The 143252-nt window shown below is 46.8% G+C and overlaps 3 protein-coding genes across 3 annotated transcripts; all 3 read left to right on the top strand.

The window, feature by feature from the left end:
- The first annotated feature begins 49305 nt into the window (after positions 1-49305).
- On the top strand, positions 49306-74079 carry MMP2 (matrix metallopeptidase 2). The gene is made up of 13 exons (XM_047711826.1): positions 49306-49777; positions 52298-52524; positions 53441-53589; positions 54645-54773; positions 55010-55183; positions 57886-58059; positions 58960-59133; positions 60826-60981; positions 62374-62509; positions 66103-66239; positions 67289-67448; positions 71602-71711; positions 73179-74079. The coding sequence occupies exons 1-13, from the start codon at positions 49622-49624 to the stop codon at positions 73280-73282; spliced, it is 1986 nt and encodes a 661-aa protein (XP_047567782.1). The 5' UTR covers positions 49306-49621; the 3' UTR covers positions 73283-74079.
- Positions 74080-76179: 2100 nt separating this feature from the next.
- On the top strand, positions 76180-142793 carry LPCAT2 (lysophosphatidylcholine acyltransferase 2). The gene is made up of 14 exons (XM_047711558.1): positions 76180-76505; positions 86289-86428; positions 89104-89321; positions 90902-91014; positions 93199-93259; positions 94258-94316; positions 95580-95614; positions 99884-99938; positions 109370-109452; positions 111767-111892; positions 113915-114068; positions 133266-133364; positions 137661-137796; positions 141057-142793. The coding sequence occupies exons 1-14, from the start codon at positions 76335-76337 to the stop codon at positions 141239-141241; spliced, it is 1635 nt and encodes a 544-aa protein (XP_047567514.1). The 5' UTR covers positions 76180-76334; the 3' UTR covers positions 141242-142793.
- Positions 124872-126626, top strand: CAPNS2 (calpain small subunit 2). Its single transcript, XM_047711559.1, has one exon. It carries the CDS (start codon positions 125047-125049, stop codon positions 125887-125889), a length of 843 nt encoding a protein of 280 aa, XP_047567515.1. The 5' UTR covers positions 124872-125046; the 3' UTR covers positions 125890-126626.
- Positions 142794-143252: the final 459 nt, after the last annotated feature.

The following is a 143252-nucleotide window of genomic DNA, read 5'->3' as shown; positions in this document are numbered from 1 at the left end:
TTCCTTGATCCCTGGGGCTACTTCATGAAGGTTCATTGTATGTGTTAACTCGGCTAGCCTATAGTCCTCAGGCATTTAATCAAATCTGGATGTCACAGTGAAGGTTTTCTGTAGATGTGATTAAAGCCCCTAATCAGTTGACTTTAAGTAAGAGAGCTTATTCTAGGTCACCTGGGTGGGCCTGACCCAATCAGGTGAAAGGCCTTAAAAACAGAATGGAGGCTTTCCACAAGAGAAGAAATTCTGCACATGGACACAGCTAGAGTCCGTGCCTCAGAATGCCAGCCTGCCTTCCAGACAGCCTGGCCCTCAGACTTAGGCCTTCCCTAGCCAGTCCCACTGGCATGTAAGCCAATTCCTTGTGATAAAACTCTAAATATATATCTTCTACCAGTTGTTTCTTGGATTGAACCCTGACTGATACACCTTCTAATAAATGTCTTTGATTTCTCCCTGATGTAGTTAGTTTCTGTTGCTTACCACCACGGAGTAGAACCCTGCTTAAACTACGGTATTGGGAACATCCCCATCATGCTTCCTGTAGAAACTTCTCGGCATGGAGAAGGTCAGTCAAAGTCATGATCCTCATCGGCTGTGGGTTCCATGTTTACCAAAGTCTGCGCCTTCCAGATTCGGGGGGGGTTTGGGGGGGCCTCGCTAGGATTCGATGAATGAATAACTATTTCTATTAGCAACAGGGCCTAAGGTCAGGCAGTTCTGGGTTTCTTTCTCTGTGCCTTGCTAATCAGGCTCTGGATTTGTCAGAGGACTTGAAATATTCATGAACAACTGCTCCAGTGATTTTAACAGCTGCACAAATAGAGAGGGGGCCCACAGGGGTAGCAAGGAGCCAGGGGGCCTGGGCTCGTCATGTCATCTTCTCCCCTGTTCTCAATCCCATTAGATGAAGAAAGAATCTGGGAATTGCCAAGGAGCTCTGAGAGCCAGACAGGGCCAGGCCTCAGGCAGGAAGCCACAGGAGCCCAGGGGCCCGGGCATCAGCATCCCTTGGGGGGCCTGTTAAGATATGGGGCACTGGTAATAGTCTGAGGTCATCTGCATCAGTAGGTGTGGGCTGGGGCCCTGGATTTGGCATTTTGAACAGGAGATCCTGATGCCGCTGGTCTGGGGACCTCACTGCTCTATGATATTAAAGCAAAGACTGGAAAAGAGAAAAGTGCAGACAGTCAACACTTTATCTGTCTACAGAAGCCAGCCAGAGTCTTATGCGCATCCGGGTCTCTTCTCTGCCCCGCAGGGTTGGCGCCGACCTGCAGCAGCTACTTGGCTATTCTGGGATGTGTTCAGAGGCCCCCGAGCCACCAGTCTGAGCAAGCCCTACCTTACTGTCCCCAGAGTCCCATCACTCAGTTGAGACACCCTACCTGTGAGACGCCCTACCTGTGCATTTCGACAGATGGCTTAAAGTCTCTCTCTTCAGTTTGTGCATCTGTGAAATGGGGACAGCAACAGGTACGGCCTCGCCAGTGGCCGTCAGGACTCCAGGAGATGACGTGCACAAGAGCGCTGACCCCTAGCAAGCAGTCGCCTCCATCAGGATCCTGGTAGGAGGCGGGATTCCATTGTGTTCTGAGGACCCTCTAGTGAGCAATGCGGGCGCTACTCACAGAGGTGTGGGGAGGGTTGTGGGAGCCAAGGAGGGATCCAGAGGCACCTGGAGACGTTGCAATTGAGAACAGCCGATTCCATCCTCTGGTGCTGAAGAGGCAGGGAGAGGAACTGGGCTACCAGTGGCCAGAGAGGGCTGGGGCTTGGAGGAGGATGGCCCGGCAGGCGCTAGCCATGGAAGGGGGAAACCCCTGCCAGAGACGCTACAGCAGCGTAGGGGGTTAGCCGGGAAGAAATAGTCAGACTTCTCGCTGCTCCCGCCTTCTGATCTCCTGCGAGGCTTCCCATTGGCAGGAGCCAGGGAGGCAACAAAGCCCAGAGATGTGGTATACACAGATCCATTTGCTGGAGCAGGGGGCAGGGGGAGAAGGGCAGAGAAAGACTGGGTTAAAATCAGGCACCCAGCACTTCACACACATGTACTGTGGTCATCGGCAGGGTGAACATGTGTCCTAGCTTCCTGGGACAATTCCAGCTTTAATGCCCGTTGTACATTTTCATCCCCAAAGTTGTCCCCAAGGGGATAAATTACACAGTCACCCTCCTTATTAGCTATTATCAAAGCAAGAGAAAATCTGATCTGCCGTGGGAAGCGTTCCAAAGAAAGCACCTGATCCTTGGGCTACAACGTGTCCAAACTCGAGTTCTGCTCATTGATGCAAGTGGGAGTGACTTGGGTGTGTTCCACTGGTGAACACAACCGTACACAAGACACAGATACAGAGTGCACACTACAGCTTATAGAAAATGCTCTTCTACATCAACAGATAAGGTTATTGTGTTGAAGTACCTAAGCCGCACTACTTTGGGAAACTCTCAGTTTAGGGGCAGAGAGCACAGAGAATGAGTACTCCACTAGAGCCCTCTCTAGAACCCCCAGGTGAGGGGCAGCAGGTGCACTGGGCTCACGCACAAGAAATCCCCCAAGGAGGCTTTGAGCAGCCAAGACAGAGTGAAATCTCTGGGTCCAGAGAATCTGCCACCCATCTCCTACCCACTTGCTTTATCTGTTTAACAAACTCACTCCACATCTCGCCTCTTCTTTGAGCCTGACATCTAGCAGGATCTTTGAAATTTATTTTCTCCTTTTAGCCTGCTGTATTTTTAATGTCTGAGTGAAAGAACAAAGGAAGGCGAACACAAGACAAGATCGTTTCATTCCTTCAACGGGCTGTTGTGTAGCCCAACTCGAGCTCAGCCAACATAAATGTTTTAAAATTCTGCCTTTGCACAGAACAAGTGCTGGTGTAGTCATCCGCTCCCAAACCAGGCCCTATTTCTGCCTTTCATTTGGTGACTTAAAAGGCCCCCGCATCAATCATTAACAACCTATTAACACAAGCCGACCAGAGAAGTTTTTCCTGGTCTGGTCAACCACAATGGAAGAAACTCCTGTCGCCCAGCTGGCCGGCCATCCTTGTGAGCGGCCCATGCAGACTGTTTTCAGCTTTGAAAAGGGCCTGCTGATTCCTCTTTCATCTCTCTCTGAGTAACAGATACCTGGTCGGCCTGCTCTCCTCCTCCCCCACTGCAAAGTTACCCACCTGCTTCCCCGACTTCTGCCGTTCAGAGCTGCTTGCACAAACATCCACGGTATTGATCGCGTGTAACTGACATGCAGGGCGGCAAGATGTCCACTCGGCATGTGGGCCAGAGCTCACATCTGTGTTCTCCGTGCATGTCAGACCAAGGAGCGTCTCGAGGTGTCTTGAGGAGGCACTTTTCTGCCTGGTGTTTCTGACTCTTGTATTTAATTGGTTTTGATTTGAAGCAAAAAACAATCAACACCAAGAGGCTTTTGCTAGTCAGCTCGAACCTGGTTTTTTGTTTTGTTTTGTTTTGTTTTTTGTTTTTGTTGTTGTTTTGTTTTTGTTTTAAAGTCCATGGGATTTGGACAAAGACACATCTTGGAGCCTTGCCAACCTGGAGAATTGGACTCGTGCAGCTTGATGTTGACACTGATTCACCAAATGACCTTGAGGAAGTCACTGGTCCGCACTGGACTGGTTTCTTTGCCTCGAAATGACAAGTTTGGTCTCCTCTGATTCTAGAAACTCCGACCACAAGGTTTTCATGCCAGCTCTGGTACTGAGTCTGGCTGAGTGTCTTACTCTTCCCCTGCCCCTGGCCCCGTGCTTGCTTCCCCATCTTGCGAGTGGGGACAATAAGATTGGTCTTTCCTCCTTCCAAGAGCTATGTGCTGGCCAAGGATGGGGAAGCAATATAAGGGACTTCGGAGGACTAAGGAATGAAAGCACCAAGGACTTGAGCAAAATGTGTGGTTACTCATGCATGCGTTGATGGATCCCTCCAAGGACCTTGGATGTGGGAGTGACAGCACTCATATAAGCCTGTCTCCCTCGGCACTTGTGAATTTCTTGAGAAGAGATCATGTCGTATCCATTCTGTACCTAACCCAGAACCTGGCACCCTGTCACTACTCCCAATATCTACCCGGCAAGTGACTGGAAGAATGTATGAATGGATAAGAGCAGCGGGAAGCAGATAAATTAGCACTTACAGCCATGAGAAAGGAGAAATAGGGGGAAAGTACTACACACACCACCTGCTGATTCCTCTGCCTCATTTTATCTCTGCTGTCAAGTGTTCATTCTCTCTTTCTGCCTTTTTTTTTTTTTTTGAACTACCAAGGCACTGCTCAAGTCAATACCCTAAGAGTGATATTTCAAATTCTAAACCTGCCAATGAAACCGAGTTGAACAGGCACCAGTGTTCCTGTTTGGTAACTAGACCATCTATTTCTATATCCAAACTACCCTTAACTCTGTCTTTATTCCCACCCTCAGTTGCTTCCTACTCAGTTGACTTACATGACATCTGCTCCTTTCGAAGGTAAGGGAGTCTGTCTTCACTTGTTTGTTAATTCGGCAAATAATTATTAAGAGCCCACAAGAGAGAAATCAGGCACCATACTGAATTCAGGAGCCAAACAAGTGACTGAGACTCGGCTACCCGTCAGGAGAGGCTGGATCGTGCTGCAAAAACGAGCCAAGTTCACAATCTCAGAAACCTGCAGTATTGAGTCGACCTCTAGTTCATGCTGCATGTCCGTCACCCGTCACTAGGGGGCGCTGTTCCTCCAAGTCCCTGAGACCATGGCTGGGCAGGGGCTTCCACATCCCTGCCGCAGTGGGAAAAGGACCTAGTACATCATGCCAGTCGCTCTTTAAGCTTCCTCCTGGAGGTGACATACATCACTTCTACTCACATGTCATCGCCCGTGCCTGGCTTCACAGACATCTAGAAAATGCGATTTGAGAATTGGCATGTTTGTGGTCGGCACTAACGACCACTCCCGACGCCGCTCCCGCCCTCTGGGAGGTTACGGCTAGGGAGAGACTCAGGTGTGTAAGCCACCAAACACTAGAGTCTGATCAGCAGTGGCTCTGGCAGAAGCCCACCCAGGGGCTGTGGGAGGATAGAGAAGAGAGGTCTGGTCCATGTCTCTGCAGCATCGAGAGGAAACCTCATCTTTATCTTGCTCTGTTCAACAGAGATCTCTAATGTCAAGTTGGCTAGGGTCTATCATAGTCGGTGAGAACAAAAGGAAATAGTATTTGGCTCTATGGCTCTCTCTTTCTCTCTCCCCCTCCCACAGTTTAGAACAGAATAAGCATGGGGAAGAGAGTCTTAGCCCAATACGCATGAACAGAATTGCAAGAAGCCTTGAAGGGTGGAGAATGTGGCCGAGGAGAAAACAAAAACATTCCGGGCCCAGAAACAACCTGAGTAGATGTTTAGGTGCAGGAAAGTGCTCTTTGCCTAGCTATGTGGCAAAGGCATCCCTTTTGGCCAAGGACAGGCTATTCTCAGCACACGCCCTGACCAGCTACAGGTGCACACACACACACAGGTATGCACACCCACCACTGAGGCCCCGTCTTCCCAGAACCCTCCCTCTAATCACACTCTTCCCACTGCCTATGTCTGAAGTCTCTTTGGTCCCCACTGGGCTCAATCCCACTCTCCCTTTGTGCTATCTGTGTGCACACGACCTCAGCATGCTGGAACAGGTGACTGGTCCCTAGGTGACCCGCTGTGCCATGAATTAACACTTTAGATGCTAGATCCAGGGGAACTTCATAGAGTCCAAGGGAGAAGACAAGAATGCCAGGGCAACAAAAGCCTATGGGGGTGCTGTGTGTTGGATAATGCCCCCTCCCAAATTCATGCCCCCCCAACCTCAGAAAGCTGACTTTATTTGGAAACAGGGCCTTTGAAGATGTCATTGGTTAAGGACCTCAAGATTAAGGATGCAGCCTAAATCCCATGACTGGTGTCCTTATAAGAAGGGGAGAGGACACAGATAGACACACACAGTGAAGGAGGCCATATGGAGACAGAGGCGGAGGTTGGCGTGATGTGGCCACGAGCCAGGGAATATCCAGGACCACCAGAAGACAGAAGAGGCAAGGAAGGACACTCTCCAGAAAGCCTTCAGAGTGAACGTGACCTTGCTGCCATCTAGACTCCAGAACAGCGAGCGAATAAACTTCCACGGTGCTAAACCACTCCACCTGTGGTTATTTGTTCCCCCAGCTTCCAGAAACTTCTTATCCAACAGAATTTCAACAATTAATGATTCCTGCAGTAGAAACACAGCCTATCAGTCCAATCTGGTCCAACCTTCTCGTATTCCGGGTACCGAATGGCTGGGAAGAAGAAGCCCGCCGTTAACAATGGATGGCAGACCGAGTTGGACCTAGAAGTCAGGCCTATATTCCTTCCCTGGCATTCCCTAGCTGAGGCAATGGAACTGGGAAGGCATGGGGTATGTCCCTTCTCTGTCCCCTCCTGGTCCCCTTCCCCATGCCCCCTCCTCGGGTCCATTTATGCCTCCCTGGCCACCCCAGGCCACCCTGCCTGATTTGGCCGCTGGAACCTTTGCCAAAACCCATATTTAGTTGTTGAAAGAACCTTGCCTGAGTGCCTCTGAAGTTAATGATGGGATCTTTGAAAATGACATTAGAAGCAAAACATAAGCAACTGAAGACATGAAACCACCTCGAGTCCATCTGTTTGAGCACGATCCACCTCAGAGCTCCCATTTCTCATGTAAAACAGAAGATATGATTTATAATTTATATCTCACCGGTACAACCCTGATTGAAGCAAGCCACTTTGATGAAATGTTGGTTTTCATGCTAGTGGAACACCATTCCAAATCAGAGAATACTTAGAACTCTAACTCCTCTCCTGCCACTTTGAAGTAGAAAGATTTGTATTTTATGTGCTTTTCTTTAAAAAAAAAAAAAAAGGAAAGAAAAGAAAGGAAAAAGAAAACTATGTACCCTCCAACATGCATGTGGTGGAAATATGAAAACATTTACGTGCTAATCAGCACCAAAATGTAATTACCGCTTTAAGCATTGAGAATATTTATAGACTCGTATCTCGTGTTGAAGACCTGGTTCCAATAATTCTCAGAAAATTGCAAAATTCATACTTTGTTTTCTTGGGACTAACTTAATTTATTTGAAATCTACAACACATGAAGAACAAAATCAAAGTGCGTCAACTTTCCATCACCTCAACTAATGATCTAATAAAGTTGTTCCAAGGAAATGTATGTGTATATGTACATGTGACTTTGTTTGGTCAAGAAAGTGAGAGACAGAGTCAGAAAGACAGGCAGAAAGGAGTCAGAAAGACAGGCAGAAAGGGAAAGAGGCTGAAGTTTGGAAGACAATCTCTCCTATTCTTAGGGGAACATCTTGAAAATACCGGTTACCATACAACTAAAATATCAATCAAGTTAATCTTTTTTTTCTTCAAGATTTTATTTATTTATGTGACAGACAGAGATCACAAGTAAGCAGAGAGGTAGGCAGAGAGAGGGAGGGAAGCAGGCTCCCCACTGAGCAGAGAGCCCGATGTGGGGCTCGATCCCAGGACCCTGAGATCATGACCTGAGCCGAAGGCAGAGGCTTTAACCCACTGAGCCACCCAGGCACCCCAATCAAGTTAAATCTCTTAATTATGTCCCCAAGTGACACAACTAGCCAGTGAGTCAACATCATAATAATCCTTCCTTCACAGGTGTTCACTGCTCCCTCCTGGACCAGGGATCATTCTAGAGGCTGAAGAGACTGAGGATTCTGTGATAAGCAAGACAGATGACTCCTCCCCTTGGGGAACATACATACCTTCCAGTGAAGGACCAGAAAATAAACAAATTAATATATGGACTGCCTTTATGAAAGCTATAATAAACAATTTAAAAAGCAGCAAGCTATTTTTAAGTAAAGGGAAAAAGAGGGTGTGTCATTTTTGATAGGGAAGAGCTTTCTGGAGAGGTGACATTTAAGCTGTTCCCGGAATTAAGTGAAGGAGACAGTCGTGCAAAGATCTGGGGATGCAGATTCTGGGGAGGATCAGACAGTGAGTGCAAAGGGCCTGTGGTTGGAACAAGGTTGCGTTGCTGGAGGAAGAGCCAGAAGGTTTGCTGTGGCTACGCAGGACTGAATGGGGCAAAGAGGAAGGGACGAGGGTGTAGTCAGGAAGTTGGGCAGAGCCACACCCCATGAAGTACGACATGGAGGCCGTGTAGACTTCGTCCTGCATCAAAACCAGAAAGGGTGGGTTTAGCTACTCAGGCTCAGTCGAACAACCACAGGCTAAGTGTCAGGAATAGGCAAGGCTCTGAAGGTACCAGGCACTGTGGGGAAGGAAAGACATTCACAATGATTGTAGAATCAGGAAATGTAGAATCAGGACAAGGAAGCTATGCTCAAAGGGCGTTGCCTTTGACCTGAGCCCTGAGATAAGGTGGATATTTGGGCAGATAGAAAAGGGAGAACTTGAAATTCATTCATTCATTCATTCATTCATTCCATCAATATTTATGGAGTGGTCAAGCACTATGCAGTTAGACCATGAGAGTACACAGCTGAAGATGAACAAAACAAGATCAATGCCCTTGTGGAACTTAGGGTCCACGAGTCATCCGCACAAATACAGTTCTGACTGCAGGGCATCCTGGACGAGAGAGGTTCATGGTGGACTCACCAAGGGTTATCAGAGAGACTTCTCTGGAGAGGGCCTGCCTGGCTGGGAGCAACCTGGGGGAAGGGGTTGGGATCAGGAGCTTTCTAAGGGAAGACGACATCCATTCAAAGAACCTGTGGTTCAAGGACTCAGAAGGACAGTGATGGGAAGCACAGCCAAGATGAAGTTTATGGAAGTAGTTCAGGGTCCAGCCATGATGCAGAGCAATAGAAGGGCCATGAAAGGGTTGAACGTGAGGTGAGGGTCATGACATAGAGTCGCATACTGAAAAACCCGCTCTCTGAATACGGAGAGCAGCTGAAGGGAGAGAAGCGGGGTAAAATTAGGGAAATCAGATGATGGCTGCTGCAGAAGCCTAGGGAAGGAGAGAAATTGCTAGTGGAGGAGACAGTAGACGCGGAGGGGAAGAGAAGCCATCAGGTTCAAGAGAGATTTAGGAGGTTGTGATAGGTCTCAGGCTTGAGCGCAGCATGCCAATGGGACTTGTTGGCTGCCTTGTGAGCAGAAGTGACAGGTGACACTTCCAGGTGGAAGCGTTAAGAGCCAGTCGGGGTGGGATTGCCTACACTCTGTCTTTCCCTTTGAATGACATTTGTCATCATTTCGAATGGGGACCACTTACACATCCTGGGTCCCTCATGCGGAGGAAACACGGAGCAGAGCCCAGGTGACCCTCTGGATACGTAGCATGAGTTGGACTTCAAATTCTGCCAACTTAAGCCTCTGAGGTCAGGGGATTGTTTGTTACTGCAATGTAACCCAGCCTACGCCACCCAGAAAAAGAAATAAGAAGGCACGACAGGGACACAATTACAAGAAACGACAGTTATCCTGAGCTCTCCAATGCATATTTTCAGGTTGCTTTCAAGCACTCCTCAGCCCTCTGAGGGAGTCCCCTGCACTCCTCGTCCTCTCCAAATTCAATCTGAGGCGATCCGGCATGACACAGAGGAAAGCGAATCTCTCTTTGGCAAATGTGGTCTTTAATGGTAGCAAAGTGCTTTGAAGATGAAAAGTTCTCTGCGAGTGCCAAGCATTATTATCCTGCATCACATGTCAGTATGCACTTTAAAAAAAAAAAGATTCAATTAAACTGCCTTGCCATTGTTTTATGATATAACCATCAGACATTTTCAAAAGGGTCAAGTCATGACAGGAATATTTAACTCCTAGGAGAAGCAGAGGGTAATTGGAGTGGACTGGAGAAAAACTGTTCAGTTAGCATGGAATTCATGGGCAAGAGAGGCCACATAAGAGAATAAGGGTTAAGAGTGGTTGGATAAGGAGCCCAAGGGTACAGAACCTGTGGGGGGTGCTGACTAAATGGATCTGGGTCCCCAGCATCTCTGTGTGGGCAAGTGAGGCAGAGACAACCCAGCTGGGGCATAAGGAAGCAGGGAGGGAGGCACACACACTCATGGTCATTGCCGTTTCCTGTGCATCAGTCTCAGATAAAAGAGGCTGGGAGCTAGGAAGCTGAGCCCTGGCCCCATTACCCACACTTCCTGTTTGCTAACTATGATAATCTTCAGTGGTGGGCATCTCCATTACCAAAGAGATGGAAAAAGATGCACAGGAGCACAGCCTGGAGGAGGAGGAGGCACCTTCAGGATAGTAGGGGGGCTGGAACGGCGCCAACGGGCAGGCATCTTATGGAGTAATATTAAGTGGTCTGATTCTAAGGTGTGGAGAGGACATGTGACAATTTCAATCAGACTACCCCTGAGACATACAAAGAAAATGTCACTTTTCTTTTAGATAATTGGTCTTACTATCTCCCCAAATCTCTTGCCACTGGTTGTGTGTGTTGGGCGGTAGGTTTGGGAATGGTTACTGTAAGCTTGCTCGTAAAGATGACTCCATTTCCTCAGCTGAAAGCATGTCCTCAGAGTTCAGGTCGTCTCTTCTGGTGCTCATGTGTGTGACACCGGAGGGAAGGGACCTCTTAGCCACACCAGGCCTTCTGAGTACTTGCTGGCACCTGCTGACATCAGCTCTGCCTGCAGGACCAGAGCCCCACCATGGCGATCTACCCCATCTGGACAGTCGAGATGCTGCTGATGTGGAGAATGTGGCCCTGGCATTTCCAGCTGAGGACGGCCATGAGAGCTTCCCTTCCTGGCCATGCCCTGCATTTTCCTTTCACAGCTCCCCTGCCAAGAAGGGGCTTCCCCCTTTCTCTTCTTGTCCACAGGGACATCTCCTCTCTTATATTACCCTCCTTCCCAAGGTGGCATTCACCGTTCACTGGAGCAGGCATGGCGGAAAGCCTGTGGACAAGGTGATTCATAGAGGACTTGGATGAAAACCACAGGCATTTAATATTTTTAAAATATTTTCTCCATCAAAAGAGGTGCATTCCTTTAGCCTAAGGTTTATTTCATCTCATAAAATGCAGATATGCCTAGAAGATGGCAAGCAAAACCTCTTCTTTCTAAAACCCCGTTGGATAACATGAGTTGGTTGTTGGTTCATTCGCACCTGAGATGACGTGAGCCTTGCCATCCACCCATCCGTCCATCCGTGCATTCGTTCATTCATTCATTCATTCAGGCCTAGGAACCAGGAACACCAACTACCCAGAGGGATAGAAAAGGACAAGGACAGTAACTAACGACAGCTGTGAGCAGGGCCAGCTGGGGACAGTACAGGATGTTCCGGGAATGAAGGACTTAAGAGAAGGGGATCCGGGAAGGTGACCTGAACACGAGACAGGTGACACATAAGGACAAGAAGGACTCATGGGGCTGGGGTGAGGTGGACGATAGAGGCGCTCACAACAAGGCTAATGTGTGCAGAGGCCTTGAGGTAGGAAGGAGCCTGACGGGTCCCCTCCAGAGTGGCCTCTGGAAATAGGCTCTAGAGGGAATGGAGAGGACAGCAGAGGAGAGAGGCTAAGGGAAAGGAGCTGGCATGGGAGGGAACTGAGGCAGTCCAAAGTCACCTTGAGAATCTGACAGGTAAAACCAGGGGCCACTCTCCCAGATCATTGTCAAAACCCGACATATTTTTGAAGTCCTATCCTCTTTGCTTCCTAACTGAGTTTCGACGTCCTTCCACCTTGGCCAGCTTGGTGTGTTTTCAGGTTCTCTCTTGACTCCCCAGAGGAGGTGTGCCTTGAAGGGACCTCGATGGCACCCTGACCTAGTGCCTGTCGTAACCAGGTCACCAGGCAGGCACCTTCATGGAGCCTGTTTCCCATAGCTCCCAGCAGGCGGAAGAGTCAAGGCTTCCTCCCTCCGGCCGGCACCCTGCCCAGCCTTCATCTGGGGGCACAAATACCAAATCCACAAATCCCAAAACTCAGAGGGGTTTTGATGACTTTTTGTGTCTATATCTCAAGGCTAATTACCTCTAAGTCCTTCTAATACTACCAGCAAAACACTTCCAGGCTCCTCCCACCTCCCTCGGGCCTCCCTGCCTCCACTCGTATCAAACTTTAAGTTTGCAGCTTGATAAACTGTCATGACCTCTTCATAGGGGACCCCATATCCAGTCTGATCCCCCCACCATGGGTCCAGCCAAAGTGATCTTGTCCAGTTGCATATCTAATCACATGGCTCTCTGCTTTGCCCACTTGAGTGGCTTCCTTGCTCTCGGGGGAGAGGAGGACCCCTACCCAGAGCACAGGGTGTGGGGAGACCCAGCCAGTCCCCCTCCTCCAGCTTCATGCACCTGCCATGCTCCCCATCTCTCTCCACCTCCCAACCACACCGACCTTCTCTGAACTCCTAGAGGGGACCATGCTGCCACCCACCAAATGCCCAGTCTCCCCTCTGCGGTTCCTTCTTTGGGGCAGTTTTCCCCAGTTGCCAGAGTCAGTTTCCCCTCTAGCCTCCTACTCCATTACCCTTCAGAGCAGTGGTCTTATTCCTATATCTTTACTGAATTCATAGCTGTCTACCCCTGCTTGATTTTGAACTCTTTGAAAGCAGAGACGATGGTGTGTGGCTATGACATAGAGTGAGTGCTAGCTACATGGATATGAGTTGGAAGAAAAGAGAAATATTTTCAATGGGAATGAGCGAAGAATCTGGCCATATCCCCAGCATCCCTGTACATGGAAGACTGCAGAACAGCCTGCAAGGCCTTACATGGTTGGCACCCTTTACCCAGCCTTCTTCCTTCACTGACTCCTGTTCTGCTACCTCCTCTGGAGTACTTAGCTCTGGCCTCACTGGTGTTCCTGGTGTCCCGGCTTCCTCAGTGTTCCTGCAATGGACCAAACACGTTCCAGCCACAGGGCCTTTGCATATGCAGCTCCTGGAATTCTTTCAATATCCATGTGGCTGATTACCTCTTTTCATTCCAATCTCTGCTCACATAACACCTTCCCAGTGAGGACTTCTCTGATCTCCGCACAAAAAAAATAAGCCTCCCCTCGCAGCACTTGCTAACCCTCTCTGCTCTGTTTCATTTTCTTCTCATAGCCCTTATCACTTCCTGGATCCTGTGGCAAGGAAAATGAAGCTCTATCCTCAACTGAACTCTTGAATAGGGGTGGGCTCCAAATTCCCAGCTGCTGATTAATAGCATTCGTGATAATCACTAAGTACTAACTGTATCCCAGATATTCTGCTAAATGTTATATCTGTGTGTATAACTCCTATACCACTATGGAAAAGGTAGTTAGAAGCCCCACTTGGTAGCGAAGGAAAATGGTATTCAGAGGGGTTAAATGACTTGCTGCACATCCCACAGCTGGGATTTGTATGCGCACCGTCAAATTTCGAGAGCAGAGTAGTTGGCAAACAAGGGCCCTTGGCCAACCCCAGCCCACTACATGGTTCTGTACCACCCGCAAGCTGAGAATAACCATTTCCATTTTTAAATAGTTGGGGGAAAATAAGCAACAGGACCACACCCAGTCCACAAAGCCTAAAATGTGTACTAGAGCAAACGTACAGAATTACGAATCCCCTGTACGTTCCCCATGCGTACAGAGGGGGTGTGGAGAATGGGTGCATATGTAAGTGACATTTATTGGGTCACCCTTATGCTCCAGACACCAGCTAAGCCCCTTTGTGGTTTTTCTCCTACCTCGTCCTGTGGAAGCTTGGCTGTAGCTCGGAGGGAACGGAGTCCTGGAGAGGAAGGGACGGGGACCAGGTCAGACGTTAAGAGACAGAAGAGGATGCGGAATCACGAGCTAATGGCTGGTGAGGCCTCTAACATTCATCTGTCACCAGCACCTTGTTTTATGGATTCAAAACAGAAAGCGGCCCCGAGTCCCCCAGGGAGGCCCAGAGAGGCCAGGAGCAGCGGGCTAATGCTGCAACCCTACTGCAATCCCTTGACCAGATGTTTACCCCGGTGCTGTCAGTCCTTCCCTCCCCCCTCATTTCCAACTCCTGGGGCGTCTTCCCCAGCCTACATCCGGCCCCTTTCCTCTCCCGTCCTGACCTTCCTCCTCACCCACCGTTGCCCGCCTGCCAGGACGACTCCAACGACAAATTAAGCGAAAGGAAAAACTGAATTGATATAATCTGAGCGAGGGAAGCACAAAGGCCCCAGTTTCCTCCGCACATTATACAGGAAGATCTGGGCCACGTGGGGAGCGGGCACCGGGCCCTTTGATGTTTGCCTTCCTGCAAGTAACAAGCAGAAGGACATGGGAAGCCTCCACCTCCTCCATCCAAACTCACAACAGTAGGTTTCCAACCATGCTTGAAACAAATCCAGAGATGAAAAAAAAAAAAAAAAAAAAAAAAAGAAAGAAAGAAAAGAAAGGAAGCCTAGGAGGAGGAGAGAGACAATTGTTATTTAGAGAGCTTTCAGGACAACGAGACCCTTCAAAACTGACTATAGGACACGTTAAAGAGCTTACGGATACCCGCAACACAGCGCTGGGCTGAACTCCCAAGGGGGCATCTGCAGGAGCATGGGCCTGAACTGAGGCTGTTCCAGGTGGGGACACCAGGCCCTTCTCTGCACACGTAAGCTGGGATTTCTGACAGCCTGGCCCAGGACGCTGCCACCTTGCCAGCTCCCGTGCTCACTTTCACCAGTCAGGGCACCTGGTCTGTAAATGTAAAAATCCAGAGACCCTCAAGCCCAACTCTGGTATTCATGGTTCAGTGCGTGACATGGGCCACAAATCATGGCCACAGTTAGGTACTAAGGGGAAGCGCTAGTCGATTGATTCTCTCTCATTCTGCCCAAATTCTTATTGTAGTGAGGTGGGAGGCTAATGGCTCCCAAATCACCTTGGGCTTATTCTGTAGCATTAGAAGTTCTAGAATATTCCAAGGTGCCAACTGGAGATCAAAGCTCTTGTACCATTACAACACCTTCCTGCTTTCATTCACCATGTTGGCCAAAAACGTTATTTAGGAATTAGAGAAGAAATAGATATAGGCAAGAAATAGTAATAGGATTTTCCTTCCAGGAGGTGCGGGGATTGAGTAAGATGCATTAGTTTTTTCTCTTTGTTGAATTATTTGTGGCATGGCTTTTTTTTTTTTTAATCTTAATATGCCAACAACTCTACTGTCGTTATTCTACAGGTGGCAGACCTAACGCTCAGCAAAGGTAATTGAGTTGCCCAGAGATCGTAGAGTTTTAAGCGATGGAGCCAGACATCCAGCCCAGGGCTCTCTGATTTTAAAACCTGAGCTCCTGCAGAAATATCCATTCGTATTCATCTTAAAATGGCCATGTGGGGGCGCCTGGGTGGCTCAGTGGGTTAAACATCCAATTTTTTATTTTGATTCAGATGATGATTTCAGGGTCATGAAATTGAGCCCTGTGTAGGATTCTGTACTCAACAGGGAGTCTGCTTGGGATTCTCTCTCTTCCTTCCCCTCTGCCTCTCCTCTCTCTCTCTCCCCCCAATAAATAAATAAAATCTTTAAAAAAAAATGTCCTCATTAACAGCCTGTGCATTGAAAGAGTTCAGTTGATGTTCTTTGAAAATGATACCAGAATAACTTGGACTTGGCACCAGCCTGGGCTTGGACGTGTCAGCATTGTCCACTCTGCCAGCAAAGTTGGAAGGTGAAGGTCTTCTGCTGTTGACATATATAAGTACCAGCATGCTCTGTACTCAGATTTATTTCCCCATCCTTGACCTCAACCCTCAACTTCCCAGACTTGTATTTCCACCTGACAACTCAACAATTTGACTTGAATCTCAAACTCAGCATGGCCAGATCTATAATCTTGACATTTCCCCTCTAAGCCTTCTCCCTGACCATTGCCCAGGGCTTTCTTATCCCAACAACAGCACCACCATTCATCTGGTCAACTCAGCCAAATGCTTTGGAGGTATCTATTTGATGAGTCCTGGAATTTGAGCCCAGATCCTGCCCCAAGGGACCAACTGATCTGAACCCGTGGGTGCAGCGTGAGCATCTGGAAAGAATGGGTTGGTGGGATGGCTCTCCTGAGAGCAATCATACAGAGAAGAGGCTGCACAAGAGAGTAGAATGTGGGTCTCTGGAAAGAACGGCTCAATAGAACCACTTAAACATCTAGGAGGGAAGAAAGCTTCCAAGGAGCCATTTGGGCCTCTCAGTCAAAGCAAGCTCCCTTGGCAGAAGCTCTAGAGTCCAAACTTACATGGCATTTTCTCCGTGCCTGACCCTGCTTATGTGTTCTAACCATGATCCGTCTATTAACTCATTGAGTCCTCACAATAACACAGGGAGGGGGAGGTATATTTCTCCCCCATCTAAAACTACCAGGGTTGGTGGTCTGGGTTTGAATTTGTTCTCCTCCCTGGTGGGGACCCTTTTGCCTTCTATCTTGTACCCTGCCTCATTTGAGGTGGCTGCTGGAGCTCCAGCCTTTATGCACAGTTCCAGCCTGCAGGAAAGAGGAAGCTATAAAGAAAGGAAGACATGAGACAGTGTCTTTAGTAAGGACACCCTCCAGAAGTTGCATATCCCCCCTCCTCATATGACCACTAACCAGAATGTGGTCACGTAATCACACTTAGCTTCGAGGGAAGCTGGACAGGACCTCTTCCAGGCAGCCAAGGAGCCATTTAAAAGCCAGGGGTCTCTCTTGGGGAGGAAGAACAGAAAATACCCATTAGGGGACAGTAAGGGAAATCTGCCACACAGACTGAGTAAGCTGACCTGGAGCAGTCCAGAGAGCCTTGGGACTAGTTCACCGGTATATCAGCTATCTGTTTCTGCATAACAACTTATTCCCAACCTTCACAGCTCTAAACAAAGCATGAATTATATCTCGCAGTCTCTGAGGGTCAGGATCCACAAGCAGGTAGGCTGGCCAGCTCTGGGTCTCTCGGGGGCTCTCACAAGCAGTTGGGGCTGCTGTCATCTGAAGGTTCAGCTGGGGTTGGCGTACCCACTTCTGGGCTCCCTCACATGGTTGTTGGCAGGCCTCAGCCTCAATCGGAGGCTTCAGTTCTTGGCAGGGTGGGTGTCTCAGGTGGCTTCTGGCAACATGGAAGCTTGTTTTCTCCAGAGCCAGAAATCCAAGGGAGGGAGGCAGGGGAGGAAGAGAGAGAGAGAGAGAGAGCATCCAACATAGAAGCCAGTCTTTTATGACGCATTCTCAAATGACATACACCATTACTTCCACCATTTTGTTTTGGTCACACAGCCCCACCTTGGTGCAAAGCCAGAGGGGACTAAGCAAGAATGCGAATATCAAGAGTTGGGATCTGTTGGCCAACTTGACGCCTGACTAGCAACCATGGGTAGATAAGCGAGAGGCAGGGAATAGACAGAGGCTCAGGAAGGCTCACTGGCCCCAGACAGCAGCAGGTCAAAGGGTAAGGAATTCAATAGAATATTCCTTGGGACTGCCCCCTGATACCTACCCGATCACCCCTAAGGAATAAATCTTTTTTCCAGTTCAGGGAGAAAGTCTTACTAGCACAGAATGAGCAGCACTGGTACTCACACTATCTGCCCCTCAAGCGTCCCCAGGAGCGAAGACAAGACCACTGCATGGGTAAACATCTTAGCTAAGTAGGGACGCAGGGCACCAAAGAGAAGTGAGCTCACAGAGGGCTTCGCCGGCTCCCGAAAGACCGCTGCTCACCATTGGAACTCGCTAGTATGGACGAGCCAGTCATTCCCAGGACTGACAGTCTCCACCAGCTCATTACCAGGACCCGGGGACCCAATTCCTTGTAGAAGGTATAAATCATCATGGAAGCAATGAAATGCTCACCTCCGTAGCCAAATGCCAACATGGAAGCCTTTGTGCATGGATATCTTAACTCTTTCAGCAGGGGAAAAAAATATCTTTAGTCTTATTTTCTCCCAAGCCCAGGGATTACTCAGGAAGCCAGCTTCCGTGACTTGTACACAGAGGCTAATTTGTACAGCTGTTGCCTAAGAGTGGGGAACAAGGCAGGGTGGGGAGGACAATGGCAGGCAAAGCACATTGCTGGAGACAGTCCGCCATTGAACTCGACCTTAATATTCTAGTCCATGAGCCAGCACTTGCACTAGAGCCTGGTTTAAAAAAAAAAAAAAAAGGAAAAACCCACACACATTCTTTCAATTTCTAAAGGGAAATTTGACTCGCGTTGCAGAACAAAGGATGAAGAAATAGAAGTAAAAGAAAATCAAAGGAAAAGTGATTTGGATTCAAGGGGATCAGATGTTTCATTTACTGCAGGTTGGAGACCTTCAATCAGTCAAATGAAAGGAACATTTGTATTAAAATACCTACGAGGCAGAGAGAAAAGCCTTGATCGGGCGCGGGAGAGTAAAGTTACAGCAATCTTGCTGAGAGATATGAACCCACCTTCGAGGCTATCTGTTCCCAATATTGGAGGTTTTCAGTATTACGAACTTGAGATGAAAGGTAGTCGTTTTAACGTCTGGGTCTGGAAGCCAGACGCTGAAATTAGCAGCATTCTCGAAGTGCATGCTGGAGGGCCGGGGAGCCCAGAAGGGGGTGAAAATATAGTTGCTTGATGAAGATGAAAAAATGTTAATGTAACACTGAGGGTTTGTCACCTCTGCAAGCAGGTGGCAGACAGGAAGTATGAAAACACCTTCTACCAGATGAGAAAGGGCAGGGAAGGAGCACTAGACTGGGAGTCAGGGGACCTGGGATATAGCCGCTCAGATGGTAGCTCCATGATGATGGGACTTGGCGGATCTGGTTCACAGTGTCAAGCATATAGGGGGTGTCCCATGGATAGACATCAAATGTACAAACAATTAAGTGAATGTGACCTTAGGTAAACCTTTCTCCTTTGGGGCATAAGTCTTGCAAACGAGAGAGGGTTTGACTAGCTTTGGGTTTTCCCAGTGGGATGGGTACCATCTGGTTGGGATTGGGTGAGAGACATGAATGTGACATTGAATCATATTGACAAACAGATAAGGGGATCGCTATTGAACTATCCTTCGAGCTTTCTGAGTTCCTGTAGGAGAAAGTCTCAGTCCAAAGGTACTATGATTTTAACACCGCTCTTCTGTTTCTAAACCCCTTTTCATCATTATAAGAGGGAGGCCTCAGGCAGGGCATCCAGCTAAGGTTAATAACCCGATTTCTTTCCTTTGTGTTTATTTTTATAGTTATTTATGGCGAACGATAATAGTTTTCCTTTTACAGGACTGATTTTTTTTTAAGGTTTCTTTGTCAAACAAAATTATAGTTCAATAATAAAAATAAATAGTTCAAGAGGGTTGTAGATAAGGCAAACATCTTTTTTTTTTCATTTTATTTTATTTTATTTCTTTTCAGTGTTCCAAAATTCATTGTTGATGCATCACACCCAGGGCTCCATGCAATATGTGCCCTCCTTAACACCCACCACCAGGCTCAACCATCCCCCCCATCCCCACTCCTCTCCAAACCCCTCAGTTTGTTTCTCAGAGTCCATCATGATGGGGACACTTGAATGCCTTGGGCTTGGGAAAAAATGTCTCAGCTGACCTCTAAGGTCCCTTCTTGACAACATCAACCATGGGACAAGTGGTTGTCCCATGGTTGGGGACACCTCTGGTTTGTGAAAACAGAACCAGCTGTCTCCAGCAGAGGCACGTGTAACCTAAACTTTAGGAGGATAGGTCCATGCATTCAGTAAATATTTATAAGGGAGCCTGGTTGACTCAGTCGGTTAAGCCACTGCCTTCAACTCTGGTCATGATTCCAGGGTCCTGGGACCTTCTCCCTCTCTCTGCTTGTTCTCTCTCTCCCTCTCTCTCTCCCTGCCAAATAAATAAATAAAACCTTTAAAAATATATTTATCAAGGGCATTCTATGTGTTCACTGCTGTCCTAGGTACTGGAGATACAGCAAGGGGAGAAAATAAACCAAAGAATCCTTGTCTTTGTGAAATATCTATTCTAGAGTTTTGAGACAGGATGGGGTCGAGCACATGAAGCACACCAGGGTGCAAAATTTAAGAAGGCAGCCACTGTCAAGGTCATGCACACCCAGACTGAGCTTGAGCACGGTGTTCAACTTGACATAGTTGATCATTATGAGGGCTGTGGACTCTGCCCCTGGAGGTTCTGCTGTTTGATCTTGGGTGGGCCCCCGAATCAGTATTTTGCCGTGGTTTTCCAGATCATTCCATGAGTGGTTCATGAGAACCACTGAGTTATAGCTCATTTTTATAGTCTGGCATTTTTTCAAAGGCATCTACCTCCTAAAGTCAATCAATATTTATCAAACAATTTAACCAAAAATTGAAAAAGTCAGTGAGTTGCCACTTGCCACGATGACAAAAATAGCTCCTTTCCTTTGTGTGTTTATCGGGTGTCAGAGCTGTTCTGAGCTCATTACACTTGTTGCCTTACAGAGTCTGGCAATCCCCTACAGGATAAGTATGATTCCCATCATGGCCCCATTTTGCAGATGATGAAACAGAGGCAGAGAGAGTTTAAAGAACTTGCCCAAGGTCACCAGAAGAGCCACGCTCCTAACCATGGTGCCCTACCACCTCTGTGGAAAGACCTTGGTGTCTGAGCCCTTGGGCACAGGAATGACAGTGAAAGTGAGTGAAGGAGGGGGCCATTTGTACCTTAAAGCTAGCACAGAGAAGTAGTCTTTACTTCTACCAAAATATGTCCCAACATCAGGCACATTCCAGCTTCATTTTGCTTAAAGTCACATGTGAAAGCCATGACTATGTAATAACGTTTCTCTCTGAGGGAAAAAAAAACAACAATGCACGCCCAAGAATCTAGAACAACGGTCCTCCCACCCTAGTTCTGGGGTCATCTTGGGGAATGGTAGGGTGTGCGGTAAACTGAGATTTAGATCTGATTTAGCAAAAGAAACAAGAAATTCAAACTTAGCATGAAGGCCCTCAGTTTCTATGTGGGCTCTCACTTGCATATACCTGTGAGGGGCAGATATATGCTTTGTAAAATGTGCAAGGCAAAGCTGGAGGGAGAAAAAAAGTCCCTCAGGGTCTGGTCTAAGATTTTTGTGTGATCTAGGACAAGCGCTTGGGTTTCTCTGGGCCTTAAATCTAAAGCCTAAGAACATAAAAAGCATCATTTATTCTTTCTTCAACTCTCAGTGACCATTTCTACATATTAATTCTAGTCAATACATTGCTATTTCCAAAACCCAGATCTGACAGCATCCTCTGCGGTTTTAAACCTGCAATGGCCTCAGGCCAAAATGGAGCAGGGTGTCCTGGGTCCTTGGCACTCTGGCCCTGCCTACCTTTCATTCCTCACCATCCCTAAAACAGATGCTCCCCAACACCTTTTTCTCCTGCTGCCCCCCCCCAACCCTCCCCCAACATTCCTAGCACTGCCCTACCCCAGGGCGGGGGGGCGGAGGGCGGTGGGCTGCCACAGGCTCTTCTAGCTTCCTTGTGTGATCTACCTGCAGCCTTTAGCTATGGACCCATGGCCAGGCTCAAGCTTTCCCCCCTGGGGAGGGCTTCTCCTGCTGTCTTGCAGCTTGGGGCCCAGCAAACAGGGGAGTCAGATCTAACAGATAACCCCATGAGGTAAGCGGGGGTGTCTTGAAAGTCAGAGAAGAGCCTTTCTGAAAAGTCACTTTTGCAAAAGCCTCCAACCGGAGGACTCTTACGCCAAGCATGGAACCCACCCGCAGAAAGAACGAGAAAGCAATTTCACATGTTGGAAAAAGGCCCAGGGCAGAAGAAATGAAAAGCCCAGTTGGCAGGAGGTGTGACAGAGGTTGAGCAGAAAACCCAGAGCGAATGGGAGGCTGAACGTTTCTGGGCTGCATATGGGCCCCAGCCCTCAGCAGGCTGACACTCGCTTCTAAAGGGCTCAGACAGCCCCCCCCACACACAAACACACACAGGGCCTCCTTCTTGGCCAACAGGCGGGGAGAGGGGCGCACGCACAAGGCCGGCTCTGGGCTCCAGGCTGCGGGAGACAGGCTGATCCTTTCAAGGCAGAGCAAGGCCCTGGCTGTGTCTCCGTCAGTTACCAGGGAGGAAACCAACACCCCCACCAGGATCATCCCCCCTTTTCTGCCTTGAACGTCCAGACCTTCTCCCTGGAAAGCAGAGTCTCAGACACCAAAATGTCACCCAGCAGGGACGGGACGAGAACACCATGCCCAGCGCAGCCTGGCAGTCTCCTGCTCAGCCCCAGCTGGCTTCAGCCAGATCCGGATTGTCCCTGACATATCAGATACTGGCACTTTTACGGGAAATCTTTGGTTGGTTATGAAGATGATGCTTGGTTTTTCGAAAATGCTGTACGGCACAAAATAAAGAAGGCCTCCCGTGTCTGAGCTCTGATGCACGGGCTCAGATTAAGCTCATTGAATTCAGACCAAATAAATATGGCCCTTAAGTCTGCATCACTCTCTCTCTTTGGCTGAGAATTAAAACTCTGTCATTGAATTAGATTTTTCTTAAGATCAAGATGTTTGGCTTCGTGGGAGACGGGCCTTCAGTAAGCAATATATTACTGTCTACTGAATGTGTTATCCGTAGACCTATTGCCTACTGTGTACGGATAACAGGCCTATTGGTAGTATATTAACTATCAGGCAATCAGTAGTATATAGGCAATAGTAATCAATAGTAGTATATTATCAATATATTATCATGATCGCTTTTCTGGGCATTCTCGGCGCATCTGTATTTTTATCTGAGAGCAGTCTCCGTAGCATTACTTTCTGTTTTAATTTTAAGAACAAGAAACTTTCTGCACCCTCATAGGTTGGACTCCGTGCCACAATTTTACAGTTTGGGGAACTGAGGCCCAGAGAGGAGATAGGCTTCTGGGTCTCACGGAGCGGGTTAGACGGGCCCGCTCCTGGGCTCCTCTTCTATCCATCCTGGCTTCGCACTCCTCGGCGTATTTGTCTAGCCTGTACACCCACACCCGCTGTGTTTGTGTTTTCCCTGGTCCTGAAAGGGAAGCCCACCAGGTTGCCAGATGTCCCGGGCTCCAGGGAGCGCGCGGAAGTGGTCTGCCCTCGATGAGAAGCAGGCCCCGGCCAGGGTGTAATCTGGCCTTCTCATCAGGCCCGACTTTCCGCTCACAGCAGATAAGAAGCCGGTGTGGCGGGGACTGACGCACGGTCACGCACCCAGGGCCCCCCCTGCGTTCTTTCATCTGGGGTCTGTGGCAGGCCTGCCCTCCCCCTCTTAGGCACCAGCGAAGCCCCGGGACCCCTCAGTCCATGTGCAAGGGAGAGGCATCTCTACCTTTGCTGGGTCCTGTCCTTTCCCCCTTCCTTCCCTTTCTTGGGGCCCTCCGGTTTCTGGGGGATCTGTTGAACCAAAGCACCTGAAACCAGAATTTTCTGCTTTATAGTGGGCTCCTGCATCTCCCTGGGGAGCCTGCGGAAGCTGCGCGAAGCCAAACTCAGGTTCTAAGTGGGGATCGCAGGCTGCTCGGCTGAGAGGGACTTCCTGGTTCATGTCAGAGGGTACCTCTTCAGGGAGCCCTTGCTCCAGCTTCTGGAAAGTGGCCTTGATGCCTGAGGGACTCTGGCTCACTGAGCCCAGCGAGGAGCCCGGCGCAGGGCCTGATCTCACAACCCTGAGCCGAAATCAAGAGTCGGATGCTTGGATGCTTAACCGGACTGAGCCACCCAGGCGCCCCCATTATGTCTTTGAACCCTCCTGGTTACATCACAAAAGTCTCTGTTTGAAGGTAGTGTGTCTTCAACACCCAATGCAGGCTGAGTATTTTCGTTGTTTCCTTCGTGTTTTAGCAAAGAGAGAGTACGCTTCGGCCTCTAGTCTGTTCCAGGCAGTCATATGAAGGTAGAATTTAAGAAACAGTTTCTTTTGATTGAAGGGATTTGCATGATTCTTAACTACAAGTCTATTTACAGCAGTGACATGGGCTTTGCTCTGTAGATAAATAGACATAATTCTGAAAAGCACATCCATTGAAAGGGGGAAAAATCACTAAGTAGATAAGTTTTGTTGACACTCAGATATGGCCAAATTTATAAAGGGAGCCACAAAGGAAGGAAGTTCTGGAATCACCGAGATAATCCACATTGTGGGGAGGGGCGGGGCTTGGCTATCAGCGTGATTACGATTGCTGTTTTTTGGTGTCAGTTCAAGAGATGCCACGAATCCTGAGAAGCCGGACAGGTTCTAAGCCCAGACGCCCTCCCCCATCCCTCCATCACCAGGACTCAGGCTGAAGAAGAAACCGGAAGATACTCAGGCTGGCACCAGGACACTAAGAGCCCAGTGGGTTCAGCGATCCTATAAACAGGTGGGACAAGCTGGATGGCCTTTCCCATTCTGAGGATCAGACAATCCTTGCTTTCTGGGTCCCTCATTTTTCTCTGCTGGGTTCAAAGCCAGGTTCGCCAATGAGACGTGATCTTTCTGTAATGCAGCCCTGGGCTTCTACCGAGAAACTCCACAGCAGAAAGATGTTCGATGCAGAAGATCTCTGGGATCAGGCAGATTCACCTTTCTGAGCCTCGGTTCCTCATCACAAAGTGCTGTTCCCAATGACACCAATGTCACAGGGATTATAGAATCACTAAGATTAGAGAAAGAGAGAGAGTCTCACCAAGTGTGGGAACAATACACTGAGATTAGGTGAGTGGTGCGTGGACAAAGCATTAAGTAATTAATATTCACTCGAGTTTCTCTGTCGCACCAAGGGGAAGTCTCGGTGTGGTACTAACATGGCTTAACCACACTCCTCTGAAGCTTGCCAAGTTAACCCTCCCCCGAGGCGGAGAGCAAGGCCCTGGGGGAGGTCCAGCTGGGATCCTAGGAGCTTGCCTGGAGGGATGTGAAGACTATGCCCTCAGGTGAGCCCTGGGAACAGAATAGAAGCCACGGGGACAGCGCCAGTTTGAGCTGGACCCTTTGAAGAAGGAATATTCCTCGGACCAAGCAGGCTTGGAAGATCGTACAGGCATGAGGAAGGACAACCCCTGCAGAATGTGGGGTGGGGGGGAGTCTCAGCCTAGTTTGTGACATGCAGCCCTCCAGTGAGGCCGAGGAACCCCCTTTATAGGGTTTATCTTTTTAAAAATGTGACAGGAAAAAAATCTGTATTGTTCCCATGGATTTTTAAAAATTGTGATAAAATATACATAATGTAAAATGTACCATTCTAGCCATTTCTAAGCATAAGGTTAGTGGCATTAGGTACACAATGTGGTAAACCACGACCACCATCCAGCTCCAGGACTTTTTTCATCTTCCCAAGCTGAAACTCTGTTCCCATTAGACAATACCTCCCTCGCCCCTCCTTCCCCAGCCCCAGCACCACCCTGCTGTCTGCCTCCATGAATTTGACTCTTGGTACCTCATCAGAGTGGAATCACACAGTACATGCCTTTTTTTTTTTTTAATATGTTTCTTTCTAAGATTTTTGTATTTATTTCTTTGAGAAACAGAGAGAGCAAGCAGGAGGAGCAGCAGGCAGAGAGAGAGGAGGAAGCAGGCTCCCCACTGAGCAGGAAGCCGATGTGGAACTGGATCCCAGGACCCTGAGATCATGACCCAAGCTAAAGGCAGAGGCTTAACCCACTGAGCCACCCGGGCACCCAGTATTTGTTCTTTTGTGCCTGGCTCATGTCATTCAACATCACATTCTCACGTTTTTATTACAGAGTAACAGCTTCACAAGGATACAAAAGAAAATAAATTCAATGGAATGACAGTTGTGTGAATAATCTTAAAAGATACAGTAATTCCTGTGTGTTTATCAACCTTTACATAACGTAGTATAGAAGTGGGTCTCATAGTTATTTCAGGATAGTAATGAGTCTCTTTCAAGATATCCTATAAGAACTATCACGTGGCATGAAATATCTGTGATATCGACGAGTGACAAAGACATACGAGTCGGAAGTGATAGTGCCGATACACTTGTGGTTTGTTATCTGAAGGAACTTTCCTTTGAGACTGAAGGAAATGCTAACTTTCAGACAGACAAAATGTGTGTCCCATGGGTGTGTGCAGGTGTGTGTGTGTGCATAAATTTCCCCCATGTAACCTCATCCACTTCCTGAATTTTTCTCATGGGCCTTCCAGGGGTTTTCTGCTCCATGAAAGCCAAGTTAATGAGCCCCACCCAAGAATGGGCATTTTTTTGTTCTTCACTGGCTATTTATTTTTTAAAGATTTATTTGTTCACTTTAAAGATTTTATTTATTTATGTATTTGACAGACAGAGGTCACAAGTAGGCAGAGGCCGGCAGAGAGAGAGAGGGGGATGCAGGCTCCCCGCTGAGCAGAGAGCCCAATGCGGGGCTCGATCCCAGTACCCCGGAATCATGAACTGAGCTGAAGGCAGAGGCTTTAACCCACTGAGCCACCCAGGTACCCCTATTTGTTCGTTTTAGAGAGAACGTGCAGGAGCAGAGGGAGAGGGAGAAGCAGACTCCATCCACACTGAGCGGGACACCACATGTGGGGCTCGATCCCAGGACGCTGACCAAGGGCATGACCTGAGCGGAAATCAACAGTTCAAATCTCAACCCACTGAGCTCCTCTCCGAGTCTTTGGCTCTTTCAGTCTTGGCTCTAAGGTGGGGCCGAGCCAGAGTCTCCCCACTTCCACCTGACCCCAGAAACTGGCATGGACAGTGGGCTGGTCTCTGAACCCCAAACAACCTTTCTTAAGCCCCCACCCGCCCTCCGGGTGGCCTAAGAAAGGGAGTGATTCAGATCCAGGACAAGCCCGTCATCCTTGCTCTGAAAACCCTTCCTCTTAAGCCTCGTGGCTCATTTCTATTTGTCCCCCCGAGACGCACTCTGCACTCGGATGAAGCTGGGGGTAGCTGAAACGGAGGAGACCCTCCCCCGAGAGTAGACGGCGGTGTTCCCACCAACAGAGGAGGCGCACTGCCTGTTTCATAGCGTCGTTTCATTTTTCTCATCTGCAAACAGGCTTTGGATGGCCAACCTTTAATTAAGATGCCGTTTTCTTGTCAAAAGCAATGTGTTCTAATAAATACCATCTGAGCTGGGGTGGGGGTACCACAGAAATTATAGCTGTAGCTGAAAAACCATGAAGGCCTTCTGGAAGGGAATAGTTTCCATGTGCTTCGGAGAGGAGGACACGCCCCATGGACCATGTTCCCCGGCTTCAGAGCCAAGCCACAGGGCCGGGTCCTGCCTAATCCGGTGGAGAGAGGGCAAAGAGAGGCAGGGCTTTGCTTAAATGATCCCTACTCCGGCGCTTTGACTTTAGAATCAAGAAGGTACAGGGCATGCAATGACTATGGACGAGACCCGTGGGCTTTGGAGGAGGGAGTTTCTAGAAAAGAAAATGTTTCTGCAGCCTGACATATCTCAGCATCCCTGTGGCTGCCCCTCACCCCCAGCACCGAGCTACCATATAAAATCCAAGATGTCCAGTGACATCTGAATTTCAGGTGAATAATGAATAGGTTTCTTTCTTTTTTTTTTTTTAAGATTTTATTAATTTGACAGAGACACAGTGAGAGAGGAAACACAAGCAGGGGGAATGGGAGAGGGAAAAGCAGGCTTCCCGCAGAGCAGAGAGACCAATGTGGGACTCGAACCCAGGACCCTGGGATCGTGACCTGAGCCAAAGGCAGACGCTCAACCACTGAGCCACCCAGACACCCCAATGAATAGGTTTCTTTAGTGTAAGTGTGTCCTTTGCAATGTGCTAAAAATATACAAAAACATGATCATTGTTTTCCTGAAATTCAGAGTTAATGGAGTGTCCTGTATTTGCTAAAGCAGGCAGCTCTACCACCCCTCTAACAGGATTCGGGAGCCTCTCCTTATAAAGAAACGCTGGGCCAGCCTGGGACATATTGAGGTCAGCTTAGAGAGATCTTCACAGTCAGCACAGTGGTTAAGAATGTGAACCTGGGAGTCTTAAAGGCTCAAAGTGGCTCCCAATCCAGGGCAGTCGCTGTCTAGAGGGTTGACCTTGAGAAGGTTCCTTGGCCCCCAGATCCTCACGTTTGTCCTCTGCAGCATGGGGAGACTGAAATTCAGGACCGATATTCGCCAATATCCAGTGTGACCGCCTTGTACTCGTTGTTTAAAAATGAGACACTTCTCAGGCCACTGGTTAAATAGCCTCCCAACCCTACCTCCTCTGAACTCCACCGCTTCTCCTAGTCAGTGAGCATCTGGCACAGACAGAGCATCTGAGGCTCGGCCAGGCGTCTCTTCTGATGGGCAGGTGTCACGATTTAGGGATCGTTATGCAGGTTGACTATCACTCCTGTAAGGAAAACCCCTCTTGGAAGTGTAAGGGTTAAGTGAAATAATGTGGAAGAACTATGTGTTTCAGGACCTGGCCCATAGATCTCTCTCTCTCTCTCTCTCTCTCTCTCTCTCACATACACACGCACACACACACACACACACACGTGGTGGAAGAATGAATCCATATTCTACTTAAAAGGAAGAGCCTTGGGGCGCCTGGGTGGCTCATTGGGTTAAAGCCTCTGCCTTTGGCTCAAGTCATTATTCCAGCATCCTGGGATCGAGCCCTGCATCGGACTCTCTGCTCAGCGGGGAACCTGCTTTCTCCTCTCTCTCTCTCTGTTTGCCTCTCTGCCTACTTGTGATCTCTGTCAAATAAATAAATAAAATCTTTAAAAAAAAAAAAGGAAGAGCTTGCTTTTCTTGTTTCCTTTGCACATAACAAAGTTTTCTCTCTCTGTGTATATGTATATACATAGACACACATATATACATATATAGACACATATATGTGATGTGTGCGCTAGAATCGCAAATCACATCAATTTTAACAAATCATAAAGATCATTCTAGTTCTAGTTCCATTCCTTCCCTTTAACACAGTAGAAAACTGAGATCTGGCTTCATTTACTGACTTACCTAAACATGGCCGACTCCATACATTGGAGGAGAATAGTTTTAAGGAATCGTCGGAAAGATGTTTTGCTCAAAGACGTCCCTTTCATCCAACTGCCACAAAACTTGAAATTCCACCATTAGTATTTTATGCATCTTTTAAAATCAAACATGTGTATCAAGGTGTTTCTCAAAGCTCCCTCTGTTCAAGCCTGCAATGACCCAGGGTTATCCTGAGACACTTGAGTGCTGGGCAGACCGGGAGACGGAGTGGTAGGAAGGAGATTCTAAAGAAGTTGAAAGACACATGTGGCCAACTTGAAAACTTTGTGACAGGCTGGCTATGCACGAAATTGTCCCACTGTGACAGTTGTCTGTTTCGGCCGTTGCATGATACAGAGGACAAAATGCATAAATACTAACTGATCATTTCATTCAAAAGAACTGCAACTAGAAAGCTGGACCCCTTGATGCTGTCTTATGCTAAACAGAGCTAAAAGCCTCTCTTATTTTGTTGGCCAAGGATTTTTCGACTGGGTGGACGGGAATGTTTTTCACAGATCTACAAAGCATCGATGGTAAAACAAAGCCTCGAAATGTCCAGGGGCAAAAGTGTAGCCAGGACCGTATCTGTTCCTATACACAAACTGGTTCTCCCACTTGGGTGAGAGCTCTAACTGTTGGAGATCAATGTCCCTTGCATTTGGATGTGTCCTTCTCTGTCAGTGAAAGTCAGCCCACCTGTGTGTTATTTGGGGGACAGTTGTCGAGACCTAACCAGTTGCTGGGATCAACTGGTTGATATTTTCCCTACAACAAAGGAAACACAACCCCTTCCAATAACTTGGTTGGTTTGGAAGATCGGCATCTAAGGAAAGGAAGGAAACTTCTAGAAAACCGGGGGGATTAAAATTCTGGCGATTTTTTCTAATACCAATATTTGTGACTTATTAATTACCAATGGGTGATCACTAAATGCAGAGAGGTTTTCCCATCAGAGTCTAATTAGTTTCATTGTCTTCTCTCTGAGTTCTATTGTATTGCGCTCTACCCATCGGCTGCCTGTTTTAATTAATTTTGCACTGCATTCAAAGCTTTTGCTTTTGTGCCTCTCCATTTGATTTAAATTCCTTTTTGCAGATAAATAAATAAATAAATATCAAAGCTAATGAGACTCTGAAGATTCGAGATGTAAATATCATATGCAAATGCCTTTTTGGGTCCCAGCTCCGCGGAAGACCAAAAATAACACTTGGAAGTTTGATTAAGAAATCTCAGGCTCCCCTTTCCAGACCTCCCTCCAGACAATCTTTCTGCTGGCAAATTCGGTTATTTGACAAAAAAAAAAAAAACATGCCCCACATGAGCAAAACCCCAGAAGCGAGTTCCTTTCAAGAAGAGCTCAAACGGGCCTCAGATTGTGCTGAGCTACGGAAGAGCCATCTCCAACGGATTGATTCGGGTCTGTCCTGAGAGGTTTCCGTGTCTGTATGTGTGTGTGTGTGTTTGTGTGTGTAGGCACATGTTCACATGCTCACACATCTTTCACACACATGCGGACTCACAAACACCCAAGACCACAGACATGTACATACACAAGTTCATGCAGACACACAGACAGATTCCACATATACACTCACACATACCTACACCAAATGCACACACACACACACACTCATGCAACTTCACACACATGCACAAAATCACACACACCGACACTCACACAAACGCACACACATTCACGACGCACATTTTCACACTCACACGCACACAACCTCGCACTCCTATCCATGCACACACACACGTGCATCATCCCCTCACACACGCACCCTCATTCACCTACAAATTCACACACGTGCACACGCGCCCATGTTCTCCCACACAGCGGGACATGTGTATCATGCCTCGGCTGGTCCAGCTTTCCCGTTTCAAACCTCTGTCTCCAGCGTCCTCCCAAGAGACACCTCTGTCAGATAGACTAGGACCCCCTCAACGCCCCCACCTCCCCACCTCCCCACCCCCTTATCCACCCCCCGACCCTGTGAGGTGCAGGGCGGGCTACACAGTTATTAAACTGTATCCAAAGCGTTCTGACATTGTGCAATCTGTTTTTACCCCAGCTATTTGTATCCTTTCCCTAGAAAGTCTGATTCATTTCCCAGAAAGGTTCATCTGCTATTAATCTTTCAGGATATAGTCAGTGTTGTGATATTTTCAGATATTGTTTTCGGGTGGCAGGGGGAGGGGAGGGCGGATTTCACCTGGCTGTCCCCTGGCAGATTCCAAGCTTACACAGTGCCTGTAAGCAGCTCAGAACTGTGTGACAACATTTCCATGCAAGGGACTTACAATCATGTTTCATTAATTCAACGTGAGTGAAGCCTCATTTCTGGCCTTGAGGAGCTTAAGACTTATGTGAAATTAATAACAGAACAGATGTCTTCACAATTTGGTTCCTCTGGAAAAAAAAAAAAAAAAGAAGAACCTGATTACTTTGAAAACTTCAATGCTTTAAAATGCAGACCCAGGGAGTTTTTACTCTGGGGTAAAGAGTGATGCCTTGATATCGTCCACATTGCAGGACTAAGTGGAATTTAAATGTCAGATTTATATTAAATAGTCATATTCCCCATTATGACATATAATAAACAACAGCTTATTACTTTCATTAATAAGATGTGTTGGACATTTAAACTAAAGCTTCCAAGATAGAGCCGGCACCTCGTAAGCAGGAGACACTGGGAAAGTCTGGGAAATACGCAAGCAGCCTGGGTTTTAGCTTGGTTTCTGATAATTTAATCACTGATTCCTCCCAGGAAAACAAAATGCATCTGTGCTCACACAAAACTCACCACTTTATAAAGGACTTGAGTCATCTCCTGCAGACATGTGTGCCGAGGGCCAAACGCTCTCCACTTCACACGACATTTTAAGTCTTGCCTCTTTATTTTATTTTTCCCTCTTGCCTGAAATCCTTTCCCTTCATCTAGGCTTCTGTAGCACTAGGTGCCTCTCCAGCTGAATTTTAACACTCCTCCGGGTTCCAGTGTGGCTACACAGCAGTGGAGGCTGGGTTTTTAATTCCCGAAGTCCAAAGAGGGCAAGAGTGATGGAGAGCTCCCTCCATGGGGATGGGTTGTTCTGGAAGTGGGAGAGAGAGAGCTGAGACAGCTCCCCACCCCCACTCCCCACCCCACCAAGGCATGAGGCAATTCCCTTTCCTCTGGCAACACAAGTTAATGAGGGTTGCAGAGGGTGGGAACTGTCAAATGGCAAAGCCCAGAGTTAACTACTAGCTTCCAGAATCCGTTCCCTACAACCACTGTGATGGCTCTCTCTTCCAATCCAACCATGGGGGCTGGACTTGGAACCTTCCCCACTTTCCCCATGAGAAAGCAAGAACATGGAGCCAAGTAATCTGAAAGCCCCTCACTTTAACAGGCTCCGTGTCCTCTAGTTGTTGCCTTCCCTGTCCCTTGTTCTCTTATTTCTCTCCTTTTCCTCCCTTCTTCCTCACCTGGACCGGGCTGAGGGTCCCAAGGTCCAGTCATCTCTGCTGACTGACCCACAGACGGTGGTCTGGAGAAGCTCCAAGGGGAAGTGACCGGTCCCAGCACTTCCTAAGGGAGTGTGGCCTTGGGCAAGACACAGAGTAGTTGCAGCCCCTGTCCCCCTCGTTTGAAAGGGGACAGAAGCAGCCCCATCCAGGGCTCTTGTGATGATGCTAAGACCCTGGAAAGTGCTTGGCAGGAGGTTCTCCACCAGTTGGAGGGGTGATAAGCTCTTCAGAAATGTGCAGGTTTGAAAAGATGATACAATGCACCTGCCATCTATTCCCGGACATCCCTGAGTGGGGCTCTGAAGCAACGAGACACAGTCAAACTCTTTGATATCTCTGTATCACAGGACCGGTCACCACTTCCTTCTCCCCATGGGGCACCACGCTGGCAGGTCGGGAATGGCTTCTGGCAGAGCGGGGCATCCGCGGTGGATGTCTTGTGACCCAGTTTCCTACAGCTGGCCCTGCTCACTTTAGAGAGGCTTGCAGGAGCCGTGAACCTTTGGGATCCCTGAGCTGAGAGATGCCTGATGATTGTGGCATGAGTCACTCGGCTCTAAGTGTGGAAACCCAAGTCAGATAGGGTTCGGCAAATAATGGTGGTAACAATCTGTTTACTAGTTTATGCAACGGAAGAGTACAGGGGTGGATCGAGGTACTCTGACAAGGTCCCTAGGACTCAGTTTCTCCTAACGCTCTCCTTCACGTTCACTTTGTGTTGGCCCCAACCTCAGGCAGATGCTTCCCTCATGGTGACAAAATGGCTGCGAACAGTGCCAGCTACATGTTTCTGAGGTTGGGCCCCATGAAAAACAGCACATACTTCTGCCCCGAAATCTAAACAACAGCCATTGGGCATCTCCATGGCTCTGATGGAGTCACCTGTCCATCATGAAACCAATCAATGCCCAAGGTCACATGTTCACCTGGACCTGGGGATGGATTCCTCTTGGCCCAACCTGCCCAAACTTCAGAGTAGGGAATTCTAAATGGAAGCCAGGGCTGGGGACAAAACCACAGATGCCTGTTACCATGGTGACCTCTTTTTTCATGCTGAAGGGATGACAGCCCTCCCATTTCAGCAGAAAGGGTATCAAAACTAAGGGAGGAGACACCTGGCCAATCAGCCATCAAGGCACTGGCAAAGCCAAGACTCTGACCCAGATGTCTCAGTTCAGGACTCCCTTTGCCACACCAGGGCTCCAATCCCAGGCTGCTCCACAGAGCCTGCTCCAAAGCCTTGTAGGAGATTGTTTTTAAAGTTCCCCGATATTTCCTTCCAATCCATTTATGCATTATTGAATGTATTCAAACATGGATTCATCTGGAATTTATTTGGATATAAGTTGTGAGGTAGGGGTCTAATTTTATATATATATATTTTTTCGAGATGACTGCTTAGTTATTCCAAAGACATTTATTCAGTAAATCATACCCCTCTTTCCACTTCTCTGAAATTCCCAAACCTTGGAATATTTCAGCATTCTACATTTAACTCATTGTCTGGAGGCTACGCAATTATTCCACAAGGCCAAGATCACTCCCGGGCTAGTGGGAGCCATCTTGCACACGAGGCAGGCGATACAGGTGTAATAATTCTGATAAGGAACCAGGGCTGTGAGCAGACACCCACCGGAGAACTACACCGACCCATGCCATCAATAAAAGCACGGTGGGAATACTTCTCACCGTGAACCTCTGCTTGTGTGCAGGTTTCAGCCACGAAGTGGAAAAATTTGAACACCAAAACAAGACATAAAAGTACACAGCTCTGTAAACAAAAACTTGTAGCGCAAGGATTGAGGAGGTTCTCCTGTAAGCTTCAATTCCCAGGACACATGGATTCACCCCCAGCTAGGACAGCTTCTGGAACATGCTGTTAAGTTTGTGACTCTGTAGACATAACCAGACAATTACCTTCTCACCAGCAGCAGTGTTAACTTCTGGAAATTTCCTTGAGCTCGAGGTGATCCTGGGACTTCCCTCCCTCAGGCGAAGCCCTGGTCACCCTTTAATCTTCTTAGAGCAAAATCCACTGGGTAAAATTATAATTTGATATGGCTGCACTCAGCCAATAGAAACTCATAAACCGTCTTAACATCATAATGCATTGTGAAAAAGAATCACTAAGTACCAGGAAACATATGAGAACCCCAGGCTTCCATTCATCTCATCTCTAGCTTTATACGAGGGCAGCATATTAAAGTGATTTCAGCTTCAGAGCAGAGCTCCCAGAAGAGTGCTCCAGTCTTAATTAAAATGTCAATGAAATACAAAAGTGCATAGGGGACATTCTCAGAAATCATTCCCTTTTAACTTCCGGCTGGCTGGCCACTCCTTCCTTCGAGCCTGCTAGCTTGGCCACTCAGTACAGGTACTCAACCCACCCTTGTACTCTGCCATGGGGGAGCCGTGGTCCAGGCGTTCCCATCCCCCGGGGGAGACCAGAGGGAGGTGGCCCGTAGATTCTGCTTGAGGCTTCCCTGGATCTTGAGCTGTCCTGAGTTGAAAGCATGGAGTAGCCTTCCTTGGGTGCAGAGCCCAGAGCTGCAGAATAAGGGTGGGCTGGAAAGTAGGGGAAAATAAGAGAAAGCATCAGCCTCAGACCAGCGGGGTGCAGCGTCAGTGAACTGAGGGAAACAAGAGGGACGTGGGGATTTTTTTGAACTCAGGAATTGAAAATGCAGATACCTATGGTGACATAAGGGAGGCTGTAGAGAAGGGGTAGGGGAGGAGGGAGTGGTAGAGATGGCCACAAGCTAGAAATCACTGTCCTCTCAAAAGGGGTCCCTACTCAGCTTCCAGATGGTTTACATGTGGGAGTACTAACCTGATATCACTATACTTTGAGTTTTTTTAAGGAAAAATCCAGAAGTCTGCATTTTGCAAATGTGAAATCTCATGATTTTGTATTGGCTACTTATTAAATATTTAAATAATATTTATATTTGTTAATATTATTCAGAATTTAAAATCTTTGCATGGATCTACGTATGATCAAAAGAAAACATGTGTGGATGAGTTTCTGTCCTGGGAGGGAACTGGTACGTCCCAGGGATGTCCCTTCCTTAATCTCTATACCCACCCATCCATCCATGCACCCGTCCTCCAGTGAACAGTCACCAATGCCTCCAAGTCCAAGTGTATACGATCAAACAGAAATGAGTCTAACCACAAATTGAGTGTTCTCTCCAGTCCCATTCTGATCCCATCTTGGCTTGAGAAAGGGAGGTAGCCAGATATAGTATTTAAATAATACTGTGTGTGTTTTAAGCACACACCAGGAATTAAAAGGCAAACTTTTTTGACATACCTGTCTTGACTTCTAAGTCGCCTATGACCTTGGATTCATGCCTTCCCTTCTTTCTCACAGCACAAGCTGAAGAATCTTTTATAAGACTTTTCCATTGTCAGAGCGACGGTTCCTGGTCTGGTTCACGACCTCACTTCAGGCTCCAAGCTGATGGTCACTTTTCTGTTGACATCCCCTCTGGCAAGCTGGCCTTCAGAGGCTTACATGTCTGAATCATGACTTCCATGTCCCCAGGGGTCCTTGTGCCTGGTGGGGGAGGGGTGGGGAGGGGTGGGGCTCTTAATAGCAGGAGTAAGACAAGCCCTTTTCTGTAGGTGGTGGCCTTCCTTTTGGTTGAGGTGAGGGCTTTGGGAAGAGGCCTGTCCTAATTATCCCCCACCTGATGTCACTGATACCTTTCGAGGGCAGGGACCTCCACTTGTCGTTTCTACAACCCCAGTGCCCAGCACAGAGAATGCACAGAGCAGGTGTGTCATTGGCAGGGGAACTGGCCCACTGGGGGGATACCATTTTGCTGAAGGGGAATTAAAGATCAGAGAAGACAAGGGACTTGCCTGAAGCCCGTTCCTCTCTTGTCCCTCACACCTCTGTCAAAGGAACCCAGTTCGTGCTCAATACTTAACTGTCACTCGACTGCCCTTCGGGAAAAGTGTCCCTGTTTAGCACGATCTCTACCTGGAAAGACAGTTGTACCGACGGGGTGGTGGGGGTGGGGGGATTCCAGTCATTCCTGAAGTCCCACCTTTAAGGAAGCATTTAACTTCCCTTGAGGCACAAGGAGGGAGCCCAACCAGACTTGACCTTGGGCTGGCTAGTAATGCATCAGCTCAAATATGTCTGGGGTTGCAAAACCGCAACACCGCTTCTGGGCTATTCTATAGGAAGAGCTCAGAAAGCTGCTGCTAGATCATGGATGCCTGCTTTCTCTGTGCCTGGTTTGTTGAGTCCAAAGTTCCTGTTCTCCTTATCTGCTTGTCTTTTCCTGTGTAGCAGGGACTGGGGGCCCACATATTCTCCTGTGCGTATTCAGGGGGCTGGAGCCTTTCAGGCTCTGTTTTCTGATCACCCAGCCTGGGATCTTTATTCAAGTGTTTTTCCAAATGTGCGGGTCTGCCTCTTCTTCAGCAAATAACTTGGCCATAATTGAACATGTATGTTCTTTCCACTGTGTCAAACATTCTCCTTTTATGGGGCCAGCCGTGCTTTTGGAAAGGCAGGGATGGGGACAGAGGCTTGGGTTCGCTCTCCTTCATATGTGCCTGTTGCTGAGAACTAATGTATATTTTCTTCATCTTATCTGTCTTTCCAGCTTTTGATTGATAGGAGTGTGTATGTTTCTTCTATAAGAGCGAACCACATTTATTCAACAGATTACACATTAATTTCACTGCTAGGACATCGTATGAACAGATAATCTCCCCCCCGCAAAAAAAGTTCTGGATTTCTTAAAAAGTGAACTTAATTATAAGTAGTTACATGTGCTGGAGAATTATAATTATGAGAAGTCATGTTCTGTAAGTCTGAAATGACAGATTATGTTTCAACGACTTATTGGGGAGGAATTAAAGGACCCATTTATCAGTTGTAAATGTATGATTATTGCGGCTTTGCTTGAACACGTGCGCACACGCACACACACACACACACCGCTCACAGCATATTCTAGCTGGATTTAGCACACCTAATCCTTTCGACAAGAATCATATTTTGCACCAAAAGCTGCCACTCCGTTAATTTGTTTGTGAGACAGAAGCAGACAAGTAATCTCTGTCTTCTGATCCCTGAACGGCAATAATTTCAAGTCCTCTGTGGGCATGTTTTTTGGTGTCCCTCCCTCCCTCCTTGCAAAGTGATTACAAAGTTGACATGGGTCAGAGAACAGAAATGCTTTTGTTACGGAGGAAATGAAGAGGGTTTTGTGGGTATTGGTGGGGAGGGTGGGGGTGGGGTATTGGTGGGGGAGGAGGCGAGTGGCAGAGGCTGCAAAGGACCTGGGACGGAGCTGTGCTTATTCCCAACCACAAAATATTTACTGAGCATCTACTACATTCCAGGCAGAGTACCAGGCACATTTGAGGGGTTATCTCAATTAAGCCTCTCAGAACAACCCCCCAAGGTAGATATCTGGTGAATTTATTTTACAGATGGGGGAAAACTGAGGTTCAGAGAGATCATCAAGCAACTAGCCCAAGGTAACTGAGTTTAGGGAGCAGGTATTAGAAGGGCCAAATCCTACATGGTTGGCACAGCTCCCCGTTCCCGGCCCCGGGTGAGACACACAGGCTCACTGGGGAGGGAAGGAGAGTTGTGGGCAGTGGCATGAGCTGAGAGGTGTGTGTGTATAGTGCTCTCGGAGACAGGAGGAGAAGGAGGGATTCGTGGTGCTAGGTCAGGATGGGGAGAGTGGTGGGGGTGCTGGGGAGATCCAAGATAATCAGGCAGGACTCTGGAGACCATGACATCCAGCCAACCCCTGAAGGATGAGAAGGCTTCTCTGGGCAGAGGAGAAGCATTCCCAGCAGAAGGAACAGCCCATGCAGTAGACAAATTCTTTTTTTTTTTTTTTTAAGATTTTATTTATTTATTTGAGAGAGAGAGAGAGCACAAGCAGAAGGAGAAGCAGGCTTCCCGCTGAGCAAGGAGCCCAATGCGGGACTCCATCCCAGGACCCTGGGATCATGACCTGAGCCAAAGGCAGACACTCCACCGACTGAGCCACCCAGACATCCTGAAATAGACAAATTCTGAAGTGTGCAAAGAAAGGGCTTGTGTTTGCAAACGTGTGAGGAGGGCTTATGGTACAAGGAAAAGCAGGGGAGGAGGAAGGGGAGGCAGAGACAGGACGTAAGCCTGGAAGAGTCACAAAGCAGGGCCTCTAGCACCAAGCTAAGGGGCTTAGACCTTCTCCTATAGACGGTGGGAAACCATCGGGTGGTTCACGAACATGAGCTGGTCTTGGGGAAAGACGTAGGCAACTTTTTCGCCTACAGGCGGGTAACACAGGCCAGGAAGGCTGTAGAAGCCAACGAAAGGCCACGCCGTCCAAAGGGGCAGCCACTCCTTGGCTCCGATCCACTGTGCACAGAGAACCCGGAGCTCCCAGCTTGTTACCGGAAGCTAGAGACGCGGTTGCTGGATTGCAGAAATAGTCCCTCCTTTTTCTGGGTTCGTGCCCCGCACAGTGTGACTTGGTCCCTCTTCCCACCGCGTGTCGGAACCTTCCTCCCCAACCCTGGAGCTGCTCACCGACGTCTCCTCGGCCCTAACAGAGCCTGGCTTTCGGGCGTCCTCGCACACCTCCACTGTCTCCCTCGGGAGCCTGTCCCCACGCTGAGCACCAGCCCAGACCCCGCCAGCCGGCCAGCCCACGGGCTAATGACAAATAACAAAGGTTTCTTGTTTCACGCCTGGAGCTGTGGAGTCTTCTGTTCCGTGGAGAGAGCTAACTGATACAATAACTAATTCGTGTTTTAAGAAACAACTGTGGGGACATCCTTCCTCTCCCCTGCTCCCCCCACCACCCCACCACCCACACACACACATCGAGGGACCAGAGACTCAGTAAACATTTCTGGCTCACCAAACATCCGAAAGGGTTCTGTTCTAAGTTGCTGGGGTCTGGGAAAGGGGAGGAAGCCCAAGAACACGTCACACCCGGCCACCCTCCCTGTCCTTGCTGCAGGAGCCGTGGCCCACCCCCGGGGCCGCTGTGGCCTCAGCCCTCAGTGCCCCCAACTCATGCACAACCATAGGCCCCAGTCCCACCATGTCTCCCTCAGCCCCAGCCCCCAGGGCCATATCTGGGGCTGTGACACCCAAGGGCTCTGAGCCCCAAGCATTTGAATCTGAAATCTCTCCCTTCTGGGTACCACCTGGTTTGAACACTCTGTGGATCGAACAAGCCCTCGGGCAGGCCGCAGTCCACCCTCCAGCCTCCAGCGGGCCTACGAAGTTCTTACTCCAGGGCCTGCATCCCTGGGTGAGAGGTCAGTGAGGCCCAGGGGCTCAGGGCAGGCTCTCAAGCCAGATCCTACAGCTAGATCTTCCTCTGTCCCCAAGGTCTTGCTGTTGCATGAATTGGAAATACTCTCTCTGGGCAGAGGCCCCTCCAGCAGCCACGGACAGACACAGCAGGTCAGGGCTGGTCTTAGCTGGAGGTAAGCCCCACTCAACCCCCAGCCAGGGCCTATGGTTTAAGGCGCCATGTGACATACATCAGAACTTGAATCAGCCCAAGGTTCTTTCCCCCTCCTCAGCCTTCAAGACCCCACTCCAGTGACGCCTCCTCTGGGAAGTCCTCCCTGATGCCCTCCCTTGACTGAGATTGCTCCTTCTGAAACTCTTAAAGCCCTGGGAGCCCCCTTCTTCAGCTTCTGCCTTGTCCTGGGGGTCCCTCAACACCTCCCAGTCACCCCCCGCACCACGTGACCAAGGAGGGCTGCCCAGCTGCCACCCACATGGGTGTCCACAGGCTCTAGGGCAGGAGTGGGGTGGGGGGAGTGGTACCTCTGAAGGAAATGGGGGATGCATAGAGGGGTCCTCTGAGAATCTGAATCAAGGGGAACCTAAAGGCGTCGAAGGAGGCTGGCCTCCCTCTCTCCCACTCTGCTTTGCTGTGGGTGGCATGCCTCGCAAAGGTTCCCCAGGGAGACGGGCATCGCCTACAAGGTGCACGGTGGACACCCCCCCACACCCCATCCCTTTCCTAGGTCTCCCTCATAGCTGCTCATCTGCATTCCCACCATAAATCCCCCTCAGAGTCTGGCCCAGAGGCACGTATTCTGGCGAACCTCCACCAGGTGAAGGAAGGGGCTTGTCAACCCCTTCCTGCTGGTCACCGAGCGGGGAGGCAAGGACTAGTGAGTTTGATGAGCTGGAACAGCACCTGGAGAAAGTTCCAGACTTGGAGACTGACTTGGGCATCCCAGTTGGGGCTCCAGGAGCCTGGATGGGTCTGTGGGTCTCTGGGCTCTGGCGGGGAGGACAGGGGACTGAAGTCAAGCTAAGGGGACGGAGGGAGCTGAAGCCCTGGGGAGCAGAGGGGAGCCAGGTGGTATCTGTGGCCAACCTGGGGGAGGGGGAGGTCCGGGTGGTACTTACAGCAGAGGGATTTTCTGGATTCTTAGAAAAACAATAGCCAGGGCTTGTTGCTGGGGTGGAAGGATTGGGGTCACCAGCTGGCTGTTAGGTACCGTGATTGGTTCCTGACGCTTCGGAATTCAAGGACGAGATGCCCTTGGAGACACTGGCTGACTCTCAGGCTCCCTAGCCTTCTCCCCAGCCCCACCCCGGGCCCCACAGTATGTAGGATGTTCTGATTGTCCATTCCCCTCTCCTTCTCACTTTGCTCTTTTTGCCCTGGGGCGTGTGGTGGGGATGAAGTCTTAGAGGTGTTTCTCTGAGCCAGGTAGACACCACACAGGCACAGGAAATAGACAAATCGTCTCAAAGCCATGGGCTTCTTGTCCTTTGCCTGGGCACCTGCTGAAGGCAATTGCTTACTAGGCATAGAGTGGGGTACAGGCCTGGGCTTGGGTGAGGAAGGGGGACATTCTGGGTGGGGGCTGGTGGAATAAGGCCATCCCTGAAGGTAAGGGGCCAACAACCCCCAGTCCTAGGATCTCAGAAAGGTGTGACAGAGGCATCCCCGTGTTCCCATTGTCCTCAGGACACAATCCAACTTCTTAGCTCAGCCAAACAGCATCATCTGGCCCCACGACCCCCCCCCCCGCAAACTTCATCTTCCTTTATTGCCACAATGAACCCTTCTGGCCATTGGGGTGCAAGCAACAGAAATATACCCTAACTGACTTAAGGGCAATGGGGGTCATTGGGGTGATACCAAGCAAGAGCCTCACGACCGAAGCAGGGGTCAAGATGGGGATACCAGTCCATGAGACCCCACAGCCAGCATGCTTGGGCTGCCAGAATTCTCTATATGTTTCTGTCACTCGAGATTTCATGGGCATCTCATTGGCTGAGCCTAGATCACAGCCCAGCTATAGGGTAGCCAGAGGAAGGATCTGGCCCAAGAAGGCTTCAAGGACTCACTTGGCTGCTGAAGAGCGAAGGCAAGTGCCCCAGTTTACCGTCCCAGCAACAGTCCTCAGTGGGAAGGACAGAACTCTCCCAGAGGAAGAGGGGACATGTGTTTGGTGATCAAACCCACAAATGTCTGTTGTGCCTTTCATTCGCTTTGTAGCAGCCACAGTGCCCTGCTTTTTGTTCCTCAAATACAAGAAGCTTGCTCCTACCACAGGGCCTTTGCACTTGGCATGCTCTCTACCTAGAACACTCTTCCATCTGTTCTGTACATGTCTGATTCTGTTTCTTTCTTTCTTTCCTGGAACTCAGATCTAAAGTCTGTTCCCCTCAAAGTCTCCCACCCCACCACCCCTTCTCAAGATTTCTCCATCAGATCATCTCGAGACCATCGTCCAAATGTCTTCCCACCAGCCCAGATCACTTTATCTATGGCCATATCTGCTTTGTGTTGTCTGTCTCCTTCCACTAGAATGCAGGCACCATGAAAGCAGTGACTGTAGTTAGTCATTAAGCCTTTACCATGTAAATAAGCAAATAGGAACAAGGAGACCCAGACAAGGGATGGGCAGCCTGGCCAAGGATGCCCAGAGAGGAGATCGTGATGGCATTCAGGGTGCAGAAGCCAAACTTCACCCATGCTGGGACACTGGGTATAGGCTGGCTAGGAGGATCCACAGCAGATTGCCTGGGTAGGTGCTCACTGTGCCTCAGTTTCCTCATCTTGGAAATGAGAATCCCAGACGTGAACTGGGTGACTATTTTATTGCTGAACAAGCCGGGAGAGGCTACAAATACATCCACAGAAGTCCCTTTAAAGGCATGCTTCTCAAACTTCACCTTTCCCAGAATTATAATAACCTGGAATGTCGTCAAAAGGTCCTCAGGAAGCATCCCTCCTACCCCAAAATTCTGATTCAGAACATTCAGAACATTCAGAACATTTCCAGGAACAGCCTCCCGTGATTTTCAAGTTCCAAGAGGCTGTAATTGCGCCTTAATGACACTAGATGGAGCCAGGAGCCCAGAGAAATGGTCCGGCCCAAGCCGCGCAGAGCTCTGTGGCTGCTTCCCCAAGAGTGGCCACCAGATGGCGTAGGCTGCCTACAGAAGGAGCCGCACTGTGTGCCGCGGGGAGAAAAGGCTACCCCTGCCTTATAGAATGAGAGGCAGGAGGGGGACACACACACACCCTTCCCTGCTAAGGTGGGTTTTAGCCGCAGGGAGGAGCCCTGAGACCAGGGGAGACAGAGTTTATTTCAAGGTGATGGATTTCACCCCTGTCCCCATCAGATCAGTGTCCCATCGGCCAATAATCTCAGCAGTTCTTCCCAGGGCAAAGGCTTTGCATTCAGTAGGTGCTCAACAAAGACCTGATCACTTGAACAGATGCGCACGCTTGGTGAGCCCTGTGGAAAACAATTAGGTAGTGATCATTTCATTTTTAAGTGCCTACTGCGTGCATGCCAGGCACTGTGCTGAGTGTTTAATACACACTAACAGATCCTCCCCCCATAGCCCTGAGAGGCGGCTCTTACGATTACTGGACACAGAAGGGGAATGAGGCTCCACGGGGTTAATCACAGTCAGAAAGCCGCAGGCAACCCTCAAGCGTCGTTGCAGAGCAAGGGCTCTGAACCAAGGAGGGCTTCCTGGGGGTGAGCTCGGAGCAGGCTCCAAAGTAGGAGAGAGTCATGGACTAGCAAAGGGAGGGCATTGAGAGAACACCCCTGAGCAAAGGGGAAACCATTGGGCCGAGAGTGGTGGAGAGGCGGGTGTTTGGCTGCAGAGGTGCTGGAAAGGGGTGGAAGCCAGTGGGGTGGGGAGCTGGCCGATAGAGGACCCAGGGCCTAGGGAGGTAGCAGTTGCTGCAGGGGAAAGAGTCAATAGACTCGGGTTCCAGTGCTACACATACATGCTGTGTGTCCTTGGTCAAGTTTCCTAACTTCTCTGGGCTCCCTTTCCCTCCTATTCACAGCCCAGTCACAGGTTCATGGGGAGGACTGAGTGTAGCAACCTATGAGAAGTTCCTGCCACAGTTCCCTGTTCAAAGTGAGCCCCCCGGGGTTGCCGCTTTTCTTTCCCTTATCATGTGACCTAAGCAAATCTTTCTCTGTGCCTCAGTTTCCCCCATCTCTCCAGGGTGGCTGGGTAGAGTCGTGGTTGGGTGCAATGGCTCTGGTGTCAGAGAGCCCCCGGGGGTCTCCTGGTGGTGATGTTGGGTATATGACCTCAGAGGCATCCAGCCGGGGGCATGGGGATGGAGGCTATATGCTCCAGTACCAACCAGTCGTTCCAGGGGGAGGACATGGCCTTGGGTGGGCAAAGATGGGGTAATGAACTTCTGCTAAGCCAGTTCCCAAAGTGTTGACCGCTGGCTCCCAGCATATCAGCAGCTGGTGGCACAGGTCCTCTGGTCCAAGGGGGATGCAAGCAGCACATCAGCCTACCCACTGCAGAGGACATATTATAGGAGTCCTCTCTGCAGCCGCCCTGACACCAGGACCCCTGGCCTTCTTGAATGCCTCCAAGCACAGGGAGCTTACTACCTTCTGGTATTCTGTGCTTCTCTTTGCCTGCTCAAGCAATGGCAGGAATGGGGCCCCTTCCTTGCTGATGCCCTGGTGAGGTGTAAATAAAGAATCAGGCGGACAGACTGGCACCATCAAGTCCATAATCCTCACAGTCTCATCCACTGAGGACATGTACCCCACCCCCCCCAGCCCCCAGCAGGATCCTGCCTGCATTAGCAGCCTGGTGGCGGACCCTTCCCAGGTACCACATGCATCACCCAGGACGATTTAAGGTACAAATAACAGAAATGCTACTCAAATTGGACTAAGTCTAAAAGGACTCATCAAATGGAAAAATCTGAGGCAAGATTAGTTTCAGGTAAAGCTAGATCTGGGGGTCTCAAAGAGTGTCCCCAAGTCTGTGTCTCCTGCTTCCCTCTCCACTCTCAGGCAGCCACTACCCCCTCAGATAGAAACCGCCAAGTGGCTCCCACGTCTCGAGGGGACTCAAGGCTCCTCAGGCCCGGCCTTCGCCACAGGGAAGGGAGGAGCCATATCCCGAGCCAAGCTCAGCATGCTGTGAACCGAAGAACAGAGCGGAGTGCTGAGCAGGCACAAAGAGTACCACGTTCCATCCTGACCATCCCAGCCAGAGACCACACATCTGGACAAAGACAAAGGCCGAGGCTAGAGCTAATGGCATGGGGGAGAGCCAGGGGGGTGGGCAGGGAGGGAGCCCCAGAGGAGGCAATGACTCAGGGACTCAGAGACCTCAAAGTTGGCGTGGTAGGGAGAGAATGAAGGGACAACGGGCAAGGTGGGGGCAGCAAGGAAGGAAGCCAATGGCCCACTTGTCTGTCCCTGCCCAGACAGGATCTTTAAGCTGTCTGAAGGCCTTTGTGTCCACCTGACTAGTCCACGAAAGGTCAAACACGTCTTGCCTGTCTTCTGCCTCTGCCTGTTAAGGAGGCCACTGTCTCAGCCTACCTTGTGGACACTTAAGGTCTCATTCCATTTTTTTCCTACTGTTGGGAAGTTCTACCTGATGTCTACCCTAACTTTCTCCTGCTGTTGGTCACAAATGAACAACTCTGCCCTCAGACTCCCTAAAGTCTAAAGTGGTCTGTCCTCACCTCACTCCACGTGGCAGGAAAGGAAAACGTAGGACACAGTCCTGGCCTTTCTAAGACAAGAGAAGCCGCAGAGGTTTGAGTTATCCAAAATGACTTCAAGACAACCCAGTTCAGAGTCCTCATGTGCTCCTTCTGGCCTCTCCTTTTACTCCAGGGACACCCCATCACTGTCTCCCATGGTTACTGAACCTTTTTTCCCATGTCCCCACATCTAGGGGAAAATCATTAATTAATTCAACAATTTATTTGACACACATAGTACCTTCTTTGTGAAAAACCCTATTCCAGTGCAGGAGTCAAGAGACAAATGAGAAACTGAAGTAACAACTTTGCTTCAAGGCTATTGTAACTTCCAGGAAGGAAATAACATGGGTGGGGGGTAGTATCCTTCTGGGGGATGGTCAGTCCAGGAAGGCTTCACAGAGGAGGCAGCATTTGAGCTGAGACCTGATAGAAAAGAAGCGTGCAGGCCAAGAGGGATGGGTGTGTCAGTTGGGTAGTCCAGGAAGTACATTATAAGATGGAGTTGGGAATTCTGTTTGCCCCTACAGAAGGCGCTCAACCGCCCACCCCTACGTGCCACCCCCTCCCAGAATGCATGGCCCAGCTCTGTGCCCTTGGCTTTGGGCTGCGGGAGCCCAGCTAAGGGCTGGAGGGAAGAGAACAAGATCAGGGAATTCATTCCTGGGTCCCTCCTCTCCCCAACACCAGAGAGGTTTTTGGGCACCTGTTCTGTGTAGTTCTCTCTCCTGTTGGTTTCCTGTGACCCCCTGTCCTGTCACCCCTTTGGGCCTGCAGTGGTCACAGACCTGGAGCTTCTGGCCCAGGTTGCTGACCACGGGCTGGCTTCCCCAGCACCCCGCCCACAGGCTTTGGATTTAATCCCTTCGTCAATAAGCTTTCCTAGAATTATCCTCCTTCAGGAGGGCCATCTGCCCCCTCCCAGGTCCCTGACTCCAGGGGAGCGGCCATGGCGGGTCAGGGAGGGTTCCCCAGGCTGTGGCAAGGAAGTGGGTTTTTTTCCTAAGAGTGGGTTTCAGTCGGCAAAGGGTTTTAAACAGAGCGTAGCCAAACCTTCCGAGCCTGGCAACCACAGGCCTGGGTGTGTTGACCCGAAGGCTTACTGATAACATAAACAGCAAGTGAACGCTCTTTTGATGGTGTATGTATGTATGATATGCTATACTCTTACAACAAAAGAAGCTAGAGACAAGAACATGCTATTAAGAAAATCATAAAGGAGGGGTGCGTGGGTGGCTCAGTGGGTTAAAGCCTCTGCCTTCGGCTCGGGTCATGATCCCAGGATCCTGGGATCAAGCCCCGCATCCGGCTCTCTGCCCAGCAGGGAGCCTGCTTCCTCCCCTCTCTCTGCCTGCCTCTCTGCCTACTTGTGATCTCTGTCTGTCAAATAAATAAATAAAATCTTAAAAAAAAAAAGAATCATAAAGGAGAGAAAATACATTTATAGTCTTGAATTGTATATATGGAAAAAAAATCTGCATACAAGTGGACCCACACAGTTCAAGCAGAGGTCATGCTGTTCATGGGCCAACCGGATTTCCCAAGGAGGACATACTGACTACAGATCCTAGGGGTTAGGGTTTGATCGTATCCTGTTGGGGGGGGGTCACAGTTCTCCCCACTATACAACCCCTTTACGCTAACCTGTATTAGGATTGCCTAAAAGATGCTGTGGTCCCAAACATAGCTCCAAATCTGGCGGCTCTCATGCAAAAGTTTGCTTTCGTTTTGTGGTTCCACCGCACCAGCATGGGGCTACCGGGATTAGCACGGTGAAAGGGGCAGACAGGGAGCTCATGTGGTCACCAACAAGTTCATTACCACCAGACCCAGCCTGTGCTCTCCAGGCGCCGTAGGCCCAAGTCGCTTCGGGGCACGTCCACTCCTCCCTCAGTTCTGCAGCTGATGGCATCTCTAAATGGGCACCAGGCGCCTAAGCTGAACACCTCGGAATACCAAAGCCACAGAGGGGTCAAAGGCACATTCACGGCACCTGGGTGGCTCAGTCGGTTAAGCGACTTTTAGATCAGGCCATGATCCCAGGGTCCTGGGATTGAGCCCTGCATCGGGCTCCCTGCTCAGTGGGGAGCCTGCTTCTCCCTCTGCTCCTCCCCATTCTCTATCTTACTCAAATAAATTTTTTTTTAAGAGTCACAGTCAAAGCTACTCTCCACAGAGGAGCCCCAAAGCTATGTTGTTTAGGCCCCTGTGTCTTACAAAGCCTTCTGAGAAACGATCAAACCCTGAATGGGGCCTGCGATGTAAATGAGCACAGCTGAGCACGTGGAGCCCCACGCGAGGCAACAGAGAACGGTGGGGACTGTGGCAAACCAGAGGCCATGCCTCATCTAAACCGGGCAGCTGTGATTGAGCTCCAGCTACTGGCTGCCATGCGAAAGTTGGCACCCAGGACTGCCAGATCTTGGGGCATTTTTAAAAGAAAGCCAGAAAGTCAGATTTCTACATGGAGTTGCCCAAGTTTCAAAATGCTGTTCAGGCTGGATTCAGCCCACAGGCCACGAGCTTGCAAGCCGGCTTTAGTGAGACAAGTTTTTCCATCTCCCCAGCTCTCTGCTCTACAGCCTGGCTCTCTGACTATCCACAGGACATGGACCTGTGTCAAATAGGGGCGGAGCCAGGAACAATCCCCTCCCCTGCTGACCTCAGAGTCACCCTCCCTCAAAAAGCCAGGGCTTCTCCTGGTGGGTCAGGCAGATGGGTCCGACTACCCCCCTCCCCGCCCCCGTGGGGCTAAGTCCCTCCCCAAGGCCTCCTTTCAAAATGAGAACTGGCAGGCCCGCAGCACAGGGCCTCCAGGCAAGCCTGTGCATGTCCAAAGCCCACTGAGACCTTCAGAGGCTTTTCTGGTTCTCAAGAGAAAGTCCAGACTCGTCACCATGACCCCAGAAGGCTCTCACTGGCAGATGGTTCCTGACCCTTGCAGCCTGTGACTTTGTCCCTCAAACGGGTCCCTGATGACCCCAGTGCCATTTCTTCACCCTGCCCCCCAACCCCAACCCCAACCGTACCCATTTTGGATAGAGGGAACTTCTTGCTGTCTGTCTTCCCTCGGGACCTTTGCAGGACTGTGCCTGAAGCATCCCTCCCACCACAACCCCCACCCAACACTCCTGTGTTTCTGTAGGTAGTAGCTCAGAAGCCACGTGTCCCTTCTTCCAGGACACTTCTCCGCTTCTCCGACCATGTGTACCAGTTTAGGGGCAGAGGACAGATGTTCCCACAGCCTGCTGGAGTTTCCCCTTAGCGCTTAATTCTCTTCCCTGAGAGAGGGAGGGGACAGGGACGGTAACTGCTGTGTTTCCAAGTGTCTCCCAGCATCATGCCCGAGGCCAAGCAAATGCTTCAGTATTTGCAGTAGGAAGAAGGGAAGGAAGGAAAGAGGGAAAGGAAGGAGAGGGAGCGACTTTCCCTGTTTCCATCTCTCTTTCCTTTTCTGTCCATCTCCCTCCCTGCTCTCTGTCCTCATCTCTGGAGTTCTGAAATCTTCCCTGACAATGCAGCGGATCATCTGTTTCTGAGTGGGCCTCTCCATCTTGGACCAGCAGGCCGTCTTGCCCTCGCCACCCCCACCCCACCAAGACGTCCCTCCGGGAACGCTGCTCTTCGACCTCAGGACGTGGAGCGTCTAGGGGGGTTGCTCCAGATGTTTCTCCGCAGGGGTTCCTGAGGCTGGACCGCAGGGGTGCCGAGATCGCGCATGGGACTGGGCATGCCACGGCTGGAGCGGCGGGGCTGGCGGCGGGCGGTGGGGCTCAGAGGCGGGGAGAGGAGAGAGGGGAGGGAGGGCGGGGCGGCGTGGGGCGGGCCGGAGCGCGCCCCCCTCCCTGCGCAGCCCGCGCCCTCCCAGCCCAGCAGGCCACATCTGGCGGCTGCCCCCTCCTTGTTTCCGCTGCATCCAGACTTCCTCCGGCGGTGGCTGGAGGCTGCGCATCTGGGGCTTGAAACATACAAAGGGGCTGCCAGGACCGGCGGGAACGGGCTGCGGCGGCGGCGCGGGCTGGGGGCGCGGGGGCCGGACCATGCGCCGCTGAGCCGGGCCAACCCCAGGCCACCGAGTCGAGCAGCCCCTCGGAGCGCAGCGGCGCGCGGCGGAGCAGGCGCCAGCCAGGCGGCGACGCGGCCACACGCACCGAGCCAGCGACCCCCCGGGCGACGCTCGGGGCCCGGGAGCGCAATGGCCGAGGCGCGAGGGGGCCGGGGCGCGCTCGCCGGCCCGCTGCGGGTGCTCTGCGTGCTGGGCTGCCTGTGGGGCCGCGCCGCCGCCGCGCCGTCGCCCATCATCAAGTTCCCTGGCGATGTCGCCCCCAAAACGGACAAAGAGCTGGCTGTGGTGAGTCGCAGCGCCCGCAGGCGGGAGTCAAGTTCGGAGAAACTTCCGAGGACCGGGGTCTCCCGAGCGGCCGTCCCCGCGGTGGGCACGCGGCATGGGGAGGAGCTTCGGGAAATGGCTTGGGGAGGGGGGCGCTTTCTTTGGGCTGGCTGAGGGAGGGATCTCTGGCAAACTGTAGGGGAGCCTTAGTAACTGGAGAAGGCCTTTGATAAACAACTTGGCGACTTCGGAGACCGGCAGGGTGGGCTTCTCGCCGGTGGTGGTAGGCAGGGGACGCTTTGGCAAACAGCTGGAAGGGAGCTCCTCGGTAAATAACGGCGGCATTGTCTAGTATCTGGGGGATCTGGCACGGGAGCCGCTCCGTAAACAACTTTTGGACACATCTGGGAGGTTGTCTAACAGGCCCTTGGCAAGCGTCTTCCTAGGCCTTTGGCCAAAGGCCTGAAAGGGGTCTCTTGAAAACGGAGGATCCGTTGAACCCCTGTGAGATTTTGGGAAGAGGGTCCTTTGGCACACAATTTGGGTTAACTTTTGCACACGTGTGGCTGAGAACTCAGGGCAGAGCAGAGCTTGGCCAACGTCAAGGCACCTTTGGCATACATCTGGAGAGAGGCCCTGGAGCGGATCTTTTGGCAAGTTTGGGAGGCAGGAGGGAAGCAAAGAGCGCATCTTTTTCACCTGGCTCAATGGACCAGTTGGCCAGGAGGGTCAAGGGTTGCACCTCGGAAAGTTTCCTCGAACTTCTGCAGCGGGGTTGGAGAACCAGAGGACTGAACTGGCCACTGGCCGGCCAGGCGCCCGGAGGGGCGGGTGCACGAGGGCCCTGGCGCGTGGGGCGGGGGCGGATGGAGCCCTGAGCTCTGGTCGGAGCGCCGCCAGCCCGCCCTCCCTCCTGGCAGGGCTCTGAGCTGTGGCTCAGAGGTTGTTTTGCCGCAAGCTGGGCCGGCTGGAGGAGCTCCCCCATGCCCTGCCACAGACCGCAGCATTACACAAGGGGGCTGGGGGCATCAGAGGCGCACTTCCTCTCACCCTGTGAGCGCCTCAGGGGCAGGGACCCCTCCAGATGTGCCTTCCAGCCTGCGAGACATCTACTTCCTTACTCCTTCAGCCACCAGAGAAATCTATTCTCCTGCATCCTTGCCCCAACCAGCCTAGGACAGGACTTTCATACCCTCTGGTCACCCAAGGAACCCCTTCTTGGGATGTGACACCATCACTCCTCTTCTCTGCATACAGGGCTCTGACCCTGCTGGGCAAATGGGTGGGGAGACCTTACATTTATAGGGGGCTCCTTATTTCAGGGGCCTGAAGCTGGCCTGCACGATGAGATGGCCGTTGGTAGAGGGTGAGCTCTGGAGCCTTGAAAAATCTTGGTGGGTCCCCACACCTCCTACACACAGAGAAGTTGGTGTAGCCTGGAGGCCATGCAGGAGGAGGCTTGAGGAGCCTTTTCTGGACTTACATTGCCTGGCTTCATGTTGGGGAGTCACGAGCAACTGGCCTCCTTGGGGAATGGACTTCACTTCTCATTCTCAGCCGCTTCTGCAAACAGCATGATGGTGGAGTCTCGGGGTTAAGGGGAAAGTCATCCAGGACACCTTGAAGCATACCCGGGTCATGCCAACGGGTCATGGTAGACACTCAACAAGAGATATATTTGTCATCATTGTCATTGTCTCTATTATAGTCTCTATTCCCCTTTCCTAACTACCCCCCCCCCAAAAGGTTAGGGCCCCTGTAGTAAAGTCTCTGGGTTTTTTTCATTATTCCAACATGGCACACATCACACATCCCATTTTCCATTGACTGTGGTCCATCTGCCTCCCCATACCAGGGTCTGAACCCTGGAGACTAGAAACTTCTGCCGTGTTCACCAGTTTCTCCCCAGTACTGGCACAGGGCTTGACACACGGTAGGAGCCAAAAAACATTTGTTGAACAGATAAATGAGCTCGCTCGTCCCTGAAACTCCCTAGAGGCCTGTTTGCTTTAGACCTCAGTGAGCACAGAGGAAGGGATGATTTTCTTTTTAGAAAGGACCTCTCCGGGATTTGAACCCGGGTCTGTCTGCTCCTGGAGTCCAGACACATAAGCCTTAAATCTCTTTATAAGGAAAGTGAGGGAACCAGTCCTGCCGTCATCAGCAGTGGGGTGAATTAAAAGAGTGGTCAGAGGTAAAGAAGAGAGGCAGAGAGTTAGGAGTTCCGAGCATGGGCTCCGGAACCGCATGGCTTGGGTCCGAATCCCCTTCTGCCATATGTGAGCTGTGGGTTCTTAGGCAAGTTTCTTAACCTCTCTGTGCTTTAATGTCTTTCTCTGTATGAGGGAGGTAGTACGAGTAACACATTATGGAGTTGCTATATGGGGCATACAGTAAGCGCCCACTCCATGCCATGTGTTACATCTTTTCTGTCACTCAGCTGGTGGGCGAAAGAGCGCGTTTGGGATCCTGGGAGGCTACCCAGGACCGTTGGGTCCCAGACTGCTTGGGTCAGTAGGATGCCGTGTTCATTTCTTCTAGCAATATCTGAACACCTTCTATGGCTGCCCCAAGGAGAGTTGTAACCTGTTTGTGCTGAAGGACACACTGAAGAAGATGCAGAAGTTCTTCGGGCTGCCGCAGACAGGGGAGCTCGACCAGAGCACCATCGAGACCATGCGGAAGCCACGCTGTGGCAACCCCGACGTGGCCAACTACAACTTCTTCCCCCGCAAGCCCAAGTGGGACAAGAACCAGATCACATACAGGTGCCAAAGCTGGGCGGCTGGAAACAGGGCCCCGGGGCTGTGGGACACTGGGTCTCTTTGTGCCTTGACTTCTCCCTTCTTGGGGTCCTGGGGAGTAGCCGGTGAGGACCTGGCCCCTTAAGTTCTGTCAATAAATTTCTTAGGAAGTGGAGTCAGACCAGAGCTTGAATCTCAAGCTCTTACTGGCTTTGGGGCAGTGGGCTCCTTAGGTTCTGGTGTGTTGAGTCTTGACTTTCTAGTCAACAGAATGGGGCTAAAACCTAACCTTCTTTGTAGGTTCTCTGGGAACTAAGCTTGGTCCCATATATAACGGGATATCAAGACAGACATCAGCATCCAGCATACAGTGAGAGCACAAGGAATGCTAGTCACTCTTGTTCTTAGACAGGCTCGCTAGGGCAGGGTGGAGGGAGTTGATGACTGGCTGCTGATTGAATTTTATATGAGTTGTTACCACGGGTCGTTGGTTGGGCTGAGAGCTCTGTTCTGTATGGCTCATGCTGGATTCCAAGGGTAAACTCTCTGTCTCATAGCCTCCCTGCCCACCAGCCAGAGGTGAGAAAGAAGACTCTTGAGCTGGGGGCATGGGGATGCGGGCTGGTCTAGGGCTCCACGAAAGCTCAAGACATTCTGGGCGGGCTGTTCTCCCAGTGAGTTCTCTCCACACGCACACATACACCTGCCCACGTGTACACACTCACGCACTCGGATGTGCACACAGCAACCTGTGCACTGCTCACGTGCTCAGGCACACACTCAGGAGTGGCACGCGGGCACGCACACTCACACTCGTTCCTGCACGGTCACACAGCGGCACACATACATTTGGGCACGTATGTACACACTTACATGCATGTGCACACTCCCATTCCCCCGTGCACACAGACACACTCGCATGCATTTCTACCCCCTGCAGGATCATTGGCTACACACCGGACCTGGACCCTGAGACGGTGGATGATGCCTTTGCCCGTGCCTTCCAAGTCTGGAGCGATGTAACTCCGCTACGATTTTCTCGTATCCACGATGGGGAGGCAGACATCATGATCAACTTCGGCCGCTGGGGTAGGCAGAAGAGGGGTGCAGAGACAGAGGGGCAGTCTGGCCATCGGGGGGCCCGGGATACTGAGCAGAGCTTAGACAAGAGGGTAGAAGGTGTAGACACTGGGCGGCCACACCGATTGGGGTCAGGTGACGTGACAGTGGGATCCTGAAGGCCGGTGGTCTGTCTGCCCCGCCCAGCATGGTGGCCACTAGGGGCACAGGGCCATTCACATTTAAATTAATTAGAATTAAACTGAACTGGAAACTCCATTTCTCCATCACACTAGCCACATTTTGGCTTCTCAGTGGCCACATGAGATCAGTGGCTCTTGAACTGAACGGAACAAAGAATACCCCATCATCACAGAAAGTTCTCTTGGCTAATGCTGGCAGACATGGAGGCATTCTAGATGTGAGAGTGAGTCAGGAAGAGTGGAGCAGTGTAGACTTGGGAGGAAGTGGGCTAGATCCAGGGACCAAGGACGCCATGTGGATTGGTCCTGTGAACGCTGGCGGCAGTGTGGACCTGAAGGTGGGTGGTGTGGACATTGTGAGTGATAGCATGATGTGGGTAAATGACACGGGCACAGGCAACAGTGTTGATAGGCGGGTGGACAGCGTGCTCCTGGGTGGCAAAGCAGAGCTGAAGGTTAACATTGTGGATTTTGGCGATGGGATGACTTGAGGGTAAGCGACAGGGCTGGACGGGCAGTGTGGGTGTGGGGTAGGTGATACAGACAACCGTACAGATGAGAGACGGTAGAGAGTGGCGAGGACATGGGTGGGCGTATTGGTCTGTGGGTAGGTATGATGTTGCCGGCCGTCATGTGGACAGTGAAGGTCAGTGATAGAGATAACGGGGAGCCATATAGACTTGAGGGGACAGTGCAGACCATCGGATGATAACAGTCAAGTCAGGAACTCTCTGCTGAGATGCTCTGTTCCCAGGATTGAATAACCACACCGGACAGGAAAGGGGATGGACGTCAGGGCAGCTAAGGGCCCACGGACGGGAGTGTGGCCGGGTTTCGGGGTCCAGCTGGAGCAGTTGGAAGCCGACACCCTGTGTGTTGCAGAACATGGAGATGGATACCCTTTCGATGGCAAGGACGGGCTCCTGGCTCATGCCTTTGCCCCCGGTCCCGGCGTTGGGGGAGACTCCCACTTTGACGACGATGAGCTGTGGACCCTGGGAGAAGGGCAAGGTAAGAGAGTGAATAGCCGGGTCATGCCTGGGTCTCCTCTCTGGTCCGCCTCATGCCTCGCTGTCCCTTGGCCACAAGGACTGTGGCTTCCCTGGCCACCTCGGGCCCCTCCATCTGCTCTGATGGGACCAGAGAGCCAGCCGTGGGAGGGAGGTCCCATAACCCGGCTGAGTCAGAATCCCGGTCTCCAAAGAAACGCCCGGAGGGGCTGACCGCCCACCCTGTGCTGCCCACAGTGGTCCGAGTGAAGTATGGGAACGCCGACGGCGAGTACTGCAAGTTCCCCTTCCTGTTCAACGGCCGGGAGTACACCAGCTGCACAGACACGGGCCGCTCCGATGGCTTCCTCTGGTGCTCCACCACCTACAATTTTGAAAAGGACGGCAAGTACGGCTTCTGCCCCCACGAAGGTGAGCGATCGCCTGGCCCCAGGCTTTCCTCCTCAGCCTCCACCTCCCTGGGTCGTCCCCCACTCCCATGCCCACTCCTCCACAGGCCTGATGCTGCCCATCAGCCAGCATCCCCCCACCGCCTCATTCACGCAGCCCCCCCCAACTGAGCCACAGCTGCATCCTTCTTGTCCACGCATTTACGTGATATGTCATTAAACCAGTTGGTTCCTTGGTTTGTTTTGTCGTTAGCAATAATAGTTGTGAAATCACAGGTTTGATGTGCTAATTATGTTTTTTCTAGTATGTGTGAGAAATGAACTGGGAACTGCTCAAATGCCCGGTGGTTCTCTCTAGAATCACTCTCTACCCCCAGACCAGGATTGCGGGGGTAGGGGCATGCCTCAAGGACATGAGGAGAGGCTGGGGGATGGATTGAAAGCCCAGCAGCGGGAGTGGGAGGCAAGATGCAGACACTGAGGCTGGTGCCCAACCCGGCTTGGGGACTCTGGCCCTGGGAATGTCAGTGATTGTTCCTGGTCTTGATGCTAACTCTTCCTGCGTGTGTGTGTGTGTGTGTGTGTGTGTGACACACACACACACATCTGGATGTGGGGGTGGTTTCATATCTGTCCGAGTCTTTGTCTTTGCTTGTGTCTCCATCTCTGTGTCTTGGCAAAGGAAGTAGGCCTGACTCAGTATTCTCGTACGTGTTTTTGCCAATGCTTAGGACACGACATTTTCAGATATTTTGAAACCGTATAGAGGGAGAAGTTTTTTAAAGGGGTAAGGTACTGACCTACACACTCAATCCTTTTTTAATATATTCTTCACAGTGAGACACACTCCATAACCAGAAATCCTAAAAAGACAGCGTGCACATCTTCTTACGTGGTCACGTCATTAGATTGGATGATTCTATAGGTCAAAAGCCCAGAAAACTGGGGGGGACATGGGAACAAAACCCAAAAATTAATTTTGTGGATACCTGTTTCTTCTCCATCCCGTAAAGACTCTTTGATCTATCTATGCCTCTGTCTTTTCAGCTGTAATTTGATGAGTTTGTGACTCTCTCTGACCCCACTGCAACTGAACGCTGAGCACCAGCCATCTTAACAGAAGGGAGGGAACAAAGAGCTAGTTAATCATGTTCCTGTTTACACTTTTAATACCAAATCTCTCACAATACTTTGTATTAAGTAAGAGTTCAAGCCATTGACCATTCATGAGTCAGAAACTTTTAAACAAAAGTAGTTTACGTATGTGGCTTTTCCCAGGAGGGATTCAAGCAGCCTTAACCATGCCATGTGTCAGTCCCTGTGATAAGAACAGAATGCCTTGATCGTGGAAGTGGAAACAGCTGTAATTCATAAGTCTGGTTTTTCCCTGCACTGGGCATTAGCCATTTACGTGGTCTTCAGCCAGATGCAAATACGTAGAACACGCACGGGTTTGGGTCTTGGGATAGATGTTCTGGTTACTCAGGCCCTCCTGACTGCTGAGTCAGTGGCTGTTTTTCTTTATCCTTGTTGGGGGCTGGATCTGAAAGGAGATAGGGGACTTCCTGGGGGGTAGACCTGCAGCTGTCGGGAGGCCAAAGGCAGAGGCTGGCCTCTGTGGAGGTTAACACTTTGCCTTTCCTTCTCTGAGGCCACCAAGGCATCTCTGGCTTCAGTTTGGGCTCTCCCCGGTGTCTCATTGTTTCTGGCTTTGCGGGGGAAGGTCTCCTGGTTGGGGAGAGGGGAGTAGTGAGGATATGGAGCCCTGATCCTGTGATCCCTGGCCCCCATTTTGGTCATGGTGGAGTTAACGGGGGGCTGATGAGGTAACTTCTGGCGCCTCTGCACACAGACTGTCCTTGTTACGCACTTGTGGTTTTGCTCATTGGCAATTCCGGAGACACATCATTTTGTAGCTTTGGGGTGGATGAACGCACGGGGGAGCGGGGGGAGAACCCACCCAGATGAGCCCAGACTCTGAACCCCACTCTCCCCCCAATCCTCCAGTCCTAGCCTCTGTCCTGGGGAGATTGGAGAGGGAACTCAGAGGGCGTGTTAAAAGGTTTCTGAAGACACCACCTCCCTTCCGTTCCCTCTGTCCTCCTCTGCTCCTCCTCTCTGTCCAGCAGGGACCACAGCAGGCCATCCAGGGAAGCCCCTGGGGTTGAAAGGGAAGTGAAGCTTCCTGTGTGTGTGTTTGTGTGTGTGTGCGTGCAAGCACGCACACGTGCGCACGTGTACTAAAGACTGTGAGCAAGAGAGAGAGGAGGACCAGGAGCCTTCTCAGAACTGTTTTCCTATCTCTCCAATGGAAAGACTCTTATGGTCCTGCCAACCACAATCTGCATGGCGTGGGCACGGCCAGGCAGCTTGGACCGTGACCTTGAGGTGTGGGCCGGGCTCTGCAGATCCTGTGCTATGTGCCAGATTTTAACCGTTTCATTGTTGGGAGGAAGGGGTTTGGGTGCGTTCAGGCAGGCGTCCCTAAGGTCTCTGGGAAGGGATGGAGCTGGCCAGGGAGGCAGGGATGCTCTCCAGGAGCCCGGAGAAGCACCAAGTCCCCCACCACTGGAGACGGTTTTGAATATTCTCATGATGCTATAACCTCGCTGGTGTGACCTGGCCGCCAGGGCCATCCCCATGCAGGCGCCCAGCTGATCCCCAGCCAGGCAGGCGGGTGGCCTCTCACATTCGCACCCTTCCCCTCTCTCCCCACCTCCCCAGCCCTGTTCACCATGGGTGGCAACGCTGATGGACAGCCCTGCAAGTTCCCGTTCCGCTTCCAGGGTACATCTTACGACAGCTGCACCACGGAGGGCCGCACCGACGGCTACCGCTGGTGCGGCACCACCGAGGACTACGACCGTGACAAGAAGTATGGCTTCTGCCCCGAGACCGGTGGGTGTCGCTGCCTCTCCCTGCCCCTCCGGGCCGGCAGCCTGCCCTGCGAGAGAAAACCTACCAGAGCCCCTTCCCCACCCCAACCTCCTTTCCCCAGGACTGGGGTGCCAGCCAGAGTGCTTAGCGGCTGGGACAGCGTGAGCACCCACATCAGGACAGACAGTGCATGGGCACCAGTAGCCCGTTGAGCTGAGTTGGGGATGCCTAACATCCGGCCAGCTCAGAACCCTGTCTGAATGGTCCACATTCCCTCAGCTTCCCGGGTAATCCTCTCTCTCTCTCTTTCTCTCTTTTTCCCCGTCTCATCTTCAAGTTTTTCTTCCCTGCCTTTCTTTGCTCTCATCCGCATCTCTAGCCTTCAGTTGCTGTTTTACAGCAAGGACTCCCTGCTTTCTTTCTTCCTCCCTCTTGTCTTTGCTTCTTTCTGCTTCTCCCAGCAGATCTTTACCGAACACCTGCTTTCTGCCGGAGACCCAGGTAGGTCCTCCCCAGGACCCTGCGTGAGGGCGCTCACGGTCTAAGGAAGTATGTTGGCACCGTTAGCTCTGCCCGGCCCCTTCTGCCTCGGGTCCCTCTGGCCCCATCCATGGGAGGCTGAATTAAGCTTTGGAATCTGGCTGTGTGGGTTGAGTCTTAGCCCCCACACTTCTGGCAATAAACTGCTCAGGCAAGTTTCTTTACTTCTACGAGCTCCATTTTCCCATCCATGAAACGGGGGGGTAATGAATGGTCCCTACTGCCCAGGGTTGTCGAGACATGTATAAAGTGCTTGCTTCAGGGCCCGGGGCTGAGCGAGTACCCCGGACGTGTGGCTCATTAAAGTCCGCAATTGTGTCATTCCCTGGTGGTGGCCTCAGATGCCTTACTGCCCCCTGACCCATGTCCCTCCCTCCACAGCCATGTCCACCGTTGGCGGGAACTCGGAAGGCGCCCCCTGTGTCTTCCCCTTCACCTTCTTGGGCAACAAGCATGAGAGCTGTACCAGTGCGGGCCGCAGTGACGGCAAAATGTGGTGTGCGACTACGGCCAACTATGACGATGACCGCAAATGGGGCTTCTGCCCCGACCAAGGTACAAGGCTCTGACCACTGGGCAGAAACACCAGACACCGCCCCACCCCTGCACCAGAAACCTTCCAGGGCACCCCCACCACTTATGGCATAGACTCCAACCCCCTAGACCCCCACTTGTGTTGGTTGAGACACGGTGGTGGCAGAGGTCCTGCCCAACCACGGAGATGCTGTCTTTCCCCTCCAGTCTTGACCACCCTTCCAGTGGGGTTCTTACTACCCCAAACATTCAGCACTGGGCACAGGGTATCCTATACCAGAGAATGATTCCCCTATGGGGCATCCCCACCTTCAAGGGGCTGGGTGGGCAGGAGAAGGGAAGAAAACGGAAGTAACCTCATTCTCCAATGCCACTGTCCACACAGCACAAGAGAGCCCCCCGAGCCTTCCTTGCCCCCTCGACACCATCCTTGGCCAAGTTATGAATGGGGGTTCTCTGCCAGTGCTGAGTGCTAAGGACAGAGCCACCTGAGACAGCTCTCAGCCCTCCAGGGCACACAGGCTGGGGCAGGAGAGTGACCAGGAGGTAGGCCATGACCTTACCATGTGGTCAGCGCAGTGAGCAGGCTGCCTGGGGTTCCGATCTGATGGCCCCGATGGCCAGGTGAGAGGGTTGGTCCGTGGCTGGTCAGAATTCGATCAGCCTCTTTTTCTGTGACTTTTCTTCTTTTTTACTCACAGTGAGGTGGAGTTTGGATCATGCTAACTGAAAGAGGCTGGACAAAGGAGTTTTTTTTAACCCCTGTCAAACAGCATGCTGGGGCCTAACTCTGTCCCAGTTTCTCCTTAGAGGCGGGAGTCTCCCTCTGCTGGTAAATGGCGTGAGACTCTGGAGCTGGTGTGGCACCTTGGGGTGTACGTTAGGTTCCCAGGGCTGTCATAGCCCAGTGCCACAACCTGGGTGTCTTAAAACGATAGGAATTTATTCTCGTGCATTTTAGAGGCTACAAGTCCAAAGTCAAGGCATTGGTAGGGCCAAGTTCTCCCTGAGGGCTACGTTGTTCCTGTCTCTGCCTCTTTTATTACGTGGCCTCCTATGTATCTTCTCTTCATAGAACAACACGGTCACATTGGATTAAGGGCCCACCGTACCCCAGGATGACCTCATTTTCACTGAATTTATCTGCAAAGAAGCTATTTCCAAATAAGTTCCCATTCCGCAGTGCTCGGGTTTAGGCATCCCACTTATCTTTTTGGGGAGACTCAATGCATCCCACAGCAGGGTATGAAATGGGGTTTGCTCTCTGTGGCCGAGCCTGGGCAGCCACTCCAAGGGAGAGTGGTTTTTACTGCTTCCTGGGGGAGATATGGCAGACCCACTCTCTTACCTCCTTGGAGACCAGGCATGCAAGGTTTGCCCCTACTCTTTGTAAAGAAACACATAGAGCCAGAGAACAGGATTTTTAACAAACGGGACTTGAAGTAGAGGATTTGCAGCCGCTTCTTGCTCTCCTTTATAGCTCCCAGGAAGCCCACCCTGGAAGGGGACAAAGGGACTTTGGCTGGCCCTACTTGAAGGCAATGGGCATAGTCTCTTGGTCCCGGAACTCTTAGGAGAAAGAAGAATGGATATGAGCCAACCGCAGCGCTCTCAGCCCCGCTAAGGTCCCCACTGCTGGGGCCAGAGACTCGCTGCTCTCTCAGCTCTCTCCCTGTCTCTCTGCCCCCACCCCTTCCCTCCTGCGGCCCTCAGGGTACAGCTTGTTCCTGGTGGCAGCCCATGAGTTTGGCCACGCAATGGGGCTGGAGCACTCGGAGGACCCTGGAGCCCTGATGGCGCCCATTTACACGTTCACCAAGAACTTCCGCCTGTCCCATGACGACGTCAAGGGCATTCAAGAGCTCTACGGTAACCCTCAGCTTGGGGGCCTCTGGATGGGGGTCTGGGGCTGCCTGCAGCCTGGGATGGAGGCCAAGGGTTCTCCAGGATTGCAGGAGACAAAGGCAGGCGGCAGGAGCGTTGATCTGGTCTGGGGGTAGCAGACAACCCCCACAAAGGTTAGCCCCTTTCCTTTGGATAGTCCTTTTCCTTTCCAAATAACACCAGCGTTCATGCCCCTCTTGGCTTCCCAGAGCCACTGCGCGAGGTCGGCAGGGGAGAAACTGGTCCCCCACTTTCTAGATGTGTAAACTGAGGCCCAAGTTAAGCGACCCTTCTGGCTCAGGGTCACCAGGTTTAGAATCCAGGTTTAACGAGCTAAACACAGGGCAGAATTGCCCAGTGTATAGAAAGACCCTGATGATACGGGGAATGAAAGTGTCTGGTTTTCATGCCGATTTTTTTCTTCTCTTTTAAGGTTTTATTTATTTATGTGTGAGAGAGAGACAGAGATAGTAAGAGAGAGCATGAGCCAGGAGGAAAGGGGGAAGCAGGCTCTCCACTGAGCAGGAAGCCTGAAGAGGGGTTTGATCCCAGGACCCTGAGATCATGACCTGAGCCGAAGGCAGATGCTTAACCGACTGAGCCACTCAGGCGCCTCTGATTGCTTTTTTACTTTAATGTGCAGTAGGCACAGTCCCACCAGAGCTTGAAACCAGTGTTAAATTTATTAACACTTACAATGAGGTTAGAGTGGGCCCATTAAAAAAAAAAAAAAAAGAAGGTAGCTATAAAATGGTCCTGGACCAAGTCACAGCAGCGGGAGTGGTGCTGGATGACAGGGCTAGGGGCACATGGATTTAGGAATGAACACCAGATCCAGGGATAGACGCTGGGTTCGCACTCACCAACAGCAAGAGAGGGAGCAGGTCTTTACCTCCCTAGACTTGGTTTCCTCATCTCTAAACGGTGGCCAGTTGCCATGAGGGGCAAAGGGATGAATCCTGGAGAAAGTTCCACACACCCAGTGCTGGACACAGAGGTGGCCGCGGATGTCCCTGACTGTCCTGCAGGCTTGAGAACCAGAGCTTTGGGTTTGAATGGTTGGGCGAGTCACTCAACCTCTGTGGGCCTCAGTTTTCCCATCTGTAAAACAGAAGTAATAATGATAGTAATAATGGTGGTGGGGACTGGTCAGGGTGACATCAGCCAACAGCCTCTGTCAAGACTCAGGTTTCTCTTTACTGTCCTCCCCGCGCCACATCCAGGTGTCCTCTCTGTGTCTTCCCCACGCTCACTCCAAGGCCAGAATACATTTTTTTCTGACTTTTCTCAGGCAGGGGTGGGTGGTCTTGGGAGCTCAGCCTGGTGGGGATAGTCGCTGGACCTGGGAGGGTCTGAGGTCACATCCTCCTTCTCCAGGGGCCTCCCCTGACACCGGCACGGGCACCGGCCCCACTCCAACTCTGGGACCCGTCACTCCTGAGATCTGCAAGCAGGACATCGTCTTTGATGGCATCTCTCAGATCCGTGGGGAGATCTTCTTCTTTAAGGACCGGTGAGTGTGGGAGCTTGCTCCTTGTTCTTGCTCTCTGCCCATTCCCTGTGATTCTTACCTCCCCAGCCCTCGGTCAGGGAGCCTACTGGGGGCTTCATAGAATGGCCTGTAGAGGCACTTTGTTCCGGGTATCAGACAGCCCCCAGATGTCAGTGGCTTATGGCAACAGACATCTCTTTCGCTCTCTCCTAGTCTCTGGGTCTGCTCTATTTGCTTTGGTTGTCTGGGTTTCAGTCTGAGGTTTGGGTTCGAGGATGTTCAGCACGTCCCTCATTCTCCCGGGGTTAGCAGCTGCTCGATGCAGATGACAAGCACAAGAGGCCGAATCAAACCACATGAGCACATTTAAAGCCTCCACTCACATCATGTCTGAGAATTTTCCATTGACTGAAGCAGATCGCACGGCCAGCCCCAACCCCTGCTGCCAAGGGTGGTGCCGTGAGGTCACATGGCAAACGCACATGGATGTAGAATTTTGAAATAGGAGTGGAGGGAAGAATTGGGAACAACAATCCAGGCTCCCAAAGGCTTTCTCCTGGAATGGCCTTGACCCCAGACAGCCAGATCGTTCCTTGGAGGGGGAGCAAGTAACCAAAGAGGAGATGTGGTCTCCTTTGTGCTAGAGGTAAAGGCCCCAGCTCAATCAGCCAAGAGCTGAGACTCACCCAGCCGCCCTAGCTCTCCCAGAGAATGGCAGACATAATGTGGAACTGCATTAAGGCATCTGCCCATCATCCATCTGTACATAAGTACATGCATACATACACCCATCATTCATCTATTTGCCCATCATCTATCGATCCATCATCTTTTTATCTATTACCCATTGGTCTGTCATCATCCATCCGTCGTCCATCCACCCATCCATTCATCCTACCACCCATCCATCCACACACCCAGCCAGCCATCCACTCATCCATTCATCCATCCATCCATTCATCCATCCATCTTTCCATCCATCCAGTGTGGTAATTGACAGAATGGGCTCTGGACCCAGATTGCCTAGCTGGGTTGGAATCCAGGATCTGTGGCTTACTGGTTGCATGAATATAGACAAGTTAATTATGAGTTTTCTGTGTACCTCAATTTCTTCATCTATAAAACGGGACTAGTATTCTTACCTATTTCATGGGGCTGTTTTTGGGATTCGAGGCTGTAAGATTAGATGCTTAGAATAATGCCTGACATGGGGTAAGTGTATGCGATCACACTAGCTAGGATTGTCAGCAACGAGCCATTTGGGACCTACGGTGCCAGCTACTTTGCTTTAAGAACTGGGATGGAGGTGGTGTGCTGGGAGCGGAGGGTACGCCTAATCCCTAGAGAAGCGTTCTCAAAGAGAGGTCCGAGAGCCTCCTACGCCAGAGCTCTCTAGGGAGTGAATGTTAGGAGTGTGGGTTGCTGCACCTGCCTGCACACCCTCTGGCTGAAATCTCTGGGAGTGGGCTCCGGGCATCTCCATATTTGCAAATTCCCCATGAGTCTTAGGCACATTGAAGTGTGAGTAGCAGCGGTCAAGTCTGGGAAACAAAGGCAGGGAGAGCTGACAGCAGTCCATAGCTGAGTGAAAGGATGGAATTGCAGAAGCATTTGGAAAACGCTTGCCTGGACAGCCTCGAGTCAGGAAAGGTTCTGAGTAGGAAGCAGCACTTCAAAGGGCCTTTAAACTAGAAGCAGATCTGGCGGGGGTGATGAGCTGACAGGTTGGGAGGGTGTTTGGGTCGGGGGCCCTGCAGGACCAGAGCCACAGAGATGTGAGAATTCCTGGCTTGGGGGAGGGAGAGAGAGAGCCTGATGAGGCTAGAAGGTGTTCTGCGAACTTTCGTGAAGGACCTCCTCCTCTGGTCCAGGCCCTGTGCTAGATGCTGGGGGACAAGAGCCCTGCTTTTTCCAGTCTTCTGGCCCACAGGGAGATGGCCAGGATGCAGAGAGAGAGGAGGGAGACTCAAAATGCAGTGAGAAGTCAGGTACCATCGGGTCCCCCTCCCCAACAGAGTCCTTAACCTGGAGCTCTTCCCACTTGGGAGGCCCTGACCACGTTCAGAGCTGAGACATGCGGAACCTGGGAAAGGGCGCAGAGCACAGGCCTGGGTTTGGAGCCATCTGTGGCCTGACACAGCGTCATTTCAAAAGGAAGTTGATGCGTGTTTGATAGGTTCAATGAATTAGCCAGTAAATACTTAAGCACCGCCCATGTGCAGAACGGGTAGTAGTCACTGAGCTGGGGGCAGGGCCAGGGGAAGGGATGAGAAGGGTAATAGGCAAGAAAATTAAACTCAAATCTTGGAGTCAGGTCTGGGTTTGAATCCTGGCAATACCATAATCTCTCTGAGTTTCATTTGTCGGGTAAAGATGGTGATACCTTCTTACAGTATCAGGGTGCCAGGAAGAGGGAACCCCAACTCAAACCAACTTACACAGCAGAGAGAAACTGCTCTCACGTGGTATGAAGTCCAGAGGTAGGGCTGCCTCGCGGGATGGAAAACGTTTCAGTGATTCAGTGATGCCTTTGTCCACTGCTATCCTCTGCATTGATTTTTCCTGAAGGCTGAGTCCCTCGTGGTCACACAGTGACTGCCAGGGGCCGGGGTGGGGGTGTGTGGAGGGGGCCACAGGCTTCCTTGGCCACATCCAACAGGAAAGAGTGAAAGGTTCCCCAGCTGTGAATTCCAAGTCTGTTCAATCTCGTGGGCCCACATGAATCATACAGTCACCGCTGAATCAATGCCACTTACCAAGAAATGCTGATAGGCTTAGACCAGCGGTTCTCAAACAACGGCATGTGTTAGGATCATCTGGAAGGCGTGTTAAGACAGATTGCTGGGCCCCAAGCCCAGAGAGTCTGGTGCATAGGTCCCGAGTGGGACCCAACAAAGTTGTGTTCCCCAGTTCCCAGATGATGCCCATGCTGCTGGTCTGGGGATCATACTTGGAGACCAGCGGCTTAAGCTCATCAGAATGGGGATGGGGTCCGAAGGTGGGCAAGCTTAGATCATAAACACCGGAGTGGGGTGAGGAAGGATGCTAGGGAAATAAACGTATCACAGATGCTGGTAGACCACCAAGAATGCATAGTATCTTGTCGTACTGTGAAGATTGCATTTTACAAGACACACAAAGTGCTTGGCACTTAGTAGGCCCTCCATAAATAATAATAGCTCTCACCCTTGCCAAAGTGCACATGTCCATTCCATTGCAATTCAGGAAATATTTGGAGTACCATCTGCCCCTGCCTCAGTGGACTTCTGGTTCAGTAAGAGACATTTTAACAAACAATCAAACTACTACTCCAAGGCACTCAGTGTTAAAAGCCTCAGAGGAGGAAGACTATGGTGGAGACAGAGGTAGTTAGGGAAAGCTTCCTGGAGGAGGGAGCAAGACAGGGAGCAAAAATGTGGCTTCTCAGCCCTGGCATCTTGCAGAGGGGGCTCTGTCCATCCTCCAGTCCCTCTCCAATGTGCCTTTGATCTCGCCTCCCCCTCTGGAGATACCACCACTGGGAAGTTTTTGAGTGGGTTTGGGGAGGCGTATGTGGGAACAGCTGCAGAGTGATGGAAGGTGTGGTTTCCATTGTCCCCTGCCCCCCACCCCAGGTTCATTTGGCGGACGGTGACACCACAGAACAAGCCCATGGGGCCCTTGCTGGTAGCCACATTCTGGCCTGAGCTTCCAGAGAAGATTGATGCCGTGTACGAGGCCCCACAGGAGGAGAAAGCTGTGTTCTTTGCAGGTGTGTGGGAAGGGCTCTGCCTCACCCTCAGCTCCCCAGGGCTCTGCACCAGGGTTCCTGTGAACCTGTGCGTGCTCCCTTTCCTTTCTGGATCTGTTCTCTCAGTCATTAGTTCCGGAAGCATGGGCTTCAGGGAGAAGGGCTCAGACACCCAGCATCAAACAGCACTAGCCCACGGAGTGAATGTTCCATTACATCTTAATTTTCAGTCCTTCCGACTCCTCTTCTAGAAGCAAAATCCCTGCTCAGTGAGGTGTCTCTAACACTTTTCCAGTACTAGAGCCTTCGGCAGACAGCGATTTTAGCTGGAACTTTTTAAAAGGTCGTGTCATTTTTAACATTTAAAGTGAATTTATTTCCAAAACATAAATGTTTTTCTATGGATTATAAGATAAATTCCTCGAAAGCAAAGAAGGAAGTAAATAATAGTACGGGAAATCTCTGTAAGTGGTAAAAACAACCGAGGTAGGGTCCCGTGGCCAACATTTAGGAAACCTTGCTCACCCTGGTTTCGTTGGAACCTACCGTGTGACAGGGGTCCAGGCGCTGACTTCATGGAGCTCACAAGCTAGCAGGGGAGATGGAAAAGCAGGTTTTTAAAAGGAAATGCAGTAAGGCTGTGGCTGGGGAGGGAGGACCCACAGGAGCCTGCCCGGGTCTGAGACGTGGGCCCAAAGGCTCGGCAGTATGATGGGTATGTGTTCCCCCAGCCAGCTCCCTACCTCCCCCATCCCAGAGGGGTCCTGGGCTGTGGTGCTAGTTAGGAGAAGGTCTCATGGCAGGTATGACATTTAGGGTACGTGGCTTGGTGAGTGAGCGAGGGCTGGAGGCACCCCACCGCCCCCACTCACCTCCTCAGCCAGATAAGCAGTTTGTAAAACCATATACAGGAGACCAGATTCTGGGCACTGAACCGGAAGTGAGCAGGACCCCGTGTCCCCATTGAGAATGGCCACAGCGGGGCCCCCGGCAGTCAGATGACAGAAGGAACAGGCCAGGCTGAGGGATTCTAGCACGAGGAACCAACACAACCTTTGCTTCTGCCCCAGGGAATGAATACTGGGTCTATTCAGCCAGCACCCTGGAGCGAGGGTACCCCAAGCCACTGACCAGCCTGGGGCTGCCCCCTGATGTTCAGCGTGTGGACGCGGCCTTTAATTGGAGTAAGAACAAGAAGACCTACATCTTCGCCGGAGACAAGTTCTGGAGGTGAGGGGTGGGCGGGGAGGGCACGGAGGCGGCGGGGGGGCAGTAGAAAGGAGGTCAGTGCGGCCAGTGTGTGGACGTGGAGAAGATGCTCTATGGTTTCAGGCTTCCTGCGTTAGGGTCGGTGGTTTGGGGCCTCAGATACCCCCTCTCTGACCTCTAACTTGACAGGGCTGCAGGCTCTCTGAGAGGTCCCCGAAGGATGAGCAGCACACTGCTGGTACAGGGCTGGTCGGAACCTCCTTTCCTTTTCCAAAGGCTTTTGATAGGGCCCATGTCTGCCCGGTCTGGAGCTTTCCATTTGGGGGTGACTCGCTGCAGAAGGGGATAATAAAAATAAGGCTAACAGCTGCTACTTCTGACTCTATATGCCAGATGCTATGTCAAGGGCTTTATGAGATCAGTATTGTTACTATTATTCCCATTTTGCAGTTGAGCCAACTGGAGCTCAGAGAGGTTAGGTGTCTAGCTTAAAGTCACCCAGCCACATCATGGCGGGCTGGGATTTGAACCTTGGAATTCTGGCTCCCAGAGAACACGCTATCTATTCTTTACTGTTCAATACTGTACCTAAGATAGCAGGGTCCTCTGAAATAGCGGTGGTGAAGGCAGGGGGAGGGCAGAGGACGAAATATGATGAAGAAGAGATGGGTGCCCCAGCTGCCTTCAGGAACATCCAAATTGGGCCCCCTGGGAAGCAGCAGGTGTGTCTGGTGTGTCTGCCATGGGCGCAGTGTCTGTGGGCACAGACTGGCAGGGGGCCAGTTCAGAAGCAGGTAGCTCCCTGCTCTAGGTCATCAAAAGGGAAGGGTTCAATTCCAAGAGGCCACGGTCAGGGCTACGGGTCAGGGAGCCCGATATCCAAGAAGGGTCAGTGAAAGGCCGCCCAGACTTCCGGAGTTTGATTATAATTTCTTCATATTTCCCAGACAAGGGAACGGTGGCCCAAAGAAATTAAATAACGTGGTCTATGTTACTTAAATGCAAGTGTGTTGACTACAGAGCCAGGACGATGACCGCATCTCCTGTGCCCTAACCCCACGCTCCTCCCCGGTACCCTCAGGGTCATTCGGTTAGTGGGAAGGGGTGGGGGGGAGCAGGGGCTGGTTCCTGCATTCCTCCTGTGGCTGCCTCTGGTGGGCCCTTTGTCTGCCATTCCTGGAACAGTCCAGCTTCCCTCCCAGGCCTCTCTCTTCTCCCCCTTCCCTGCGCCCCTCCACCCCCGCCCCCAGCTGCCCTGCATTCAGAAGCTGTTCGCCGGTGTCAGGGAGGAATTCCAGACATATTGCTAAGACACTTAGCAACTCAAGCTGATGGATATCTCAAGCCTCAAAAAAGAACACAGTCAGCCAGGAAACCTCGGAGCGGGCTTTCCGCCCACAGGCTCCGGAACAATCCTCAGCACACGCACATACTACAAATGGCCTTTCTGCATGGTAGGCGCCCTGAATCCCCTCTCCAAATCTTAGAATGAGGACAGTAGGACACACAGAAACGTGAATCTCAGAATTCGATCATAAAGACAGGGGTCTATGGCTCATGGTGTTGGAAGGACTTCTCTAATCTCCCTCCAGTGCCTCCTGGGGGATTGGTAAACAGACAGGACACATGTGGTCATGTGTGAACGCAAGGATGTGCGCGTACGCGGGCACTCAGGCTGTGCTGGTGCTTTGCTGGGTTTCGGGGAGAGTTACCTGCTTCCCAGTCCCTTTCTGCAGCAAGCCCACCTTCCCAAGTTGGGGTCCACGAGGCCCTGCTCTAGGTCAGCGACACTTACTTAAAAGCAGCCGAGCTGAAGGCCTTACTGGATGCTCTGGACTGGGTTTCCAAAAGAGACAGATGTGTCTCCCAGAAGAGGTGGTTGATGAACTTGACACTGTTACTGGAGCTGAGTCTGCAGAGGGCCCAGAGGAGAAGGACAGAGAGCCCCCGATGACAGAAGACAAGCATCTGCCTCCAGCCTGGCATCTCCCTTATGTCAGGGAGTACTCTGCTTCTGCTTCTGGAAGCTTCCACTAAACCCACCAATATACACTCAGCATCCCCTATGTCCCGGGCACTCAGCTGGATGCTGGAAGGCAGTTGTCAAGACATAGTCACACTTTAACTTGTGGAGCTTAAGCGAGAATGTGGGAAATAGGCATATGTGCATTTCACCTTTATTTCTTATTTAAGGTAGATACTATTCTTAGCCCCATTTTCCAGGTTTAGAAACTGAGGCTGAAGGGTCTCAAGGATACACACCTGTGGAAAAGTTGGGACACAGGTGTCTGTGTTCTTAACATCTGATCTACACTGCCAATTCCTACAGCTGCAGAGAAATACAGGGTGTCACAGAGAAAGAAACTTTTTTTTTTTAAGATTTTATTTATTTATTTGAAAGAGAGAGTAAGAGAGCATGAGCAGGGGGGAGAAGGAGAAGCAGGCTCCCTGTTGAGCAAGGAGCCCAATGCGGGGCTCAATCCCAGGACCCTGAGATCATGACCTGAGCCAAAGGCAGACCCTTAACCGACTGAGCCATCCAGGCATCCCGAAAGAAACCCTTTAAAAGACAGCCAGCAGGAAACACTGTAGGAGCCTGGGGACAGAGCTAAACGAAGAGCTTGGAACCAAATGAGTTCACTTCTCTAAGCCTTCGTTTCCGCATCTCTAAAATTCGATTGCCTCCTGCCCTGCCTGCCCTCTGCGGGCAGACTGGACACTAGCAGAAGACACATAGCTCCGAGCGGGGGCGTCAGGGAAGGTGATGTGGGTGGAGTGCTGGGACTCTGAGCTGCACACTTGAGTTTGGGATGCCCAGTCACGAGGAAGCATGTTAGGTTTTGCAAGCAGCCTTATGATGCAGCTGGGATCAAGGAAGGCTTTTCTGGCCGTTCTCAGGGTGATGAGGAGAGGGGGAAGCAAAGCTCCCCTGTAGAAGGGAACTTACAGGGGACGTTGTTGTTGGTGTCTCGGGTCGGGGTGATCGGGCTGGCCGTGGGGACGGGGACCCACTCTGAGGCACGGCTGAGGAAAGCCTGGCTGTCACCTGAGTGGCATTCAAACACAGGTCTGTCTAGACAATGAGCTCCGCAAGGCCGGGACTTTATCTTGACTAATGCAGTAACCACAGGTAGACAGAGGGGGAGTTCATTAAGTATTTAGGGAACAATGGATAGGTTGAGTGTAAGTGGAGAAGCAAAGGAACCAAAGTGACCCCAGCATTTAAAAAATTCTCTCCGAAATGAAAAAGGTGGCGGCATGGCCAGGAAGAAGACTCTGCCAGCTAATACTCAAGGTATTTAGCTGCGTAACAGGCACAGCCCAGCATAACTACTCACCCTGGTAGCTGCAACAGGGATGGGGGTGGTGGGAGGCCCGCCCTGTGACTAACAGGGCTTAGGTCCCCAAACCATCTTGCCCTGTAACCTGGCCATCCCCGGTGAGATCATCTCTTGGGACGGGGACTGTCACCTCCACCTGATGGATAAAGCAGCAGCAGTTTGTCCAAGCCTCTCAGCCTCTCAGTGAAAGAATAATGAGGCTGGAACCCATCCTTGGGCTCCCAGTCCAGTGCTCCTCATACCGCAGCAGGGATCAGAGTTTGGGAAGGGACTAACATTTCCCAAATACCTACAAAGTACCAGATATGGAGACAGACACTTTGCCTATGTTCTCTCATTTGCTCTCTATGTTAATTAAAAACATTAACTACAGCCCCATTTTACAGTTGGTAAAGTAGAGGTTCAGAGAGCAACTCGCAGCCCTGGAATCAGACAGGCCTGGTTAGATTACCTCTTGGAAGTTGGGTGCCCTTTCAAAGTCTCTGGTCTGTGAAATGGATATTATGGTAATAACTGTGTCCTGGGATTGTCACAAGGATTGACTGAGAAAGTATATGGAAAGCGGTTAGCACATTGCTTTACACATTAGCAATAATCACAAGACTGCTTTTATGGGACTGTTGAAGGTCACGTAATTAGTGAATAGTGGAGTCGGGATCCAGACCCCAGTCTGACTCTCTGGCCTTCCACTCCAGCCGGCTGCCTCCCTGCAGGGCTAGGTCTGATTTCCCAGGCTCAGCCAGGAACTGGCTGCTGGGCCCTCCCAGCCAGGTTTGGAGAAGGGCTAGCCTTTAGGGAGGTCCCATGGGTTCCTCATATCCGTTTCCTTGCAGATACAATGAAGTCAAGAAGAAAATGGATCCCGGCTTCCCCAAGCTCATCGCCGATGCCTGGAACGCCATCCCAGATAACCTGGACGCCGTGGTGGACCTGCAGGGTGGTGGTGAGCTGCCTGAGCCTCTGTCCGCTTTCTAGGACGTGCCTCCCTGCCCCCAGCCAGGGCCCAGCTCCTCCCAAGCACACACTCCCTCATTGTGTAGGGAGGCAGGCGGCGCTCAGGAGGGGAAAACAAACCAGCCCCTTCAGCCCAGTGCTGGGAAGGCATCCAGACCCCTGACCTCCGCTCACTCAGCCGGCTCCAGGCAGTAAGACCCAGAAAGGCCCATCACAGCTGCAGGGCCTGGAGCCAGGAAAGGGAAAGGCAGGAGGCCTGCTGGAACAGGAAACATGGGCTCTGTGCCCTGGATTTATTCTGGGGTTTGGTCCAGGCCTTTCAGGTTCCATAGGAGGCCTTGTGACTGCTTCTCATTAGCAGAACGATGGCTCCATTTGAGACAGGACAGACTTTGTCGTGCCCTGCTGCTGATGTGGTAAAGATCTCCCACTCACCTCCATGTGCCCCTGGTCCCACACTGAGTAAAACACAACCAATATCGGCAAGGGATAGCATTTGGAGTTTGCAAAACATCTTCCTGGGGAGGCTTCTGTGAGGTCTGCAGGGGCCTGGAAAGGGGTCCCAGTTTGGCCTTTTTAGAAGAGGTTGCATTTAAATTCCTCAAGGATTTCTTCCGAGCCCCTCTGCTACGCGAAGCCCATGGCCCTAACTTCCGGTGGTGAAAGGTCTCACACGTCCGAGAAAGACCTGTGTATTATCTAGAGGGGGCTAGGTTGAGGATTATCTTCAAGAATAAACATCTAGGGAGCACCTACTAGGTGCAGGGATTTTCAAGGAAGTAAATGGGGTCATGTATGTCAGGGGTCCCACATTTTCAAGTCCGTGGGGGCCAGGCCAATAGCGCCAATGAGCGAGGCAGGCGGGCAGACGGGTCTGCGGCAAACCAGAAGGCACATGAGTTATTCACAATCACCTGCTTCTCCTGGTTGCTGTAGGAAAGGGGGGAGGGGCGTGCCGTTAAGATATTCTAGCTGTTTTAAAAGGAGGTGAGAAATGTATATTTTCGTGTGGAATTTCCAGATGTTTACGGGTTGGCATCTTACTCAGAATTCAGAACAAAACAAAACAAAAACCTTTTGGTGTGAGCCAAATACAACCCATCTGTAGGCCGGACAGAGCTAGAAGCCTCCTGGTGTTCCACAGCTGGTCTCTGGGAAGTGCTTCATCTGTGCCCGTGCTCGGTGGAGTGTTGTTATTATATTTATAACAGCACATATTATCTCATTTAATCCTTGCCACAAGCTCGAAGAGGTTGGTATCTTTAGTCCCATCTTCAAGATGAAGAAACAGGGATTCCGAGCACTTACTCCCACAGCCATTCCCCTTCTACCGCTCTCCAAGGGATCTTCTCTGGTTGAAAAGCTTGTTCCCTATGGCAGGTGACTCTCAAAGCTCCCGGGAACCTTCCATGTCTCAGGACACGGTGGTGACAGCCTCCCCTCTTCCTCCTCCCAGGTCACAGCTACTTCTTCAAGGGTGCCTATTACCTGAAGTTGGAGAACCAAAGTCTGAAGAGTGTGAAATTCGGAAGCATCAAATCTGACTGGCTGGGCTGCTGAGCAGGCTGTGTCTCCCCCAGGCCCTGGCCCTCCGACATCTTCTGCCAGCCGAGCCCTGAAGCCAGGGAAGGACCCGGATGGCCTGGCAGCCTTCAGCTCTGTACTTAACCAGCGTGCTCACCCCTCCCTGGTAATTTAAGGTTCTGGAGAGTGACTCTGCCCTGTGCCCAAGGAACGGTGCTGATTGTCCCCCTCCCAGCTGCCTTCACCTCCCCACTCCGTATCCCACCAGCCCTCCAAAGCCACCCCCCAAAGAGATGCTTTGATGTTCTCAATGCAGCCCTGACCTGGGCTGCCCTGGTGCTCCCACACTTCAGGCTCTCCCCCCGGCCATGACTTTCTATGGCTGACAGCACCCTCAGAGCCAACAGACAGAGACTGTCTCAAGAGGGCACTGGTGGCCCGACAGCCCGGCCTGGCAGTGGGGCAGTGGGATGGGGACGTGGTCCCGCGGCCGCCCCACACACCTGACTTCTCACTGCTGGCTGCCTTAGGAAACTCTCCTACCTTAGCAGATCGCTTTGTATGCACTTTGTTCTTTTCTTTCAGTTTTTATTTTTCCACTTTGACGTTGAATTTCTTGACAGAAGGACTCAGGTTGTCTGAAGTCACTCCACGAGGCATCTCAGCCCACTGTCGGGATGGTTCTCTCATTCGCTCTATTTAGTACGTCCCTAACCCATCACTTCCTCCACTGGCTGGAGGAAACCCCGCTCAGCCCCGTCCCCCGCCTTCCCTTCAACAGTTCCCCATGGGAAATGTCAACGAGTATGAATAAAGACACCAACTGCGTGGCAGTGTTTGTGGGCTGTTTTGTTTTGTTTTTTTGCAGAGTCTAGAGAGGATGGAGGATAACAATGTAAAAAGTTTACATCTCTGCTCCCTCTGGAGCTCAGGTGATCTTTGCTGCAAAGGTCAGAGCTGCCAAAATAAAAAGCAAGAGGCCCTCCAAGTGGGGGAGCTGGAGTCCCTCTGTCCCGTGGAAAGAGCCTTGACATAGGGGTTCTGTCACTTTGCTGGCAGGGTCTCATTCAAGGCTTCCTGCCTTTTTGAGTCTCCGTTTCTTCGCTGACAAGAACACCAGTTCTAACACTGCTACTACTAACAGTGAACAATAGTAACATCCCCTCCATCAATAGAACGCTTACTCTGTGCCAGGCCCTTGACGTGCCTCACTTGGTTTAACCTTTACGACAACCTAAAGAGGGGGAAGCTATGATCCCCTTCTCTGGAAATCCCGGAGCTGCTGGGATAACAAGTTGAAGGCCTGGGATTATTTCAGAGTCTCCTTCTGGCTTTAATTAGACTTATGCTTCAGGCCTCTCATGGTGGGGCTGGTGGGGAAGGGGATGAGGAGTAGACACAACTCTCTGTGGGTGAACTTAGTGGGCCGAGAGTTGTCTTTTCTCCTCCCTGTGGCTTGCCCCATGGCTCAGGTCATTGAGGGTCCTAAAGAAATAGTCTTCCGGGGGCGTCTGGGTGGCTCAGTGGGTTAAAGCCTCTGCCTTCGGCTCAGGTTATGATCCCAGGGTCCTGGGATCGAGCCCCACATCGGGCTCTCTGCTCAGCGGGGAGCCTGCTTCCTCCTCTCTCTGACTGCCTCTCTGCCTACCTGTAATCTCTGTCAAATAAATAAATAAAATCTTAAAAAAAAAAAAAGAAATAGTCTTCGGGGACGCCTGGGTGGCTCAGTTGGTTAAGCAGCTGCCTTTGGCTCAGGTCGTGATCCCAGTATCCTGGGATCAAGTCCCGCGTCGGGCTCCTTGCTCCGCAGGGAGCCTGCTTCTCCCTCTACCACTATGTCTGCTTGTGCTAACTCTCTCTCTCTCTCTCTCTCTGACAAATAAATAAATAAAATCTTAAAAAAAAAAAAGAAAAGAAAAGAAATAGTCTTCGGTGCAAGTTTCTGGCTAAAGAGCCACATGGGACTGCCAGCCCCTACTTGAAGACTCCCAAGGCTTATATTGTGACTGTAATACACTATTATTAATCTATTAGTACACTATTATTAACAATTAAAAAATTGTTTCTGCAACCTGTGGCGTAGACATTAATCTTTCCCCATGCTTCGATGAGAGTACAGGCTCGGAGAGGTTAATCAAGGAGCTGCAAGCCACACATTTCTCTGGTGGGGTTGGAAGATTTTGAGATTCTGCAGTAGCTGAGTATGAAGCATCGCTGAGCCAGGGCCCAGATTCAGATTCTCACCATGCCCTCCAGCCTGATGTGAGCAGTTGACCCGTAACTGTAAATCATTCCCCATCTTCAGCCTCTGCTTCTCAGCACTCAGGGCTTGACCTGCTGACCTCGGGCTTATCTTACCCAGTCCCCCCCCCCCCCCCAATCCATCTACGTCCAGATAGGCCCCTGAACTTCCTCAGGGTGAAATGGAGTCACAGGCCAAATCATTTCCCTTTTCGGGGCCAGGTTCCTCATCAAATGTGGAAGGCAATAGTTGTTTCTGCCTTTTTCTAGTAACAGCATTGGAAAAGCTCAGTTTTTCTTTGGACAGCCATCTCCCAGGGTCAGTCCATGTTTTGAGGGGAAGATTCCACCCCAGGTACCAATCTCTCCGTTGTCAAGGCTCTTTCAACTGTAAATCTGAGTTCCGTATATCCCCATTTTACAGAAGGGGCCAACTGAGGCTCATGGAGACATCGATTTAGCCAAGGTCAGCCACAGAGCCCGGAAAAGAGATTGGTACTCCAGGTGGGCATGACCCTCCAGCAGAGAACTCTGCCTAAACTGTCATTGGGGGTGCCCTGCTCTGAGGGAGAAAGTCACCTCCAGGGGGCGGAGCTATATGACCAAAGAAGATGAGCCCATACCTTAAGGGGTGTGGCTAGCGCTCAGAGGGTGGAGCCAGGGCCGGAGCGTACGGAGTCAGAAGGGTGGGGCGAGACCGGACTGTGTCTAGGTGACTCGCGCTTGCGCGGAGCGCCCGCAGCAGCGCCGCGGGCTGGGACTCCGAAGCTTCCCCTGGGTCTCCCGGGGCGCTTACTCCCGTGTTTCGCATCCGTCGCTGGGTCCGGTCCGACGGCCCGGCTGGGCTATGAGCCAGTGTGCGGAGGCGGCGGCGGTGGCAGCCACCGTGCCGGGCGCGGGCATGGGGAAAGCCGGGCTGCGGCCGCCTATGGTGCCCCGCCAGGCGTCCTTCTTCCCGCCGTCTGTGCCCAACCCTTTCGTGCAGCAGACGCGGATGGGAGCCGCGAGGTGTCTCCAGGTGAGAGCGTGGGCCAAGGGAGGGGCGTGGGTCTGACGGTGGAGGCAGACGCAGGTGGGAGATGTGGGACCGAAAGAGGAGGCAGATCCGGAGAGGGATGTGGTCTGAAAGAGGAGGCAGATCCAGGGGAGGGGTGCGGATCTGAGAGGGGAGGTGGAGCCAGGTGAGAGAGGTGAAGGATGTGGGTCTGAGAGAGGAGGCAGATCCGAGGGAGGGGCCTGGATCGGCGGGGAGCTGTTGTCTGAGGGGAGTGTGGATATGGTGGGGAGGTATCAGGGATGGGGGGCGCAAGTCTGAGAAGCAAAGGCCCTGCGAAATAAAGAGATGTGGATCTGCAAGGTGAAGGCTTTTGAAGAGACCCTAAGTCTGGAAGGGGCAGAGATGTGCGTTTGAGAATTGAGGGCACTTGTTGGATGGTCCGAGGGTGTGAGAGAGGAGAAAATGCAAAGAACATGCGGGTCTGAGAGGCAGGTCCTAAACAGGAGAAAGCTGAGCCAGTGGCAGAGGAGACATTCCATGCCGAGAAGGGAGATTAGTCTGTGACAAGAGCTTCAACTTGAGTTTGTTAGAGTGGAGGGCTGGGCAATCTACAGGAGAGTGGGCTTGGGAAAGTATTTTCTTTCTTTCTTTTTTCTTTTCTTTTTTTTCTTCTACCTTAGGGAAGGAGTGGAGTCAGTCTAGGAGGTGAAGAGTGAAGGAGAAGGCAGAGAACCCAGGCCTGGAATTAGAATAAGTAAGGCTGGGATGATCTAGCTGAGGAGCAGCAAGGATAGGCAATCAGAGTCTAGGAAAAGGGATAATGTGGGTCAACTTAAGGTGTTCAGAAGTCTTCACACTGATTCGGTACTGAATCAGTCTTCACTCAAAAGCTTCTAGATTCAACACTTCTCCAAACTTTCTTCCACTGTTAAAAACTGCTGAATACAAAAAGGAAGTTTCCTTTTCTTTCCTTTTTCTTGTAAAACGCTCTTTTACCATTAGCAGTTACAATTCGGTCTGTGGACTTCCTCTTTGGTGCAGTTAGCGATCAAAGAACAAGATAGAGTGTCCTGTGTGCTCTGCATGAAAAAAGAGGTTTTGATGTTTTCCTGTCCATCTCACGTATTTCTTTACTTCAGATTGGAAATCGTGTTATTTTTGCATAGCCCACTTATATGCACTGAGACTTGTCCCCCGCAGTGGGTAAGAGTAATGGTAAATGGGTGTCTGTTGCAGAAGGGTGTGAGAGAGGAAGAGGAAGATAATGTAGTAATACCTCTTTGTAAAGAAACTAAATGTTTAAAAATTTAATCTTCATGTCTTTAAATGGACAGATGCCCCCCTTAGTATCTTAAAACTTCTGAAACATTTCTAAATACATGGACTATCACTCAAGATTAATTTTAGTCTGATTTGGTCAAAGTAGTCATTCTTAAATGTAAATATGTCTATTTGGCTTCATATTTTGGAGAGAGGACCAAAGTGGTATATTTATAAAGAGACTAATTGTTGGTGTTGGTTTTATTTTTCTTTTCTTCTTTTTTTTTTTTAATAGCATGGCCTGTTACTATTTGGAGAGCACTTTGGCATAGCTGTACGAGAGCTGTAGTATAATGGAAAGATCACTAGTCTTAAGTCAGGAAACCTGCTCAGGCTGTGCAGTTTATCAGTTCATTATATGACTTTGGCCAATCACTTAACTTCTTTGAACTTCACTTTTCTTATTTATTAAATTGAAATAGTCTTACACCAAAGAAGGGTTAAAATTAAGTGAGAAAATGTGTGAAAGAATCTGGACTGTTTGGTGATTTTAATATTGATAGTTATGCTATACTATGTTGCCTACAAATCTTAATACTGTATTTAAAATTTACAGTTTGTATTAAATGGAATTGAATAGGTCTAGGTTTTTTTGTTTTGTGTTGTTTTGTTTTTAATTAAAAATGTAGACCAGAGATGGCTACAACAATAGCTTGAACAGTCTAGGCAAAGGGAAGATTTAACCAGACATGATTGAAAAACAGTATTGTCTGTATTGTCAAGTTTAAAAGATCGATATGCTTTCACTTAAGTATGACTTACTATGATCAATTCAGACTAAATTTAATCTTGTATAATGATCAATATCTTGCTTAAGGGCTGTTGTCACTTTTGTATCTCATTGTAGGACTTAGCTTTGCCCTTCCACTTCTCTTTTTTACAATTTAAGGTCCTGCCGCTTAGTGGCATGGAAACAAGTAGCCTAGCTTTCATTTCCTCAATAGAATATGGAATTGAAATAAGTGTTTCGTAGTAATCGTGGGTCATTTATCATACCAAAAGTATTTGTTAAATATCATTGTGTACCAGGCACAATGCTAATTTCTGGAGATATAGCAGTGGACAAGAGAAACAAGAACTCTGCCTATGAAGAAAATCCAGAGAAGAAGATTACATTAATAGAGTGTTGAAACAAGGCCTCCCTCCAAAGATGATGCATTACCAAATGGGAATATGATGGGGAATCCTCTTATTTTGTCAAAGAGTTAATCAAAGTTGGTTTATTTACTGTTAAATACTATTATTCGTTGCAGATCTGGAAATGGCACACAAAAAATTAGCCCAATATTTGACAACTCAATTAAGGTGTTCATTCACATTTTGAATGTGAGTTAGCTTATGTGAATATACTATAACGGCATTCTAACTCTATCTTCAGGATCTATGCCATGGTCCTTTCTTGCAGTAAAGATTATTTCTAGGTCATTTGCAAGGCTATTTGCAAGGCTTATTTGACCTGCCTTGGAGGTCACCCGCTGCAGTCTTTTCTCTGGGGGTGTTTGCCAAAACAATCAGAGGCAATTGCTTAATGTGACAGCTACCCAAGGCAGTGACTAATGATTAGAGCAAACAATAGGCTTAACCAAACAGCTTGCAAGAAGCAGCAAGGGAATGAGATGCCCATAGGGGTTTGACATATTCATGGGAATCTAGAAGGGTATCTACCTGTATAGGTCTGTGTGTATTCCCAGGGCTATGCACGGGTGACCTGAAAACAACAACAACAACAACAACAGAGACTATCCCAAGCTCTCATCTCTAGCTAACCATCAAGCTTTGTACAAAGAGGAGGTAAAAGCTAAGGCAGAGCTGTGGACTTCCACTTGGCTGTGTGTTGAAGGTGTGTTCCAACATGTGCACAGAGACTCTTCACAAACATTGAGGAACTTACTGATTCCAGGCACTGAAGGAAATCTTATCTAATATTAGCTGACTCCCAAACTAATTGGTCAGAGACTTCAGTAGCCACACAGGACACATGACAAAGAATACATCCTTTATAGAATTACATCATAACAGTTACTGAACAAGCAAATAACAACAACAGATAGCAATAACAATGCACCTTGGTGATGGAAGAGAATCTGATTTTCAGAGTTGTTACATTATTTAAAATGTTTGGTTTTCAACAAAAAAATTGCAAAATATGCAACAAACAATAAAGTATGTCCCATAATAGCAGTCAATAAAAACTATCTCCAAGGGATCCCAGATGTTGGACCTACTATCCAAAAACTTTAAGTCAGATATTTTAAATATGTTCAAATAACTAAAAGAAAAAAAAATGTGAAAAGAACCAAAGGAAAATATGAGACAGTGAATCACCAAATAGAGATGATCAATAGAGATAGAAATTATTTAAATTATTTTAAAAAGAACCAAAAAGAAGTACAATAACTGAAATGAAAAATTCACTAGAGGGACTCAACAGCAGACTTGAGCAGACAGAAGAATCAGCAAATTTAAAGATAGTTCAATTGAGATTAATTGATCTGAGGAACAGAAAGAAAAAAAGTTGAAGAAAAGTGAACAGAACCTCAGAGACCTGTAAGGTATTATCAAGTGTATCAACATAAGCAGAATGGGAGCCACAGAAGGAGGCAAAGAATTTTTGAAGAAAAAATGGCTGAAAACTTGCCAAATTTAGTGAAAAATATTAACACATTCAAAAAGTTCAATGACTTCTAAGTATAATAAACTCAAAGATATCTGTATCTATACATATCATAATCAAACTGTTAAAAGGCAAAGAAAGAAAGAGACTCTTGAAAGCAGAAAGAGAGAAGTAATTCATCATACAGAAAGGGATCCTGAATAAGAGTGATGTCTGATTGTTCATCAGGAACCATGGAGGCTAGAAGGCAATAGGATGATAATACTCAAAGTGCTGAAAGTAGAATATTGTCAACCAGGATTTATATAGTCAGAAAAACTATCCTTCAAAAATAGAGGAGAAATTAACAAAAACAGAATTTGTCACTGGTACACACGCTCTGAAAGAGATACTGCAGGGAGACCTTTGGTTGAAATGACACTAGAGAATAACTCCAATCCACATGAAGAAATTAAAATACTGGTAAAGATAACTACATGTATAAATATAAAAGACACCATAAATATAATTTTTATTTGTAAATCTTTTGTCTTCTATGTGATCTTTTTTTAAACTAATTAATTTATTTATTTGACAGACAGAGGTCACAAGTAGGCAGAGAGAGAGGGGGAAGCAGGCTCCCTGCTGAGCAGAGAGCCTGATGCGGAGCTTGATCCCAGGACCCTGGGATCATGACCCAAGCTGAAGGCAGAGGCTTTAACCCATTGAACCACCCAGGCACCCCTGTCTTCCATGACTTAAAGGACAACTACATAGGGGCACCTAGGTGGCTCAGTCAGTTAAGGATCCAACTCTTGATTTCAGCTCAGGCCATGATCTCAGGATTCTGGGATCAAGTTCTGTATTAGGCTCCACACTCAGTGGGGAATCTGCTTCTCTCCTCTCCCTCTGCCCCTCCCCTGACTCATGTGCACACATATGCTCTCTCTCTAAAATAAATAAATCTTTTTTAAAAAGACAATTACACAAAGCAATGTTTAGAAATCTGTGTTGATAGATATACAATGTATAAGATGTAATTTATATGACAAAATTAGCAAACAGGAGGAAGGAGGAAATACAGTTGAGCTATTAGAGCACAATTTTTACATCCTATTATAATTAGTTGGTATTAATCCAAGCTAGATTACTGTAAATGAAGTTGGGAACACTTAGGGCAACCACTAAGAAAATTAATTTTAAAAGAAGTGACAAGGGAATTAAGATGGTACACTAGAAAATATTACTTAACATAAAAGAAGGTAATAATGGAGAAATAGAGAAATGAAAAAGACATAGATATGTAGAAAGTAAGTAGCAAAAGAGCAGATGTAAATCTTACCATTAATTACATTAAATATAAATGGAAGTGAGAGATGGAAGAATTGATAAAAATATACAATCCAACTCTATACTATATAAAAAGACACACTTCAGATTCAAAGACCCAAATAGGTTGAAAGTAAAAGAATAGAAAAGATACACCATGCAAACAATAACCAAGAGAGAACTGGAGGGGCCATATTAATATTAAATAAAAAAGACCTTAAGACAGACATTGTTACTAGAGATAAAGGAAGACACGTTACAATGATAAAAGGGTTACATCATCAAGAAAACAATTAGAGCTATATATGCACCTAACAACAGAGCACCAAATACACAAAGCAAAATAAATTGAAGCAGAAAATACACAATTCAACAATAGTAGTTAGAGACTTCAGTTCCCCACTGTGAGTAGTGGTAGAACAATGAAACAAAATATAAACAAGAAAAAGTCTTGAACAACACTCAACTAAGAAATATATAAAGAGAGCAGCCCATCCAGCAATAGCAGAAAACACATTTTCTCAAGTGCCCAAGGAATATTCTCTAAGACAATTATAGTAGGCTATAAAACAGGTTTCAATAAATGTAGGAGGATTACAATAATATAATATATGTCATCCAACCACAATGGATTGCAATTAGGAAAAAATAAGAAATTGGGACACCTGGGTGGCTCAGTGGGTTAAAGCCTCTGCCTTCGGCTCAGGTCATGAGCCCGGGGTCCTGGGATCAGGCCCCACATGGGGCTCTCTGCTTGGCAGGGAGCCTGCTTCCTCCTCTCTCTCTCCCTGCCTCTCTGCCTACCTGTGATCTCTGTCTATCAAATAAATAAATAAAATCTTAAAAAAAAATAAGAAATTTAGGAAATTCACAAATAATTGGAAATTAAATTACTGCTAAATAATCAGTGATTCAAAGAAGAAATCATAAGAAATATTTGTAAATACTTTGAGATGAATGAAAATGAAGACAGTGTGTAAAAAATATGTGGCTAGCATTACCTTGATAACAGCATCTGAAAAAATATAAGAAAGGGTTACACTTCTGTTCAACATTAAACTGGGGGTCCTAGCCAGTGCAATGAAATAAGAGAAGAATTACAAGATGGAGAGATGAGAAAAGAAAGTGAATTTTCTCAGTCAGAGAAAATCAAATACCTTATGATTTCTCTCATATGTGGAATTTAAGAAACAGACAAATAACAAAATAAGCAAAGGGGAAAAGAGAGAGACAAACTGAGAAACAGACTCAGAACCATAGAGAACAAACTGATAGTTGTTACCAACGGGGAAGTGGATGGGGGGATTGGTAAGATAGGTGATGGGGAGTAAGGAAGGCACTCTTCCTGATGAGCACTGGGTGATGTATGGAATTGTTGAATCACTATATTGCACATCTGAAACTAGGAGGACACTGTAATGTTCCCCTAACTAGAATTTAAAATAAAATTTAAAAAAATTAAAAATACAAAAAGAAAGGAAAAATTATATTTATTTCACAGATATCATGTTTGTATATGTAGAACATTCTAAAGAACCTACAAAGTGGCTAACAGCTAGAAGTAGTGACTGAACTTGACTAGGTTGTAGGACATAAGATTAAAACTTAAAATCAGTTACATGTCTATATACTAGTAGCAAACAATTGCCATGTAAAATTAAATTATCTTGTTTATAATAGCAATAAAATAACATTAAACAACTGGGAATATATTTAACCAAAACCATTGAAAACAACAAAACACTGTTGTGAGGAATTAATGAAACTTTATATAACTGGAGAGATGTGTTATGTTTGTAAATTGGAAGAGTTAATATTATCATGGTGATAATTCCTCCCAAATTGACCTATAGGTTCACTGAAACCCTAATAAAAATCCCAATAGACTTTTTTGTTTGGGTAGAAACTGACAAATTAATTCTGAAATATATGTGAAAATGCAAAGGAACTAGAGTAGCCCCAAAAAAGTTTGAAGAAGAAAACGCTGCAGAACACAGTACCTGATTTCAAGACTTATGTAAAAAAAAAAACAAACAAAAAAAAACTGCAGAGTTGAGAATGGGGTATAGACAGAAGAGTAGATGAACCAAGCAACGAAACATAATGGAGAACCCACACATATGTGTTTGATTGATTTTTGATAAAGTTGTCAAGAAAATTCGTTATCGAGTTATCAAGTCTTTTCAACAAATGGTGTTGGGACAATCAGATAGAGGCTATGGATGAAAACTAACCTCGATCCCTAGCGCATACCACATACAGAAAGTAATTTAACATGGATCATAGACTGAAAAAAGCTAACACCATACAGCTTCTAGAAGAAGAGAATATAAAATATCATCATGACCTGGAGGTAAGTAAAGATTTCTTAGAAATGACATAGAAAACTAAAAATTGATAAATTAGTCTACATCAGAATTAAAATTCTTCTCATCAAAAGATACCATTAAGAAAATGAAAAGGCGGGGCACCTGGGTGGCTCAGTGGGTTAAGCCTCTGCCTTCGGCTCAGGTCATGATCCTAGGGTCCTGGGATTGAGCCCCGCATCGGGCTCTCTGCTCAGCGGGGAGCCTGCTTCCTCCTCTGCCTGCTTCTCTGCCTACTTGTGATCTCTCTTTCTCTGTGTCAAATAAATAAATAAATAAAATCTTTAAAAAAAAAAAACCCTCATAATCTGCACGCTTAGAGTAGATGCATTTTAATTTGAGATAAATTGTGCCTTGATAAAGTTGATTTTTTAAAAAAGAATACTAAGACCAAATGTTGGCAAGCGACCAAAATTCTCATATGTTGCCAGTAACACTTGGAACTATTACAACCACTGTGGAGAGCACTTTGGCAGTTTCTTATCAAGTTGAACTGTCTGTAACCCAGCAATTCCCCTCCAGGATGAGAAAGGAAAACACATATCCACGAAAAGGTTTGTACAAGAATGTTCATAGGGGCTTCAGTCATAAGAGCCCACGACTGGAAACAAGCCAAAGATTGATCAACAGAAGACTAAATAAATTGCCCCATACGCAGTCAAAAATTCTGCAATCAAAAATAATGAATTATTCATTTACAAAATCACATAGTTGAATTGCAGAAACATTATGTTAATCGAGAGAAGCTTAGACACGTAAGAATGGATAATGTATGATTCATTTGTATGATGTTCAAGAACAGACAAAACTAATCTCTGGTGATAGAAATCTCACATCGGTTACCTAAGAGGGTAGGAAGAAGCCCAAGATGACTGGAGGGCAGACATCGTCTGTGTCTTGATTGCGGTGGTGGTAGGTACTAGAGTACACATTTATCAAAACTCACTAAGCTATCTACTGAAGAGCTGTGCATTTCCTTGTATGTAATTTTGACTTCAAACACGCACACATGCACCCAGATAATTTGACAGAGATCAAATTAGATGTTAAATCATCTGACAGAAAAGTAGGATCATTTTGGTGTTCATAAATTATCTGACGATGCCCAGATTCACATTAAGGGCCAGGAAAAGCAGAAGGACAGCGCTGTTTGAATAGTGTGGTTGGCTAATAGAAAGATGATTTAGCATGCATGAAAAAAGTCAATATGGTGGGACGCCTGGGTGGCTCAGTCAATTAAGCATCTGTCTTTGGCTCAGGTCATCATCCCAGGGTCCTGGGATCGAGTCCCGCATTGGGCCCTTGCTCAGCAGGGAGCCTGCTTTTCCTTCTGCCTCTGCCGCTCCCCCTCCCTCTCTCTGACAAATAAATTTTTTAAATCTTTTAGAAAAAAAAAAGTCAACATGGTATAGGATTAAGAGCAAAGGCTTTGTAACCAAGCTGGGTTCAAACCCTGGTGTTGCTTCTTAGTAAGTATGATCTTAAGCAGTGTCACTTAAGTTCCTCTGTGCCATTCTTTTCCCATATGTAAAACAGCCTAAGGTTATAGGAATCAAATGGGTCCCTATATGCCAAGTGCTTCTTGCACCCACTATATAATAAGCATTCATGTATTATTGGCCATTTTTACTAATTTTCATTCTTATTCTTACTTGTTTTTTATTTTATTTTTTCCTTCTCCATCTTCTTACTGTTGTTAGTTATAAAGGACTGGCAGGTCTATAAAATAATGCACTTACTCGTTCACACTCTAATACCTTCATTAACACTCTTCCTTCTATTGATAGCTCTCAAAAACCAATTTCCCCTCTTACCTTGCTAGCTTCTGCTTGCCTTTCAAGACCATTCAGCCGTCAACTCCTCCAGGAAGCTTTCCCTGACTGCGTAGTGAGATACTGCGTTTCCCCAACATCCTCTAGTCACTTCCCTTAATAAACAGATCAGGTGTTCTTATAGTACCTGGTTTTCTTCACTGTTGCTTTTGCTATATTGTAGGTGGTGTACAGCAGGATATAGTACATTATTTTTCTTTGAGCTGAGATTCATGTCTGGTGCGGGGTAATATTCAATTCATCCTTCAATGAACACATAAATGACACAAAACTTTGCTCTTCTGTGTTTCTGGTTGATAGCCAGAACATTAAAATACTGTCCCTTCATCTACTTTTTTTTTTTTTTTTAACTTTGCGCTTTCAGATTTTCTTTCTTGGAATTATCCTGCTTCCAATCCGTGCCTTGTTGGTCGCATTAATTGTATTACTCGCCTGGCCATTTGCCGCCATTTCAACTGCATGCTGTCCTGAAAAGCTGACCCATCCAATAACTGGTTGGAGGAGGTAAGAAAGAATAATGTCTAAATGTTAGGTAAATCAAATAAAGAAGAGTTTACCATAGTTCAGTCATCGATCGATAGCTTTAGCTACTGATGCCAACACAATAGTCACCATTTATTTCCCATTTCTCAGATGAAACGGTTATTAATTCATCGTTTGGAGAAATTGCTTCTTGAGCACCTCTGGATAATTTGGTGAAGCTCTAATTTCCTAGTATTAAAATATTGTTTTCTGAGTTATTGCCGAAAAGCGATAGATCCCTTGTTCTGGAAGACCCAGGTAGTAGGCCTGAAACTACTACAGCTGAAAAGTACCTTTCTTCTGCTCTCCCTCAGTCTTGACATTTGCTTTTGTCCCTCCATAGTAACTACATATTTTCTGCAGTGGCATAATTAGGCAGGTCAGTTACAGTGTATTGAATACTTCAGTGATTATTATTAATCATAGTTTAATTCTTAATCAGTAGAGCCTAGCTTTTTAAAACATCAGCGTAGAAGCAGAATGGAACTGCTTCTTGAGCATTATCTCATTAGAGGGGTGTTAGAGAATAGACTTATCACAAATTAACAAAGTTATTGGTCAAAGTTCACTCCCCTGGGGCAGAGTCAACTTGTTGCCTCAGGTTTATCCTGAGAGTGAAGCCTTTTAAAATGTGCATTTCCTTGGAATGGGAAGCCATCGCTGAGTTTTAGGGCACGGTCGAACTTTCTAAAATTGTGCACGTTTTTTTCTTTGCACGCAGGGTCCATTCCTTCCATCCAAATCTCAAAGGAGAATGTCCTCCAAAAATTTTTGAAAACCACTGTTCTAGAAACTTTTAAAAATATGCAATTCACCATCCAGTTCATGTTCTAGTAAATGTCAACATTCAGCCCAAGGCTGGTTTGAAGCAGAAGTGAATCCAAGGCTGGCAGTGTCCCCAGAGAACTAATACCACCTCAATCCTTGCAAATTTCACTGCTTTGTTTTAGAGCTCAAGGTTGTATGTCACTAAAAATTACTTTATGAGAGGTTCGTTTTTTGGGTTTTGTTTTTTGTTTTTTCCATGATGTGCTCATCCCTTTCAATTACCCCTTTGGTTTCTATCATTGATGGCTTATGGAGCCCTATAATGACGGGGGGAATAGTCCAAGAATCCAGAAAACAGATTTAATAAATGTTAGGGGGGGGGGAGTTCTATTTTAGCCAATTAAGCAAGTATCTCTACTTATTTTCAAACGGGTAACATTGACGTTAATTATACAGCACCCAACTTTTAGCCTTTTTGAAATCATTTGAATGGAAGTGTCCAACAGCTTTGAACATGGGATATTTTAGAATGCAATTGTCAGAATTTACATCACTATAAATCAAAACTAGGAGGTGTGGAGATTCGGTTAATGGGGCGAGCTTTTTATTCTTAGGTAAATGGACATCTGAACTGGAAAGACCAAGAAGGAGAGATACAGTCATTTCCCCATGCCCTCTGGAAAAGTGCTTTGGTTCTCTGTGTCTTATTTTCTCCTTATAGAGAAACTTCCTCAGTGACCTTCCTAGCCCCTCACTGCATTTGACAAGACTGTAGAGTTAGACAGGAAGCCTATTTTTTAAGGCTCCCATTAGATGTCTTATGGGAAATACACACGATTTGCTTTCCATGAAAAGCTGTATGCTTATTCACAACCTCAGATGCCTATTCTGTGTTTGCATTTCTAGAAGTGGGTTTTTGTCTCCCTGCTCAGTTGAGCTTCTCAAGGACCGAGACTGGGTCTTATTTGTCTCCTGTGTCCAGCGCAGGTCACCTGGGCAAGTTCGATGAATTATTTTCTAACGACAGAAATTCTTTTTAAAAAAGAAGCAGTTTGGGGCGCCTGGGTGGCTCAGTGGGTTAAAGCCTCTGCCTTCGGCTCAGGTCATGATCCCAGGGTCCTGGGATCGAGCCCCACATCGGGCTCTCTGCTCCGCAGGGAGCCTGCTTCCTCCTCTCTCTCTCTCTCTGCCTGCCTCTCTGCCTGCTTGTGATCTCTGTCTGTCAAATAAATAAATAAAATCTTTAAAAAAAAAAAAAAAAAAGAAGCAGTTTGACATCTGAAATTAAGTTCATCTATGTTCCAAGAAATTGAGATGGCGATTTTACCTTTTAAAATATTTGATGATGTCTAAGAATTATAATGGTCTAGTTAATAAGGCTTTTAAAAAAAAAATTACTCCGAGGACAGATTCAGCATGAGAGTTCCAAAAGTCTTTGGGGGAGATAGTAGCATCTTTATTACCCAAATGTATGTTCCCAAGGTGTCTGCTCTGAAGGACTGTACTCACATGGGTTTCTCAGTGGGGGATGTGTGTTGTCAGTGGAGTCACTTATTAGCCATACATCCTTGGGAAATTTCGCTTCTCTCTGCCTCAGTTTCCCAGCTGCAAAATAAGGGTGCTAATAAATAATACCCATTTCATAAAATTGGGCTGAGGATTAAAGAAATCTAAAGTCCTTCGAATAGTGCCTGGCGGAAAGAATGTTTCATATAACTGGGAGCTATTCTTAGCTCATATTTTAAAATGAAGTATTCTGACACGTTTGGGTTTTTGTGTTGTGTTTTAGAGCAAAGCCCTGCTGTTAGCTGAGATTAGCAAGACTAATTGTGTCTTTTCTTTTCTTCCTTTCTTTCTTTTTTTTTTTTTTTTTAAATTTCTTTCCAAAGGAAAATCAGTCAACCAGTTTTGAAGATTCTGGGTCATGCCATGTTCTTTTCAATGGGGTTCATAGTTACTGTGAAGGGAAAGGTGGCGAGACCCATGGAGGCCCCAATTTTTGTCGCTGCCCCCCATTCCACATTCTTTGATGGGATCGCCTGTGTCGTAGCCGGGTTGCCCTCGATGGTCTCTCGAAACGAGAATGCACAGGTTCCTCTGATTGGCAGTAAGTACTTGTAAGACAACATAGATATTTTCATGCTCATGGTTCGCCTTAAAAAAAAAAAACAAAACCAAACTATCGTTTATCAGTGGGCTTTTTAAAAACTCTCAAATAATGAAATACTTCAAAACTATTTCCTTACTTCTAGTGAGGAACTATATGGAAGGAAGGAATTTATGGTCAAGGTTAGAGACCTCCCTGTCTGTACCCTTAGAATTCTTTCAAATTCTTATTTTTGTCACCGTACTATCACTGCTTAGTGTTTGTATATCTAGCTAGAAAGACCAGCTTTCAAGTCCCAAACATGCTTGATTTTTCGAGAGAGAGAATGTAACTGAAGAATTTGTGAAAACACTGGTTACTTGCTATTTCACGAATTTCTCTTTGGGGTATTAGGCTGATAGACACATGAAGTCTTTCCTCTTAACTCTGTTTTCTTATTATTGCCCCAGAGTCTCCATGAGGGACCAACGTGAAACTCTTTGAAAATTATGATGTGGAACGATAAGTGCCTCCTGCCATAAAAAATAATGAAGTCAGTGAGATGTGTATCCCACCAGATGCTTTGGTCCCTCCCTAGGGTGCAGGTCTCTAAGCAACCGCTCCCAGTCGTCCCAAGGTTATTGCAAGCATCCAGTGGTGAGAGAGTGGGTGTGGAATTTGCCTGATGTTACCTTGGCACTCTGGAGAAATAGCATAGTTCCTGCTACTTTGTCACTCAGCTAAGAAAAACACACATACACACTCTTTCTCTCTCTTCTCTCCGCCCCCTCTCTCTGTCTCTCTTTTTTTTTTTTCCAGTGTAACCACTTGCTTTGTATAATATGGCATTTTCATGAAAAACTATTTAACAGTAGATTTTCAATAAATTGGGGCACTTGCGTGGCTCAGTCTTTAAGCATCTGCCTTCAGCTCATGTTGTGATCCTGGGGTCCTGGGTCCTGGGTCCTGGAATCGAGCCCCGCATCGGATGCCCTGCTCAGCGGGAAGCCTACTTCTCTCTCTCCCACTCCCCCTGCTTGTGTCCCCTCTCTCACTTTCTCTCTCTCTCTGTGTCAAATAAATAAATAAATAAATAAACACGTTAAAAAAAAGATTTTCAGTAAACTGAGGTTTCTTATGCATGTATGAGAAACCTCCCCACTTAGAAGACTGGCGTGCTGAAAATGTTAATAAAATTAATAATTGCTCCCTATCCGTGTGTACTCTGAATTCACAAAATCAGTTGTCAGGCTATTCCTAAAATAAAACAAGATAATCTTGTAGTATATATTCCAAAGGTTGATTGTCAGTTGAGGAAGAAGACCTTCAGGGAGAAAACTGCATTTGTTTCCTTTCATATTCTTGCTGCTAACTTCTGTTATATCAATGAAATCCTGTACGTATAAAAACAACAAAAAAAAAACAACCCTTCTTATAAGCTGTGAATTAAAGCAGATTTTTTTAAAGTTCTCTTTGATTTGCTATATTTTAACTTTACATAAAAATTGTTTTATGATTTATCCAGTATCATTGCTATGGTAGCTTTAGCCAAAAAAAAAAAAAAAAAAAGGCTTGGCTCTGACCTTTTGTTTGTCTTAAAGGACTGTTACGAGCTCTGCAGCCAGTGCTGGTGTCCCGGGTGGATCCAGACTCTCGAAAAAACACAATAAATGAAATAGTAAGGCGAGCAACATCAGGAGGGCAGTGGCCGCAGGTAAAAACACAGGAAATGTCCGTTTAGATATATTGCGAGTTTACTTACTGCATATGTGTAAATCATTTGGACCCACAGATGGCAGCGTCTGGGGACACCCGTGCTGGGTGTCTTCAGGATAATAGAAACAGAACAAATGAGTGAGTATTAAAAAGTCCTCTTTCCTGTGAGAAACTCCATGGGATTAAATATATTATTCTCTCTTACCTTCCAAACTCTTCGAAACAATTTTTACTTTATGTCATAAAAAGTAATTCTCTACCTCTGAATTTATTTATTATCTTAAAAACAAAATATCAAAGCTCAATTCTACTCAATAATATGGTAGGTTTATTTATTTATTTTTTTAAAGTGATTATCATCTTAATCTTGTCCAAAGTTTATTTAGGCAGGGCTTTTCACTTCAGGGAGTACATCAGAATCACTTATAGAACTTTTTCAGACTTTCAGACTATCTTACTAACCCTATCACCTAGGATGCCTTTTAAAGTTGGCGGGGGGCGGGCAATATTTTCTGGATAAAGGAAGCCTCCTGGGTAATTCTGGTCAGTATTGCTCTACCTTGTCCTGGGTATAAGCAGGGGACTCTGGCAGGACTCATGATCTGCAGTGATCTGGCCACCCATGATGATGAGTAGATGTTAAAATACCAAGAGGAATATGTGGGTTTCTAAACCCACCAGGAGGTTTAGAAACGAGGGCATGTGAGGAATGATTTTTAAAAAGTGACCAGGAAGGGGCGCCTGGGTGGCTCAGTGGGTTAAAGCCTCTGCCTTCGGCTCAGGTTATGATCCCAGGATCCTGGGATCGAGTCCCGCATCGGGCTCTCTGCTCAGCAGGGAGCCTGCTTCCTCCTCTCTCTCTGCCTGCCTCTCTGCCTACTTGTGATCTCCTTCTGTCAACTAAATAAATAAAATTAAAAAAAAAAAAAAAGTGACCAGGAAGAAACAGCACTCGGAATAAGGGTTCGGTTTTTCTCTTTGGATCCAGGGACTCTATCTAGGACTGGTAGGCCAAAGTTAACAAATTGGTAAGATTTCAGCCCATCTCGCTCATCTCAAGGAACTTTCTGTCCAGATCTACAATGATCTGATCTGAAATCCTTTTCCAGAATTTTCAGGCACTGACTAAGCAACCACTTGGGGGGGATATTGTAGAAAGAATTCAAGCATTGGCATACTGGATGGCTTTTAATGCCCCTTTCCAGGTCGGAGATGTTATGATTTACACTGTATCCACTCATTAATAGAGTAGCTATAGAGTTTCCATTGAGGGAACCATATTTGATATTGTAACCAGTTACAATAGGAAATAGGAAAACAATAGGAAACTTGTTTTTGTTTTTAAATTGGGGGTGAAATTGCATACACTTATCATTTTTATTTTATAAATAACCCATCATGGTAGCACTTTTGCCTGATAATGTTTTCCCTTTCTAATTATCGTTTAAAAAAATACCAAATAATTACACATACTAACTACTGTGGGTACAGGAACTTTCTGTTTTTATTTTATGTACTTAGCAATTCACTCATTGCCAAATTCTAAAATCTTCAGAAAATCCAGCTTGTTCACTTAATGGGGAAACTAACTGCACTGTGTGACTTTCACATGAAGAACAGAAAAGACTATGTTAAAAGATAAAAATACTTTCTCAAAAAAGATACTGAATCGTATTCCATATGTCTACTAACCCAAGTAAGCATAAAGCATGTTGTAAGTATTTTCTCCTTTTTCCCTCCTCCAAATATCCCTGAACAGTATGTTGTAGGAGTGAAGATCCTTGAATGGGAAAACAGAAACAAGGAAGTAGTAATGATTCAGTTAAGGATGGATAGCAGGAGAGGAAAGAGTTTAATGTCCTCTTTGGCCATGACGTAGGGCCTGCATCTTCTTTTAAGTTTATCCAAATCATTAGCATCGTCATTAAGAAACATTTATTAAATGTATTTTCTATTCAGAGCTTTAATCCATTTACTAATTATCCCAATGGTCAGAAAATAGTGCTTTTAGAGGAAAACTGGATAATCCGATTCTAACTTTCGATAGTATCAAATATTAGCCTTTTATTTCACTTTTGTTTTATAAGAATTTGCAGCTCTTTGTGAATTCATAAGAATGAGTAAAGAGGTAATCTATTAATTAGACTGAAATATTAAATCTACGTATTCCTTTTCTCCCAAGATACTAGTTTTCCCAGAAGGTACTTGTACTAATCGTTCCTGTTTGATTACTTTTAAACCAGGTGAGATCAATTAAATTATGTACTATAACAAAGTATGGACGATTTGATACTAATACACAGAACAGCTTGTTTGTGCTGGCGTTTCCCAGTAGAAAGTTTTTAACATTGCAAATCCTCAAAACTCACTCCTTTACTTTCTGTTTTGGTTTCATAACCCCTTCTTCCTTGGATTGTTGTGCGTGTGTGTGTGTGTATAAGTGTGAACCATATTTGATATTGTATCCAGTTGTGTATGTGCACACACATGTACACACACAGAAACCACTGACAGATTTTTCTTTTCCTCCAAGGATACTCTTATAGGCACTCCAGTTCCTGCATTATCCAGTAGAAAACTATTTTGGTGATCATCATAAAGCCTTCAGATGCATTCTTTGCTTTACTCCTTTTTTTATAAAATATTATAAAGTCACTAATTTCATAGTAATGTGTAATTTCATACATAATTTCCTAGTAACTGGTAATGCTTTAACATGTTTTTGTATTAGCTGCTAGAATGCCCAGAGCCAAAGTTAGAACTCACTTCTAGTAAGTGGTATAGTCTTTGCTCCCAGGTATTTGCTTTTATTTATTTTTTATTTTATTTGTTCTCCTCAGTTTCTCTTGGTCTTGTCTTTGTCATTACTCTTTTTTAAAATAATGAGTATTTTTTTGAATAATGATTTTTTTATAAAAAATAAAAAATTTTTATATTTTTATTATAAAAATAATTTAATAATTATTTTTTGAATAATGAGTATTTGGAAAATGAGAACACATGGAGATGTAAATAAATATTTTCAGCAACTTGGGCATAACATAAATATTTTGGTTTCATAACTCTGAATTTTAGAACGCTTTAGTTTTGGTAAACACCAGGGATTTACCAACCTTTAGCAAATAGTTTATGTGTACTCTTAAACCAGTAAGGAAAGGTATATCGCTTATTATTAATTTTCTTCACTGTAAACTGTATAGTCCTATAAGGAAGATGCTATAATATTTCACTGTGGTTATAGGAGCCTTCATTCCCGGAGTTCCGGTGCAGCCGATCCTCCTCAGATACCCAAACAAGCTGGTGAGCACAGTGTTTTACAGTGGCAAAAATCTCAGACGTTCCCAACAGCACAAATTCTCTAGCACCCCTTTTAATCTTTGAATAACGTCCTGAATAGACATACCATGGATGAACATGGGCAGACCCCACTCCCCTTGCCATGTGAAGGATTTAGAAGTTTGCAAGATAGGCAAGTACTTGGGGACACCAATATTATATTCTGTCTCTGCTGTTACTAAGCTCCAGGAGAGCATTTCCTTAGCTTCTACTCTGTTGTCAAGGTAATGGTACCAGTAAGTCTCAGATTCAAGGTCTTCTTAGACCGGGTACCAGAAGACTTGCATATAGTTTGTGATTTTCACTAAGCCCAAAAGGAGAATTTTCCTGATTCAATGGTTATTGCTGAAAGGATAACTGGTGTAGCAGGATAAATTTGGGGTTGGCTTGGTATTTCATTTCTGGCTCAATACTTACTAGCCATGTGACTCTTAGCAAGTAACTTAAATACGAAGATAGATAGGGAAGAATCTGTCATCCTACAGAAAGTGCATAGTTGGCTTAGAAGACAGTCTCTCTGCTCTAGCCAGGTACACTGTCGTCCTCTGGATATGGATGGTGCCACCATTTCCCTAAAGAAAGATTTTCTGGAATCTGTTTTGGTTTTTAGAGGAACTTGCCCTACTAGAGACTTTACATAAAAAGGCAGGCTGTAAATAACTACCTGTGTTATTTAAGGTCAAGAGTTCTTGTTCAACTCAGCTTTTCTTTCAGTGGCTTCTCAAACTTTTGATATCCGTGGTTAAAAAAATTAGAATCCATCAAAATTTACTTATACTTCTGCCTATTTGACACCTACTGAAATTCTTTCACTATGTATTACTTTAATCTGTTCTCCCAAATACCTGCCCCCCCCCACCGCCTTTGGTTGAGAACGGTTATATTCTGGGTTTTGCTAGCAAATTAATTACCTAGCTATGTTCATATTAGGAGAAAGATAGCTAACATGCACATAGTTTTATTAAAAATTAAGAGCAACCTAATTCCGTAAAAAGATAGGTGGTTACATATGGAAAACGGATTTTGGTATGTCGATATATAATCCAAGAATTCACAGAGTAATGCCCTGCTGATAATAGTCTCATTTTACACTTCAACATACTGCTTTTAATTCAGAAGGGAAGTATGTGAATACCAATATTAAAATAAGATTTTTTTTTTAAAGATTTGGCTTTTATGTGGCATTTTTTCACTGAACTAACAGTCTAAATATTTCTGTTATTGTAGGATACCGTGACTTGGACGTGGCAAGGATATACATTGTAAGTCACTTCTCTTTATTATTGGTTTATTTGAATTTTATTCAAGTGAAGAAAAAAAAAGATCATTTATTCCTTTTTTTTAAATAAGCCTTGTTTTTTTTTGTCAAAGGAAAGATTTCTCTTTTTTTAAGCTTTTATTTGTTTATGTATTTATTTGAGAGAGAGAGTGTGTGTGGAACCAAGGGATAGGGAGAGGGTCAAGTAGACTCCACCCACTGAGCTAGAGCCGGAGCCTGACGCAGGGCTCGATCTCACAACCCTGAGAACAGGACTTGAGCTGAAACCAAGAGTCAGACTCCCAACCGACTGAGCCACCCAGGTGCCCCTAAAAGTAAAGATTTCTAATCAGCTTCTAAAATCTTGTCACCGAGAAGTCTCTGTAGAGAGCCTCACTCTCTTGCCCGTTAAACCCCCAGTCCCTCCCATGTGCAGAATTCTGTTTGCCATGTCTTATGGGTCTCAAGCGTGTATCTACCAATTCTTAAGAACCAGTCCAGTGACCTGGTTTGCATCCCACTTAGCTTTAATCTTGTAGTTTTATTTCCGTTGCTGGCTTGACATGTTAGCTGGTGTCTCCATTGTTGTTTTACTCTATTGGTTTAAGCAGTCCAGAGCCATTGCGTCATAGGGCCTGAAATAGCCGTGATGTGTCTGATCTGAGCTGAGAAAATAGCTAAGCTTTCAGTTCCGTTCTTAGATTCTAAAAGCATGGGGATCAGCAGTTTCTATAAACATTTAAGAGAGGAGAGAAACAGCTCACCAGTAAGCCAGCTGAAGTGAAACAGGCCTTTAGAAAGAACAGAACATGTAGAATCTTACTTTCCCTCAAGACCTTTGATCGAGTTCCCCCTGGATTAAGTCCGAGCCCATCCACACTGTGGTGAGAACCTTGGATAAAATGCCTGGATTGGAGGGCTTTGCCTTGGGCCTTCCCCAGCAATGCCTTTTGATACTGAACACAGAGTTTACATAACATTGTTGATGCACAGACAACCACTTGGACATATTTAAAGGGAATCCTCATTTGCCTTCAAGTACCTTGTGACTTCCTTAGATCATCCCAACAACATATGAAAGTCTGATTTTTTTTTAAACTGCATACCAATTTTCTCCATGTGTGAATTGCACTGAAATAATAAGTTTAAATCAGAGTAGGTAACTGACAGGCCAGTTACATGCATTAGTGGTTATTAACACGTGAGGCACATATGTTCCTATTACGGTTGGGTCCTTCATAGTCAAAGTAAGTGACACTGAAATAAAGACCATCGATTGTGAAGGACATCTAGGTGTTATGTGATCTTTAACTCCTCTGGAAATCGGTTTATTCCTTTGGCCAGAATACAGGTTTCATGTCGCTGTTGGTCTTGAGTTCCTGGTTTTCAGCTTTTTAGATAAGGGCCAGTGAGGAGGAGCAAATTGTACGAGAGCATTATAGAAAAGGGAGCGCCTAAAATCTGGGTGTCCTGAGGTATGTGTCCTGAGGTGTGTCATTTTCGTGGCCTTTACAGTTTAAGCTCCTTATAGCGACAGTGACCTGCATGGTCAGTGTGCCTCGTGTACCTTGTGTGGCAGCACAAATACAGGAAAGCCTTCCTGGAAGGGGAATCGGGCTAGAAAATGGAGTGGCTGGGTTAATCCAGGCTTCTAACCTGGGACGTGTGTGATAAAGGGAAAAAGAAAATAGAAGAGGGCAATCAAAAAAGAGAAGGAAAACATTTTCCCAGAGGTGAAGATTTCTTAGGACCGATAAACACAAAATCCTCAAAAGGCACGATTTTCTTTTGTCCAGATGCCACATTGCACCTGCCCGGGGTGACTCTCATTTCCACTTCTATCTTCCAATGGTCTTCATGGCATATTTAACACTGTGCTGTTACTGTCAAGTCCGTTTCCTCAGTTGCCTTCACTCTAAGGGCAAGTCTAGACTGAGATTCTAAGGAAGAGAGTCTATACTAAGGCAAATAGCCTAAGGGAAAGGGATAGTAAACTTAGGGAGTACACTTAGAGAAGGGGAAGCTATGGAAAAGCTTTTTTGTGTGGGTCCAAGAGGTGTTTGGTTTATGTGTAGTGTAGACTATACAGGTTTAATGAGGTCTTATGCCTGACTCCTTCCTTTCTTCCTCCATCCCTGCCCCCCATCTCTCCCACCCACCCTTCCTTCCTTCCTTCCTTCCTATCTTTGTCTTTCTTTCTTTCTTACAGCAGTCAGAATTTTCCAAACAGATTTATCTATTTGAATCGCTAAATTCCAAATCTCAATTTAGATAATTCAAGAATAATTTACTTCATGGTAAATAATGTGGATTGATTTTGCTTGCTTGTGGTTGATAGTAAAAGATCTTTTTCCTCTCAGATGGAAAATTTGAGAACTGATACTTACATTCACAATTTAGAATTTTATATGGAATTGGTACATCTACCTAAATTCCTTCTTTTAACTAAATTCCTTGTTTAAATTTCTAAATTTCTTGTCTGAAGTAAGTCCTTCAAGTAATTTTTTATAGATAAATCATATTTTAGTTTCTTTTTTTTTTTTTTTAAAGGGAGAGATGATAGAGCACAGGAGTGGGGAGAGGCAGAGGGAGAGAGAGAATCTCAAACAGAGTCCCCACTGGGTGGAGAGCCTAACATAGGGCTCCGTCTCAGGAACCTGAGATCATGATCTCAGCCAAAATCAAGAGTTAGATTCCTTCAGGGAAATACAAATCAAAACCACAATAGATACCACCTCACACCAGTCAGAATGGCTAAAATTAACAAGTCAGGAAATGACAGATGCTGGCGAGGATGCAGAGAAAGGAGAACCCTCCTACACTGTTGGTGGGGATGCAAGCTGGTGCAACCACTCTGGAAAACAGCATGGAGCTTCCTCAAAAAATTGAAAATAGAGCTACCCTATGACCCAGCAATTGCACTACTGGGTATTTACCCTAAAGATACAAACGTAGTGATCCAAAGGGGCACGTGCACCCGAATGTTTGTAGCAGCAATGTCCACTATAGCCAAACCTAGATGTCCATCAACAGATGAATGGATAAAGAAGATGTGGTATATATATACAATGGAATACTATGCAACCATCAAAAGAAATGAAATCTTGCCATTTGCGACAACGTGAATGGAACTAGAGGGTATTATGCTTTGCGAAATAAGTCAGTCAGAGAAAGACAACTCTCATATGATCTCCCTGATATGAGGAAGTAGCGATGCAATGTGGGGGGCTTGGGGGTAGGAAAAGAATAAATGAAACAAGATGGGATCAGGAGGGAGACAAATCATAAGAGACTCTTAATCTCACAAAACAAACTGAGAATTGCTGGGGGTAGGGAGAGGGTGGTGGGGTTATGGACATTGGGGAGGGTATGTGCTAAGGTGAGTGTTGTGAAGTATGTAAACCTGGCGATTCACCTGTACCCCTGGGGCTAATAATACATTATATGTTTATAAAAAAAATTTAAAAATTTAAAAAATAAAGTAAGATGCTTCACCAACTGAGCCACCCAGGTGCCCCAATTTTAGTTTCTTAAGAGCAAAAACAGGTTGGCTGTTTTCTTAAACATGTAGATAAAGCCATTCAGCCACCTCATCTGTCTAAATGAGGTGAAATAAAATGAGGTGAAATAAAAATCCCATTGATGTCCCATCCCAATAGTTTAAACATGTATTAGGAAGCCACACATAGAAACAACTGTCCCAGAAATGTTCCTTGAGAGGGTTGGTTATAATCACTTTAAAGCCTTTGTCTTTTGTCTAGCTTTGCAGTGAAAGAAAATTTCTCCATAACTAAAACATTGACTATTAATTGGGAAATTATGATAAAGTTTCTGCTGTTAGGGAAAGGCCCTCTGATTTCTTTTTTCTTTTTCTTTTTCATATCAGAAAAGAGTTTAGAAATGTAATGTTCTACTCAGGAGTTGTCCTGTAAACACATTCACGTACCTTAAAATGTGGCTTCGGTAGTTCCTTTAGGGTCTTAGGCCTATGAGCCCGAGTTGTCAAGGAGACCTCAAATTTGGGTTAGCGTGTTGAGCCGCAGCTCTGACTCACAAGGACGTATTTGGTATTGCATTTAGTGATTTGACTTTTGAACATCACGAACACTTGTTCAAGCCCGTGCTACAGCGGCCCGGTGACATGCATAAATGCGGAATATATATGAAGTGTGACATGACGGTGCTCATGTACAAAGAAAGGATCGTTGAGTAATAATATTAGTTGATACTTGTCTTACCACATAAAGATGGCCTGCTCTTTTTTTCTCTTCAGCATTCAGCTTTGTATGCTTACTTTCTGCCAGCCCTTCACAAAGGTGGAAGTTGAGGTAAGTCTTTCAACACGCAGCCTTGGAACCAGACATTTGGCCTTCCCTTTTCTTTCGAATGTCTAGTCTAGGGACCCCAGCTGTACAGAGGTTGAAAGTTAAACCCACCCCCTAAAATGAGCGCTGGTCTTTTATGCATTGTCCACCTGGCTCTCAGATCCAGCCCTGAATACCAGGAAGTACTGCTAACTTCTGGGAACTTCCGCCCTTAGCTGCCCTTGGCTGACTAGATTTGCATATTGTTCTCTCTCTTATTCCTTTCAATGCTGACTCTGCCCAGGCAGTTGGTAGGCTTCCCTTCCTCACAGAAGGAGCTCCTGCAGTTGATGGAGTCCTAGTTCTAGCTCCTGGAAGACTATGTTCTGTCAAAGCAGAAGCCCTCACTTTGTGAATCCTTGTGCACGCGGAAGGCCTGGGGAAATCCTATGTGGGAGGCCGCTCATATCATCATGAACAAGGCAGTCTTCTGGTTGGAGTTGCAGCAGCAGGCAGGGGGTGGGGGAGTAATTTGATCTTCCCCGAAAATTCTGACCAGATTTTTAAGACTCTGAAGGTTGATTCCAGAACTATTCTCAGATTCTAGGAATGGCGCAGAGTGGACACCTCAACGCAGAATTGAGTTGGTTTTGGTGATGCTCTCAGGTCGCCTTTGAAGAGAGAGGGTCAGAAGGGTGGGGCAGACTCTTAATTTCATTTTCCAGTTGCATCCATAGATTGTGTAATGAGAACGTGGAGTTTGCTATATAATTCAGAATCCTGAGTGGGGGTCCACGTTCCAAGTGATGGGACATGGAATTTAAGTCACGAGGATACTGTCTTTTTACTTTGTTTTATAACTTAGGCATTTAGCCATGTAGAGTTTGTCAGTAATACCAAATGGCACAGGAGGGCAAATTATATATCAAAATGAGTCTCACCATGGTTGAAATTTTTCTTGAGACTTGCAGGTTGCTTGCCTGCCAGGAAAAGATGTTTCTTAATTATATGCCACACTTCCCCACATTTAAAACTAACTCAGTATCTGTCAGAGTGACCAAAAAACACTCGTTCTTGAAATGTGCATAGATGTTTCTAGAGAAAAACACTAATCTGTACCCTAATAATTAGTTTAAGAAGTACCAGAGTAAACACAATGGATCAGATTTCTTTTCTCAAGAGCTGTCATTGCCTTTGAGGTGGTTTGACTACAGTACCCCTTTTTCTCTGGATACCTCCTGAAACTGGTATTCCAGAGGAAACATTCTGGGGAACCCTATCAGGAAGTAATATTGTATTATTTCTAAGTACTCCAAGCAGGCTTTTCCTTCTTTAACAGCTATTCAGATCAACTAGTCCTGTGTTCTTTCTCTAAAAAAAGAAAGAAAAGAAAAGAAGAAAAGAAAAGAAAACTCATACTTGAAACAGCCACGCTGTCTTCTGTGCAAATTTGGAAGATACTGTGTGTATAGTATATATGCTCCCCCTAACCACGTACCCCTCCCCAGCTAAAACAAGATCTAGCAACAGATGTGGAAATACACATATGTACTTCTTTTTTTTTTCTTTAAGATTTTATTTATCCATCTGACAGAGAGATCACAAGTAGGCAGAGAGGCAGGCAGAGAGAGAGGGGGAAGCAGGTTACCTGCCAAGCAGAGAGCCCGATGCGGGGCTCAATCCCAGGACTCCGAGATCGCGACCTGAGCTGAAGGCAGAGGCTTAACCCACTTAACCCACTGAAACCCCAGAACTGTACTTCTTTTGTCTACATGTGTCAGTGGTCAAATTGTTACAACAGAGGTAAGCAAAGTGCTCTTCTCTTTTTGCCCTGAACATTATTATCACATTTCCTTTCTGTGTCATGGCCGGCCTGCTTACCTTCATACCTTTCCTTCCTTCTTTCTTTTTCTTTCTTTCTTCTTTTCTCTTTCTTCCTTCCGTAGACCTTCCTTCCTTCCTTTCTTTCTTATTACAATACTTCCTTTTTTCCACCCAGTTCTTAGACCAGTCTGTGTAATATTTCCTGGCAAAGACTATATCCCTTGATAACATCACAAACAAAATGGCTACCAGCCTGTGTAAAATAGAAGAATCGGTGAGATTCAATGTATTAGAATTGTGGCACACAGCAAGAGGATGGGAATGGGTGGCCTTTCAAGTTCTGTCTTCTTAGTTTAATTATATTTATTTTAGATTTACGGTGCAAACTTTCACTCTGGGCACTCCTCGCTACTTTATGACTTTTGAATATTTTCATTCCTCCCAGGTTGGGTTCAACTGAAAAATGCATCCCACAGCCTGTCAGGGGCTGGGTGTATCCACACCCACCTCAGAACTCTCGAGATCTGGGCATGGCCTCCAGGCTTTTTGTACTATGTCCGAGGAGGCCTGGCCTGAGCTGCCGCACATGGAGCTTACATGGAAGGCTCAGTGCATTTGGTTGCACCAATGTCAGGTGACTTCGTTACTCAGAAGCCCCCTCCCCTGCCCACCACCACCTCCATGTTCTTTAAAACTGTTGGAATTCGGGGCACCTGGGGGACTCAGTTGGTTAAGTGTCTGACTCTTGATCTCAGCTCAGGTCTTATACTCCGGATCATGAGCTCAAGCCCCACACTGGGGCTCCACACTTGGTGTGGAGCCCACTTAAAAAACAAAAACAAAAACAAAACAACTTGGTGGAAATCCTAGTTATTGCTTTTTCACATAATTTTTAGAACTTTGTGAATATTCATTAGGTAAGTCTAGTTGAAGATGTGTCATTCAAGAATATGGTCTTAGTTTTATGTTTTTTGTTTTTAAGATTTTATTTATTTATTTGATAGACAGAGATCATAAGTAGGCAGAGACACAGGCAGAGAGAGAGAGGAGGAAGCAGGCTCCCCACTGAGCAGAGAGCCCAATGCAGGGCTCGATTCCAGGGCCCTGGGATCATGACCCCAGCTGAAGGCAGAGGCTTTAACCCAGTGAGCCACCCAGGCGCCCCAGTTTTGTGGTTTTTAAATGAACTTTGAGTGGATCATTTGATGTCCTTTTAGGCACTGCCCTGGTGAGTCACAGGATGTAGAAGGCCTTATTCTTTGATCTTTTACAAGTCGTCCCTCACTGATGACCATTTCCAACTCTGTAGTCCCCAGAATCACTGGATCACTAAAATCTAGGGAGTGTAATATTGAGGGGTGTTTTCTCATCTCCTCTCCTTCTCCTTCTGTGCTTCCTCGACAGAGACTTATTTTCAAAAGGACCATCATTTTCCTGACTCTTGAATGTTAAAAGTATAATCACTTCCAAACCGCGTGCCCTCTGTAATTGATCTTCCGGCCTCCTTGAACAATGGGGCCATGTGTGTCCACAGAAGGTTCTACTGAAAGTTGTCCTCTGGGTCATAGTGGCCTAGTGGGTGTGTTTAAAGTGTCTTTTAGTGGTTTCTTTTATTGGCCAGTGACTTCACAAGGGTGCCTTTATAAGCAGATGGCTTGGGGCATAAAGAAGAAAGGAGATAGCTAGTAGGAAGCACCCCAAAATGTGACATAGATCAACAGCCTGCTAGTTGTATCTCATGAGAGAGGATCCACACAAAGCTGGACTATCGGGCATTATGTGAGCAGCATCTGGTTTAATGAATGGAAACAGGGCGTTCACGGCGACCATCAGTCTGTTTCCTCCTTCTTAGGCTGTGTCTCCATTGTACTCAGAGCCACCACAGGAAAATGATTTGTCTGGAGGCATATTTTGTTTTCATAAAATTCCTTTGCAAAGCTTAGAAGGAGCTTCTGGTGGCTAGTGTTAGACCTACAATACCTTATGGTGGGCAATCCATTGCTATAAGTAGTAGAAAAAGATTGATTTTCATGAAAAAATTCTGATTTAGGAAACGATTGTGACAATGAGTGTTATGATCAACACCTGTATTGATAACAACTTTTTAAATCTCTGAAGACTTCATTACTCAAGGAAGGTTCAGATATATTTATATGGATTACTTAAATATCCAAACACACTCAAATGACTTATAGTTTTGAATTTAAAATGAATGGGCGTTTTAGAAAACCTTTATTTCATGAATACACACATACACACATACACACAAAACCCATATATGCCCGTTTATGTACTTGTTCTAACAAAACTAATTTCTTCTGGAGCTTGGTAGAATTCTGAAATTTCTAAGTAGTACCAGAGAAATGGAGCATTATATCTATATTTTTATTTTCTTTGAGAGACTGCATGATTGGGGTGGGGGAAGAGGGGCAGAGGGAGAGGGAGAGAGAGAATCTCAAGCAGACTCCGCACTGAGCATGGAGCCCATCCTGGGGCTCAGTCCCACGACCCTGAGATCATGACCTGAGCCGAAATCAAGAGTTGGATGCTTAACCCACTGAACCACACAGGTACCCTGAGAAATGGAGTGTTCTAAAAAAAGAGTACTAGCTAGGGTTTTGTTCCAATTCTGCTGCTACCGATCTGTATATGCTTGAGTAAATGAGCCTTTGTTCTCACTGGGAAAATCGGGATGTAACACGTCTTTTCTAGGGTAGTTAGCATTTAATAAGGCGACGTAAGTGGGAGCATGGGGTAGGTGTTCAATAAGCATGCACTTCTGTTTCCCTCACCATCTCAATTGTTCTGTCCTTTGGGAAGAAAGCAGCAAATGTTAGTTCCCAAATACCTTCCTTCATTCTCATTTGCTGTTTTGAAGCCTTCACAGAAGAATCATGGGAAGAACCAGAAAGGCACATCTGTGGAGACTGACTTATGAAATCCTTTTCTGTTACTTGGAGAAAGGAAAGGCTGTTGGTAGTAACATCATTCATCAGTCCTTCTCCTTTTTTACAACCATTTATTTAATAGAAAGGAATGTGCTCAGTGTGGTCAGGAAACAATGAATAAAGCAGCTTTTCTGGTCCCGAGTATTCGTGTGAAGGGTTGGCTCTGGATATCTGAGCTCCTTCAAAACAGGCTAAAGAATTCTGACTTTCTCTTGTGCGTAGCCTATGGCCCAAGAGATGGTGGGGCACTGTGGGACCAGAAGGGCAGAAGGGGGTGTTCTATGGGCAACTCGTCTGTTAGCCACCTCCTTATATGGGACACGATGGTGCGGAGTCGGCAGGCAGAGGACCAGAGCACCCTCGAGTGAGGAGGGCAGAGGTACTGGGAGCCAGTCTCAGAAGAGATGGAAAAGAATTGGACATTCACATGGGCCTTTGTGGGGAAGGCGAGCCTTCCCTCTACCCACCTAGGTTCCATAGCTGGATCTGTAAAAGGATTTCACCACAGGCAGATTCGTAGGAGAAAAGTATACAGATTTATTCATTTTTAATATGTACACAAAGGCATCCAAGGGGATAAAAAGCGAATGCCCCAGAAAGTAGTGAGGAAGGGGAAGGAGATGTTGGCCACTCAGTGGAGAGTCCGTGACCACCAGGAAGGACAGATGGACCCTGGGAAGAATAGCTTGGGAGCTATGATAGTGCGCGGTAAAGTTTGTCTTGGTGTGATGTCGCCTTCCAGTCCCATCTCCTGGGATAAGAGTCCATCCTACCTGTTTGATGAAAGTCCTCTAGGAAGGAATTTATGGCAACCGAGTTCCTTTTGGAGGAGCTGACTTGAGGCAGGTAAGGGAAGTTCAGAGAAAACCTGTCCCTGCATTTGCCATTTTTCAAGTGCCTTTACCTCAAAATAATCAGTGCACCAAAGTGGTACGTTATGAGATAGCATGTCCTGAACTCCTTCATAATTTTTTTTCTAAAGTTGAGCGTGAAGTGCCATTGAAGGGAAAGGAGAATCAAGCCCCTAGAAGCATGGACTGTGTCTGAAACATTAAACTATGATGGCAGCAGGTACAAAAGGCACACCCCAAGCAGCCGCGAGGGTCAGGTCAAGTCACGTGATCCTCACATGTCACAGAGACATAAAGGAAACAGACTCAGGATTAAGATCCCATCTGGGGGCACACTGGCATGAGTGAGAGGATAAAGGAAGACCTTCCGCAAAACAAACAGAACCACTTTTCTATCTGGAGGCAGTATGGTCGTCTTGGGAAAATAACGTAATTTTCAAGCAGCCGTGAGGACCCTGTGGAACATAACATGAATTTGTGGTAGACTCAACCCATGAGACCACAACCCTTCGTTTTAGCACCCCTCAGTGGTCTCTCACTGTGTGGGAAGGAAGGAGCAGGAGAGGTGATCACCCGCTTGCGATTGGCGCCATGAATGTGGCAGAAGGGGGAGATCCTAGGTGACAGAAAGTTGACAGGGAAATCCAGTGAAGACAGGCAGCCAACTGTTGCCAGGAGGGAGTGGAGGAAGAGGGACGGGCCTGGTCCTGAGAGTGACCAGCAGGTTCTCACAGCTGTGTGGGACCGGGTTAGAGAAGTGAACAAGAACTCGTCAGAGGAGATGGCCATCATTGTCAGAAGAGATGGCCGCCATTGTCATTGTTATTGTCTCTGTATCCCAGGCACAGCTGAGAACCCATGTGGCCAGGTGAAGGGGCTTCAAGAGCAACAGGTCAGATGAACCATCTGTGTGGATACTCGGGATAATGAGAGAAGAGGAAGGTGGAAAGGAAAATTACGGGTCCTGAAGTGACTAGGGTATCGAGCTGTGTGTTAGGGGACAGTAGTAGACAATGGCAATCATGTTTCCCTGCCTTCGGCCAATCTTCCTTCCCAAATAAAAGATGTGGTTTTGCTGTGAGCCTTGAATGACCACATACGAAATAGAAATGTGAAAAAGAGGGCAAGGTCTGCTCTGAGGAGAAGTGACTTTTTATGAGAATTTCCATTGTATTGCTTCTCAGGAGGCATGGGGGGGCCTCCAGGGCCCGTGAGGGTCAAATCCAGGTTTTTAATTATTTTGTACTCTCTGTGGAATTTTCTTCGAGAACAAAATGCCATATAATATGAGGGTTATTAAAAACCATTTTATGGAAAATATTACCTGCACTAAAAGGAATTGAACCCACAGCTCATTGTATTGGTTAACAGTTGTAGCAGCAATTTATTTCCCAGGGTTTTCTGGGTGTGCGTTTATAACCGACAAATTAAGCGTGTTACAAACGATCATGTGACTTTTTTTTTAAATGAAGAATTATATAGTGGCTTAAAACTACCGTTTTATGTTGTTAGAGACTTTATGAATATTGATTTTAACATGCCATTTTCTTCCTTGGATTTCATATGAAGCAAATACAAGAGATGAAAATCTAGAACAGGATGGAGGGAATTTTGAGAAATACTGATTTGCAAAGATCCGTTGTTGCTCTGGATAGAGAAGTATTGTGGGGACCCCTGGTGGCTTAGTTTATTTTTCCGTCTTGAAGAGTAGATCCTGAGTGGAAAGCTAGATGCAGAATTCCAGTTGGAGAGGGACTTTGAAATCATCGAGCCAAACTTTTTGATCGGCAAGAGAGGGCACTGAGTGACCTCAGTGATTCAGACCTGATTCAGACCTGACCCCGTCAGGGCTGAATGACTTTTCCAGGATCTTATGGCAGAACCAAGGCCACAGCCAGGCCGAGTGCTTTTTCTGCAGCATCCCTCCAATCCACTGGGAGAGAATGTTCATTGTGGTACGTGTCACACAGCGCGCTGTCCCGTGATTCGGATCCATGTCATCCTAAAATGCCACTTGCCTCCTTGCTGTCCTCTGTGTCCGCATTCCCTCTCTTCTCTCACCAAGTGGTTGCGGTAGCTTCCCGGGCTACTCCCTGCTCTTAGCCTTTTCCTCTTTGGCTCAGCCATTCCCTACCACGGAGATTTCTGCTCAAAAGCTTGGCCTTGATCACCACACTCCCTTGCTCAAAGCTCATCTCCAAATCGCCCTTGCCCAAAGGCGTCTTACTGTGACTAACGAGATTTGAAAACAGGTCCACTTGAGTCCAGAAGTGGTGTTATTTATACAGATCTTTCTTTTTCTTTCAAATCACAGTCCTGTCACTAGGGTGTGGCTTTGGCTACATGGCGTAGCCTCTTCAAGCCCTTCTCCACCCAATTGATGAAAGTGGTAAAGCTGGACTCCAGGAATTGTGGAGAGTTAATCTTATAAATAACCCAGCACACAGTAGGTGCCTAATGAATGATAGCTTTTCCTGGTGGACTTGACTCATCTGTTGTAATTTTTTACCCCACCTCCCGGAGGGCACCTTGATGGTAGGGGCTTCCTTGTCCTGCCTTTGGGGCTTAGTGCAGCATATGGTATACAGTAGGTGCCAAAGCAATATTTGTTGAACGTAAGTGGGCCATGAAAACTTGAGCAAATCATTTGATCTTTGTGAACCCCAATCCTAAGGACAAAAATCGGGAGGACTGGTGAAATGAAATAAGGCATGTAAAAGCGCCTAGCACAGTGCCTGGTTCGTGGTTAGAATTCAATGAATAGTAGCTATTGGCAAGATCATGTTTACCCTCAAAAAGCCAAGATCAACTATTAGCTCTTCTGTAAAGCTTCTTTGGCTGTTTTTCCCTGCCCCCCAGCCAAATTAATCATTTCTTATCCCTCGCTTTCATATTCCAGGAAGGATGGGTTAGTGGGGAAAACAAGGGTTTTAGAATCTGACCGAACTTGGGCTGAGCTCTGGCCATGTGACCTGTATAACACTAAGCTCACTTAATGAAACTTCTGAGCCCTGTCATTGAGGGTAATGATACTTAGCACACGCTGTGTTGGTCTGTCTTTTAAAGTATGGGTCTATTTTGGGAGCAGGAATACAGTCCTGTTAATCTTGCCTGGGTTAATGGTAGGTGCTCAAAAACGATATTGGACCTTAAATATAGCACCACAATCTCATTAATGTTCAAAAACTATAAATAAAACAAGGATGGCACCAATGAGGCACCACCAAACATCAAGTAGATTAAAAAAAAAAAAAGTAAAATTTAAACCGATAAAGCAAAACACAGTGTCGAGCCAAAGCTAGACAGCCCATTCTAAGGGTTAAAAGAAAGCCGAAGAAATGACAAAACATGACATTTGAACAAACAATAAACTGCGGCCAACACAGGAGTAGGTAGGGAAGATATACCATAAGTGACAAGCTACTACCTGTACTGACGTTCTCACAGAGGGCTAGGAAACGCAGCGTGAAGAAGAAGGTCTTCCTACCTACAGCTTTACAACTTCCAGAATTCCGGGCCATGGCTCAGTTCGTCCTCATCACAACCTGGGCAAGTGGGTGATCATCGCCCTCTTGTCAGAGTCCAGGCGACAGTGAAGAAGCCTTCAGGGACAGCCTCGTGAACACACAGAAAGACGCAGGGCTTGGCTGCAGACCCCCTGAATCCAAGCACAGTGTTCTTTCCACTATAGCATATTACCCATGTGCCGGAAGGGTGGCGGGGGGTGGGTGGGCGGAGTTACTATAATGATAGCTAACTTATAAATTAATATATGTAGCATGTAGCGTCTTAGCCCTCACTGTTGTAATGGAAAGGTATGCTTGTCTTTCAGTTTCTGCCTGTTCAGGTACCAAACGATGAAGAAAAAAGTGATCCCATCCTTTTTGCTGGTAGAGTCCGGAATTTAATGGCAGAGTAAGTGTCTGTATGTAATCGCCATCAGTAAATTGTTTTTAAATGATTGGTCAACAGCATTTCATGTAGTTTTAGGATTTGGGTGTTTTGTTTTGTTTTGTTTTGTTTCATCCTGACGGCCTCATTCCCTACCTCATTCTGGTAAGTAAAATAATGTGCCTGGGATATGTGGTCAGAAAGACAATCTACAAACCTGTTCCCCAGATGCAGCCCCAGACTCAAAGCCCCGGTCTTTGGGTTCTTCTAAGCTGGCCTGTCACCGTCACACATTTCGTGGCTCGCCTTCTGGGCCCCCGTCTCCACAGAGGTGCCAAGGCCGGGTGTTTCAAAGGCATTAATGATTATAGCCACACAAAGGAGAAAGTTTGCAAGGTAAGGCAATAGATGCACAGAAAAGGGAGGAAAGTCCACCCCCATTAAGGGACGCCTGTAAATTTAGGATTTGTAAATCATAAGTATCAAGCAAATATTTTCCGGCACTTAACGGAGTTTTAGCTGGCCATGATTCTGATTAGATAAATCACCTTTCATCCTGTAATGAAAGAATGAGTGTTGTACCGTCCTACCACCAGACAGCCCTAAGAGCCTTCCCAGTGTGTACCCCACACCAGGCAGCAGTCCCCGCCTCATTGCAGTTAGTGGTCTTGGCACGGATAGGCCAGTAGTATGTATTCCTAGTAAAAATTCAGATGAGATATCTGAATCTAGCTTCCAAGCTGAATTCGGTTTTATAAGCAAGATAGTATATACATAAATTCATATTTCACAGCAGAATAACTATATGTTCACAACAGTCTAAGTGTTCAAATGCTCAAAACCTTTTTTTTTTACTATGCGTACCTACATGTACTTGATTTTCCCAGCTTCTAGACTGGCTACAAAATTTGTTTTGAGTTGCTTTTCTTCCCTTTCTTCTTCTCTTTCCATACCAGCTTATGTCCAAAAGTTAGGAACTAAGATAGATCTTAGGAATTGAGAGAATTCATACCAGATAGTTGGACTTCCCAAAAGATGTCTATAAAACAGAGCGGCGGGTTGGTTAGTTAGACTTTTTCTGAATTTGGAGGCATGGAGGCAGAAGGGCCTTGAATAAAGAGTAAGAAAGACCTCAATCAGCTACACAACCATGGACAAGGCCTTCTGTGGCTCCTTTTCCTAGTATTTAAAGTCGGAGTTAAAGTCTTTGCCTTGCCTTTCTCCTGGTTTTGGTGATCATGAGTCACACGGAGGAAAAGGTGTATGACAGAAGCATTTGAAAATAGAAAGATGCAAATTAGCAGTGTTATGTGACTCATCATGATTATTTACCCAGTAGTGTGCTGGGCCATTTACTCAGGTTATCTAACATAATCTTCACAGCAACTCTTGGAGCCAAGCAAGGAAAGTGAGACTCAGAGGGAGATACCGTTTGCCCAAGATCATAGCAGGTAGTGAGCGTCTGGGCTGGGACTCAAATCCACATTCCCTGTTACCCAAGCCCCAGGCTCTTAAAGGGCATCTCTACTGTCTAGGATTATAAATTATAAATTCCTGAAATATTTAAAATGTTTATTTTCCCAAATAAAAATATTTATTAATCAAAAACAGCCTGTAGTTGTAGATAGAAAAAAAAAAATTGTTCTTATTGCATCTGTTGAAAATGTAACATTCTTAGCACTGATTCAACAAAATCAACAAAAATAGTGGAAGACAGAACTTTAGGATTCACACTGAATATCTGTGAATAAAAGTTCTGTGAAAAGGAACCTTCAGGAAATTATTTTGGGTACCGCACAGGCTTTTTTCTCAGGACTTAGTGTTTTTTCAAGTTGTTGTTAATATCTGTTTTTTTTTCAAATCAAGTTCATTATTAGACCTCTGAGCAGGAGGGAGCCAGTAGGGGTCATGCCCTCCTTTGAGGATGGACGATGTTTAGGTTTGGAAGAACTAATGAGCTTATTCTCAGTTCTCTTTCATATTTTCAGAAGACTGTTTTGTAGCAAGTAATGATCTCCAGGTTTGAGAGATGAAAAAGCTAGCGATTGAAGCTAGCTTCAAGCTGAAGTCGGCTAATATCACGGTCCCAGTTAAAACACAAAACCAAATGACCAGCCGACCAAAGCTTGCAGACAGAAGGGGATTAACTCAGCCACAGGAAGTCTGTGCAGAAGAGAAGTATGTCTCTTTGGTAATAAGTAGCCAAAGCTACTGCCTTGAAAAGTAGTAACTACTTTCCCATTTACTGTTGTTTGTTGACCAGTTCAGGCCTGATGAAAAAATCATTGCCTTTAAAAAGAAAAAAAATTGAATTTGTTTGCTTTTAAATGCCTCTTAGAGCTTTGGGAATTCCAGTAACAGACCATACCTACGAAGACTGCAGATTAATGATCTCAGCAGGACAGCTGACATTGCCTATGGAAGCTGGGTTGGTGGAATTTACCAAAATAAGCCAGAAATTGAAGTAAGTATGTTTTTAAATTGCTACACTTTCATAAAGGCACCCCCCAGAGATCTGATGTCTTGTTTCTTTTCTCTGGTTTCATTAATGCTCAGCTCTAGAGCATTTATTCTAGACCCTGTGGCTCTAGAACCCACGGGGTTTTGCTTTTTTTTTTTTTTTAATATTTTATTTATTTGACAGACAGAGATCACAAGTAGGCAGAGAAGCAGGCAGAGAGAGAGGAGGAAGCAGGCTCCCTGTTGAGCAGAGAGCCCGATGTGGGGCTCAATCCCAGGACCCTGGGATCATGACCTGAGCCTAAGGCAGAGGCTTTAACCCACTGAGCCACCCAGGCGCCCCCCACGGGTTTTTTATTAAGGAAACCAGGACTGTGATTTCATCTCCCATGTAGTTCACCTAGTTGTGTTTTTTTTCAAGAACAGTTAATTCAGGGGACGCCTGGGTGGCTCAGTGGGTTAAACCTCTGCCTTCGGCTCAGATGATGATCCCAGGGTCCTGGGATCAAGCCCTGCATCTGGCTCTCTGCTCAGCAGGAAGCCTGCTTCTCCCTCTCTCTCTGCCTGCCTCTCTGCCTACTTGTGATCTCTCTCTCTGTGTCAAATAAATAAGTAAAAATCTTAAAAAAAAAAAAAAAAAAGAATGGTTAACTCAGAAGCATGGGTACTGGTCATACGAGGAGCCCAAGAGATAGTCGGTGTGGACCAGCACAGATCTGCCCTTCTCAGAGGTGTCTCAGAGCAGTCAGTCTGTCCTGCTACCCCCTTGCAAAAAGGATGACTTAATTAGATGGTCCTGCCAGGTGGCGGTCAGACCTCGTGTGAAGTCTGAATTGATTTGTAGGGAAGCAATTCTGACCATCACTGAGTTTTAAATACTTATCCTCGATCTCCTTTCTCTTCAGGGTGCGTAATTTTTTTAAGGGAAAACCCCTTCTTTTTACCTTTATAAACAACCCCTTTGAACCATCTGCCATTAAAAGGTATCACCCCTGATTCCCTTATTACTGTTCATTCTGTTTTCAGAATATATTAATTTGCAGAATATATTGATTCAGTAGGCTTTGGCATCCTCCCAAGGAGAGAGCTGCAGAACTGGTTATTATATTAAAGGTCAATATTGGGAGATAATATTTTGATAACTGATAGAGCAAATAGGATTCATATCTTCTAAGTAACAAGCATGGTTGATATTATATTCACAATATTCGTGTAATTTGATTCATTTGAAAAGTTTAGGTAGTTACTGAAATCAGATACAGAAGAAAGCAGCATGTGTTAGGTCACCTGTTTAATTGGACAAGACAAAGACAGGATGTGATGTGAGCTATGGTACGTTTTCTGGCATTATGGTGTTTCAGTGTTCTAGAACTTCGCTTGGAGGAAATGTGTGTCATCTAATGAATCTCCCTATCCCAACATTTTGTGTAATGCGAATTCATCATCAGCCTGGAAACTTTTAAAAGCAAGATATGCGTATTTTTTTTAAGATTTTATTTATTTACTTGACAGAGATCTCAAGTAGGCAGAGAGGCAGGCAGAGAGAGAGAAAGGGAAGCAGGCTCCCCGCTGAGCAGAGAGCCCGATGCAGGGCTCCATCCCAGGACCCCGGCATCATGACTTGAGCCAAAGGCAGAGGCTTAACCCACTGAGCCACCCAGGCTTCCTAGAATTGCATATTTTTTTAAACAACCCAATAAGTACTAAGTAATATTTAGATTCAAATACGATTTCTTATTTTCTTTTCACAAGTCATTTCTTATTTCCTCACACTGCTCCTGTTCTCAGTTACTTTCCTCTTCCTTAGGTCTTTGAGAAAACTACAGTCTCACTAATGTCCTTCAAAAAAATCAGAAGCCTGTGTACACATTCCATAAGTACTCTGAAATACCCATTTTATTCTCATTTCCAGATGTAACACTTAAGATATCGTTCCTTTGGACGGTGACTCAAACACCATTCATAAAATGTCCATGTGGGTGGTAAAGGGCTGACCACACGTGTTCATGAGTCTTTGTTTGTTTAGGTTAGACTGGGATGGTGTTCGTAAGCAGTTGGACGAGTACGCAGTAATCGCAAGTTCTTCAAAAGGAGGACGAATCGGAATTGAAGAATTTGCGGAGTATTTGAAGCTGCCTGTTTCAGATGTCCTGAGACAACTCTTTGCACTCTTTGATAGGGTACGTTACAATGTCGTCTCTAGCACCCAAACATCTTTACTCTGCTGGTTTCCAGGGAGCATAAATCAGTAGGTCATTAGGTCATTAGAAAAACTCGGCAGGTGACTGTTAGAGGAAGCAAGACCGAGCCCAAGTTTAATTTCATGATCTGGTTTTCCCCCTTAAGTTGTAACAGTAGTAATAATATAATTGTTTGTGTGTGTGTGTGTGTGTGTGTGTGTGTTGCAACAATTATGATGGTATCTAGTTATTTTAAATACCAGGTCAGAAATAAATAGTGTGACCATAAAACCACACTTGTAATATAGAATTGGAAAGGCTTCTATAACTAGCAAGAACCTAAGTCTTTTTTTTTTAAAGATTTTGTTTATTTATTTGACAGACAGAGATCACAAGTAGGCAGAGAGGCAGGTAGAGGGAGAGGGGAAAGCAGGCTCCCTGCTGAGCAGAGAGCCCAATGCAGGACTCGATCTCAGGACCCTGGGATCATGACCTGAACCGAAGGCAGAGGCTTAACCCACTGAACCACCCAGGTGCCCCGAGAACCTAAGTCTTTATGTCAAAATTCATTCATGGATGACAGAGGTGGTATTAGTCTATCCTGAAGACTTCTGGACTGCCCCCAAGACATGTGAGGACCAAATGGATTTTGTTTTCAAGTAACGTTTTATGACAAAGGTTGCAAGTAAAACTTGACCATTCGCCATTATATTAGAGGTATGATTTTCTGCTTATGAGGATGTAAGTACGAGCAGTTAGATAACTGAATTGTCAGAAAGTTTCCCTGAGAAAACTGTATCAAGATGTCAAGCTCTCAATTTTTTTTTTTAAGATTTTATTTATTTATTTGACAGAGAGAGATCACAAGTAGACGGAGAGACAGGCAGAGAGAGAGAGAGAGGGAAGCAGGCTCCCTGCTGAGCAGAGAGCCCGATGTGGGCCTCGATCCCAGGACCCTGAGATCATGACCTGAGCCGAAGGCAGCGGCTTAACCCACTGAGCCACCCAGGCGCCCTCAAGCTCTCAATTTTTAATGTGTTTTTTTAATGTACAAAGTTGACAATGAAGTTTACCTTTTTGGTGACAGTATTACGAGTGTTTGTAAATGAACTGAGGCAGGTAACTCCATTCAAGATACAGAACCTGCAAGAAACAGCTGTAGCCACCCCCTTTGTAGTGAGATCCTTGCCCTCCCCTTTACCCCCAGCAATCACTCCCCCTCTATAGCTTTGCCTTTTGTAGATGCCATGTAAATGGAATCAGATAGTGTAGATCTTTCTGAGTCTGGCTTCTTTCACTTGGCATAACGCATCTGAAATTCGGCCATGCAATCGCACATATCAACAATGTGTCCCCCTTTCCTTGCTGAGTGGCCTTCTGTTGTATGGACGCCCCATTCTCGGAGTCCCCTGTCCCCAATGGAGGAGCATTTCAGTTTGTTTCCAGTTTGGGGCAATGATGAATACAAACTATGAATATTCTTCTGTAGGTTTTTGTGTAAATCTAGGCTTTCGTTTCCCTGGGAGTATAGATTTAGGATTGTGATCTTGTTACTGTCTTATCTGAGGGTGACTTTACTTTGCATGCATTCCTAAAGGATATTTCTTTCTTTTTTTTTTTTTAATTTATTTGACCCAGAGAGAAAGATCACAAGTAGGCAGAGAGGCAGGCAGAGAGAGAGGAGGAAGCAGGCTCCCTGCTGAGCAGAGAGCCCAATGCGGGGCTCGATCCCTGGACCTTGAGATCATGACCTGAGCCGAAGGCAGAGACTTAACCCACTGAGCCACCCAGGTGCCCCCTTAAAGGATATTTCTGTTGTGAATAGCATTGACACGAGAGTCCTTCCCTTTCAACAGGTTAGCGATGAGGTCCTGCTGCCTTCAGTCCTCCGTGGTTATCCTGCCTTACTGATTTTTCTTTAGTTTTGGCTCTCCTCACCAATCCTTCTTCTACAGCATTTTGTCCAGAGGTGGTTGCCTTTTGTATTTTGACTAGAGTTTCTAATTGTAATCGAAAGGAGAGATGGGCTCACCCGGGCTTTTTCCTTCCTGGCTGGCTCCAGAAGTCTCGGTTCTCTATGGACCTTTGGGAAAAGATCTTGCAAAGAAATCATAGCTTGATGACAGAAACCAGGACACGGTTTGTTTTTTTTTTCTCTCTCTTTACCCAGAGCACTGGGTTCTCATGATCCTAATGACTCATTCTCTGACCTCTGAGATGAACCATCCTTCAACCTGATGTAGGGGAGGAATCTTCTTCTCTCTGGAGTGCCCGGTCCCCTGTTCTTGGCTTGCTTACAGCACACAGACCATCTTCCCTTGTCCCGGAAACAGTCGTGTGCCACTGCAGTTGAACTCCTAGAAGGTGTAATGAAGGTTTAGAAGAAAGGAGAAGTAAGTTATTGGCTATAACTGCGCAAGTTGGGAAAATAGAAGCACTTCTTACTGGTACTATTACCAGTCTCTCTGCGAGCTTCATGTTGTCTCGTCTTCCTTTTTGGCTCCAGAAACCAGGCAAGTAATTTTATACGAAGCTTCTATAAATACGAACTTGGTGACAGGAAGGGATATGGCAGGGATCGACAAACAAGGACAGGAGATGGGGGAATGGGACATGAAACGAGGGCTTAAGGAGGAAACTCAGAGCATATCTCAGACGTCGGGTTCATCAGGATTTTCCATCAAAATTGGAAATTATATCTGTGGAGGTTGCCGTCCCTTTTCAGATGTCAAAGTGTCATTGCTGGCAATTCCATGACACCCGTTCTGTCATTTGGTAGCTGATGACCCCTGTCGTTTCTCTGGTAATCTTAAGGATGGGAAGATTTGGGAGTAGGGAAGGGAGGGGACAAGGATTAAAATAACCCCCAGTTAGCCGGGTTGACTCACTCGGAACTAGAGGATACAGCGAGCCTTGGCAGTGAAGTTGGCCAATCACATTTCTGCATGGACAGCTTCCACTAGCGCACATGCCACTTACAACCATGAGTGTGACTTTGTATAGTGTGACTTGGCTCTCACTGGAGACCGCGAGATGGTCTTTCCAGCAACTTTTCTTTTTATCTCTAACATACTGGAACGTTGAGAAAATAGCCTGAAGAATGAGGGATTCAGGCATGGGACCTTCCTTTCTCTCCTTTCCTTTTCTCCTTTCTTTTTTCCTCTTTCTCCTTTCTGTCTTTGTCTGTCTGTCTGTCTTTCCTTTTCCGTCTCTAACCTTTCTGCATGTCTGTGCCTGTGAAGATGTGCTTTGTTTTGAGAAGGCGAATTATGCAATTGTTGCCACGCCCTGAGCACATACCCACTTAACTCCCAGGCTAGGCTTGTTTTCTTGGTCTCTTGAAGTCATCTAGCTGGGGAATGTTCCACGGGAAAGAGGAGAAGTTCAGTAATGCCAGTTTGTTTCTCTCCAAGTAGCTTATCTTGCTAAACGCTATGCTTAATGAGGGGTGGGGGTTCAGGGGAGGAAGGGCGGGAACGAGAAAGGGTGGGGTGTTCCTGTGGGTCTTCCAACAGCTGTAAATGTTTGCAGTGCCGACAGCTGCCCTCAGCCTCTCTGTCTTCCCCCAAGACTAATGAGGTTGTGTTGGGATTTGGGGGATGGGACAAAGACCTGAAAATCTCTCCACATTCCCTAACTCTTTCTTCCCATGTACAGTCTTGGCTGGTCTAGAAAGACTTCATAATGGTCTTGTCTCAGTTTGTCGCTAAAAAATACACTGTCTCTTCAGCGCCTGCTGACATCCTGACATGTCCTTTCAGGTTCTTGGGGGAATCTGAAGACAAGTAAGGTCTGACAAAAACATGACATTCGCCATCCCAAGCATGGCGTAGTTCCCTAGTTTTTAGGATCATTGCCTTTGGAGAGATCCTATCTCTCTGAAAAAGATGAATGAACATTTTTATCTTTGCGTTGAATTTTGCTTCTTTATTTTTTATGGACGTATCCTGAACTCTCTGCATTGGATGGGTCAGATGTCCAGATGAGTCAGAGCTAAAGGCTAAGACAATGGTTTAAAACAGCGGTGTCTTGACATTTTTTTATATTCATTAATTCAGTTTTAAATACAAGATTTTTTGCCAGCACTCCGGAAGGGATTGAAGCTTCTTTAATGGGATTAAGAAACATCGCTAACTAACCCGAAGTCATTATAACACAGTCATTTTTCCAGTTCTAACCATGTCTCAGGATGTTTGTGACAGCAAGCCTGTCCCCTGAGCCCTCCTTCAGAGCTGTGTTCCTGAGTCAGCAGTCTCTGATGTACCTGTAAGACAGAGTCCTCAAATGCTTCAGGATGTAGCTCGCCCCTGGTGCTGGCTTGACTAGGCACCGTGTTATCTGCCTCTCACCTCTTACTAGCAGCAAGTTCCATCTCCTCTAACTGTACCTCCTGATAGACTCAGTTTAACATTTCATCAACACCCATATGCCCACGCACTGATGACCAAGCCACATATAGGGGTCAGCACACTCTTCCTGTAAAGAGCCAGATAGTAAATATTTTTTTACTTTATAGCACTTATGGTCCAAAACTTTCAGGGAAGCTTGTACAATCGAAGAGAAAAGTTCATCGTAGCCCACTCAGAAAAATCTCTCCGTTTACCCGCAGTCACCTAAGCCACAAAAGTACCCTGTCCCAACTCTCAGCACAAGCAGAAAATCTGCACGCTATAACACCCTGCCCTCTTCAACAGGAAGGGGCAAGCAAAGATGCTTGTTATTCTTGGCACTCAGGATTTCATGCTGGAACTAATACCAAGAACTAGGCAGGCAGGAAAGAACTTAGGATAAAGAGACGCATTCATTCCACATAATGTGAAACGGTGGTAAAAGATTTACAGAAGTTTACAATAGCCGAAAATGCTGGATTATCAAAGTGCTAAGGCACACACACTTTTCCTGCCTAACAGTTAAACAAAGGATGTAGTAAATGCCAGAAGAACTAAGTACACGTTAGAAGGCCGAGAGAGGGAAAATCGTGACGGTTTTCAAAATTATTTTACAGAATGGGAAGAACAACCACTTATCTAAATTTTATCAGGTGATGGTCTGTTTTGCAATGTTATTGGTAAAAAAGGCATGAGCTCGTGCTAGATTATACATAGCTGAGGAGTTAGAAAGGAGTCTATCTAGTCTGTGAAGACAAATAGTATGAGACCAGTAGAAACGAGGGAGGGTATCAGCCAGAGGCAGAGAGAGAAGACAAGAAGAAAGATTTAGAGGATCACTTTTAAATCAGATGGGAGGTTCCCTACCAACTAAACGGTGGTCACTCTAAGGACTGACTACAGTCCATCTATCAGTCCTTAAACTTTACCAACCTGCTTTGTTTTCATCAGCTTCGGAAACAGAGCAGCAGTCAGCAAACTACAGCAGACTGGGCCAGATCCAGCCTGATGCCTGTTTTGCTAATAAAGTTTTATTGAGACACACCCATGCCCATTTGTCTATGTATTGCCTGTGGCTGCTTTCTGTCTTCAGTGGCAGAGGTGAACAGTAACCAACAGTTAAGTCTTCTATCCTTTAAGTTTCCAGTTCAGGTTTGATTTGTAATATAGTATTTCATAGTTCATGTGAAAAGAACTATTGATTGCAATCTCAGTTCATCAGCATTTGTTATGTGAAATCTACCCATAACTTACATGAAGCAATTGACAGAAAAAGGCTATACTCTTCTTTCTATGTTGTTGTACGCGTTGTCCTAAATGTTCGGTGGTCCTATGTGTCTGACCATTTCCCTGTCCATGTCCCAGGTTGACTTAGCTCCTCCATTTTGCCCATTACAGTATTTTCTCTCACCGAGTGTTGTTACATGAGAAATCTCCATCTAGAGGTAAAAATTGGGAGATGCTTAGAAGGAACAGGAAGGAGGCTGCAGGAGTTAAAGCTTAACTTTTTCTTCATAAGCACAAGTGAGCAATGTCTGTCCTCCTCCATGAGCACAAGGGAGGAAAGAACAGAGCTTTGTAAAGACCAAATTGTGTCAGACCAATTTAATTTCCTCCTATGATAGAGTGACAGTCGAAGATGATAAAGAAGAAGAAATAGATATTATCTGTATGGGCTCTAGAAAGGTTTTTGATTTCATCCAACATGACATCCTCATCAATAAATTAGGAAGGTCTGGTCCAGATCATGCCGCAGTTGGGCAAAAGCCCCTCTTGACAGAAAGGCTTTGCAGCAAGTGGGAGCTGTATGTCCTTCTGGATTCAGCACTGTCCCCGCCTTGGCATTCTGTTTGGAGGGGTACCATACTTGATAGGATGCCACCCAGAATACTTGTGAAAACCAGACGATAAGTCAAAGCGGGGATAAGGGTATATCCTTAAAAGGGGTGGAACCATACCCAAGAAAAAGGAAGGTTAAATTCATTCAACATACAGCATGAGAATACTTGGGCTGGAGAAGGAAAAGAAATGCCATCGCCACCATTTCAGGACACGTGAGGATCTAGACTCCCCAAATTCTAGAGCTAAAGGGACCTTTCACGTCCAACTGCCCACCTTCCTCATTTTGCAGAAGGCAGCCAGCCTGAGAGAGGAAGTGAGTGCTAGAGGCTACACAGCTGGTTAGTTGTAGGACTGAGACTAGAATGGCTGGTCCGTGTCCTTTTTACTTCAACCTGCACTGTTGGCTGATAAACACACACACACACACACACACACACACACACACACGTGGGTTCTTAGGGCATTTTTTATACTTCCTATCGCTCACCCATTTCAAACCTACAGTTCTATGATTTTTTGAGTAAATGTGCCAAGTTGTGCAACCATCCCCATAAATCAGCTTGAGAACATTTCCAGCACCCCACTGAGTGCCCTGGTGGCATTAAGGGTTAGATCCTGCCACCAGCTTTCTCCCAGCCCTAGGCAACCACAGCAGGGTTGTTAGTCCTTTAGTGTGATTCGAGACCTGGTCTAGAAGAGAGACTTTTGGTCTCTGTGGATTTGCCTTTTCCAGACGTTTCATGTAACGGAATCGTACAGTAGATGGTCTCCTGTGTTTGGATTCTGACTATTTTGCCTAAAGTTTTTGCCGTTCACCCATGCTGTAGCATGTATAGGTGATCTGTCCTCTTTGCTTGCCAAAAAGTACTCTGTTATATGGACACGTTGTATTTTTTTTTTTAAGATTTTATTTATTTATTTGACAGAGGAAGAGATCACAAGTAGGCAGAGAAGCAGAGCTGGGGCAGGGGGCGCTGAGCAGAGAGCCCAATGCAGGGCTCCATCCCAGGACGCTGGGATCATGACCTGAGCCGAAGGCAGAGGCTTAACCCACTGAGCCACTCAGGTGCCCCGACATGTTGTGTTTTATTTATGCATCAGTTGGTGGACATTCAGGTTGTTTCTACCTTGAGGCCATTATGAGGAATGTGGCTACTAGCGTTCATGTTTCTCTCTTTACTTTTTTATATTCAGTAACTTTCCCCCTTCACATCCATCAGATGTGTCCTCTTTCCCTACTCTTTTTCCGTCCCGATCTGGACAGTAGAGTTCCCCCAGATGGCAACCCAAGATGTTATTAATGTTCTAATAAATAGCCTCGGGGGATTCAATGGTCCAGAGAAGAAAAGGTTTGTTAATCTAATAAGAGTCTTTTATTCCAAGATGGCTTATGAGAAACTATTAGCCAAACGCCCTCCATCGTCATAGGAAATAAGTGAGAGGAATCGGATTTAAACCTCAGGGAAAACCACTTCAGTTGGGCACGAGGAGGCTTGTTTTATGTGGCAGTGGTTGCTATCAAGTTAATTTGCAATATTATAAAAACAAAGTCCATGTAATGTCCTCCAAGAGAAGCTCCTGTGAATGGGTTTACATCTCTCTGAGGCCAGATGGCCCTGTGATCCCCTAAAAGGAGGACAGTCCTCTTGGGGCGCTTTCTTCTGTGTGGTGAAGGAAGACATTTGGCCTTTGGTGTTCACAGAGGCCATTTCATTGGGCCCAGGAGACCAGTTATTGGAGTCATTGTGGCATAAAACCAGTGGTTGGAGAGTTTTACACAAACCACAGGGTGTGGTGGAAGGAGACATTGCTCCTGTGCCCTGAACAGAGCAAGGTCTCCCAGCTGCTGCTCTCTCCCTAACGATAGCTACTACAAGGGTGGTTGTTCAGTTCTAGAAATTGTACAGCTTACAGTGTAATTTCACATCTTCTCTCCTTTTGACTTGACATTCGAGCCTGGAGAGTTCCCACTGAGAGACCATCCATCACGCGGCAGTTAGTTCAAAGCCCTTTCTAGCCCAAGTCCGTTCTGCGGATCTGCCTCTCTCTGCTGTTGAGCCCAGAATGGACCATCATCACGTTTCACTGTTTCTTAAAGACCACACAGCCTTTAGCTCCTCTGCATTTTTGCTGTGCTCTCCCTTCACATCCCTTGTCTGTTCAGAGAGCTCTGGCTTGGCCGTAGTCAGGCCTGCGCGTTATCTCTTGTGTAGGTCAGTGTTCTCCTTGGCAGAATTCATCACTCCCTTTTTGGGTACCCACAGTCCTGGATAATAGAGCACACCACTTTTCCTCAGTAGCTCACCTTCCCTGAGTCTTTCTTTCCTTATCACAGATACTTTGTCTTTCAGAGGAATTCTGTGAAACTTAAATACCAAAAAATACTATATACAAATGTAATAGTTTGGTATTAATAATAGAAATGTGGGAGACTCCTGGGTCGCTCAGTCAGTTAAGTGTCTGCCTTTGGCTTAGGTCGTGATCCCAGAGTCCTGGGATCGAGTCCCATATCAGGCTCCTTGCTCAGTGGGGAGCCTGCTTCTCCCTCTGCCTGCTGCTCCCCCTGCTTATGTGCTCTCTTTCCCCCTCTCTCTCTGACAAGTGGGTGGATAAAATCTTTTTAAAAAATAGTAGAAATGTGAATATAGATATCAGGTTATAATTACAACTAGTTTTTGGTGGGTGTTCCCAATCCTTGAGCACAGCAACCCTAATGTATTTGCCTTCGTCTCCTAAACACTGAATCCAAGTCCTCATTCTTAACAAATGAGATTGAATTATTGTGAAGTAGGCATAATGAGATATTACCACCTCGTACCCATTAGGATGGCCAGTCAGGAAGGGAGGAAGGAAGGGAGGGAGGGGTGAGAGGAAGGAAGGAAGGAAGGAAGGAAGGAAGGAAGGAAGGAAGGGCGGGCTGTTGGCTGGGCTGTAGAGAAATTGGAACCCCTGTGCACTATTCATAGGAATATAAAATAGTGTATCTACTATTGAAAACAGTATGGTGGTTCTTCAAAAACTTAAAAAACCAAATTACTCTATATGATCTGAGAGTTCTGGTAGAAGCAACCCAAGCATCCACCAATAGACAAGTGGATAAACCAAATGTTTCTTATACATACAGTGGAATATTATTTAGCTCTGAAAAAGGAAATAAATCCCAACACCTGCTATAACATGGATGGACCCAGAACACATTACGTTAGGTGAAAGAAGCCCGTCATGAAGGGACAAATCCTATGTGGTTCCACTGATGTGAGGTCCCTAGAGCAGTCAGACTCATAGAGTCAGAAAGTAGGACGGGGGCTGCCAGGACCTAGTGGGAGGAGGGAACGGGGAGTTCCTGTTTAATGGGGACAGAGCTTCAGTTTGGGAAGATGAAAAAGTTTCTGGGGATGAACAGTGGTGACGGTTGCACAATGATATGAATGTACCTAATGCCACTCAACTGACCTCTTACAGTTATGACGGTAAATTACATGTTATGTGTACTTCACCACAGTTTCTAGACATTTTATATTTTTATTTATTTATTTTTAAAAATTATTTATTTGACAGAGATCACAAGTAGGCAGAGAGGCAGGCAGAGAGAGAGAAAGGGAAGCAGAATCCCTGCTGAGCAGAGAGCCAGATGTGGCGCTTGATCCCAGGACCCTGGGATCATGACCTGAGCCAAAGGCAGAGGCTTGAACCCACTGAGCCACCCAGGCGCCCCTGTTTCTAGACATTTAAATTAAAAACATTTAAATTTTTAAAAACAAGACACAAAGAAGTCTCTCCTGGTTGGTTCCGTTTGTTCAGGGCACAGCAATCAGTTGATGGTGTTCGATGTTGAGATAATGGTTACCCTGGGGAGGGAAGAGTAACTAGAAAGCAGGAGGTGGTTCTAGGGCATGGCCATATTCTATCTTTTGATCTGGCCGTTATCACATAGGTGTGTATGGTGTGTGAACTTCTCCGAGCTCTCCAGTTGTGACTTGTAAGGTTTTCTATGTGTCTGTTATACTCCAAAAATAATTCCAGAAATGGAGATCCTTAGGGCCACAGCAGACTATAGAGTCAGACTCTGTGAGGATGGGACCGGGGGACCCTGCATCTTAAAACCTCCCCTTCCAGGTTTTTCTTAAGAGCATTGGATTTGGGGAATCTTCACTAAAAGAAAGGGATCGGAGAAACAGCCTCCAATGCCCAAGAATCCCATTCTGCACTAACAATAAATATTCCTTAGAAAAGAAATTCTTGATATCTTGGAGTCACTTAGCTTCCCCGGTTAGGAAAACACCTATCATCTTTCAGGTGCTGAGAAATCAGTGATGTAGAGAAAGGTGTGAATGTGTATTTTAATATATTACATTTAAAAGTAGTATTTCTTGGGGTGCCTGGGTGGCTCAGTGGGTTGAGGCCTCTGCCTTCATTTCAGGTCGTGATCTCAGGGTCCTGGGATCGAGCCCCGCATCGGGCTCTCTGCTCAGCGGGGAGCCTGCTTCCTTCTCTCTTTCTCTCTCTCTGCCTGCCTCTCTGACTGCTTGTAATCTCTACCAAATCAATAAATAAAATCTTAAAAAAAATAGTATTTCTTATAATTCGTCATAAGCACAATGACTCACGAATATTTTGAGGCCCTCTAAAAACAGGCAGGTGCTAGGACCTAATGGAAGTCAGGCTTTCAGTAGGAGGGGAGACAGCACTATGGGGCGTGGTCCCCTGGAAGCAGGTACAGAAAAGCCAGTTCTTCCACCTGGAAGCTAATGAGACTCCATTTCAACTCTCTCCACACCACCTCCGAGACACCAGCAGCTTTCACACTTGCTTGTCAAACCAAAAGCATGTTTCTTGCAAAGGCTTTATTGGAAGGGGCCGATCGAGGTCTTGGAGAAGCTCTTGGAGGCCTTCTTAGAGGAGGCGGTCAGAGAAGAAGAGGAGGAGGAGGAGGAGGAGGAGGAGGAGGAAATCTCGGAGGGATAGTTGGAGGAATCGTGAATTTCATCAGCGAGGCCGCGGCAGCTCAGTACACCCCAGAACCGCCTCCCACTCAGCAGCATTTCACGACCGTGGAGGCCAATGAAAGTGAGGAAGTTCGTCGGTTTCGACAGCAGTTTGCCCAGCTGGCAGGACCAGACATGGAGGTGGGTGCCACCGACTTAATGAATATTCTCAACAAAGTCCTTTCCAAGCACAAGGACCTGAAGACCGACGGCTTTAGCCTTGACACCTGCCGGAGCATCGTGTCCGTGATGGACAGTGACACGACCGGCAAGCTGGGCTTTGAAGAATTTAAGTACCTCTGGAACAACATCAAGAAGTGGCAGTGTGTTTATAGGCAGTATGACAGGGACCGCTCTGGGTTCCTGAGAAGTTCCCAGCTGCGCGAGGCCCTGCAGGCAGCGGGTTTCCAGCTAAATGAGCAGCTTTACCAAATGATCATCCGCCGCTATGCTGATGAGGACGGCAGCATGGATTTCAACAACTTCATCAGCTGTCTGGTCCGCCTGGATGCTATGTTCCGCGCCTTCAGATCCCTGGATAGGGACGCAGACGGTCTGGTTCAAGTATCCCTCCAAGACTGGCTGCAACTGACCATGTATTCCTGAAGCCGGCCCCTCCCTGAGGACGGGACTCCGGACAGCCTCGCCCTCCCGTCCCCACGGCGGCTGATACCCTGTCCCAGAGCTGTCATTTCCTGCGAGCTCATATATCTCCCTGCATGCTTCTGAACTGGGACTGCCCTTTGGTGCTGAGTTAAAACAGATTTTCTTTTTTTTAAATGAGAAATGTTCTGAGTGGTTTGTATGTCAGCTCTGTGAGATACTGGATGTGTAGGGATGTATGTATGGGGTCGGGGGGCATGGGGTAGAGCCCCCTTGGAATAGATTTTAATAGGGCATTGCTTATTTGGTGAGTGAATTCCAAGGAGCAGGAAACTTGTTGTCATTGAGAATGAAATCTTGAAAAAAGAAAACCCTGGAGTAAATCAAGATAGCCCTCAAGAGATCTAGTTTTCCCTTTAAAAAAGGTGAGGAGGAGGGAAGTTGAGAATCTGTTTTTCTCTTAATTTCATATCTGGTCTTTCCATTATGAAAAAAAGAGAGAGGAAAAAAAGAGAAAGAAAAAGTGTTTTCCTGGAAGCCTATTTAACTGTATAGAAACAGATTAAGAAAGGAGAAAAGAAGCAATGTCACGTAAGGGAAGTATATATGAGTTTTTAACAATGGAGCGACTGTCTGAAATTCCAGAATTCTTTAGTCCTGTTTCTCTAGTAAAATAAGCATGCAGCAAATTTGTTTTGTTTTGATGTATTTGTAAAGAGGGTCAGGGCATTGGGGAATGAAGGGTGGACCCGTAGCCCAATATGTCAGTCTCAATCATTCTTCACATGCTTCATACAAAATCAGGCTTGCCCAACGCACGTTGGCTGGCTCTTGTCGTGTCTTGCCCTGCCTCAGAGCTAGGAATGTTTTGTTGTTGTTGTTCCTTTTGCGAAACTGTGGACAGAAGAAACGTAAGCAAAGGAGCAAAAAAAAAGTGTTGGGGGGAGCATAGAGTGATCAGTTACTTGATATATAAAGGAATATAGAGATATATAAAGATGTTTAAGTACTGTTGAGTGTCACAGGGGTTCTCAGTCCGGACCGTGATTCAGAGGGAGAGCTCTTTAGGAATACTGACGGCTGAGTCCCACTCCAGATGTGTTGAAGAACAATCTTTCGAGGTGGGGCCCGGAGACGAGTATTTTTAAAGCTCCCCGGGTGATTCCAGTAAGCAGCCAAGGTCACCTGCCTGGGCAGTTGTTCCTTGCTTGTGTATGGCCCTTGGTTTGGCTCTGTCATTTTGATTCAGACGGTGATGATGGGGCGGGCAGAATCCAGAATGCCCAGCTAGGCAAGTAGACTGAACCACTGGGGCTGTGTATGCAAGGACTCAGTAACCCTCCCTCCCCCCCGCCCCACCCCTGCCCTGCTATTGAATTGGTTCCCACGGCTCTGGCTTCTCTGGCTCTCAGTGCCCTCCCTCTCTCTCCAAAGGCTAGTTTAGAGGGTCCTCCTGAGTTTGAAGATCAATTCTTCCTTCCTCTTTTGACCCATTTCAAGGAAAGTTTAACTCTGGAACTGATGTCACTCTTCTGTTAACAGTCCGCAGCGGCAGGTGAGAAATCCCCAGGGCCAGTTAGGAGAGGTTGGCTTTCGGCCTCCGCACTCACCATCGTCACCATCGTCACTATCATGGGATATTTATACAACACTACGTGCGTATACTTCTGCGCGGAGTCAGGCCCAGAGACCACACCCGCCTTCCACGAGGGACCTGTACGTGTAAGCTCGCTCCGGTGGGCTGCCCAGCCACCTATGCTCATATCAGAAGGAGGCTGCTACCAACAACCACACACGTTAATTTCAGGATCCCCATGTTAGAATCAGCCCATTCGTATGTCAGGCCTGAGCGTAGGCATCTAGCCAAGAAAGGGGAGAGCTGCCAAGGTGCCTTTTAAGGCCTCAGAATATTAGGTTTATTATTTAACCTTTCCACATAATGGCTGCAGAAAGGGCAACCGAGCCTTACCCTGGTGGTCCTCAGTTATTTCTAAATATTTTATGAAAGTTAAGGTGGTTGTATCATGCTGGGGGTGGTGGTAAGTATTTTTCTTGCTCCTCGGGTCAAGGGATTATCTGCTCTTACGATTCCCTTCTTGCCCGCCCAGGGCAAAACATCCTGAAGTCACCTCCATGTCCCTTCTGTTCTCTTCTGGATTTGTATAACGTTTGTACAGATCACCCCAGACATTAGAGAAAATGCTAGAAAATCCAGTCTAAACTCCGGACTTTGTCAAGTACTCAAAACTTTGGCATCGCGTAGAACCGAGAGCCTGACGAGTGATTGAACTTCTTAGTTTTTATCCAGTAGTTGACATTTTCAAGGCACATTTTCAATTTAAGGGGGAAGAGTATTTACCTGATGATTTTTTTTTTTTTATTTTGCCATTTCTACATGGAAGCCTCCTTACAGGCTGAGACAAGGGTCTTTGATTCATATCATTCCATCCCATGATCTTTCCATTTCTAACATGAAGCAATACCATCGATGTAGTAAGTTGAAAATAATACTCAGCAATTTTAAAAAGCATGTGAAGGGGTGCCTGGGTGGCTCAGTGGGTTAAAGCCTCTGCCTTCGGCTCAGGTCATGATCCCAGGGTCCTGGGATCAAGCCCCACTTCAGGCTCTCTGCTCAGCAGGGAGCCTGCTTCCTCCTCTCTCTCTGCCTGCCAGTCTGGTCTGCCTACTTGTGATCTCTGTCTGCCAAATAAATAAAATCTTAAAAAAAAAAAAAAAAGCATGTGAAGTTGCACAGTCTCCATCTTTTAAATTTCAAAATACCCCATATGATTTCGAAAAACACCTTTATCTTAATGTGATCCACAGGACTCTGTAACCTGTAACAGCAGGAAAAAGAACGTAGGTCTGTACTTGACGCACGTATGCTGTGTACCTAAGAAAAGCAGACCTCCAAGAATATTCGAAATGTATACATCATCTTAAAGGTCACATTTTAAATGTCTTGAGTAGTGGTGCATGTATTTTTAAGAACTGTTTTTTTGTTTTTTTTTTTTTTTAAGCCAGAGATTTCATCAGTAATATTGCACAGCTAACCCATGCTGGGGCCTTGAAAAAATATTCACTGATACACCTGCAGGGCCCTGATATTTAACACGTCTCTTGATCTTGAGGTGCTTTCAGAATTACTTCTTAAAAGTGTCTGTGTTTAATGCTAAGTGGATTAAAGCAATTTAATTCTGAGAAAATTGGTAATGCAATTATGTATGTGGGTGGAAATACGCTCTTAATAAGCGTATTTGAGTAAACAGAATACCTCTTCCCAGACTCCTCTGGAAAACTGAGAATTTACTGGATTTTGATAATAGTACTCTTTTGGATTTGTAGTCATCTTCAAAGACTCAAAGTCTTTTTCTGTTGGCTGCTGCATAGTAGCTTCTATTTTTAGGTGAACATCCCTGAATTGTTTTGATGGCATTGATTTTCTCTCCTTTGCGGGGATGATATCAATTATAACACACCAAAAATGATATAGACCTATTCCTTGGGAGTTTACCATCTCTCAGTATATTCAGAACTGCATCCTTACATGTTGCTGGACTTGGAAGGTTGTAAAATATATCCAGTTCAGTAAGAATGAAAATGTTGACTAAATCCAAATAGGAAAGGCCTCAAGGAATGGCTACCTGAGAATCAAACACAGGAACACCACCATTTGTTCTTTCTGGACTTTTAAATGGACCATGTCTGAACACGTGGTCTGCCTTCCCACTGGTCCGAGAAGACAGCGTCGTGTGGTTATGGGGATAGCATGGTGCGGGGGCGCTGGGAGATCACAGTGACCCCCAACTTTCACTTCCGTGCTTTTCTGATCTGCTGACCGCCAGGGAAGGGGTGGGCCCCACCATCTAGAGTTCCAGCCAGGCTCAGTCATCCTTTCTCTTCGCAGTGACCCAAAACAAATCCGTAGTTGCTACTCAGGGCTGTCCTGGCTTCCAGATTAGGACAGATAATGGAGGGATTAGAGTCTCCTTCCAGAAAGCTGGGCTCCTCCTTTGAAATGTGGCCCTACAATATTTTCAAGTCTAGATTTTTTTTTAAGTTTATGACTCTTCCTGAAAAGTTTAGTAGGTTTTTAAAGAAAAGAACCACAGATCTGAAGGATAATTTTTATCATGGAACTGATTTGAAATAAAAAAATTAAAGGAGTGTGTTTTGTTGTCTACTTTTAAATTATCTGTTTTTGAATGGATTTTATTAAGCTACTTGCTTTAATTTGAATGATTTAGAGTCCAATTATCTAAATTTTCATTGGAGTTCATGGTAATAGCAAGTTTCGTGACCTCAAATAAAGCTTATGACTCATTCTTTTTATTTAAAGTCAATTAATTAACATATAGTGTACTATTAGTTTCAGAGGGAAAGTTTAGTCATCAGTAACATACAAGACCCAGTGCTCATTCTATCACATGCCCTCCTTAATGCTCAATCACCCAGTTACCCAGTTACCCCCTCGCCCTCCCACCCAACCCCCATCAACTCTCAGTTTATTGCCTATAGTTGAGTCTTTTATGGTTTGTCCCCCTCTCTCATTTCATCTTACTTTATTTTTCCTTCCCTTCCTGTATGTTCATCTGTTTTGTTTCTTAAAGTCCACATACAAGTAAAATCACACAGTATTTGTCTTTCTCTGGCTGACATATTTCATTTAGCATAGTACCCTCTAGTTCCAGCCACATCATTGCAAATGTGTAAGATTTTGTTTTTTGGATGGCTGAGTAATATTCCATTGTGTATGTTTATGTATGTATATATCCAGTAATATTGCATTGTGTGGTACGTATATAAATGTATACACACACACAACTTCTTCTTTACCCATTAATCTGTTGATGGACATCTGGGCTCTTCCCATAGTTTGTGGACATCGCTGCTATAAACATTGGGGCGCAGGTGCCCCTTCAGATCATTACGTTTGTATCCTTTGGATTAATACCTAGCAGTGCAATTACTGGACCATAGGACTCTCATTTTTTTTTATTAGTTAAAATGAATTAGTTGAATGGATTATTTCTAAGATTCCTTCCAGTTCAAAGTTTTATTATTCTGAATTGGGGAACTTAACAATGTATTATTGTATTGATCTGATAATAAAATACCTGAGAATAATTTCCATGCTACTTTTTTCCCCTTCCCATTACTAAGATGAAAACTTACCTATAATTTCCCGTGGGATTGTCAAGGGTCTGCTTTTTGTCAGTCAAAACCATTCATAGATAAGACTGTTAACGAGTATTAGAGGTCCAGAATATTACCTTGTTTTGTGAATAGTGGTGCTATGAAGGGTTCTTTACACTTCTCTTTCTCCATCTGCAAAATGAGTCATGGTGCTTGACCTCTGTGTCAGTGGTATAGATGAAAATTGGACGCCTCACCATAGACAACATAAATTCAGAAAAGTATTTACAATCATACAATTATGATTGCGTCCTCATTATCCATTGACCATTCTTCTACTCCTTCTTCAGACCTTCCATTCAAGACTTCTGTGTTGCCTCATAGAGGAAGCCAATTGAGGAACTAGTGCATCTATCGTGAGCAGTAGGTCTGTGGTTCAGTGAGCTGCTGGGGCATCTCAGCCCTCGATGGTGTGTAAGGAAATGAATGACGGTGGCCCAAGAAGGAAACGATGTCTCTTAAAACTCCACCGCCTCTAAAATTTCTGGGGTCATGAAAATGCAGCTATTGACTGTGTTGGTGATCACCCTGTGAATACATTTGTCGAAACACATTAACTGTACCCTGCAGATGGGTGCTTTTCATTGGATGTGAATGATACTTTTTTTTTAAATCATCTTCCCCCCCCCAAAAAAAAAAAGTGGTTCAAGAAAAGGAAGAGAGGTGCCTGGGTGGTTCAATGGGTTAAGCATATGACTCTTGATTTCGTCTCAAGTCATGATCTCAGGGTTGTGAGATCGATCCCTGCACTGGGCTCCGTGCTTAGTGGGGAGCCTGCTTGAGATCTCTCCCTCTCCCTCTGTCCCCCATTTGTGTGCTGTCTCTCTCTCTCTCTCTCATATAAATAAATATTTTTTTAAGGGGAAAGAGGGGGCACCTGGGTGGCTCAGTGGGTTAAGCCGCTGCCTTCGGCTCAGGTCATGATCTCAGGGTCCTGGGATCGAGTCCCGCATCGGGCTCTCTGCTCAGCAAGAAGCCTGCCTCCCCCTCTCTCTCTGCCTGCCTCTCTGCCTACTTGTGGTTTCTCTCTCTCTGTCAAATAAATAAATAAAACTTAAAAAAAAAAGTGGGGGGAGGAGAAAAGGAAGAAAACAGCTCCTTTGTAGATAACCAGACAAAAATGGAAGTCAGTTGACCTGAGTTGTTTCAGGAATAAACCCTGTTCCTTAAGGGAAATCTTTAAAATATCTTTGTTTCTAAGGTCTCTGGTAGGAAAGGGAAGTTAAATTGTTCCTCTTTTTAGTTCCCACCCTGCAGTAAGATGAAGGAATAATATAAAAGCGACTCTTAATCTTTTGAGTCTTGGTTGCTTTGAGGAGCAGGCCAGAGCTTCAATTTTTCTTCCCTAAAAACATGTACACACCAAAACTACACACCTTGTCAGGGGCTTCATGGCCTCCCCTTTCCCCAGGCTCATCTGTGAAACCTCAGCGAAGAACACTTGCCTTAGTTTTAAAGTGAACCCAACGTCATAGGTAAGGGTCAAGGAGAAAAAGGTAGTCTTTGTTTTCAGCGCCTGAGTGTGCTAAGCAGTGGAAACACACTGCCACACAAAGAAACCAGTCCTTGCCCTGAAGGAACTCCTGATGGTGGAGATGCCGATCCTTAGTCACAGTTAAAGATTACGCTCTTATTGACGCCAAACATCATTTGTTCATCTGTCAAGTACTGCGCTAGCCTTGTTGTTCCTAGTTCACACTTTATCTGGGAATTCATCACTTGAAGATTTGGCTGCCAAAAGGCTTCTGACACCTGGGATTATCATCATAGAGCTTGTGTGCAGTTCTCTTTCCTTCTCCCCTCTTCGTCCTCAGGGTTCCTGTCTAGGTGAGTGGTTCATGCGTAGGAAACCCTGCTTTCGGTCAGCCTGACTTAGAATCATCAATGACTTCTTCATTGCCAACATGAAATACCTCCTGTGGTGTATAGATAAGTTCAGGGTCTCCTGCGTCTAAATGCTTCTGCTCATTACTAAGCAGAAATATATCTTTCTTCCTTCTGAATTGGGAACAGGTGGACCCCTGGCTTGCTGTTTGCTCTCAGTGCAGAGTTTTTTTTTCCAAGCAGGCTCAGTGCATGATGACATTGAGCTGTGTGACATGCCTGGGTTTCACCTTTGGGGCTGTGATTAGTAGTAATTCAACTAGTGGGCCCGCTAATTGATTTCTCCCCTCCTTCCACAGAACCACGACGGCAGTATCGACTTCCGCGAGTACGTGATCGGCCTGGCTGTCTTGTGCTACCCTGCCAACACGGAGGACATCATTCAGGTGGCATTTAAGGTATTGTCAGCCCCCCTGAAAGCCTCTCGGTCTGCCTTGTGAACAAGCGTTGACGCGAAGCATATTATTTGAAAATCAGTGAAATCTGATAGTCGAGTTTATAGATCTGCTGTGCCGTGTACACGGGGGTAACGTGATGACGACCGTTGCTCCCGAGAATAAAGAAAACACGGCATCGAGTTGAGCACAAGGGAAGGCATCGAGACTGGAGAGCAGGTGATTTCACAAATTAGCTTTAAAAATGATTTCTGTCCAGCCTCTCCATTTTGAAGTCCCAAAGTACAGTTTATAAATAAATACCACCTGTCACCAGCCAGCCTAATTCACCATCTGGAAAGTTCCCATCTATCCTGATTTTCTCACTCTGTGTGCCAGAGATATTTTAAGTGCTCTTTTCCAGGTGGAGTTGATGGTGTGGTGATGGTATCCGATGAGCTTCCTGATACACATCCCAGGTCCCCACCCTGTGTGTTTTCCCATAGTATCACGTGTATTTCCACAGCAGCATCAGGGAAGGGGGTGGCCGATGAATAAGACCCTGTCCCCAGCAGGACTGGGTGGAGGGCTGAACTTTGAGGACTCAGACTCCCTTTATCCTGCCCACGCCCAAGAGATAGGGGGAAGAGACACTCCCAAAATGTGTTTTTCATTTTTCTGTGATAAACGGGGCTTCTAATTAGTCTTAGAACTAATTAGAATTAATTAGGTGTCTAATTAATATTTAGGGAGGATGTTCCTAAGGTTGTGTAGTTTGATCTCAAGTGAAATAAGACTTGATTTCCCTGCTTGTCTCTGTACTGAGCTGTAGATACTGACCCATCCTGACTTGGCTGTCTCTCTGCTTCCGTCCGCCATGACACCCGAGGACCTTCCCTCTTCCTGTTTCCTACTCTCCTCTCTTCCTGGTTTCTGAGAAGAATATCCCACTGTGATTCTGACAGGTTTTCTTTCCCCTCTATCCTCTAGAAAGACACTCTTTCTCCAAGAGTCCTTTGTCACGTTTTAGAGGCCGCCGGGGCCAGCCTCAGGAATGTTCCCGCATTCTGCCATTGACAGAGGAGTCCCCAGGCTTTCTTTTTATTTCAGATTGGTTTAAACTGAGTTAACTGCGAGGCCCGTGAAGAACTAAGTGGTTGATGCTTAGCAGATGGTCATAAGGCAAGGGCCAGAACTTTTTCCAAGTTTAAAACGTTTGTCTTTTACAGACTTATTCATCATAAAACCTAAAATTATACACATAGCTAACTTATTCCAATCCAGATATTTCTGTCTGTGTTTTGGGATTGTATTCGTAATTATAAGTTGAGCTGAGCAAACGGTCAGTTTGGGTTTACCAATGAAAGATCTGATAGAAAATTTGGCCCTCGAGCCCAGTAATTATTGTTTTTAAAGACGTCGTGAGATTTTTCTCTAGCCTAGACCTTGGTCTGGTGTGGAGGAGGGAAGCAAGGAGGACTTAAAACTATAATTAGTTCTTTTTCCAGTAAGACAAGGATCATGCTCTACGTTGCTTTTTTTTTTTTTTTTTTTTTTGCCACGTTCTCTTTCAAGGGTGTTGGATGTTTTTGAAAATATTTTGGCACGCTTGTATTTTTCAATGGAGTGTTGTCCTTTTCTATGCACAGGACCCTGTCACTTCCTTTAATCTGGGAAGGCCTTCATAATGAACTCCCCATCCCTGAGCCCATTTCATCGTCACAGAGACCTGCAGAGCTAGAGGATTAGCTAGAGTTCTTCAGCAGTGAGCAACAGGCATGCGCTATGGCCGAGACATCTGTCCTAAGGCCGGGGAGGGGGCTCCAGGGTCAGCTCGGGGGCAGCAAGTCCGCAGGCCCCGTGTATGAGTGTGAGCACCTCTGCCTCTGCCCTCAGTCACACTCCAGGGAGGGTCCAGAGGGCCTACAGCCACGTGCTTGCTGGAAAGACAGGATGTCTGGGCTGAGGGTCCCGCCATATTCCAAGCAACAGACAGATCTCATTACCCAAAGGAAACTGGGTTCTTGAGCTTCCTACCAGGGCCCAGAGTGTGGGATTTACCTTAGATCTGGGAACCCTGTAGCCGAGAGACTATCGGGAGTGATGCGTAACAGAGGGAAAGTGGGCATTTCTCTGAGGGGCCCAGCCTGGGGCAGTCATGACGAGGCCAGAGGGAGAGAGAGGAAAAGCACCTAGTGTGGACACACGAAGGGACTTTCCACAGAAAGGAGAGCCACCAGAGCACCAGACTTGACAGATGGAGTGCAGAGGATCGTGTCAGAATGGAAGGCCTCTCAGGAAAGCTTAGCGCCCGTGAGGAATGGGCTGGGCTGGCACTGGGATCGAGGGGATCTCCTGGCAGTTACTGCTGGAAGTCCAAGCCCATAGAGAGCCCTGGGCTACACTTCGTGCAAACAAATGCTAAGCCACTTTTCACTCTGCGGCTGTCTTGTCCCTCACATGGGGGCTGGGGGACAGAGAATGAGCAAGCCCCTGCTTTCTCAGCTGGGGCAGCAAATCAACAACGTCAAGTGCTAGTGTTTTCTCCCGCCCTGGTGGACAGTTAAAACACTAGTCAGTTTGTGCTTGTGGTTCTTTTTGTGATGATCACACCTTATCTAATGCCTCTGGTCGTGTGTTTGGTCAGAAGCAGAGGCCTTAATGGCCAGCGCTCTAGTTGTTGCCTGCCTAGTTTTGGATACCAACTCCACAACCGACCAGTTGGTGACCTTGGGAAAGGGACCCAACTGTCTCGGGCTTCAGCTTTCTTGTTGGGAAGCCAGGGCTAATGACGGCACCTGCCCAGCATAAGACTGTGGTGAGGGTGTCATCAGGTAATACAAGGACAGTGACTTGAACACTTCCGGTCGGGGCCTGCTGGGAATCAGAGCTGGCATCATTTAAAACCATGAATGCCCAGGAGAAGATTTTGAATATAGGGTAGTAATGATCTAACAACGATCACAGCTTTGCTGCTTGACTTTCAATCCGTCCCACCTACTGCCTTTTCCTTTCGGCCTATAAACATGTTCAGACTCTCCCTTCCTAAAGACAGCCTCCTTTTGTACTTGGCCAATGCCCCCCTTCCCTCCTTCCTGTTATTGCAGGAGCCCATGCTGGTTGTCTCCACCGCTCACCTCTCTCCGTTCCCGGCCTCCCATGACCACCTGGCCTCCCGTTCCCTGAAGCCGCGCTTCCCAAGGCACCCAGACCTCCTAACTGCCATCCCAGCAACTCTCTTTGCTTCTCGCCCGGCCTCACTGTGGTGTTTTGCTCAGTGGGCCTCCACCGCCCTCAGAGCGTCTCCCTCTTTCCAGAAAGCCCTCCTGAGTCCCAGTGGCACGATCCTCCTTTCCGGTTCTCTCTGAAGACTTCTTCTGAATCTTTTTTTTTTTTTTTTTTTTGCCAGCTCCTCTTCCCTACACACACTTGAACCCTTGCTGCTCCCGGGCTTCCTGTCACTTTGTGCATTCTCTGCAGATAAGCTCCAGTCCCCCCAGAGTTGGCAGTACTTACCGGAAGTCATGGCTCGAGCCTCAGCTGCTCTCCTGGGCTGAGATGCTCCCTCTCGTACCTCCCCCGGGTACCTCTGACTCAAGTCTAACCTCTCCAGGTCCAGCTTTTGATCTCCCGCTCTGGGGAGCCCACCCCACTTTCCCCCAGGGGCCCAAGCCAGACTACCGCAGGCCACTCTCACTCCTTCTTGCCGTCCCCACAGGGCCCCGACTGCTAGCCAAGCCCCACCTTTGCACCCTCGTAAATTCTGCCCCTTCCCATCCTTCCTGCTTCTCCACCCCCTACACTCTTCATTGCTTTCCCCGCCTCTAGACTTTCCAAACTTCTGACTCTAATCCATCCTCCACACTCTCAATGCCACACTGTCATAATCCCACAGGGTGAGGTGAGGCATCCTGCCGCCATCATGGCCTGATTCCTGCTTGTCCATCTGCCCCCTGGTCTGAGCCCCCAGCAGTCACTGCCAGCCCCGGTCGGTTCCAGGAGTATCTCTCGGTGTTCTAAGACCCAACTCAACCTGTCAAATGGGTAAAGCTTTCCCTGACCTCTCTCATGGGATTCATCTTGTTCTCCCCAGGACTCCCATGCCCTTGGGTCTCACTGTTGTTGTACCCCGTGCTTTCCTTCTGTCTCTTCCCATGACCAAGCCAGGTGTCTTGAGGGCAGCAAAGACCCCTCTTCCTTTAGATACTTCTCCCTCACCCCTGGCACAACAGATCTCGAATTACTAGACTTTATTTTCCGAGATGATTCCGTACCATATTGCTCTGCTCACCCTTATGTGTTATTTTCTCTTTCCTTCAGCTCTTTGATGTTGATGAGGACGGCTACATAACAGAGGAAGAGTTTACCACCATTTTGCAGGCTGCCCTCGGGGTGCCCGACCTGGATGTTTCTGGTCTCTTCAAGGAGATAGCCCAGGGGGATTCTGTGTCCTACGGTGAGTAGGCAGTCTGGTTTCTGCATTAGTTCACTAGGAGGGGAACCAGACTATGGATGAACCCTCACACAGGAGTGTGGTTTACCTCCCTTAATTGAATCAACCATAGAAATAGCAGGAATGATGATGACGACAGCAACAGTAGCAGTAGTGGGGTAAGAGAAGCTAATTACTGAGAGCTTACACGCTGAGTACTCTTCTAAACATTTTAAAATAAATCTTTACAGCAAGTTTACTTAATCAGCACATTTAATATTATTTTATTGAATTTATGGAATTTGACTTATCATCAGCTAGAGAATGTCAGAGCCAGGATCCAAAAACCAAGAGTCTGGTTTTAGAGCCGCTGCCCTTCCCACCTTCCCTCTCATCAGCTGCCCCTCCTGGAAGGGTCTTTTCCTTTCTGCTCTCACTGTGGTCAAGCAAAACTGAGCAAGTTAACTAGAATGGTTGTAACTCCACTAGAGGGGGACAGACTGGGGCACCAACGGTAATTACAGCAGCAAACCCGTCTGTCACCATGTTTGTCGTTAGCAGCTTTAGTAAGCCTTCACATAGGCTCATTTTCTCCTGCCCCTTGGGTGGCACCCCTGTGAGGTCAGGACCATCATGGCGGAAGAAGACCCCATGGCCAAATGGCAGGTCCATGCGTCAGGGATCAAGCTTTCTCCAGATGGCTTGGTCCACATGTCTGTTTCCATGTATTTCCTGGAAATTGAGAAAACCACACCTGAGTGGAGACGCCTAGCTGACTTGTTTCCCTGTCTTAGGTTTGATGTGGTCATTCATGTCAGATTGGCTTCTCTTCCCCCAGCCTTTGCCCTCACCCCCTCCCATAGGCTGTCAGGGGATTCCTCTGGAATGCCTCTTTCCTCATGGTGTTCAGAGAGTTTTAGCTGTTAACTTTCATGGAATGGGAGAATTAGATCATATACTTCTTTTACACTCTGTTGTTGTTGTTTTTTTTACTATCATTCTGCATGCCCTTTATTCTGTTTGAGGTAATTAAATGCCTAGGGCACTTACTCTATTGAGTTCATGGAAGGAAGGAAGGAAGGAAGGAAGGAAAGAAGGGGAAAGGAAGGATGGAAAGGGAAGGGAGGGGAGGGGAGGGAAAATGAGAAGTACACACTGAAATAAAATGCAAGAGTCATAAACCCCATGTGTACTAATTCTCTGTCCATTTTCCTTTCACAAGTAAGACTCTTTATTGATCTGAGCTGCCAAATATGGAACACTTATTTGAAATGACTATTTCAGTGGAAGTTACACCACAAATGATTTGTTAGGTAGTCATAACTTTACCTGTTGATTATAACAAATTTTTAGGGAGATCTTTGTTTTTTGGAATTCAATCTTTTAGTTTTAGAATACACACGATATCTCCCTCTCCCCGATATTATGTCAGTTTCCTTTCTGGCGGCAATGCTTAAAGTTATTTAAGTAAGATTTTTTGAAAGAATAACTATTGAAATGTGTCGGAATATGACCATCTAAACTGTTTTCCTTCTCAATTTTCCATTTAGATAAATTAATTGATTTCCACAGTCCCACAGATTAGCCAATTCACAGCACTTCTTCTAGAAATGAGTTACCTTTTTTTTTTTGGAAATGAATTACTTCTTAATGCCACTGACATCCCAAAAAAGACAGAGACCTTGATCTTTTGAACAGATCCCAAGTCTTGAAAGACAGACTTTGGTTTCAGCAGATCAACTCTCATGTGTCATTTCCACAAAAGTCCTCTGTGCCTCCATCACTGAGACAGACTCATGCAGATGAACCTTTATTTTGGATGTTGAGAAAAAAATATCTAAAGACCATGGTCGTAGCTTGCCTGATTTGGAAACATAAAATGGTCTATGAATGCAAAATTACTTCGCAGTTGCAAGGAATGATTCGGACTCAGTCCAATGGCTTCCTTATTACTGAGACCTACTTCTGTCTTGAAGAGTTGTTAGTCTAACGTGCTGTGAAGTAGACTCTGGGTTATCAGAGGATTTAAAAAAAATAAATAGAAGTAGATCATGGGGTTAAAAATCCTTTTATTAGAGAGCCAAATAGGTTGCGGATTCAAAGTCTAGGCTCCTTTTGCTGTATAAGCTCAGTAAAGTTTTTTCCATCCAAACAGAAGAGGAGAGAGGGATTTCAGAGTGGAGGGGAGCAGCACGTTTCAGAAACTCCAGAGTATTGGAGGCTCGATATTCAAACTCTGCTGGTTGACTTAATTAGCCTTCTATAGCTCTACCATAGTTCCTAAACTTAAAACACCCAAGACAGAAAGGGGCCCACCACTCCAAGGTCTTGTGATATGATCATTATATATTGTATGTTCTACTTGCCTTTATTGCTCAGAAGTCAGGGCTCAGCTTTTCAAGACTGTGTATTTGTATACCAGAATGAAGGGTGAAAATAGTTTTAAAAACCAGTAAGAAAAAGTCACGGGCAATAGCATTTTTAAACATTTTGTATTATAAAAAAATGGTAGCCATTCAGAAAACTAAATGAAACATAAACACAGAGGGTAACAGGGTTTCATAAAGCAAGCAGTTGTGTAACTACTGCTGAGGTCAAGAAATAGAGCTTTTCAAGAACTCTGGAAACCCCCGTGCTCCCTTTCCCAGCAACAGCCCCTTCCTCTCTCCTACAGGGGGGCATGGCTGACCTGACTTTAAAAAGAATACTCTCCCTTGCTTTACTTTTCAGCACATCACCGCAAAGTCTTTAAGTATTATGTGTTTGTTTTGCCTGAGTTTTTGAACTTCATAGAAGGGGCTCCCATAGTATATGTTGTTTGGTATTTGGCTGTTTTCACTCAACATTATGGCTTTAAGGTGTATCCATAGTGTTACAACACAGCTGTTCCTTCCTCTTCATTGCTGTAAAGCCCTTATGTCCCATGAAAATGCTACAAGTCTCCATTTCTGCTGTTGACAAACACCTGAGTGGTTTCCGTTTCTCACCTGTCATAAGTAACTGTGGCTGTGAACTTTCTTGGGCATGTCCCCCAATCACGGCAGACACACATTTCTCTAGGTTATATACTTTGGAATAGAATGAACAGGTCATGGAGTATGTGAGTCCTCAGCTTTTCTAGATAATGGAAAAATCATCTTGCAAAGTGGCTGCACAGTTTCTAAAAGTAGAGTGAGAAGATTTGGTGATAATTGTATTATTAAGGTCATATATGAATCTGTCTCATGCCAAAAGAAGATTCGCCTCTGTTTATTGGATTTTGTTTGTTTTTCCCTCCCTTTCAGAGGAATTTAAAAGTTTTGCCCTAAAGCATCCAGAATACGCTAAAATATTTACAACCTACCTAGACCTCCAGACGTGCCACGTGTTCTCATTACCGAATGAAGTTCCGCCAAATCCCTTGTTCGCCAGCAATAAAGTCAGCCCCGAAAATCATGACGAGAGCCCCTCAGACAAAAAAGATGACTGAAAGCAAATATTCACAATAAGGGAAGGATTTTCCTTGAAATTGCGAAGGCATTTGTTGATAGTGTTTTCAAAGTGATTTCTGAGTAATGATGTTTAAGATGAAGAGCTTTTTTTAAAAAAATGGTAGCTTTTCTTATTAAAATGCTTTTATCCATGTATGTGTATTATTAAGTAATATTCCCTATCTTTTATGTTATGTTGTGTTGTACCGAGGGGTTTCCTGGTGACAAAGATGTTTTTATGGATTTTCCACTTTAATTTGCAAATGCAAATGAATGAAATGATCTCATTTATTTACTGATGAACATTAATCAATGCTGCAGAGAGTTTTAAAAAGTGTGAACACTCTTTAATCTACTTCCCTCTAAGGACATGAAGTGGTAGTGTTATTCGAATCCCTTCTCATTCCAGAAATAGGAACGCTGCGGGATCTTATGCCTCTAACTTCCCAGATGCATTCTTTCATTTCTAGTTCAGTTTCTTGGATCACTGAATATGATGGATTGGAAGGGAGAGCTCCCGTTAATTCGATGAGACTTCTTAGATCTCATATCCTCTTAATTGCAGATTTCCTTACCCACCTGCTAAGGAAATCATATCGTTCTACAGTTTAGATCTTTGTGTTAAAGAGCAAGGCTATGGCCAAAGGCTAAGTGGGAATTGCCTTATTGCAGGTAACCATGACTGCCTGCCTGGTGAGAACATGAATCACTTGCCACGGAGCCTAGTTTGAGTTGGGGTAGTTCAGAATGTAGGGCTTCCTGAAGAAGGTGAGGCAATAGCTTAACCCCCTGGCAAAAAGCTAGGCAGTGACATCTTTCCCTCAGGTGACACAGTAATCTCCCCCAAGTGCCGTTTTTATTGGATGTCACGCATCATACCTATTGTTAATGTCGCCCGCATTTGAAATTTTGAACAGAGTATCAATTTATATAATGCGATGTACAAAAAAGAATAGTTGGTTCATTTCCGAATTCTGTCTTTGAATTCGGTCTCCTTGTATTGGTGGTGTTTCTGAATATATTGCCGATTTACCCCCAAACTCATTTTTAAAAGCCATTTGTGAAGGGGGGGAGATTTGTCACAAGAGGTGAGTCATCATTTCAAACTAGTTTTACACATTAAGCTATGAGTGTTCTAATTTAGTGAATGAATTTGGATGTTAAATGTTTTATCCTTCCGTGTATAGGGTTGTTTGCTTTTTTGGTGTCTTAAAGCTGTGTAGACAGAATATTTAATGAGCTGAAAACAGTTGCTTAAGTAATTAGAAAAATACCTCTTTATAGTAGTGTCTGCATATGCACTGAGAAGGATGTACTACTCAGGTACCCTGATTGCTTTTTATCATAGAAAAGCCACACATTACTCCTATGACTTATGAAAAAGTAGCATTGTAAACCAAAAGTTTTCTATGAGGGTCTTGAAAACGATCCCTTTGTTTTACTGTCTTAAAATAATATCTTATGCTCTTGAAGTCCACTTCTGCCAATGTAATATTCCTATTTTATTATGTTACTTGAATAAACAAACTTGCTACATAAAATTCTTGGCAATTAAAAAATTCTGGTTTTGCCATTTTGTCTCAAAGGTAATATTACCTTTTTAATATCGTGGTTTGAATATGTTTGCATATTTATGACTGAGATTCATCATTCTTGTTTGCATTTAAGCTTTATGAAATGTCAGGCATGATATTACTGTAATGCAAAACTCAAATTTTAGCCAAAGTTGTAATAGTTAGTATCCTTAAGGCAGCTGACTTTCAGCTGGTGGGGCATGTGTGATAACACAGTCACAATCATCAAGGTCCCTGTAGCCCAGGCCTCTCCTTTAGATTTCCTTCCAAGAGGCTTTTTTCTCCTTTAATTAGGAATCAAATTTCATTAAATCAGGTCAGTACACTATGGTTTCCTGTCACCGCTTAAAAAAAAAAATAGGTTACTCTTTGAAATGAGAAATACTAGATCCTAAGTCCTATACACCATAAAAATTTCAATCATAACAAGTCCTGT

This window comes from Lutra lutra, chromosome 17 (assembly GCF_902655055.1).
Source record: "Lutra lutra chromosome 17, mLutLut1.2, whole genome shotgun sequence".
Lineage (NCBI taxonomy): Eukaryota > Metazoa > Chordata > Mammalia > Carnivora > Mustelidae > Lutra > Lutra lutra.
Note: the sequence above shows the minus strand (reverse complement) of the source record. Positions and strands in the feature narration are given on the sequence as shown.

Coding starts and splice junctions, on each gene's coding strand:
- MMP2 (XM_047711826.1), top strand. CDS start 49,622: ATGGCCGAGGCGCGAGGGGGCCGGGGCGCGCTCGCCGGCCCGCTGCGG. Junction 60,982..62,373: donor GGGCATTCAAGAGCTCTACG/GTAACCCTCAGC, acceptor CTCCTTCTCCAG/GGGCCTCCCCTGACACCGGC. Junction 71,712..73,178: donor GGTGGACCTGCAGGGTGGTG/GTGAGCTGCCTG, acceptor TCCTCCTCCCAG/GTCACAGCTACTTCTTCAAG.
- LPCAT2 (XM_047711558.1), top strand. CDS start 76,335: ATGAGCCAGTGTGCGGAGGCGGCGGCGGTGGCAGCCACCGTGCCGGGC. Junction 109,453..111,766: donor GTCCGGAATTTAATGGCAGA/GTAAGTGTCTGT, acceptor AATGCCTCTTAG/AGCTTTGGGAATTCCAGTAA. Junction 137,797..141,056: donor GGGGGATTCTGTGTCCTACG/GTGAGTAGGCAG, acceptor CCTCCCTTTCAG/AGGAATTTAAAAGTTTTGCC.
- CAPNS2 (XM_047711559.1), top strand. CDS start 125,047: ATGAGACTCCATTTCAACTCTCTCCACACCACCTCCGAGACACCAGCA.